The 136,803-nt window shown below is 43.9% G+C and overlaps 1 protein-coding gene across 1 annotated transcript; it reads left to right on the top strand.

The window, feature by feature from the left end:
• The first annotated feature begins 60,585 nt into the window (after positions 1-60,585).
• Positions 60,586-103,968, top strand: LOC131911743 (cytochrome b5 type B). Its single transcript, XM_059264050.1, has 5 exons — positions 60,586-60,828; positions 84,885-85,013; positions 85,445-85,474; positions 96,741-96,769; positions 101,430-103,968. Exons 1-5 carry the CDS (start codon positions 60,667-60,669, stop codon positions 101,518-101,520), a joined length of 441 nt encoding a protein of 146 aa, XP_059120033.1. The 5' UTR covers positions 60,586-60,666; the 3' UTR covers positions 101,521-103,968.
• The last annotated feature ends 32,835 nt before the right edge of the window (positions 103,969-136,803 follow it).

Below are 136,803 nucleotides of genomic sequence, written 5' to 3'. Positions count from 1 at the left end.
ATAAGCAAGCTGGGTGGTGGGATCCCAAAAGAGCACAAATAACCAACAACACAGGGCTCAGCTTGTAAGGGTTCAACAAATATTTTGTGTGGTGTGTGTGTACATGGAGATCCAAGGAAAACTTACAAATTATTCTATCTCTAGCACTGTAAAAATAAACGTCCCTCCCTTCCTTTCTTTTTTCTCCATACAACTTATATAAAGTGCACAAGTCTCAGCCAGATGTGGTGCCTGTAACCCACCTTTTGGGGTAGTAGGATTTACAAGATTGAGGTCAGCCCAGGCTACCTAGTCAGATCCTGTCTCACAAACAGGTGAAACAAAAGCCCCTGTAATTCCAGCACTTGGGAGATGGAGACAGGAGGATTTGGAGTTCAAGGCCAGCAAGGACACCACAGGAGACACTATCAGGAAGGAAGGCAGGCAGGTGGGCAGGCGGGCATCTCATTTAGCTCAATCTGAAGTGCACACCTTCATGAGGATTCTTTTTTCATTTATTGCTTTTAAAACAAGCCTAACATAGCCCATGCTGACCTCAAACTCCCAAACCTTTCATGCCTCCATCTCCCAAGTTCTGATATTCCAGAACACCTGGTACTGTTCTAATTTTTTGAAAGCCCAGTGTTACATGGTTGAACCCATCTTTATCTACCACAAATACACCTCTGTGGGACTCCGTTTCAGAAGCTCCAGTCTTCTCCACTAGGGGGCAGAGTGGTGTAAGGGAAAAGCCACCATCTTTGGGTTAAGTACAGGCTGGTCCTGGATCTCTGTTTTACCGGCTTAGGGTAAGAATTTACGCTTTGGGCATCTAATTTTTCCCCGTCTACTTGAGAGTCCAGACTATCAAATGGACAATTTATAGAGCTGTAATTAAGATGTGAACAAGAGCCGGGCAGTGGTGGCGCACGCCTTTAATCCCAGCACTCGGGAGGCAGAGCCAGGCGGATCTCTGTGAGTTCGAGGCCAGCCTGGGCTACCAAGTGAGTCCCAGCAAAGCTACACAGAGAAACCCTGTCTCGAAACCCCCCCCCCAAAAAAAAAAAAGAAAAAAAAGATGTGAACAAGAAATAAGTTAATGCCTGCAAATACTGCCCAATCCTGGTGCAATTAACAATGTTCCTTTTTTCTTTCTTTCTTTTTTTTAAAATTTATTTATTTATTATGATACAGTGCTCTGCCTGCATGAGTCCCTGCAGGCCATAAGAGGAAGCCAGATCTCATTACAGATGGTTGTGAGCCACCATGTGGTTGCTAGGAATTGAACTCATGACCTCTGGAAGAGCAGTCAGTGCTCTTAACCACTGAGCCATCTCTCCAGCCCGTGTATGAGTGTTTCTATGTGTGTGGAAGTGCATATGCACATGTGTGCACAGTGTATGTGTAGGCCTGAGATAGACATAGGGATCTTTCTTTTGCTTTTATTTATTTTACTTTTACTTTTATTTATTACTTACTTTTACTTTTATTTTTAGCTGTTTTTATTTTGTAGAAGTGTCTTACTATGTAGCCCTGGCAGGCCTGAAACTTTCTATGTAGAGCAGGCTGTGTTTGAACTCACAGAGATCTGCCTGCCTCTGTCTTTCAAATGTTAGGATTAGAGACACTCAGCCCCAGCAAGGTTTTAAAAATTAATAATATCCATTGTCAGGGAAGGTGCTGTACGATAGGTACTTTCACCCATGGATGGTGGGAGTGTCAATACAACCTTTCCAGAAAGGAACTCATACAAAGAACAAGGCACCAGGAGGCCACACACATTGCATCTTTAGAAATTATTCCTGGAGGAAGACTCATAAATGAGCACCACGATTTAAAGACTTTTCATCAGTGGTTACTAATACTGTAGAAAAAAATACAACCAAAAAGATCTGATAATAGAAGTTTTAAATAAATCGTGATGTGTATCATACCTAGGAATCTTACGCTGTGATTTTAAAAAATGGCACCCTTGTTAAAGTAACTAAATAAATAAAGTGCCCAACCATTATTTCATGCTCGAGGTATAAAGGAAGGAAAAGGAATAGAGCAACAGAAATATTTATTATATAAAAAATTTATGCATCATGGGCTATTGGTGCAGGCCTGTCATCCTAGCTGAGGCTCAGGCAGAAGGATCTCAAGCTCCAGGCTTGTCTGGCTGGCCACAGAGCTGGTTCATCTGGAGCCTGGGCAGCTTACTAAGACTTTCTGTCAAAATAAAAGTAAACAAACAAACAAAAACAACAAAGGAGAGGGAGGGCCGGCAAGATGGCTTAGGATATGGGTGTTTGTGCATAGTTCTGACGACAGTAATTTCAGTCCCTGGATCCCACCAGGTAACAAGAGAGAATCGATTCACACACACACACACACACACACACGCACACGCACACGCACACGCACATGTATGCACAGACAGGACTGGGAGTGGGATGTGATGACGCATGTATGTTAGCACTTGGGAGGCATAATTGCCTGGTCTACATACCAAGTTTTAGGACAGCCAGGAAACCGCACCAAGAAGACAAACAAAAAGTGGGACTAGAAAGATGGCTCAGCTGCTAAGAGGGTATGATGCTTTTCCAGAGGAGTTAGGTTCATTTTCTAGCACCCACATCTGTACAAACACCTATAACTCCACCAACAGGGTATCCTATAACTTCTTTTGGCCTCCTCTGACTTTGTGTACATGGTATACATAACATACATTCAGATAGACACACACACACAAAATAATAATAATAATAATAATAATAATAATAATAATAATAATAATAAATAAGGGCTGGAGAGATGGCTCAGCCATTAAAGGCTAGGCTCACAACCAAAAATGTAAGAGTTCTGTTCTCAGGATCCACAACTGTCTCTCCAGCCATAAAAATAAGTAAGTAGGGCTAGAGAAATGGCTCAGAGGTTAAGAGCACGGGCTCCTCTTCCAGAGGTCCCAAGTTCAATTCCCAGCAACCACATGGTGGCTCACAACCATCTGCAATGGGATCTGATTCCCCTTTTTGGTGTGCATGAAGACAAGTCATTCATATACATATTTGAGTTATTAAATATTTCATTTAATAAAATAAATCTTTTAAAAAGTAAATAAATAAATCTTTAAAAAAGTCAAATAAATAAGTAAAAACTACAAAAACAGCCGGGTGGTGGTGGTGCATGCCTTTAATCCCAGCACTCAGGAGGCAGAGGCAGGCAGATGTCTGTGAGTTCGAGGCCAGCCTGGTCCACAGACAGAGTTCCAGGAAGGGCTCTAAAGAGCTACACAGAAATCCTATCTTGAAAAAACAAACAAACAAACAAATAAATAAATAAATAAATAAGATAATAAAAAATAAGACAGGTGATGGTGGTGCACACCTTTAATCTCAGCACTTGGGAGGCAGAGGCAGGCAGATCTCTGTGAGTTTGAGGCCAGCCTGGTCTACAGAGCAAGTTTCAGGACAGGGAGGGCTATTGCACAGAGAAACTCTGTCTCAAAAAAAAAATTAAAAATAAAGAAAGAAAGAAAGAAAGAACACTAGTTCTTCTTGAGGACCCACATAGTGGCTCAGGACAGCTAGGGCTGTTGCACAGAGAAACTCTGTCTCAAAAAAAAAATTTAAAAAAAATAAATAAAGAAAGAAAGAACACTAGTTCTTCTTGAGGACCCACATAGTGGCTCAGGCCAGCTAGAGCTGTTGCACAGAGAAACTCTGTCTCATAAATAAACAAACAAACAAACAAATAACACTAGTTCTTCTCCTTGAGGACCCACATAGTGGCTCACAGCCATCAGTAACTCCAGTTCCAAGGGATCCAATGGCCTCTGTGGGCTCTGCATGCACACAGGCAACACACACACACAAAATAAATAAATTAATTAAAGGCTGAGTTGTAGCTCAGTTAATAGAGTGCTTGCATAGTCCTGATTCCCAGGACTTCAGAAAACTTGACTTGGTAATGCTTGGTTTAAACCTTTATTCTATTTTTTTTTTTTTTTTTTGGTTTTTTCGAGACAAGGTTTCTCTATGTAGTTTTGGTGCCTGTCCTGGATCTTGCTTTGTAGACCAGGCTGGCCTGGAACTCACAGAGATCCACCTGGCTCTGCCTCCCGAGTGCTGGGATTAAAGGCATGAGCCACCACCATCCGGCTTTAGTCTATTTTTAAATCCAAATATAATTTAATTATTTTGAGACAAAAATCTCATCATGTAGCCTTTATTTTTGGGTCCTGAGATTAGAACCCTGGACCTTGAACATGCTAAGCATAATCTCTACCAACAAGTCACATTCCTCACTCTAAGTCTTATTTTAAATTTAAACCTATTTGATAGCAGTAAGATAAAATGACAAAGGATTTGATTAGTTTCCTCTGTTCTTGAAGTTCTTATAAACAGAATATCACATGAAGCAGTCTTCTGTCTGGGTTCTTTTGCACATGTCTTTGAGTTCTATCCACGTTCTTCCTTTTTATAGCTGAGTATTGTGTTTCATTGTATGAAAGCCCACAATTTACCCATCCATTCTCCTGCTGATGGACATTTGTATTCTTGCCAGTTTTGGATAATTAGGAAAAAGGCTGCTGTTGTGTGACATTTTGATTGTGTTCTGACAAATAAAGTTTGCTTGGATTCAGAGAGCAGAGCTAGCCACTAGCTGGCCATGGAGTTTTAGAGGACTGTAGAGAGAGGAGACAGGAAGTGGTAAGGCGGGCCTGAGAGAGGATCTTGGTCCTTTAGGATGGAGGAACAGAAGAGGTAGGAAGTGACTGGCTCCTCCCCCTGGGTTCCCTGAGAGGCTAGTCTCATGACAGTGGAGGTCCATTTACTGCCAGCTTGGGGAGCCATGTTTACTGCCCCAACTCTGGGAAGTTTCTAGGCCCATGCCACCACCGAGTAGCATGCTGCCTACTTTTGCCACTAGCACTGAAGCACCGAGCCAGAAAGCCTTCTCTTAAAGGAACAGTGCCTCTGCTCACTGCCAGCAAACTGAGCCCACAGGAGAAAAGGAAGCTACCAAGAAGCCATGCTTGACTCCGCTCTTGTGTGTCTAGAATCCTTTTCCAAGTTTTGTCAGGTTTCATGTGGAAATTTCGGCCATATGTTGGAATGCCATACATAATAGAGTATTTTCTCTGAATTTGTCAAAGCAAATGGACTAGACATTGTTAATGTAATTCTTACCTGTGTTTATTTGTATACAGTTATTGTACTTATTGTATATAGTTTTACTATGTTAGTTAAAACCTTTGATTTTTATTTAGACAAAAAGGGGGAAATGATGTGTGCTGTGGATGATTGATTGATAAATAAAGTGCTGATTGGCCAGTGGCCAGGTAGGAACTATAGGCGGGACAAAGAGAGAGGAGAATTGTGGGGAGTGGAAGCAGGAGGAGAGAGACACTGCCAGCCGTGGCCATGAGAAGATGTTAAGATACTGGTAAGCCACGAGCCATGTGGCAACTTATAGATTAATAGAAATGGGTTAATTTAAGATATAAGAACTAGATAACAAGAAGCCTGCCACGGCCATACAGTTTATAAATAATATAAGTGTCTGTGTGTTTATTTGAGTCTGAGTGGCTGCTGGCCCCGGGCGGGACTGGAGATAGCTCCAGCTACAGATGTTTTGATTGTGTGCTGACAAAGCTTGCTTAGAGTCAGAGGGCAGAGCTAGCCACTGGTAGACCATAGAAGTTTGGAGGACTGTAGAGAGAGGAGACAGGAAGTGGTAAGGCGGATAAAAGTAAAAGTTTTAGATGTAACTGTAGATTGCTCATGGAGAGGCATACATAATTTTAGGTGGCAGTTTCTTTTCTTTATTGTGGAAAATAAAGCCAAATTTGCTTCCAAAATATTTACACCATCCAACACATCTCTCTCTCTCTCTCTCTCCTTTATATTTTAGCCTAGTGACAGTGTGATGAGAATGCAGTTGTGTTTGTTGAAAACATCTTTTATCTGGATCTAGATGATCTGCAGCTCTAGGGGATCCAACACAGACATACATGCAGACAAAACACCATTTATAAAAGAAAAATAAGTAAATCACTTAAAATTATTTATAAAAAAGAAAAAAATCTTCTATCAATCACTCTCTGGTTTATATTTAAAACAAACAATTTTTAAAATTATATTTATATGTGTGTGTGTTTCCATGTAAGTAGAGCTGTCTGTGGAGGTCAGCAGAGGGTGTTGGCTCCCCTGGAGCTGGAATTACAGGTGTTGTGAGCTACCCAATGAGTCCTTTGCAAGAGCAGCCCATGCTCTTTTACTGCTGGGCATCTCTCCAAGCAAGCCTTCTATGGGTTATCTTTTATTCTCTTTTTAAAAATAACTCTGTTAGTTAGATGTGGTGGCATACACATGTGATCACTGCTCAGTAGGTAGAGACAGGAGGTATGCTAGAAGTTCACAGTCAGCCTGAACTACATAGTTAAGACTGTCTCAAAAAAATAAAATAAAATACATGGCACAGTGGTTAGAAGCACTTGTTGCTCTTTCAGAGGACCAGAACACCCACATGGTAGCTCACGACCATCTATAACTTCAGTTCCAGGGGATCCAACACCTTCTTCTGACCTCCAAGAGTATCAGGCAAACATGTGGTATACATATGTACACACAGGCAAAACACTCACTCACACACACACACACACACACACACACACATACACACACAAATATATATATATATATATATATATATATATATATATATATATATATATATATGAAAATAATGATAATAATAATAATAAAATAAACAGGGGGTCAGGTGTGGTGGCATTGCCTTTTTAAATTTTTTTTTAAAGATTTATTTATTTATTATGTATACAGAAGAGGGTGCCAGATCTCATTACAGATGGTTGTGAGCCAATATGTGGTTGCTGGGAATTGAACTCAGGACCTCTGGAAGAGCAGTCGGTGCTCTTAACCTCTGAGCCATCTCTCCAGCCCTTCCTTAAATTTTTTTTATTGAATTTTTTTCATACAATATATTTTGATCATGTTTTTCCCCTCCTTCAATCCTTCCTAGATTCTTCCCACCTCCCTACCTTTATGTCTTGTTCTCTTTTTCTTTCCAACACAAGTAAACAAAAACCCAAGAAACAAAAACAAAAACCTCCACAAAAAACACAAATCAAAATAAACAAGCAGAAGACCAATAAGATTTTAAAAGGCCAAAATAAAGTAAAATGAAACAAAAAGTCCACAAAGTGACTATTGAGTTTGCTTCTCCAGGGCATGGGGCCTGCTCTGGAGTGCACATACCAAGTAAGGAGAAACTGACTGGAGAAAACTGATTTCCCTTTTGCCAGAGGGAACAATTGCAGATAGCTTCTGGGTTAGGGGTGGGACCCTGCCTGGCTTGTGTAGGCACAGGCCTTTAATCCCAGCAGTCTAGAGACAGAGGCAAGTGGATCTCTGAGTTTGAGGCCAGGCCAGCCCGGTTTACAGAGAGAAAACTTATCTCAAAAACCCAACCAACCAACAAATAAACAAAATAGGGGGCCGGAGAGATGGCTCTGTGTTGGACAGTGCTTGCTGCTCTCGAAGAGAACCTGAGTTCAGTTCCCAGCACCCTTTGTGGGTGGTCACATCTGCCTGTAACTTCAGCACCAGGGGACCAGATGAAGACTCTGGCCTCCATGGTCATCCCCATGGCACCATACCCACATGCAGACACTACATGCATATAATTAAAAAAAATTAAAAATCTTTAAAAAGCAAACTATATGCTTGCGCGCTCCTGTGTGTGTGTGCGTGTGTGTACTAGTGTATATGCAGGTATGTGTGGAGGCCAGAGGACAATTCCAGAAGCCCAAAGGATTTCTCACTAGCCCAGAGCTCACTAACTAGGCCAGGCTGTGAGCCCGAAGAATCCACCTGTTTTTACTTTCTCAGCACTGGTATTGTAAACATCTCCCAGAGTTTTACAAGGGTTTTGGGGATCTGATTCAAGTCTCTGTATCTGCGAGGCAAGCACTTTACTACCTGTTGCTCTAACCCTCAAACTATAAAGTTTGAACTTTCAGTCTTAAAATGATGATGATGACAATGATGATGATGATGATGATGGAGAGAGAGAGAGGATGGATGTGTGACATGCCATGGTGTGTGTGAAGGTCAGAGAGCAACTTTCAGGAGTCAGTTCTCTCCTTCTCCCACGAGACTTCAGGGATTGGAAGTCAGGTGGCCAGGCTGGTGTGGCAGGTGCTTTTACTAGCTGAGAAGTCTCCCCACCCCCGCAACCCATCTCCTATCTCCAAGTCTCAATATGTAGCCATGCATGGCCAGGACTTCACTATGTAGGTCCCACTGAATTCAAAGATCTGTCTGTTTCTGCCTCTAAAGACAATCTCGAGTAGCCTTCACTGGCCTCAAACTCACTATGTAGCCAAGGACAGGTATGGATTTCTGACCCTCCTGCCTCCACCTCCCCGATGCTGGGATTATAGGCATGAATGGCCACTTTGGTTTTGTGCAGTGCTGGGGATGGAACCCCGGGGCTTTGCACACACTAGGCAAGCATTCTACCATCTGAGTTTACAGCCTCAGCCCCTAGGCATAATTTTTTTATCTAATCTAAATTTGATGTTTGTGAATAGCATAAAATAGGGCTCAGATACATTTTATTCCTCTGTGAGTATCTAACTCATTGCATTTCATTAAAATATACATATATAGTTATAGATATAGATATAGATATCCCCTTCTGGGGCTGGAGACAGCTCAGAGTTTAAGAACACACACTATTCTGTGTCCAGTTCCCAGCTCTCAACATGGTGCCTCACAACTGCCTGCAAATCCAGTTCCAGGCAATCTGACACTCTCTTCTGGTCTCCATGGATACCTGCGCACATGTGATGCACATCAACTCCTGTAGGCACACACAACATACATATTAAAAACACACACACGCCAGGCGGTGGTGGGGCACGCCTCTAATCCCAGCACTCGGGAGGCAGAGGCAGGCGGATCTCTGTGAGTTCGAGGCCAGCCTGGTCTCCAAAGCGAGTTCCAGGAAAGGCGCAAAGCTACACAGAGAAACCCTGTCTCGAAAAACCAAAAAACAACAACAACAACAACAACAACAAAAAACCAAACACACACACACACACACACACACACACACACACACACACATCTTTTCTGAAGTGTCACCATTGTTATGAATTAAGAGGCCTTGTTGTGTAGACCCATTTCTAGGGCTACAGTAATTTGAAAGTTAATTGAGTATGCAAGCAAAAACTGTGAAGACCACATGACTGACCAGTTCTGGGGTCTTTAGTCATTTAACGCCCCTGTGCCCCTGTGCTGGGGGGAGGTCAGATAGGATGGCACAGTAAAGCAGCTAGGCATTCTGAGCCAAGAAGCCTCAGGCAGCAGTAGTAATGTTTTTTTTATTTTTTTCCCCTTTTGTTGTTATAATTCAAGTGCCACAGAGCACATGGAAACAACACCCACTTGGGCAGGAAATGCCAGGGAAAGAGCCCAGAGGACGTGACATTTGGGTGGGTCATAAGTGACGGGGAAATCTGTCATCTCTTTTTATGACTGCAATCTGCTGTCTGTGGCGCGTTTCCCACCCGGGTTTCATCTACATTACGTCTTATCTGATTTAGAAGGGCCCGGAGGACTGTGCCTTGCCCCCGCCCCACCCCAACCCTCGCCACAGAAGATCTAGAGCTGGAGCTGGCCCTGAGTTTGTCAGACTCAGAAGTGCTTCACCAAGGCTTGGGCTGGGCCTTGAAATTTTTCTGTAACTGCAGTGCCACAGGATTCCTGAGTTTCACCCACACAGGCTCCCTCCTCGAGCCCCAGCTGGCGCCAACACCCACACCAACAAACTCATCCCCAGCACCACCACCCTTGGCGATGTCGGAATTCACACCCCACCCCAGCCCGCACCCCCCAGGTCTATCTGTGCTCTGGGAGAAGAGCACAGGGTCTTGTGCGGAGCAGACACCTGATAAGCATCTGGTGAATAACCAGTGAGTAAGTACAGTAGATCAGGATACAGGAGCCGCTGTGTAGCAAGAACGGGACGGAAGGGGGCTGTTGCCAGTGTTCTCTGTGCATCGGAATCATGGAGGAGCCCTGCAGTACTCAGATTCCTGCTCCCTTCCCCGTCTGGGAGACGAGAATGGAGCACACAGAAAGCAGCCGCAGCTTCCCAGTGAAACTCCCTGGGACCTTCTGTTCTTGATGCCCGAGCAGGTTTGGAAATGATAGCATTACTAAACACCTGGACCCATTCTTCATTAAAAGTATCAGATTGAGCCAGGTGTGGGAGCCCATGCCTTTAATGCCAGCACTTGGGAGGATGAGGCAGGAGGATAGCAGAGTTTGAGGCAATCCAGGGTTACATATAAAAACCTTGTCTTTAAGAAAAAATATGGGGGCCGGGCGGTGGTGGCGGTGCATGCCTTTAATCCCAGCACTCGGGAGGCAGAGGCAGGCAGATCTCTGTGAGTTCGAGGCCAGGCTGGGTTACAGAGTGAGTTCCAGGAAAGGCGCAAAACTACACAGAGAAACCCTGTCTCAAAAAAAAAAAAAAAAAAAAAAAAAAAAGAAAGAAAGAAGAAAGAAAAAAATGGGGTAAACACACCTGAAAACATATGCACATATACCCCACATGTACACATACAAAGAAAGAAAAAGAATTATTATTTTAGGTTTTTGTTTTTTCCCCCAAGACAGGGTTTCTCTGTGTAACAGTCCTGGCTGTCCTAGAACTCACTCTGTAGACCAGGCTGGCCCCCAAGAGGCCATAGAGATCTCCCATAGAGATCCACCTGCATCTGCCTCCTGAGTGCTGAGATTAAAGGTGTTTGCCACCACCACCTGGCTAAAAAAAAAAGAATTATTAATAATATTTAGCACAGGAAAACTGAATAGATATAGGAAGGAGTTCGCTTATCTTTTTATGTCTTTCTATGGCCCTAAAAATTTAGCCTCTGGAATTACCTTTTTATATGTTACAAGCAGAGGATGTAGCTCAGTTGGCAGACGACGCTTACCTAGTATCCATGGGTTCCACCACCAGAACCACCCAAACCAGGCATGGTGGCATACCCTGTAATCCCACCACACTAGAGGTGGAAGCAGAAGGACCAGACATTAAAGGTAATCTTTGGCTGCAAAGTGAGTTTGAAGCCATCCAGAGCTACACAAGAATTTGTCTAAAATAACACATACACACACACACACACCCACATACACACACACTTGCATGTGCACATATACACATACATACACACTTGAGTGTATACACACAAATAAATAAATAGCTTTTTTTTTTTTTAAACCACCCAAGCCGGGTAGTGGTGGTACACATCTTTAATCCCAGCACTCAAGATACAGAGGCAGGTGGAACTCAGTGAGAAAAAAAATCTATGTATCCTCTGGATCCTGTGAAATGTTTCTTTCCAGCAGGGGGCAGCAATGATTCTCAAATATCCCTGACTAAGCACCAAACAGAGGGCTGGCGTTCACAGGTTTTCAGTTCCAGACTCAAATACTGTCCTTGGATCACCAGATTACAAAGGAAACAAAAGACAACAACCTGTCTTCCAGATTTCTCCTTCTCTATATTCTCTGCCTGCCAGCTGTACGAATTGTTGAATAATACATTTTCCATACAGCTGTTTTATTGATTCCGAAAACCTTTATTGTCCCTGAAGTGCAGTTTTCTTTTCTTTTTTTTTTTTTTCCTTGAGACAGAGTTTCAGTGTATCCCTGACTGTCTTGGAACTCTGTAGACCAGGCTGTCCTGGAACTCGCTCTGTTGTTTGTTTTTTGCTCTTTTGTGGGGCCCGCCACCCAGTTCCCAAATAAATCACACGTGGAGGATTCTTTTTTTTTTTTCTTTCTTTTTTTAAAGATTTATTTATTTATTATGTATACAGTGCTTTGTTTGCATGTATCCCTGCAGGCAAGAAGAGGGAGCCAGATCTCATTACAGATAGTTGTGACCCACCATGTGGGTGTTGGGAATTGAACTCAGGACCTCTGGAAGAACAGCCAGTGCTCTTAATCTCTGAGCCATCTCTCCAGCCCCCCCTTCCCCCCCTTTTTTTTTTTAAGATTTGTTTATTATGTATACAATGTTCTGCCTACATGTATCCCTGCAGGCCAGAAGAGGGCACCAGATCTCATTATAGATGGTTGTGAGCCACCATGTGGTTTCTGAGAATTGAACTCAGGACCTCTGGAAGAACAGCCAGTGCTCTTAACCTCTGAGCCATCTCTCCAGCCCTTGAATTATTCTTAATTGTGAATGTCCGGCTTTAGCTTGGCTTGTTTATTGCCAGCTTTCCTTCACTTAAATTATCCCATCTATTTTTTGCCTCTGGGCTTTTCCCATTCTCTTCTGTAAATTTTATTCTTACTCCGTGGCCTGCTGTGTAGCTGGGTGGCTGGGCCCTGGAGTCCTCCTCCTTCTCTGGCTACTTCTCTCTTCTTCCAGATTTCTCCTTCTATATATTCTCTCTGCTTGCCAGCCCCACCTATCTTTTCTCCTGCCTTGCTATTCAGATCTTTATTAGACCATCAGGTGTTTTACACAGGCACAGTAACACAGCTTCACAGAGTAAAACAAATGCAACATAAACAAAAGTAACACACCTTAAAATAACAATCTACAACATTGATCTGCAGACCAGATTGGCCTTGAATTCAGAGATCTGCCTGCCTCTGCCTCCCAAGTGCTGGAATTACAGGGGTATATCACCACCGCCCGGCTTTTTTATTGTTTCTTTTCTTGTTTTTGAAGCTCAGTTTTCTCATTGGATAAAGTCTATGGATTTGCTGAAACCACTTTAAAAAGCTCTCTTTCCATCTGTTTAAAAACAACAAGCCTGTCAGTGGTGGCACATGCCTTTAATTCCAGCACTTAGGAGGCAGAGGCCAGAGGATCTCTGAATTCAAGGCCAATTTGGTTTACAAAGAGAGTTTCAGGACAGCCAGAGCTGTTACACAGAGAAACTCTGTCTCAAAATCCCAACACTTCCCCTCCTCCCCAAAACCCCCAAAACTTTAAGCAGGCATGATGGCACACACCTCTAAACCCAACACTTGGGAGGCAGAGACTGGCAGATTGAGTTTGAGGCCAGCCTGGTCTACAGAACAGCCAGGGTTACACAGAAATTATGTCTCGAAAAACCCTAAATAAATAAAACTTTAGTTGGGCATGGTGACACATGCTTTCCAGCACTCAGAAGGCAAAAGCAGGCAGATCTCTAGGAGTTTGAGGCCAGCCTGCTCTACACAATAAGTTCCAAACTAGCCAGTGCAACATTAAAAAAAAAAAAAAAAGCTGGGTGGTGGTAGTAGCGCGTGCCTTTAATCCCAGCACTTGGGAGGCAGAGGCAGGTGGATCTCTGTGAGTTCGAGGCCAGCCTGGTCTACAAAGTGAGTTCCAAGACAGGCTCCAAAAGCTACACAGAGGAACCCTGACTCAAAAAACATAAGAAAAGAAAAGAAAGAAAAAAAAAAAAGACTTGAGTCTGGAGAGAACACTGGTCACTCTTCCAGAGGGCCCAGGTCTAATTCCTAGCATCCACATGGCAGTTTACAACTCTCTGTAATTCTAGTTCCAGAGGATCTGACACCCCCACACAGACATCCATGCAGGCAAAACATCAATGCACATAAAATAAAAATAAATCATAAAAAATAGACTTTACAAATCAAAATCAGCATTAAGAAGAAACAAGCCCTAGTACCCTCTGAAATTAATTGGCTTATTAAATTATCTGCTTGACAGCCCTCAGCTGATCAGGATGAATCATTACCAGTTTATATTTAGTGTAGATCAAAGGATACCATTTTTGGGTGGGGGTACTGGTAATTACTCAAAACACTGCTGGAGAAAAAGCGCTCTTCCCACTCAATAAATGTTTAGCATGTGTGCAAAGGTCACAGGTCTAGTGTTCAGAAGGCACACACAGACTTACCAAAGGATCTTGAGTGGGCTGGCCAAATTCCACAGCAAGCAGTTGTAGAGAAATAAACACAGGGTAAAATTTAACCGTAACTATCGTTCCTGCAGTTCGGTCCTCCTCAGTGTGTGGGGCTGAGAGGCCCCTTCACTCTAGCAAGAACCTGAGCTCTGCTGTGACCGCAGAAGGCACTTTCCACATAAGCATATTCATTGTGTACTATACATCTTTACATACATACAATATTGTGACTTTTCCAGCACTTTCCATGCTTCAGCAATGCTGTTTTTACAGATGGCTGAAAAAAAGAATCATAAAACTATTTTCCTCTGTGTGTGTGTGTGTGTGTGTGTGTGTGTGTGTGTGTGTGTTACTAGGAATAGAACTCAGGGTCCATTCCATGCTAGGCAAGGGCTCTGTTCTTAAGCTACATCCCCAGGTCTTTTTGTACTTTCTATTTTTGAGATGAGGCATCACTAAGTTGCCCAGACTGGCCTTGGATGCTCTCTGTACCTAGGCTGGTCTTGAACTTGTGACCATCCTGCCTCAGCCTAATGAGTGCTAGAGTTAAAGGTGTAAACCACCACACCCAGCCCCATAACTATAATTTGATTCTACCGGAATGTCTCTAGGAAAGAGTGATGCTGGAAAGGAACCTCAATTTCCAGGGTCAGACAGGAGCTTAGGCCAGGTCTCAAGGAAGGAGACCTAAGAATCCAGAATGGTCCTCAGGACTAGATAGTCAAGACAGGCCTAAGAATCACCTAGAACATTTGTTACACCGTTGCCATGGTCTGCTCTCTGAGATTATCATGCTGATCCAAAATGAATTTCATTACACACTGTACTCATGGAGAGAGAGAGAGGGGGGGGGGGAGGGAGGGAGGAAGGGAGGGAGGGAGGGAGGAGGGAAGGAGAGATTCATTTTTATTTGAGGCGAGCAGAAGAGGGTGTCAGTCTGGAGTTACTCGTGGCTGTGAGCTGCCAGATGTGGGTGCTGGGAACAGAACTCTGGTCCTCTGCAAGAGCAGGAAACACTCTTAACTACCATCTTTCCAGCTCCACTGTACTGATTTTTTTTTTTTAAACTAATCTTGGCTCCTGTTTGGGAGCTCGCGTGCATTTACGCACACATGTTAGAGGACAGCCTGGGTGTCTGTCTTCCCGTTCCACCTCATTCCAGATGTAATCTCTTTTGTCTTGTCTCTGTACTCCAGCCGGCCTTCAAGCTGCTGGGCATTCGCCTGTCTTCACCTACCCATCGCTGTGGGAGTCCTGAGATTGGAGAGGGGCACTTGCGCACCCTGCTTCAATTGGGTTCTTCCTCAAGCAGTTTTTAACCCGATGAGCCAGCTCCTCAGCTCCGAGCTAAAACTGCCATAAAACTTTAACCACAGGAGGGGCCACACGTGACATTCTGCAGCCATTTCCTTTCCTGCGGGTTTGTTTGTTTTCTTCTCCCAAACACCGACCGGCCTCCTTTATCCTCAGTCAAGGGCATCGCTTTGAAGTGCGGCGGGTGTCGGGCGCCCTTCAGTTCAGCCTTGGCATGAGGGGCTGTGAATTCTTTCATCTGAAACCCTCTTCGGTCTGCCAGCCACACACAAGTCAACAGTCCATCTCTTCTCTAAAACCTGCTGTAAACTCACCTCCCCTGGCAGCCTTCCCTGACAACTTTCAACTTTTTGCTCTGTGTTCTGTGCTATGTAGGCGCAAAGGGGTAGTTCGGATATAAGCCGGGAAGGATCCTTAAGACATACGTTAATTCTGGCTCTTTCCATTTGGGGCAGTATGGCTTGATGAGGCAAGCAGGGACTCTGGAATGCGTATGACATGCACCCTCCGGAGTCCTCGAGTTCATTATGCTGTCCCCTGTCCCCTGGGAAACGATTTTCCCTTCTCGTGGGCTCTTGTCCCACCTCAGCTTCTCCAGTAGCTGTCTTTTCTTCTCTCCAAGAGTGGAAGAACAGGTTTCTTTTACCTTCCCAGAGCACAATAAAGCCCAAACTATCATCCCATTGTGTCCTCATCTGTCAGTGGAGGATAATTATAGTCCCTTCCTCCTTGCGTTCTTGTAGGAATGAAATGAGATCAGGCATGTTTCCAGAGGTGGCACCTGGCAGGTTGCTCTAGACTGGGTCGTTTAAAGCCCTGCCAACGCCTTCGTAGTTGGCTTCTTGAACTGCGCGCGCACGCGCGCGCGCGCGCGCGCGCGGAGCCCAGCTTTCTCATGCCTCTGGAAGCGATGGTTCTATTTGCTCTTCTCTCCCGCTTGTGGAGGGAGAAGGAGCCGGGAAGCACCTGTTTCATCCGTGCTGATGGAGGCAGAGGCAGTGGTATTCTGGGACCAGGAGCTGTGGCCACAGCTTGGCCGTTCTGGAGCTCCTGGTTGGTGGCAACACTGTCACTTGCTCATCAGCCGGTTCTACAGTATTTTGGAAGTCATTCTTGGGTATTTAGCCCACAGTCTATTTCTTCAACTTTCCATAATAAATTAGCAAGAGAAAAGTATTTGTCAACTGTAACTGAGAAAAAACAAATCAATCAAACTTTGTTGAGGGCTACTGAGATGGCTAGGTGGGAAAGGTATCTGCCACCAAGACTGATGACCTGAGTTTGATCCCTCAGACCCATCGAGCAGCAGGAGAGAACCAACTCTTGAAAGATGTCCTCTGACCTCTACACCCATACCACATCCATACGCAAAGTAAGTAAATAAATAGCTTTTAAAAAATTCACTGAAGGCTTGGTGATACAGGACATAATCGTATTTCAGGAAAGAAATAAATTATCTTTATTGACTTGTGTCTGCATGTGCCACGGCCCTTGTGTGGAGGTCAGAAGACAACCTTCAGGAGTGAGTTCTTTCTTGTCGCCATGTTGTAATAGTGAGGGAACCCCAATGCCTAGTCTGGCATGCTCCTCCTACTGAGACATCTCACCAGCCTTTCAAGAAAGAAAAATTTAAATTGACGACTACATGGGGTCATGCTAAGTAATCATTAGATTATTAATGTCTCATAGAACTTTCTTTAATGACTTTTTTTTTTTTTAATTTTTAGAGACAGTCTTGCCATGTGGCTCTGGTTGGCCTGGAACTCATTATGTCATTATGTAGCCCAGGCTGTCCTCAAACCTCAGCCTCCAGAATGCTGGGGTTACGGCATATGGCACCATGCCTGGCTCTTAATGATGGTTTTTCTTTTTATTTTATTTATGTATTTATTAATTTTTTTGTGTGTAGGTGTTTTGCCTATATGTGTGTCTGTGCAGCATGTACATACAGTGCTTGCAGGGCCAGAAGCAGGCGGGTGTCAGATCCCCTGGAACTAGAGTTACAGATAGTGTAGGTTCTGGGAGCTCAACCCAGGTCCTCTGGTAGAGCAGTCAGTACTCTAACAGCTGAGCCATCTCTCCAGCCTCTTCATGGTGGGTTTTCAACACTATACAGTAAGTCCTAGCTAATGAAAGAAAACAGTAAAAGGAAGTATAAGGTATACAGATCAAGAAGGGAGAAATCAAACTGTTTGTGTTTCCAGATGTCATAATTATCTATGTATAACATTTGAAAGAACCGAAGAAGATTCACTCCAGTAGTCAGCAATTATAGCAAAATCATAGGAGGGAGATTCTATGTTCCTGGGTAGGAAAACTCAGTACTGAGCTCAGGAGTTGGAGCTCAGTGAGAGAGCATCTGTCTAGCATGTCACAGCCCTGGGTTCCATCCTAGAAAAAAAAATAACAAAAAAGACTTATTGTAGGTTCTGCCCAACATGTTCAAAAGAACGCCAATCAGAAGTTATTCTGAAAATATTGACAAACCAACTCTAACTCATTTTTTATTATTTCTTTTATTTTTGAAATAGGGTGTCATGTAGCTTAGGTTGTCCTTAAACTCAATATGCAGCCAAGGCTAGCCTTGAACTTCTGATCTTCCTGCTTCCATCTCCCAAGTGTGTACCATCATACCTGGCTTGATTCCAAAACTTATTTGGAAAGACAAAGATCAGCATAATGAACACACTACTGAAGGAGGAGAACATGCTGGAAGGCTGGCGTTACCAACTTTAAGACATGCTATAAAGTTACAGTATTCAAGGTATAGTGACAGAATAGACAGATTGATGGAATAGAGACCCAGAAACAGACACATAGCAATACAGTCAAATTATCTTTGATAAAGCAATAGAGACAATATAATGTAGAAAGGGTAGCATTTTCAACAAATAGTACCCGACACACCCAATACCCATGTACAACAAATGAGTTTATACACAGACCTTGAACAAAATTAACTCAAAATGACTCACAGATTTACAGGTAAAATGTAAAATTAAAATACCCTAAATAGCCGGGCAGTGGTGGCTCACGCCTTTGATCCCAGCACTCGAGAGGCAGAGCCAGGCAGATCTCTGTGAGTTCGAGGCCAGTCTGGTCTACAGAGCGAGATCCAGGACAGGCATCAAAACTACACAGAGCCGGGTGGTGGTGGCTCACGCCTTTAATCCCAGCACTCGGGAGGCAGAGCCAGGCGGATCTCTGTGAGTTCGAGGCCAGCCTGGTCTACAGAGCGAGATCCAGGACAGGCATCAAAACTACACAGAGCCGGGCGGTGGTGGCGCACGCCTTTGATCCCAGCACTCGGGAGGCAGAGCCAGGCGGATCTCTGTGAGTTCGAGGCCAGCCTGGGCTACCAAGTGAGTCCCAGGAAAGGCGCAAAGCTACACAGAGAAACCCTGTCTCGAAAAACAAAAAAAAACAAAACAAACAAACAAACAAAAAACCTACACAGAGAAATCCTGTTTCAAAAAAGCCAAAACAAACAAACAAACAAACATACTCTTATTTGTTTGCTTGTTTTGTTTTGAAACAGGGTCTCTCTATTATGTAGCCCTGTCTGTTCTGGAACTTGCTCTGTAGTAGATCAGGCTGGTCTTGAACTCACAAAGATCGCCCAATATTTTTTTTTATTAATTATTTGGGAATTGCATACAACGCATCCAGATCACACTCGCTTCCCATTCCTCTCAGGTCCACCTCCCACCCCTGAGCCCTTCCCCCTCCAAAAATAAAAAATAAAATAAGTAAGAAAACAAAACAAAAACACCAACCCCAATTTATGTTGCCCATATACTCTTTTGAGCCTGGGCAAACTCCCAGTGGCCAGCCCCTTAAGGATAACTGAGTCCTTCCACTCCCCGCTCCCCTGAGACAAAAGCCATCAACTGTGAAGAGCTACACTTCAGCGTCTATATCACAATTTTTCAGTCTTCAATAGCTTCATGTCTGGACTGTTTCTCTTTTCTGGGGGTGTGGAGGACAGACGGGGGAGGCGGATGGGGGGAGGTTGGCACAGAAGCCTTCATTTAGTGTCTTCTCAGTTATGAGTCTGCCGTCATCAATACCACTGTAAAAGATGCATCCCTGCCCACAGAAGCCTGCAACAACATGGATCATGGGCATCAACGTGGTTTCTGTCAGCAGTGCAGATCACGGACATCAACATGGTTTCCAGTGGGACATCACATGGTTTCGTGGGGCTGCACGGATCACGGATATCAATCAACATGGTTTCCAGCAGCAGCATGGATCACAGCAGTCTTCTGAGACTTAACCCAGAAAATGAGCCATTCTTCATCCCAGATATCTTGTTGGTGCTCAAAGTCAGGGTGATCGTGTGGTTGGGCAGAGTGTCTGGGGGCAGGACCTGCCCATGCTCCAGGCTGCTGGAAACCGTCCTGCCCTCCTCACTGGATGCCCTGCCAGTTTTCCTGGCGGGACCATTGTGTTTGCAGCCAATGAGTGGCCCCGTGCTCTCCAGGCCCAGCGCTGTGAGTACCAAGGGTTAGCAGCAGCCGCCGCCACCGCCGCAGCGGCTCCATGCTGTGGGCCAGGCCTGCGGGCCAAGCAGCTGCACTGTCCTAGCAGGCAGGTGTCAACAGGGCAAGGTGGCCTGCTGGTGGCCTGAGCCTCCTGGTGGCTCAGAGACCTGCAACACAGGCTCCTTTGCCTGCAGAGGCTCTTCTCCCATCTCTGGGCTTTAGGCACCATGGAGGAACTGCCTCTCTAATACTCTTCTTCCTTTTCATTTCCTCTTTAACTATTTGTTCAATTCAGCTTCTCAGCCACTGGATGGTTAAAGCTGTAGGCAAGTCTGTAGGGCATTTTCTTGATGTTGTAGGGCCGAGCTCACTACGGGCAGTTTCATCCACTGAGCAGGTGGTCTTAACTCTGCAGAGACTCCTCTGGTGCAACAGTTGATCATGTTCTCACACCAGGGATGTATGGTGACAGGAGTCCAGTCACATGGTGTCTATACCCAGTGTCACAAGCTCCCCGGGACCTTCTGTAGCTGCACCTAATCACACCTCGTTTCTGAGATCCTCTACCACACTCGCTCAGCCGTGATACCAGAGACCATACTAGCTCTCTGTATATTATTCTTAAAAGGGTGGATACATGCCATTGTACATTTGTCAAAACCCACAGAAAGTGTACCAACAAGGCAGGCATTGTAATGCACACCCGTAGTCACAGCTTGGGAGTTGGGGACCAAAGGACTAGGAGTTCCTGGTCAATCTTGGCTATATATCAAGTTGTATGCTAGCCTGGGCTACATGAATCCCTATCTCAAAAAACAGGAACACAAAGAAGGCAGAACACTAAGAGTAACCCTAACACAAACTATGGTTTTGGGTGATAATGATTTGTAAATCTAGGCTCACTAGCTGTAGCAGATGTATTACTCCAATGTGGGTACTGATCGTGGGGGGTGGGTTCTGAATGCAGAGGAGTCTATACTGTCTGCTTAGTTTTATGTGACCTAAAATTACTCCTTTAAAAAAAAAAAAGGAAAATGAATGGGAAAGGCGGGCAGGAGGAACATAGCTTTATGGCAGGGTATTTGTCCATTGTATGAAGCCCAAAGTTCAATCCCAAGAACCATATAACAAGTCTCTTTAAAAGAGAAAAATCTCCAGTCAGTGGTGGCGCATGCCTTTAATCCCAGCACTTGGGAGGCAGAGCCAGGTAGATCTCAGTGAGTTTGAGGACAGCCTGGTCTACAAAGCGAGTTCCAGAACAGCCAGAACTGTTACACAGAGAAATCCTATCTTGAAAAAAAAACCAAAACGATCAGAGAGAGAGAGAGAGAGAGAAATTATTTTTGTAAATTTTTTTCTTCCCTGAGAACTATTACAATGATTCTGGAAAATAAATAAATAAATAAGAGAGGGAAGAACAAAAGACGAGGCCTGTGGTGTATTAATGCTTTTTAGTTCTGAGTGCAAAGGTGTGCTGGTACCTGTTCAACAAACAGCTCTCAGAAATCGCCGAGGAGAGCTGCAGGAGCCGATTCATATGGTATAAATACATCCACCATGAATGACTTTCACGAGAGAGACGATGTTCGGCACAGACATGAGCAAGATTGGCTCTTCCGGGCATAAAATTATCTACTGGGCGAGGCTGGTCAGACCTCTGTACAAACAAAACATTGACTTCTAGTCTCCAGGACTCACTCAGGCTCTGCCTGTGGCCCACTGTGTTCAAGGACAGCTGACTGGGCTAGCAGAGCAGAAACAGTAAAGAGATGCCCTTAATAGCTTCTGACTCAGGCAGTCTGAAGAAAAAAGGAATTCTTTTGCAAGCTTAGGCATTCCAGAAGCAGAGCAAAAGTGGAGTTGTGCATATTAATTAGGCTTTAAATGGCTGACAGAGAGCAGGAGGGATGCATATTTCAGTACTTGAAAGATTTGCTGGGCGTGGTGGCACATGCATAGAATCGCAGAAATGCAAGAGGATCAGGAATTTGAGGCCAGCTGAGGCTACAAGAGGACCTGCCTAAAAACCAAACCCAAACAAAATCTCTATGTGGTGGTGTAGGCCTGGAGAGGCAGAAGTAGCAGGTTCAAGACCAGCCTGATTTATCCAGCAAGTTCTAAACCAGCCAGTCAGGGATCCATAGTGAGACCTTGTTTCAAAAAACAAAAAAACAGCCGGACAGTCTTTAATCCCAGCACTCAGGAGGCAGAAGCAGGTGGATCTCTGAGTTCAAGGCCAGCCTGGTCTATAGAGTGAGTTCTATAGACAGAGAAATCCTGTCTTGAAACACCCCTTCCCCCTAAAAAATATGTAAAAGCAAGAGAGAGCTGGGTGTGGAGGAACAGGCCTTTGATTCAAGCACTCAGGAGGCAGAGGCAGGCAGGTTTCTCGGAGTTCAAGGCCAGCCTGGTCTATATAATGACTGTCAGACCAGCCAGAGCTACATAGTGAGACCCTAAAAGCAGACAAGTACAAGCTTTGAGTCAAATTCTGGCCTGGGTGATCTCAATATTGTACTTTTCTGCATCTCAGATTCCTTATCTGTATATGGAGACACTGTACAAGCTTTGACATAGAGTTTATAAAGCAGCTGGCCATGTCTAGCACATAGTAGGAATAATGGTCAATCTCCATTGTCAGTTTGAGTTAATTAGGAGTTACCTAAGAGACACTCCTCTAGGGAGTGTCTATGAAGGCATCTCAGAGGGGATTAACTGAGAAGGGGAACATTCACCTTGCATATTGACAGCACCACCCCATGGGCTGGCAGCAGATGAGCACCAGCATTCACCCACCTGTTTCCTGGCTGTAGACACAACATGCGAAGTCACCTCATGCTCTCACTGCCATGCCTGGCTTGGCATCATGGGCTATCCCCTCAATCCACAAGAGAAGCCTTTTTCCTTGAGTTGCTTTTGGGAGGCATTCTGTCATAGAAACAGTAGCTAATACAGCAGGTAGCCCATTTACCACAGTAGATGTTACTGCTCCTCATGGGCTAACACATCAATGTACTGCAACAAAATCCTGACAAAGGACATTCTTTGCTTTCTTTTTTTTCCATGATAAATCTAACAGACTCAGGAAATTTATATGGTATTTGATACCGTTGGTAGAATAAGTAGTTAGAAAGACATCTTTTGTTACTTCCCAAACGGGATTGAGTCCAGGACCACTAAGATCCTAAAATCCGTGGATGCTCAAGTCTCACATAAACAGGCAGAGTGTGTGCATGTAATATGCACACATCTTCCTGTGCATATCCTTCTTGGAAGGGGGAAAGAAACGGGCACTGTGAGAAGTAAATAAAGAGAATCAAACCTTGTCTGTAACACTCTAGTCTTCAGTGAGGTCTAGTCCTTTCCTAGCCACTAATTATGTCAAAAGTTAGTAATATAAAAAAATAATGGCAGGATTTTTTTTGGAGACAGGGTTTCTTTATCTGGCTGTCCTGGACTAGCTCTGGAGACCAGGGTGGCCTCTAACTCACAAAGACCCACCTACCTCTGTCTCCGGAGTGTTGGGATTAAAGGCGTGCAGCACCACTGGCCCCCACAATGGCAGGATTTTAAAGAGGGTAATTTATTATGAAACAATACAAATGATTATAAATATGTTATATAAAGCCATGGGGTTTTGTTTTATCTTGCTTTGTGTTTTGTTTTTCCATGTTGGTTGAGTTGAGACCACAAGAGGACATTAATCCTGGAGCTATCATTGAACAGCTCTGGGAACCTTCTGGAACACAAACATTCACAAAGAGTGCACATTGCAGTCAAGCTCCTCTTCCACCATGGGCCTGCCACTTTCATGAGATGACAAGAATAAATCGAAATAATAAATCATAAAGGCTCCGCAGACCTTCCTTCCCATACAGCTAACCAATGGGCAGCAGAAAGGAAAGCTGGGAAAAAGGCGGAGGTGTCCAAGTTCAGCTTTACTCTGGACCTTCTCTTCCCCTCTTCCCCCACACAGCTGTTCCCTATGAATGGACTTGGCTCTCTTGCCTCCACACCAGAATGGATTGTCCGCACGGACTTGAAAAGAGGAACTCATTTTTTCTGAACCGATGCTGTCTCGACATGAATTCAGACTTAGGAAGGAGCTGTCTAGCCTTTGATAAACACTCAAGATGCGTATGTGACCAAAGACAACGGATTTCCTTCTGTCCTCCTGGTATCTCTTTTATCTCCCTAGATGTGCTGGGGCTTTGGTTCACGGTTGCGGTGAGTGGTAGCTGGGAGTGTGCCCTTTCTTCCTGCCCAGATTCACAAACAACAGGGTGTTTCCCGTAACCTGAAGTCCCAGGTGCTTGGAAATATTGCCAAATACTTTTTCCAGCTTAAAAAAAAATTGCAATTGTATCTACTATTTGCAGGTTACGACACACATTCACATAATATATTCAGAAAATAGAGCATAAAATGATTATTTGTTCCCCCATTCCCAGGTCCCTTCCCCAGTTCTGGTAGTTTCTAGGCTATCTTTTCTGAGATAGAGATTTAAACACACTTAAAAATAACACATTATAAATAAGAACAAGCTCATCAAGCCTGATCGCCTACGTTTGATCCCTGGGACCCACTTGGTGGATAATGAAAATTGACTCCTGTAAGTTGTCCTCTGACCACTTACATTCATATTCACCACACCCACCCACCCCAAAAATAAACAAATAAATGTAAAATGAATAAAAAACATTTATATTTATGTCTTCTACCTTTTTTTTTGTTTGTTTTGTTTTTTGTTTTTTTAAGACAGGGTTTCTCTGTGTAGCTTTGCACCTTTCCTGGAACTCGCTTTGTAGACCACCAGGCTGGCCTCAAACTCACAGAGATCCGCCTGCTTCTGCCTCCCGAGCGCTGGGATTAAAGGCGTGCACCACCACCGCCAGCCCTTTTTTTTTTTTTTTTTTTTGGTTTTTTGAGACAGGGTTTCTCTGTGTAGCTTTGCGCCTTTCCTGGAACTCACTTGGTAGCCCAGGCTGGCCTCGAACTCACAGAGATCCGCCTGGCTCTGCCTCTCGAGTGCTGGGATTAAAGGCGTGCGCCACCACCGCCCGGCCTTTTTTTTTTTTTGAGACAAGGGTAGCCCTGGCTGTCCTGGAACTCACTATGTAGACCAGGCTGGCCTCAAAATCACAGAGATCCACCTGCTTCTGCCTCCCAAGTGCTGGGATTTAAAGGCTTGTGCCACAACGGTCAGTGTTATTCTTCTACCTTTTATCCTTTTGTTTTATGTTAATAACACTGTATTATATGGAAATAGTTTCCTTTCTCTCTCTCCCCCTTTCCACTATAGGAAAAATACTTTTTTTAATAGTTACTTTATTTTTATTTTATGTGCATAGGTGCTTTGCCTGCATGTATGTCTATGTGAGGGTGTCAGATCTTGGAGTTACGGACAGTTGTTAGCTGTCATGTTAGTCCTGGGAACTGAACCTGGGTCCTCCAGAGCAGCAGTCAGTGCTCTTAACCACTGAACCATCTCTCCAGCCCCGGAAAAATACTTTTTGAAGAACAAGTTCTTAAAAAAAAATTTAGCAGGGCGGTGGTGGCACACGCCTTTAATCCCAGCACTCGGGAGGCAGAGCCCGGTGGATCTCTGTGAGTTCGAGGCCAGCCTGGGCTACAGAGTGAGTTCCAGGAAAGGCGCAAAGCTACACAGAGAAACCCTGTCTCGAAAAACCAAAAAAAAAAAAAAATTTATTTGGTGATTCAGTGACTTGTCTTAAGACCTAAGGGAATACTTAGTGCTAAGTGTTCTGGAGCCTCCTCCTAATCCCCACCTGGCTACCTGTCTGTGTAGGGCTGGCATTGGTGTGTCCTCCCTTCATCCTCCCAGATAGATTTCCACTTCAAAGGAAACAGTCAACAACTCTTCCAGGGGTTGGAGAGAAGGCTCTATGGTTAGGAGAGTTTCCTGATCTTTCAGAGGACTAGAGTTCAGAGCCTAGCATACAAGCTGAGTGGCTCATAGCTGTTGTGTGACAGAACTTTTCCTGGGGAGACACAAGACACATACATGTCTACTCACCCCCGGTAGGGAGGCCACAACAGGCCAAAGTATATCACCAAACTCCAACCTGGTGAACCCTGAGTTTTACTGGAGTTACTTATAGGAGTATGGGTAAGGGGTTACTTACAGAAGCAGAAGTGACTGAAAGACAGTTGCAACACCAAAACCCACCCCAGCCTGGGTGACAGTTCACAGAGGCTGGGAACCTGCAGCACACTGCACAGTCTTCCAAGTAAGTGACTCTGTCTAAACCTCTTTCCAGGCAGCTTGTTTAGTGCCAGCATCTTTTTGCAACTCTTCAGCAGCTCTTATTGCTTACTCCGGGAGGGCAGCGACTGGTGAATCTCATCAGTTTCAGGAACTTCCTGAAGCTTTTTTGATTTGTTTACTTTCCTGCTTAACTAGCTTCCCTATAGGATAGAATGTTTCAATCTCAGAGGAAACGGCTACATAACAGCTAACTAAGACTTGAGCTCCAGGGGATCTGACTCCTTTAGGTTCCAACATACATGTGCTCATATATACACATGTGCTTAGACACAGATATACGTAAATAAAAATAAATCTTGAAAATATTTTACAGCTCAGGGTTGGAGAGATGGCTCAGCCGTTGAGAGAACATGCCCCTTGAGCAAGCATTGTGGCCTATACCTTTAATCCTAGCACTTTTGAAGGTAGAGGCAGATGGTTCTCTGTGAGTTTAAGGTGGACCAGCCAGAGCTACAAAGTGAGACCCTGTCTTTAAAACAAAAAACAAACACGTCCTCCCAACCCCTTCCCCCAAAAGAGAGAACATGCCCCTCTTAGGATCTAAATTGGATTCCCAGCATCCACATCAGGTGGCTTACAACCAATCTCCTGTAACTCCAGATCCAGGGATGTTTGATGCCTTGTGGCCTCTGTGCATGGGAATACAGATGCCCGCCGAGGGGCAATACATATAACTAAAAAACTAAAAATGAATCTTTCATTCGTTTTTGTTTTTCAAGACAGAGGTTCTCTATGTAGCCTTGGCTGGCCTGAAACTAGCTCTGTAGACCAGGCTAGCCTCAGACTCACAGAGATCCACCTGCCTTTGCCTCCCGAGTGCGGGGATTCAAGGTATACACCACCATGGCCCGGCAAAATTAATCTTTTTTTTTTTTTTTTTTGGTTTTTTGAGACAGGGTTTCTCTGTGTAGCTTTGCGCCTCTCCTGGAACTCACTTGGTAGCCCAGGCTGGCCTCGAACTCACAGAGATCCGCCTGGCTCTGCCTCCCGAGTGCTGGGATTAAAGGCGTGCGCCACCACCGCCCGGCCGGCAAAATTAATCTTAACAAACAAAACAAAACCAAAAAGCCAAACAAACAAAAACCCCACAACTTTTCTGGTGAGGATGGTGGCCACAAAGTCGGGGGGATTTGAGGGAACTTTGGTAAATTCCCGAGTCCAGTCCAGCCTCCACTCACACTAATAACAAAGACTAAAACCTGGGAAGGAGAGGCCTGGGGGATGAGGAGAAAGATGAATTTTTTCCCCTCTAGCTTCTAAGAGAGTTTTGCAAACAATCGAAGTAATTAAAAGTTCTCAGAAGTAGCCGCTGGTGCCCTTTTCACCGAGGCGATGTGGGCCAAGCATGATGTATTAAAAGAGAGGGAGCTGCTCCATTGAAGTTAAAAATAACCTCTGTCACATGGCTGATCTGTTGGAATGCAGCAATAAAGGGCTGTGGGCAGAGGGAGGGCTCCACGCAGCTGGGCAGTCTGTATCAGACCCAGTGCACATCCTGGGGACTGTTTGTGTTTGCAAGGAGAAAAAAAAAACACTCTCCCAGCTGACTTAGGGCATCTCGAACACACACACACACACACACACACACACACACACACACACACACACACGCACAGAGGCAGGAAGAAGGGAGAGTGAGTTCAAGTTCAGAGCTGTGACCTTTGGGCTTATCAGACAATGGGTGGGTGAGAACTGGTCACCTGTGCTCACTGGATGCTGATTCACTGAACAAGGAAGGCCTTCCAGTTTCTCTGCCTTTGAATCCATTTCAAAGGAATATATGGCCCCAAGGAAACCTTTGATCCCGAATTCCTGGGAAAACCTACAGTGTCTTGAGAGAAAAAGAGCTCAGGCAATGCGTGTCATGCTTTGAGACACTGGAGACTTAAAATTTGTTTCTCAGCCCTGGAGGACTGAACTGAAGGCCTGTGTGTGCTTCACAACACTCCACCCCGGAGCCATAGCCTCGGCCCTCTTTTCACTTCTTATTCCGAGACAGGGTCTTCAAATATTGTCTGCTGACCTTGAAATTGTTCTACCCCAGACAGAACTGGAACTTGCAATTCTCCTGTCTCAGCCTTCTAAATGAAAAGAGTTGAGGGGGCTGGAGAGATGGCTTAGCAGTTAAGAGCACTGACTGCTCTTCCAGAGGACCCAGGTTCAATTCCTAACACCTACATGGCAGCTCACAACTGTCTGTAACTCCAGTTCCAGGGGATCTGACATTTTCATGCAGGCAAAACATCAATGCACATAAAATAAAACTAAAATAAATCATAAAAAAAATATTGAAATAGTAAAGTGCGAAATTCTGTGTCTCGTCTCCATAAACTTGGTGTGGTGGAGCATTCCAGCAGGAGGGTGAGAAGTTCAAAGTTATCCTTGGCATCACAGTGAGTTTGAGGCCAGCCTGGGGTACAAGAGACCTTGTTTCAAAACAACAACAAAAATAATACAACAAACAAACAAGTAAAAGTAGGACCCATCACCTAGAATGGCTATGACGCTTATAAAGTACAAAGTGTAACAGCCAACCTAAAAGATATGCTTAATAAAAGGCCTGATGCAGGCTGGCACCAAGGGTTGACAAGTAAAGACACTTGCCACCAAGCCTGAAGACTTGGGTGGGATCCCTAGAACCCATGTGGTTAAAGAGGAAGACACACTTCTGCAAGCTGTTCTTTGGCCTGAACACAAGCCTTGGTGCAAATAGGAGAACACACCCACAAATGAATGTAATTAAAATAAATAAAAGGTTAATAGATGTCTTACACATATTTCTGCACCATCTGGCATCAAATTTGTAGCTTTTTTTTCCCCCCACTAATTTCCACAAAAACCCTATTTAGAGCAGGGCAGCATGCCTTTAATCCCAGGCGGATCTCTGTGAGTTCCAGGCCAGCCTGGTCTACAGAGTGAGATCCAGGACAGGCACCAAAAACTACACGGAGAAACCCTGTCTCAACCCGCTCCCCCCCCCCAAAAAAAACCTATTTAGTTGAAGTGGGATTCTGTCTTCCCCTCCCATCTCCAACAATGGTCCACTATCTATAAAGAAGGAGGCCGACTGAAGGTTAGGACAGACTCTCCGTTCTCAGGTAGGCAGACATCTTCCACAGCATTTCCTGCACTCTACCACACCCACGTGTTTGGTTTTCCCTGAAGCCCTGAGCCCTCTGGCCTGTGTTTTCCAAGCTGCTGACAAGCAGAGACAAGGCCAGCGTGAGGAAGCTGGTACTGCTGCTTCAGTCTGGCAGCCAGACCTGCTGGAATCTTCTAGAATATTTGATCCATTACCAAGCCCAGAAAGGGTACCAATAAAAAAGGGGCTGTTGACGTCCTAGTGGAAGTTTGGGGTTCTTACATATTTATTTCATGTGTGTTTGTATTTTGCCTACGTGTATGTCTGCAGAACAGGCCAGGAAGGAATGACGTCTTCGTAAAAGGAGTGGATAGTGAATCCAACTCTCCCAGCTTTGCTGGGACCACCTTTCTGGACAGATGACCTTCAGAAGGAAGGTGCTTCTTTCTATCCCCATGTGTCCTGCTGTGTGGCGGGTCCCCAACTAATAGTGTTCCATGCACTTCTTCATCTTTCACCTTTTTTTTTTTTGTTTGTTTGTTTGTTTTTGTTTTTTCGAGATAGGGTTTCTCTGTGTAGCTTTGAGCCTTTCCTGGAACTCACTCTGTAGCCCAGGCTGGCCTCGAATTCACAGAGATCTGCCTGCTTCTGCCTCTGGAGTGCTGGGATTAAAGGCGTGCGCCACCACCGCCCGGCCTCATCGTTCACTTTTACATGTAGAAAAGGGAGGGTGTCAGGAGAAATTGGGCCTGGCTGTCTAATATTTTCCTTTTCCTGAAGCCTGAGAATTAAGGGGTTAGAAAGGGGATAGAGGAGGGTAACTCAGTGGCAGAGGGCTTACTTACCTCTATAAGGCCCTAGAAAAGGGAGGAGATGGATGCTGAGGGTGAAGGAGGGGTATAACTTCTCTTCACTCTGGTCCATTACTCCTTGGAACTTCTGGGGGGATTATCTGCTTAATTAGGATATAAGGAAGCTACGTGGTCACACATTCCACCATATTCTCCAACCTATAGTCTGTGTCAGAAGATAAGCATCTTCTACTTTTTTTCAACTGACTTAGGGTCTGCTGTGTTGTTAAAGCTGTATCTTTAATTAATTCATCAATCAATTAATGTGCATAGGTGTGTGTGTGTGTGCGTACTTGTGTGTATGTTTGGATGTGTGTGCAGGTGTGTGGAGGCCAGAGGACATCTTCAGGTCCTGTTCTTCAGGCACCAACCTTGGAGGGACCCCAAAACAGATTGACCACACAGCTGCCATGACAGCCTTAGAGGCCCAGACACAGCTTCTGGCAGGTAACACCCAGACCCAGGGAAAGCCATAAGCTGATCCTACCCAGTGTGGCCTGCATCCAAGAAGACATACCTGACATTCCACACATTCTCCATACCCCTAGACAAATGTCAGCCAATCAGGGTCCTGAACCCTGGAAATCCCCTCACCCCAACCTCTATAATAAAAACCCCACCCTGCCTGGGCTCTGGGCTCTCTGTTCTCACTGCTGCATCGGGTAGAGAGCCCAAGCTCTGAGCTTGAAAATAAAGGCTCTTTGCTTTGACATACGGGATTCAGTCTCCATGGTGGTCTTCTGCGGGTCCCCGCAATCTGTGCATAACACAACCACCTCTTTTTATTTTTACTTTTATTTATTTATTTATTTATTTTTTTTTTATTGCTTGTATGTGTTTTGAGACAAGGTCTATTATGTAGCCCTGGCTGTCCTGGAACTCACTCTGTAGACCAGGCTGGCCTTGAGCTCACAGAGATCTACCTACCTCTGCCTCCTAAGTGCTGGGACTAAAGGCGTGGGCCATCACTCCTGGCAACTGTCTACCTGTTTTTGTTTTTGGAGACAGAGTCTCTTATTGACCTGGAACTTGTGAAATAGGATAGGCTGGCTAATCAACCGGCCCCAGAGCTCACTTGTCTCCACCTCCCCATCACCAGAGTCACAAATGGCACCGAGATGCCTGTTTTCCTATGTAGGTTCTGGGGATTAAATTCAGGGTCCAGTACCATACCAACTGAGCCATCTCTCTAGGCACTCCTCCTTGACCCCCCTTTTTTGAGACAGAATTTTGATATGTAGCCCTGGTTGGTGGAGAACTCACTATTTACAATAGGGGTTGGCCTCAAACTTTGGGCGATCTTCTTGCCTCTGGCTCTTAAAGCGCTGGGATTACAGGTGACTGCCACCATTCCTAGCCTCGAAACCTGTTATTTATTAAGTACCTTCCGCAAGTCAACCACAGCATGGCTAAGAGCTCCGCGGACCCATGACTCACCCTGGAACTCTTCTTTCCCTGAAAGTCCCGAGCACTAGCCACAGGGAGCCCTTTGCTTTGGGAACTTAAGAGACAGTGGAGGACCACAGAGGCTCAGAGGGAGCCACAAAGGAGGCAGGGAGACCACATATACTCACAACAGCAGGTAAAAGAGCTGGGTTGTTTCACATGGAGGGGGCAGAAAAACAAGGAGGAGAGCCACGCGGAGGGTGTGGTATCCCTGGTATTTTTCCACAGCTTTGCTCAGCCTGGATCAGAGTCCTGGTTGTCCCCGACCTCTCCCGTTCCACTCTCATGCTTTTACATCTACCTCTGGGAAAAGAAATTGTTCCACTCGTGCAGAGACGTGCAGGAGGTTAGGACACATAAACCTACCAAAAGTCATTTGCTAGAAAAAGTTGGGGAAGAAGTGAAAATACACAGAAAAGTATAAAGATGAAAATTAAAACTGGGTGGTGGTGGTGGTGGTGGCGGCGGCGGCACACACCTTTGATCCCAGCACTTGGGAGGCAGAGGCAGGAGGATCTCTGGCTTCGAGGCCAGCCTGGTCTACGAAACGAGTTCCTGGACAGCCAGGGCTACACAGAAAAAACCCTGTCTCAAAAAACAAACCAAAACAAAAAAGATGAAAGTTAAAATCAAATACAAACCCTCAGCTCTGATATAGTACTGTAACTTACTTTTCTTCTCTGTCTCTCTCTCTTTCTCTCTCTCTCTCTCTTTTTTTTTTTTTTTTTTTTTGAGACTGGGTTTCTCTGTGTAGCTTTTGGAGCCTGTCCTGGAACTCGCTCTGTAGACCAGGCTGGCCTCGAACTCACAGAGATCCACCTGCCCCTGCCTTCTGAGTGCTGGAGTACTGGGATCAAAGGCGTGCACCACCACCACCTACCCAGCTTCTTTTCTTTTTCAAGACAGGGTTTCTCTGTGTAACAGTGATCAATCAAGATGCTGGTTGACCATGGAGCTACACACTTGTAATCTTAAACTTGGCGGGGTGGGGGGCGGAGAAACAGAAAGGTCAGGAGTTTGAAGGAGTTTGAAGACACATTCTGCTGCATAGTGAGTTCGAGGTTATATGAGACCCTATCTCAAAAAAAGTAAAATAAACTAGAAAAGAAGGCTGGGTGGCAGTGGCGCATGCCTTTGATCCCAGTACTTGGGAGGCAGAGGCAGAGGCAGGTGGATCTCAGTGAGTTCGAGGCCAGCCTGGCCTACAAAGTGAGTTCTGGAACAGCCAGGACTTAAGAGAGAGAGAGAGAGGAGAGAGGGGAGAGGGGAGAGGGGAGAGGGGAGAGGGGAGAGGGGAGAATGGAGAGGGGAGAGGGGAGAGGGGAGAGGGGAGAGGGGAGAGGGGAGAGGGGAGAGAAGAGGGGGTTCCTCAAACAACAACAGAAGAACTGAGCCTCCCAGAGATTGCCTTTAGCCATATTGGGCCCCTGCCGTGTGGCCAGACCCTGGGAATAGAAATAATTTCTTAACTTAGTAGACAGCTTTGTTAAGAAAAGGTGGAAAGAGAAGTGATAAAACTAGTCTCTCTTTACCAGAAATCCCCATCACATCCACCCACATTCCCAGGGCCCCTCTGGCTCCAATAATTCGATCATGGGAACGTATAAGTGAACAAAGAGTTGTAGAAAGTTCTTCATCAGCGGGAGAGTTACTTTATTCAATGTGTTTCCTAATGTGAGTTGGGACAATAAAGGGGAAGAAAGAGAAGAAATAAAAGGCCAGTTTCTCTGGCCACTATTAATGAATCACCCCCCATGTCATTACCCATCCCTAGTCAGGAAAAGCTGAGCTTTTTCATGCCAAGAAAAACAGCAGGCAGGAAGAAACAAATTATGACCTTGTTTGTGTTTTGTGTCTTAACTATTTGATTTATAGGCCTTGATCCAGAGATTATGGATGAAAGAAAATATTTCAGTGCCCCAGCTGTAACCTGAACTTAACCAAGGGTGGGTCTCATGTCCATGGCTAAAAAGTTATGAAACTGAAATGCTTTGAGAACAAAGGATTAAAGTTGGAGGCTATCTGTAGGCATTTTCAAGCTGCTCACAAGGTCTAATTCTTTTCTCACACTCCAACATCACGAAACTCTCTTTAGAAAGTTTGCTGCCTTTTTCTCATTCCAGAAGCTGGGCATTTACTGACTCGGTAAATAGTTAAGCACCTAGTGTGTACCAAGCACCAATTCAGACACTGAGGATCCACATCGAAGTCAGAAGACATCGTGTGGTCATGGGCTCCACGGGGAGAAGAAAAATAGCAGGTTCTATGAAAGAAGACTGCAGAGTTACCAAGAGGAGGTGGCCAGGCTAGGCCTTACTTAGCTGCTGACATTGGACCTGAGATGGAGTAAATGTATGTGAGCTTGGGACGGATGGGACCTTTCCAGGTAGGTGGAATAGCCTCTAAAACAGGCTCGTGAGACAGGCCTGATGGTATAGACCAGTAATCCAAGCCCTTGGGAAACTAAGTAGGAAGAATCCCAAGTTCAAGGCCTGTGGCGGTTTGAATAGCAATGGCCCTCATAGACTCATATGTTTGAATGCTTGGCCCATAGCGAGTGGCACTATTAGGAGGTGTGGCCTTGTTGGAGGAAGTGTGTCACTGTGGAGGCGGGCTCTGAGGTCTCCTACGCTCAAGCTGTGCCCAGTGTGGGACACAGTTCACTTCCTGTTGTAGAGTTTTCAGCTATCTCTCCACCACCATGCTTGCGTGTTGCCAGACTTCCCACCATGATGATAATGGACTAAACCCCTGAACTGTAAGCCAGCCCCAGTTGAATATTTTCCTTTATGCTGTGGTCATGGTGTCTCTTCATAGCAATAGAAACCCTAACTAAGCCGGGTGGTGGTGATGAACTCCTTTAATCCCAGCACTTGAGAGGCAGAGGCAGGTGGATCTCTGTGAGTTCAAGGCCAGCCTGGTCTATAGAGCAAGTCCCAGGATAGGCTCCAAAAGCTACACTGAGAAGCCCTATCTTGAAAAACTAAAACCAAAAAAAACAAAAAACAAAAAACCACACACACACACACACACACACATACACACACACACACACACACACACACACACACACACACACAAAATGAAGTACTATTCAGCAGAGAAAAACAATGACAGCATGAAATTTGCAGGCAAATGGATGAAACTAGAAAATATCATCCTGAGTGAGGTAACCCAGACTCAGAAGGACAAACATGGTATATACTCATTCATAAGTGGATACTAGATATAAAGCAAAGAACAGTCAGACTGCAACCCACAGATCCAGGGAGGCTACCTGCTGTGGGATGGTCTGTATGTCAAGTGTGTTGCTGATTGGTTGGTAAATAAATCACTGATTGGCCAGTGGCTAGGCAGGAAGTATAGGCAGGACTAACAGAGAGGAGAATTGAGAGAACAGGAAGCTGGGTGAGGGAGACACTGCCAGCTGCCATGATGACAAACAGCATGTGAAGATGCCATTAAGCCACGAGCCACAGAGTCACGTGGCAAGGTATAGATTTATAGAAATGGATTAATTTAAGCTGTAAGAACAGTTAGCAAGAAGCCTACCACGGCCATACAGTTTGTAAGCAATATAAGTCTCTGTGTTTACTTGGTTGGGTCTGAGAGGCTGTGGGACTGGCGGGTGACAGAGATTTGTCCTGACTGTGGGCAAGGCAGGAAAACTCTAGCTACAGCTACCTAGCAGGGGGGACCCTAGGATGACTTATAATAAGTTTTGGTTTTGCCCAATCACTGGGCAAGCTTTAGTGAAACATTTCACTATTAGGGTAAGAATTTGTACCGTATCAAGCTGATGATAGAAAAAATAATAATAAAATAAAATTAAAAAAAAAAAAAGAGCCAGAGGAACAGGCAGTTTGCTGTGAGAGTGTGTCTCCTAATAATGTCAGAAACTACACCCATAAAGTCTCACCAACATGACTGCCTAAGCATGGGCTAGACAAGGATGACAATGGATGTGCTAATGTGGTGAGGGTGGGGATCAACCCTACATGAAGAACTACGGGCAACTACGGAATGCTGAGAGTGGAGAATTGGTTTTACCCAGGGGAGAGCACAGCAAAAGGTCAGCCCTGAAAACACGCCTCATACATTCAAGGAACTCCATAAAGACTGAGCAGGTTGCATTTATGTGTATATGTGTATGTATGTGTAATATATTCACACATATATGTAACATATATATATAACTTGTGTATATTTCTCATAAAGACTGAGCAGGTTGAAAAAAACCCCACAGATTGTACATTGTTCACTATACTTTTCTAGTAAAGTCATAAAATGAACATACTTGTATTTACTTCATTTGCATTAAGAAACTTAGGAAAGGGCTGGAGAGTTGGCTCAGTGGTTAAGAGCACTCACTGAAAAAAAAAAAGAGCACTCACTGTTCTTCCAAAGGTCCTGAGTTCAATTCCCAGTACTCACATGGCAGCTCACAACTGTCTGATGCCTTCTTCTGGTGTGCAGATGTATATGCAGACAAAGTATCCATATACATAAAATACACAAATAAATACATCTAAAAAAAAGAAACTTAGAAACACACAAAGTAATACATGATAAAATTCACTTACAAAAAATATACATGTAAGATTAGCATAATTCAAAAACATTAGTATTTTGCGTGTCAGACTGTGTGAACTTGCTTAAATGCGTCTTCACTGAGATTATCATTTTGGTGATGGCTAACATTGCAAATGCTTATGCCTTTGACCTAGAAGTCCCATTTCTTTTTGAACATTGCATAATGATATAAGATCAAGGTTACTGATTTCAGTATTGTTCACACTTGCAAAGGCCTGGAAGAAACCCAAATTGCTATCAGTAGGATATAAGTTAGAGTACATTTACAGCTATGAATACTAGAACTATGCAAAGCTGGGCCACTGTACCAATGAACTGGGGTTCTCTCTGTATCAGCAGGTATATTTGTGTGTGTGTGTGTGTGTGTGTGTGTGTGTGTGTGTGTGTGTGTGTGTTTGCCAGGAACTGAATGCAAGGCCTCATACTGGCTAGACAAATGCTATGGCATGGTGCTATTACCCACCCCCTCCCCACTCCCCACCTACCCCCACCATCTAGCTAAAGATTTCTAAAGTAAGTCATTAAGAAAAAAAAAAAAGCACGTCACAGATTGTGTGTTGCTCACTTGCTTTTCTAACGAAAGGTCATAAGATGAGCAAACTTGTATTTACTTGCTTTACATTAAGAAACTTAGAAAAGAAACACACGAAGATAATGATGATCTGGGGTGGGTTAGTGGGAAGGGAAACTGGGTAAAAGGTGAGGAAGAGATGTCACTGCATGTCTTTCATTTTTTTCCTTTTTCTTTCCTTCTTTCTTTCCTTTTTTGGGACTAACTTAATTATAATTCCCAAGGTCAACATTCTGTTACAACTAGATAAAACAGATGCCTGATTTTTTTATGTGCAAAAATAATGTTTTCTTAAGTTTTTTTTTTTTTTTTTTTTTTGGTTTTTCGAAACAGGGTTTCTCTGTGTAGCTTTGCGCCTCTCCTGGAACTCACTTGGTAGCCCAGGCTGGCCTCGAACTCACGGAGATCCGCCTGGCTCTGCCTCTCGAGTGCTGGGATTAAAGGCGTGCGCCACCACCGCCCGGCTTGTTTTTTTAAGTATTGATTTGCTGTTAGTAGTGTTTATAACGACATTTTGTTTTTCCCTTCACTAAACAAGACATTTCAAGCCCATGATTAAATTTCTCGAAATGCTGTTTATATGCTTTCCTCTTAGGTAAAGCCTTCACTTGCTAGATAGATACTGTCTTAATAGCAAAAATAAAATAAAAATTAAAAAAACATTTTTCAAATAATTATTCATATTTGGGACATTACTGCAAAATTACATAGTAATCATGGAGTTTATTTTACTGGGCAAAAAGTTAAATCTACTTAAAATGTATCCATTATACAAAATTTTATCATGTCTATTATTTTTAGTCCTTTAGATCAATAATTAAATAAACATCTGTCACTATGTAAGCCTCTAAAAAGTAAAGACAGCCGGGCGGTGGTGGCGCACGCCTTTAATCCCAGCACTCAGGAGGCAGAGCCAGGCGGATCTCTGTGAGTTCGAGGCCAGCCTGGGCTACCAAGTGATTTCCAGGAGAGGCACAAAGCTATACAGAGAAACCCTGTCTCGAAAAACCAAAAAAAAAATAAATAAATAAATAAAAATAAAAAATAAAAAAATAAAATAAAAAGTAAAGACAATCAGGTGATTTCATTAATGAAAAGGAGATCCCCTCATTAATGAAAAGCAGACCCCCTCCGGCCTAAAGGAAAACTTGTACTTTCGTATTTCCTTTTTTTGAGACAGGATCTCACTATGTTGCCCTGACTGGCCTGAAACTCACAGAGCTGTGCACTGCCACTCAAGGCTCATTTTTATATTTCTCTAGCCCTGCTGTATTTAAAAGGTGTTTACATTTTTACTTGGTATAGTCCTCGATGACGGAAATGATGCTGATCTCAGGTCTGATAAGACTACAGTTAAGACAATACAGGTGCTGCTTTACTTATACCATTTTTGGGGTACCTGTATTTAAGCTTTTCTAGTCTAAGTTAGAGTACCTCTCCTTCATCTGCTCTTTGCTTCTTTAAAACATCAGATGTCTTTTATTATTTTGATATGAAATATAATGCTTATATGCTAGAACTGTGTTAAAACTTTAATAGCTACCATGTTGTCAGAACCTCAGCAGTAAACACAGAGAGCTAAAATGTTGCAGGTCTGAACCCCAAACTATCTTGAGAACTAGCTTAGTCTTTTAAGCAGCCAATCAATCAGCCTCCTCTTTATGTGACTTGATATTCTCTCCCCTCCTCTAGAATACAAACCTCAAACCTCCTCCGAGGCTTGTTCCAGCGTTAACCCTTCCACTCACTCTCTACCCTCAGCTGCTCTGGTCACGTCCATCTAAGACCCGGCTCTCCCCACGGTCAGGTTCTCTAGTGCAGGGTTCTGGTCACAGCTCTGGGCTTCATGCTACAGCCAGGGGTCTGGTTCTCCGCTTCCTTCTCTTTAAAGTGCTCTTCCTCCCGGGGTTCTGTCCCCTCCTCTGCGGCTTCTTGTCCTAACTGGAACTCTGTTCCTCATTCCCTTCCCTCTGACAAGAGTTTTCTGAGACCCCTGTTCACTGGCCCGGAGCTCCAGAACTGGGTTGGGTGTTCCTTCAGGCGTGGAACTGAACCAACCCCTTGTCTTGATCCACTCCTTTCCGAAGACCCTGGGGTCTCAGCTTCCTCATCTCCAGGAGGGTAGGTTAAAGTTCACAAAGACATGTCTGCACTCTCCCCCTTTCCCCGGAACCCTTTGACTCACCAAACAAACAATTCCTCCCCAATGGTTGGTGTCCCTGGTCACACTGGATTTTCTTCATCTGTCCTGTGACCTGCTTTTCTCCGGCTGAGACAGAACGTTCTTCTCCCCGCTTGACACTCTTTTCTCTCTACATGTTTTGTCTGCTTTTGCTGGATGTTCTGGGTCCAGTCTAATGTCATCAGACTCACCAGTGAGTCTCCAAGTAGGTTGGTGAATTAATCTGCTTAATGTTACTATGTCTCATAATATTAAAAAAGGAAATAAAGTACAAGGAAAAGTAAGCAAGAAAAGAGGAGGCTAGACGGACGGACGTAAGGATGGAAACATTTTAGCCGGGGGAGGAGAGATGGCTCAGCGCTAAGAGAGCTTGCTGCTCCCCGGAAACCCGTTTGGCTCCCATTGCCCATGTTGGGTGGCCCTCAGTCACCCAATCAGTAACTCTGATTCGACGGGATTTGACACCCTCATCTGGTCTCCAACGACACCCACACTCACGTGCACGTCCCCACACATACATGTTCACAGATAAAATAATAAAATCCTTAAAAGAGATATTTTCATTTATTTATTTATTTTTGCTTTTTCGAGACAGGGTTTCTCCGTGTAGTTTTGGTGCCTGTCCTGGATCTCGCTCTGTAGACCAGGCTGGCCTCGAACTCACAGAGATCCACCTGCCTCTGCCTCCCAAGTGCTGGGATTGAAGGCATGCACCACCGCTGCCCAGCAAGATTTTTTTTTTTTTTTTTTTTTTTTTTTTTTTTTTTTTTTTTTTTTTTTTGTGGTTTTTCGAGACAAAGTTTCTCTGTAGCTTTGGAGTCTGTCCTGGACTAGCTCTGTAGACCAGGCTGGCCTCGAACTCACAAAGATCCACCTGCCTCTGCCTCCCGAGTGCTGGGATTAAAGGCATGCGCCACCACCGCCCAGCGAGATATTTTTAATAACATTCTGTATAAGACTTTGTTCACAGTTAAGATGGCTGGATATTCGGAGAATGAAAAAATAAAGCTAAGGAAGCTTAGATAAGGTACAAAAGATCTTAAATTACATGATATATGTAAAAGATAAGACTATAGATGATATATATATAATAATTAAAGGTTATTAAAAATATCTAAGTCCAGCGTTCAATCAAACCTCTACTTAAATTCATGTTATGTAAGAGATAAGACTAGAGATGATATATGTATAATAATTAAATGTTATTAAAAATATCTAAGGTCAAAGTTCAACCAAGGTTCTGCTTAAATCAATAGAATTCTCTGAAGTTATTGATCTGTTCTTGGTAGCATTTACAAGTACCAGCCTTAAGAACAAGAATATATGTCTAATCCAGATTTATTTAAACCTGTTTAGCTTTTGCCCAAGCTTTATGTATCTAATAACTACATTTGAAGGCCTATACATACAGAAAGCCTAAAAGGGACACTATTTAACTCTTGTTCTCCAAGGTCAACTAGCTCCCTGGGGACTGTAGGACATCTCTTGAAAGGTTCTGAAGCTCTGGCAAATCACCTGTCCTCCTGTACAAAGAGTCCATGAGGCTCCCCCAAACTGGATTCTAAGATGTATACATTCTGCAAAGAGGAGTGCTGTGGTACGTCTTTCTGTATGCTGTGAGTATGTGCGGCTCCTATTGGCTAATAAATAAAGCTGCATTGGCCTATGGCAGGGCAGGATGGAGCCAGGCGGGAAAATCCAAGGGAGATAATGGAAGGAGAAAGGCAGAGTGAGAGACGCAAGCCAGCCGCCCAGGGAGCAACATGTAACAGGACACAGGTAAAGCCACGGAACACGTGGCGATACATAGATTAATAGTTATGGGTTGAGTTAAGTTATAAGAGCTAGCTAGTAAGAAGCCTGAGCCACAGGCCATATAATTTGCAATTAATGTTAAGCCTCTGAATGATTATTATAAGTGGCTGCAGGACCTCTGGGCCGGGCGGGACCAGACAGACTTACGGCTTCAGAGGAGCGTCAACACAGGATGTGCCCTCAGGTGCTTTGGAGGAGAGCCACAGTCCGCAGGGCCTTGACTCATCCTCAGCAGGTGACACAACTGGTTAAAAAAAAGTCTAATGGGGCCTTGGAGAGATGGCCCAGTGGTTAGGAGCACTTGTTCTCACAGAGGACCAGGCCGGTTCCCAGCACCCACGGGGTGGTTCACAACCATTCATAACTCTAGTTCCAGAGGATCCTATGCTCTCTTCTGACACTGCACAGGCACCAAGCACGCACAGGGTGCACAGACAAATATGCAGCAAAAAAAGGCTAAAGGAGCTAGGGGCTCTACCAAAGCCCAAGTGACCCCTGGCGACCCAAATCCTCAACTACATGGTCTTAAGCACCCAGCGGGAAAATACAATTAATAATTAAAATAATTGATAATAATATGAAATAGCAACAAACTAAAAGAGATGGAGGATCCAGGCATTAAAGGTCTCCCCATTAAATAAGCCCTGAGCATGTGCTACTGAGCCAGGTGGAGATCCCCAGTTGAAATTAGATGAGAAGATAACCATGCTTTTCCTAGCTGTAAACAAAATATTGTTTGCATGTAGTTGGACTTTCTTTGGACCTCCAGCTTCCAAATAATGACATGGAGACTTCTTATTAATTATGAAAGCTTGGCTTTAGCTTAGGCTTGTTCCCAACTTGCTCTTATAACTTAAATTATCCCGTTTATAATAATCTATGTTCTGCCACGTGGCTCATTACCTCTCCTCCATACTGTACATTAGACTTGCTGTATGTCTTGCTGGTGAATCCTGCCTCTCTTCTTCCCAGAGATATCTACCCAGAAGTCCTGCTTATTCTCTCCAGCCTAGCTATTGGCCATTCAGTTCTTTATTAAACCAATCAGAAGGTTCCTTGGCAGAGACACATCTTCGTAGTATGCAAAAAGATTATCCCACAACATTTGTATAATCCTGATAATTCTGCTAATGTCTTTTTTGCTTTACAAGGTCTACAAAGAGACCAAAATTACATCAAACACCCTCATCCTGTCAGTGAACAAGGTTAGAATAGAATCCCTGGATCTTTTTTTTTTTTTTTTTTCGGTTTTTCAAGACAGGGTTTCTCTATGTAGTTTTGGTGCCTGTCTTGGATCTCACTCTGTAGACCAGGCTGGCCTCGAACTCACAGAGATCTGCTTGGTTCTGCCTCCTGAGTGCTGGGATTAAAGGCATGCGCCACTGCTGACTGGCCCAGATCCCTGGATCTTTGCAGTAAAAAGTGGACTATAGCTATTAGACTCTTGGTATTGACTCAATTCATCTTTGGACTCATGTTCTCAGCTTGTCTGTTACAATCTTGGTAATGAGACCATTAATCTTCAGACTTCGTGTACTCAACCAATTCTTGATTTCATATACTCTTGTGGACAGCCAATCTACATTTAGCTGATCCTGTGGCAATCTAACTCCATCTATCTGGGTCTCCTCATTTGCCCCCCAATGCCTAGAATTCAGCAAGAGCGGAGATCCTAAACCCTTATGTGTCCCAACTTCAACCAGAAGTTCCCAGATTGACTTAATGTCCATCTCCTAAGTGATTTTAGGGTCTCACCTCTTTAGGGAAAATGTTAGGTGGCAAGACAGATATTGGTGGGCATGGATGGAAGCTACTGAGAAAGGACCCCCTTCTCATGAACTTGGCATTCTTCCCTCTGACATTTGGACTTATTTTTAATTTTTACTTTATTTTTAAATTTTATGTGCATTGGTGTTTTGCCTGCATGTATATTTGTGTGAGGGTGTTGGATCCCCTGGAACTAGAGTTACAGATGGTTGTGAGCCACCATGTGGGTACTGGAAATTGAACCTGGGTCCTCTGGAAGAGTAACCATTACTCTTAACCACTGGGCCATCTCTCCAGCCCCCATTTTGACCTTTTTTCTCATTGTCTAAAGCTCCTTTGCCATGGAGCTGCTCGTGGACCTTCATTACTGAAACTGCCTGCTTCCTAATTAAAAGGCATTTTTTTTTTTTAACTTTTGTATCTTAGAGACCAAACTCTTCTATCCAGAACATCACTAGAAGACATGTTGACAGCATCCTTTTGCAGAATTTCTGATACCAGAAGTTGCTCCAGGACAGCTGTGCCCTCCCCCCCAGAACCCCACCCCAAGGAGGATGTTACCTTTGTCCAGTAGGAAAGAGCTACAAGAATGACAGCTACCTCCTTCTCCACCTATCTGTAGGAACAAAAATCAGGACTGTTAGCCTGTTAGTTTTGTAATGCTCCTCTATTTTAGGTAAGTGGAGATAATTTACATTTCTAGAACAAACTTGTTTCTCTGGATTCTTGCTGTTCATACCTTATTAACCCCCCGTAGTGGCCCACCAGGAAAGATGTTTATCAATCACCTAACATTCTTTAACTGGTTACCCTCACAATGTCCAACTGTCCCCTACAAGGAAACTTTCCTCTTTGTCAACCGTCTTGTTAGGAAACCTTAAGATGGGACTGCCACTCTGCCATGTGGTCTGGACTCGCGGTAGAGCCCTGGCCATGCTGCTGTCTACCTGTCTTTCTGCAGCATTCATAACTCTTCAATAATCTCTAAGAAGACAGTCTGCTTCAGAGTCTCCTTTGAATCTGAAACCCCAGACCTTTTACTGGGCATCAAATCAAGAACTTTGCACATGCACAAGAGCTGCGCAGAGCTCTGCTACTGAGCTGCATGCCCGGCCTGATTTTGGTCATTTTTAAATTGGCTACTGGTCTTTTTTGCTTGGTTGGTTGTTTTGTTTTTTTGCAACACGATTTCTCTATTTAGCCCTGGCTTTTGAGACAGGGTTTCTCTGTGTAGTTTTGGAGCCTTTCCTGGAACTCACTCTGTAGCCCAGGCTGGCCTCGAACTCACAGAGATCCGCCTGCCTCTGCCTCCTGAGTGCTGGGATTAAAGGCGTGTGCCACTGCCTGGCTGAGTTCTACATACATTTTGTTTGTTTGTTTTTCGAGACAGGGTTTCGCTGTATAGTTTTGGTGCCTGTCCTGGATCTCGTTTTGTAATCCACACTGGCCTCAAACTCACAGAGATCCTCCTGCCTCTGCCTCCTGAGTGCTGGGATTAAAGGCGTGCGCCACCAACGCCTGGCTCTACATACATTTTTAAAAATATAGTCTACATATAAGTACTTTATATTAGATATAAGACTTCCCAATATGTCCTCCCTTTTTATGAGCTGTCGTTTAGTTTACTTGATAGTATTCTTCGAATAAATATTTTTTAAATTTTGACAAAGTTGGGTTTATGAGATGGTCAACAGGTAAAAGTGCTTGTGGCACAAATTTGACGATCATAGTTTGATCCCTAGATCCCACAGTGGAAGAAGAGAACTGACTCATAGCATACACATGCCCACACTCATACTCACACATCATACATCACTCCTGTGCACAGTAATAAAAATAATAAGAAAAATAAAATTGAATATTGACAAAGTTCAAGTTCCTTTTTTTTGTCTTGACTCTTGTGCTTTTGTGGTTTTATTTATTTCTCTTGCTTCTAATTGTCACAGTTGTTTTCTTTGAGAGAGAGAGAGAGAGAGAGAGAGAGAGAGAGAGAGAGAGAGAGAGAGAGTTGAACTCAGCTCTTTATTTGCATGCAGAGGGTAGAGGTCAATATCAGGTGTCCTTTATTTTTCACAACCTTATTTATTGAGACAGAGTCTCTCACTGACCTGGAGCCTCTTGTTTAGATTAGAATGGCTGACCAGTGAGTACTTAGAATCTGTCTCCACTTCTCGGTGCTGGGATTACAGGCATGTTCTCCCAGGGTCTGTCTTTTTTCGTGAGTTCCAAACTCAGGTCCCCATCAGGCAGAGGTGGCCTATGCCTTTAATCCTAGCACTCAGGAGGCAGAGCTAGGTGGGTCTCTGTGAGTTTGAGGCCAGCCTGGTCTACGGAGCGAGATCCAGGGCAGGGACCAAAACTACACAGAGAAACCTTGTCTTGAAAAACCAAAAAAAAAAAAAAAAAAAAAAAAAGACCCCAAACTCAGGTCCTCATGCTTGCATAGCAGGACCTTTACCCACAAAACCACCTCCTCAGCCCACTGTTTTCCATGTTTCCAAACTTAGAGTTAGCACAATTGTGTTATTTACTTTTCTTGTATTATGTTTAAGTCTTTAATTATGTCTGGATTTTAGTTTTATCATTTCTCCAGAAAAATTCATGGAAAACCATTTAATTATTATTAATTTGTCCAAACACCATAGAAGGCCACCTTTCCTCACTGATTTATTTATTTATTTACTTATTTATTTTTGGTTTTTTTGAGACAGGGTATCGCTGTGTAATCTTGGCTGTCCTGAAACTCACTCTGTAGACCAGGCGGGCCTCGAACTCGCAGAGATCCGCCTGCCTCTGCCTCCCGAGTGCTGGGATTAAAGGTGTGTGCCATCATCACCTGATTCGAAGTAACATTTTCACCTTATCATCTATTCTATATAAGGCATTCCAGGGGAAATGGAATTTCTCCCAGGATTTCTGTGCTTTGAGGAGAAAAAGCCTGAATGAAGCCTTGTGCCATTAGGAGGGAGAACTTGTGTGCTGACTAGTTTTATGTCAACTTGACACAAGCTAAAGTCACTGGAGAGGAGGGAACCTCAATAGAGAAAATGCCTCCATAAGACAGGGCTGTAGGCAAGCCTGCAGAGCAGTGGTTCTCAACCTTCCTAATGCTTCAATCCTTTAATATAGTTCCTCATGTTGTGGTGACCCCCAACCACACAATTAATTTTGGTGCTATGTCATAATTGTAATTCTGCTACTGTTATGAACCATAATGTAAATATCTAATGTGTTTAACTCCCAAAGGGGTCATGACCCACAGGTTGAGAACCACTGCTATAGAACATTTTCTTAAGTAGTGATTGATGAGGGAGGGCCCAACCTGCTGCAGCTGGTGTCTCCCTGGGCTGGTGGTCCTAGGTTCTTTAAGAAAGGTTTTATGAGCAAGCCATGAGGAGTAAACCAGTAAGCAGCACCCCTCCATGTCCTCTGCATCAGTTCCTGCCTTCAGGTTCCAGCCCTGCTTGAGTTCCTGTTCTGACTTCCTTCAGTGATGGACCATAATATGGAAGTGTAAGCCAAATAAACCCTTCTTCCCCAACTTGCTTTTGGCCATGGTGTTTCATCACAGTAATAGAAACCCTAGTAACTAGGACAACCTGTCTCCCAGAGACATTTCACAGTGCCAGTAACTTGTCATATTACCTTGCAGGATGAGACTGAAGCTCAGCTCAGTGATGGGTGGGACCACACCTTGACCTGGACTGACCTGGACACATCACTCTGGACCTCTGCTTAAATCTCAGCCTCATGTCAGGACCCAGTCGATGGAATGGGGGCAGGGTTCACTAAATCTCTCTGTCCCTCTTCCCAATGTGGTCACATTGAATACAACTTTTTTTTTTTTTTTTGCTTTTCCTTTTTATTTGGTTCTTTTAATTGTCTTATAGCAATGAGCAGCTGAGCCTGGCCTGCTGGAGCAGCCAGAGGCCAGTAACGAACACTTACATTTACTTCTCCTTTTTCCTTTTGCTGGAGCTTGACCACAGGCCTTTGTGTGTGCTAGGCAAACGCTCTGTCACAGAGCCACACCTCCAGCTCATGTTTACCTTTTGAAACTCGAACATACTTATTACCTGTTAAACAAGCTGACAAACGCTGGAAGGCAGAAGAGTGAATCTTCTGAGACCAGGCAGCTGAACCCGAGGAGGAAAACATCCTTCCTGTCAAGGCCTGTTGGTCCAGAGCTTCCCCCAGAGGGAAGCAAAGGAAGGAGAAGCAGCTGATCTCAGGGTGAGAATTTTGCCACAGAATGCTGACAACCAGGCTAGAGGATAAAGGTTCCTAGCTTTGCGATAACTTCCTGGAACTTCCCAATTTCTCAGGGTTAGTCCTGGGAAGGGAAAAAGAGAATGATGGGCTGTGATAGATTTAAAAATCTGTCTATCCTTCAGCGAAAGGAAGAGACTAGGTTTTATTATAATCTTCATAAGATATAATGAAATCTATAATATATTAATATATCATATATTATGTAATAGATATAATCAGGTCAATGTCACTCTGTTTCTTTCTCTTTTGTTTTTCTTTTCTTTTTTCTTTTTTTGGCTTTTTGAGACAGGGTTTCTCTGTGTAGCTTTGTGCCTTTCCTGGATCTCGCTCTGTAGACCAGGCTGGCCTCGAACTCACAAAGATCCGCCTGCCCCTGCCTCCCGAGTGCTGGGATTAAAGGCATGTGCCACCACTACTGACTCTTAACATTCCTTAAGAAGCAGATCTCATTTATAATGTCTAGAAAGTATAACCTCCCGTATAATCTCTGCTTCTGGACCTGCCCAGATGTGAGCAAGCTCCAACTGAGGATTCTGCAGCTGGCACCATACGAAGAACTTTGACTGACAGTCTGTTGCTGCAACTCCTCTAAATATTTGTCAAGAACTTGAAAAAAATTAAAGCATTCAATAAAAGAAAGCTACAGACCAATATTCTTCATGAATACAGATGCAAAGAGTCTAGAAACTATTAGCAGGACTCATATTGATGACAAATTTACTCCTGTCACTTATGAATATTCATCTCTAGCTGAGGGTTTTCACATTGTAACACATTCTAGAAGGGTCCTCTGCCCTCAGTTCACATTGATCACTGGCTGAGAGATCTGATCGAGAGAAGACAATTTCCACGCTGGGTTCAAGACTGTCTGCTAACTTGTCATCCGGCAGAGAGGGTCTAGTCTCCTGGCTTATAGTATATTCCTCCTCTGAAGTCCTATCATCTACCCACATCCCTTTGATAAAGATGGCAGGGGTCCCTGCTGCTAGAGGAAGTCCTAACCACTCTCCTATTGACCACCTTTGAAATCCCAACTCCAGTCTCCAGACCCTGAAGGCTTATCTACTTTTTTGTTTGTTTGTTTTTAGAGACAGGGCTTCTCTGTGTAACAGCCCTGGCTGTCCTGGAACTTGCTCTGTAGACCAGGTTGGCCTTGAACTCACAGAAATCCACCTGCCTCTGCTTCCAGAGTGCTGGGATTAAAGGATGTGCCACCACCACCCAGTCTACTTTTTCTTTTGAAGGACTCCAGATGAACTTTTTCAACCTCTCCCTTTGCCAGAGGTTCTCCCATTCTATCCTCTCAAGGTCTTTAAAAGCATGTGCTTTCCTGTACGGAGGTAAAAAGGAAATGATGAGAATACTTTAAGTAATCATCATATGAACACAAAGGTATTTTTATCATGATTTAAAATTCAGTGTTTTTCAGCACTGTTCATAGACAAACTGCATGAGAACCAATGGAAACATTTACTAAAAATATTGATTTCTGGTTCTATATCTGTACCTACTGGTCTCCGCATGTGAGGCAGGGAATCCTCAGAAGATTCACGGGTACTGAGGTCCATTTTGAGCTATTCATTTATCAAATAGGTTCAGAGAGCTTGTTTTCACTGCTTTTGGTAATAATGTCTTCTAGAAATTAAATTACACACACACGCACACACACACACACACACACACAAAGGCATACTATATGTGTCTGTGTCTGTGTGTCTATGCTTTCATTGGTTTCAGAGGAGAACTGGTTTCTGTTACTATTCCTAGCCACTTCTGGAGCCACGTGACTGCACATCCCCTATCAGAAGTCAGGCAAAATGCTTAGTCACTCCAGGGCTTTACATCCTATGTAATTTGCATGAAGCATGATTACACAATCTATGCACATGCATGGCATGGCTGTGTAAACCCATCTAGGCATGTGCAAAGTGACCTATAAAAGCAGGATCTACTTGCTCCCGGCTCTCTCCCTCTCCCAGAGGTCGCACGCACCTCCCCACCCTGCACCTTTCTCTTATTAGGCCTACCTACCTCTACTCTTCTCTTCCCTAATAAAAACTCTTATAGTGGGTTCCATTTTACCTCATGTTTTCTTGAGCCGGTAAATAATGCTGACAAATAAATAACATTGGTGCCGTGACCATACAGGCTCTGCCAGCACCCTGCACCAGGATTCTGAACTGAGGTTGGTTCATTTGTAATTGCCCATTCTCCATCTGTCTGGCTGCCAGATTGCTTCACACAACACCTGTGGTGATATTTTATTTGTGCTGAAATGTGATTTTATAAAGTTTGTCAGGAGATCAGAGGTCATAGCGAGCCAGGAACAGCAGCCAGGTGGTGGTGGCTCACGCCCTTAATCCGATCACATGGCAGGCAGAGTCTCTGTGTAGTCAAGGACACAGCCAAGCATGGTGACCCCAAGCCTTTAATCCCAGTACCAACCATAGAGACCTGGAGGTCTGTATAGACAGGGAGTGTCGAGGAAGTCATGTGGCTGGGCTTAGAACCAATGAGAAGGCAGAACAGGAAAGCAATAACATCTTAGTGCGAAGAAAGGAAAAGAAACCAATGAGAAGGCAGAACAGGAAAGCAATAGAGGTGGTAAGATAAGGTAGTCGTGACTCTCTTATCTCTTGGGCTATTTACCTCTGTATTTGGCTTTGTGTTTCTTATTTACTAAGACTTTCATCTCCCAATATGGCAAGAATTCATTAAAAAACCTTTGGTGGCCTCACAGGCCAGGGGTGATTGGCCCCAGGTCTCCACCGTAGCTACAAGTGGTTACACACAGCTGGAGCTACTTTCGGCCAGGTTGGCAACTCAGCAGCTCAGGTCCAAATTGGCTCAAGCTGGAGCATGTGGCTGGACTTTAGCTTTTAGCTTTTTTCTCTTCTCCTGGTATCTCTCTTTGGATTTCCATCTTGGACGCTAGGTAGCTGTTTTGAAATTCCCTCGGACTTCTACTGTTCTACACAGACTTGGTAAGTCAATTAAGATATCAGGTATCTTAAAGGGAGAAACTATTTAAAAGAGAAAACTTTTTTCCACATTAAAAAAAATGGGAAATATTTTTACAATATAAGGAATTGGTCTTCGTTTTATAAAACATTAGGCAGTCTGAAAATGGAACAATTACATGAGAGGATTAATGTTGATGGGATGTATGTAACATCAATTATGCACATTATTTGTTTATTTATCCTTATTTTACAATTTAAAAAGATAGTCAATTTAAGTGCCAGGATAAAAGCTTTAGAAAAACCTGTTAAAATGAATTATAGAGAAATTCAGACTCAGACAGAAGAATTTAAGGGTGAAATTATTTCAGGATTGGATTATAAGATTACAGGAAGACAACCTGTTTTCAAACAATCAAACTTAATTTATCCGGTAACCACACAGCAACTACCTGATCAAGGGTATATACAAACTAATTGGACTCCAGTTGAAATGTTAGATTTGAGGAGGTTTAAGAAAGTTATAGTATCCTATGGCATACATTCTCCATTTGTGAAGCAAGTGTTAAACTCCTGGTCAACTTGTAATAGGATTATTCTTTAAGACTGGAAATAATTAGTAACTGCTGTCCTGGAACCCAGAGCACAGCTACAGTAGCGCATGTGGTACAGAGATGAGGCTAAGACCATAAAAAGTCAATGGAGAGCTAGAGGTGTGGAAATCTCCCAGAATCAGCTTCTTGGGGAAGGCAAATATGCTGAAATACAAAGACAATGTTTATATTATAACCAGACCTTAATTCTATGCTGCATAGCAGCCATGAACGCATGGGACAGAATTGAGGAAGCAGGAAAGAAAATTGAGTCTTTCACAAAAGTTATACAGAGCCCAAAAGAATCCTTCATGGATTTCTTACAAAGGCTGTCTTCAGCGGTAAATAGAATGGTCCTGAATTCAGAAGCTAGCCAGATAATAATCGAATCTTTGGCTTTTGAGAACACGAATGCAGCATGCAAGAGAATAATCAGGCTGTTAAAGGCAAGATCTGCACCCTTGGAGGAATGGATCAAGGACATAAGCAACTTTCGGGAGTCTTATGAGAGTAGACAGAGACAGCTGGCAACCTGGACAGTCATCCAAAGTTTCTCTGTAAAGTTGGGGCGTCTGTCTTCAGCCCACAGGCCTAGAGTCTCTCAGTCACTTCTCTCTGTGTCCTATAGAATATCTGGAGGTTTCCTCTGTGAAGCAGGAACCTGAAGGACCATTTTGCCAAGCAAATTTCAGTGGTCACCTTCCTATGGGTCCTACATGTCCAGTCGCTCAAGCAGTCCAGGCAAGAACAGTTTTTTGTCCAAATGGCTATTTTTGCCAAGAAGAAGATAAACTCCATATAGAGTGTCTTTGATGCCCATCCTCCTCTCTGAAGTAAATTGGTGCTGCCAGGAGCAGACATGTCTCACTGTCCAGAAAGTCTAAATTTTTAAAACACTTTAAATGCCATATTCTGTAGGTCTTTGATGTTTTTGAAGATTACCTACCTAATTGAATTATATCTATATATACCTAGAAAGCTTAACATAATTATAAGTTTGGTTATCATAGATGACTAATTATTAATCTGTATTTCTTAATTATCCATTACAATTTAAATGAGTTACATAAACATAAAACCTCCAACGAGAGTAGAAATATATATACAGTATACCAAAATTAAGTTTAAACTTATATCAATAAACTAAAATCCGCCGGGCGGTGGTGGTGCACGCCTTTAATCCCAGCACTCGGGAGGCAGAGGCAGGCGGATCTCTGTGAGTTCGAGGCCAGCCTGGGTTACCAAGTGAGTTCCGGGAAAGGTACAAAGGTACACAGAGAAAAACTGTCTTGAAAAAAACAAAAAACAGGGCTTGGGGATTTAGCTCAGTGGTAGAGCGCTTTCTTAGCAAGCGCAAGGCCCTGGGTTTGGTCCTCAGCTCTGACCAAAATAAATAAATAAATAAATAAATAAAAAGTAAATAAATAAAATAAATAAACTAAAATCCATAGCAATGTAAAACATTTCTAAACAAGTTGTTGCTCTTTAAAAGTAGGTTCATTAATCTACCCTTTCATCCTATCATTATCTATTACTATCCCCTTTTCTTCTTTTAGAAAGAGATTGCATTTATAATCAACCTGCTTTAAATAAAAATATTGGTTTTTCTGTCCCACACCAGAGGACTCTTCTGATGTGGGACAGAATAATCTCTCTACTATGTTAAAGTTAAAACCTTCCTTTTTGAAAAAAAGAAAAGGGGAAGTGCTGTGGATGTCCTTCTGTATGCTGTGAAAATGTGTTGCTCTGATTGATTGATAAATAAAACACTGACTGGCCAGTAGCCAGGCAGGAAGTATAGTATAGGCAGGATAAGCAGAGAGGAGAATTCTGGAAAGTGGAAGGCTGAGGCAGGAGACACTGCCAGCCGCCACCACCGCCATGAGAAGTAAGATGTAAAGTACCGGTAAACCACAAGCCATGTGGCAACTTATAGATTGATAGAAATGGGTTACCTAGCCGGGCGGTGGTGGCGCACGCCTTTAATCCCAGCACTCGGGAGGCAGAGCCAGGCAGATCTCTGTGAGTTCGAGGCCAGCCTGGGCTACCAAGTGAGTTCCAGGAAAAAGGCGCAAAGCTACACAGAGAAACCCTGTCTCGAAAAACCAAAACCAAAACCAAAAAAAAAAAAAAAAGAAATGGGTTACCTTAAGATATAAGAACTGGATAGCAAGAAGCCTGAGCCATTAGGCCAAACAGTTTAAATAATATAAGCGTCTGGTGTTTATTTGGGTCTGAGTGGCTGCGGGCCCGGGAGGGACTGGAGATAACTCCAGCTACAAACACTGGCTTCTTCCTTGGTGAGTTTTTTCTTCATCAGTCAGTATAAACAGTTTCCTGGTCCTGTGGGAATGACCACCAATCATCCAGCGTCACTCTGGTGTCCTTGGAACTGGGGGTGCCCCTGTCCACAGTCTTTAGTGACTCTGATGGCCCCCATTGCTGACTGTCACCCCTGGCCGTTTGCTGTGGATATCGCTCTATACAAATAAAGCACTGACTGGCCAGTGACCAGGCAGGAAGTATAGGCGGGACAAGGAGAGAGGAGAATTGAGGAAAGAGGAAGGAAAGAGAGACCAGCTGGAGCCACCGCCAGGACAAGGAAGATGTAAAGTACCGGTAAGCCACGAGCCACGTGGCAAAGTAAAGATTAATAGAAATGGGCTGAATATAAGAGTGAGAGCTAGACAATGATAGGCCTGAGCTAATGGCCAAGCAGTTTAAATAATGTAAGAGTCTGTGTGTTTATTTTATAAGTGGGCTCCAGTACTCGTGGGACTTGGTGGGACCCAGAGAGAAAAGCTCTCCAGCTACAGCCATTCCCCATGACTGCGGTCTGAGGCCTTGTTTTGGTTTATTTCTTGTCTCTTGGAGCCTCATCCTTGGGCTACTACCCCGGCCCTCGCTCTTTGCTCGACAGAACACTGAGCGACTTGTGCCATTATTGATCCTTACTTAGTCTCTGGGATGCCTGCGATAGTATAGCCATTAGATCTCGTTTGTTTTATTTTATTTTATTTTTTTTTCTCTTTGCTGCAGCCATAGGAAATAAGGCCTCCAATCCCATACATAAGCCCACATCTCCTCTGGGATGCGTTTTAGAAATCCTCAAACCTTTCAGCTTAATACCCTTCTTACAGACTTCCAAGCTTCTCCACCTCTGCACTAAAAAAAATGGCCTAAATATCCCTTGGATAACAATAAAAAATTGCCACCTAATGACTCGCTTGACCCCGATATTTTACGGGAGTTATCTAACTTCTGTCAGCGAATGGGCAAATGGAAAGAGTTACCTTATATCCAAACTTTTCTCTATCTCAGCTCCAAACCCTCCCTTCTTGATTCCTAGTCACCTGCCCACATGCTCCTAGCTGTGCAACCGGAACCTGAGGAACCTCTTACTACTGCTTTAGACCCTGCTAATGAACCCCTGCCTTTCCGACCTCCTGCTCCTTCTTCTCTAGCAACTGTTCCTTCGGCTCCTCTGGCCCCTTCCTCCTGTCCAGTACTGGGCCATTCCAACCACCTGACTCTGGCTCCCGCCTTTACTCCCCTGTCATGAGTTCTCAACTGCTAAGGAACCCCACCCCTGTCAAACCAACCTGGTGGCCATCCTCACTTTGTGAGAGGTAGCCGGGGTGGATTGACTGGTTAAGGTACATGTCCCTTTCTCACTGGCAGAACTCTCTCAGATAGAAAAGAAACTGGGTTCTTATGTGTCCAACTCTACCTCTTTTATTAAATAATTCCAATACATCACCCAATCCTATGGTCTCATCTTTCATAATATGTATGTGATCCTAACTAACAACATACTTCCTGTGGAGCACAGATGAGTCTGGGAACAGGCTGGCATACATGCAGATGAAGTCCACCAGACTAATGCAGCCCATCCTCCTGGAGCTGAGGCGGTACCCGATCAGGATCTGTGGTGGGATTGTAACACCCCAGGTGGCTCCCTAGCTAGGGATCAGTTTACTACCTGCCTTCTAGCAGGTCTTTGTTTTTTTTTTTTTTTTTTTTTTTTTTTTTATAAATAAATGCACATACTTTTTTGTTTTGTTTTATTTTTTGAGACAGGGTTTCTTCTTTTTTTTTTTTTTTAAAGATTTATTTATTTATTATGTATACAATGTTCTGCCTGCATATATGTCTGCATGGCCAGAAGAGGACACCAGATCTCATTACAGATGGTTGTGAGCCACCATGTGGGTGCTGGGAATTGAACTCAGGACCTCTGGAAGAACAGTCAGTGCTCTTAACCTCTGAGCCATCTCTCCAGCCCCCTAGCAGGTCTTTGTAAGGCTGCCCTCAAACCAGTAAACTATGAAAAGCTTCAAGATATAGTTCAGCCCTGTGAAAGTCCCAAAGTTAAGGAAGAGCAAACTGATGCCCCATCAGCCTGTTCAGAAGAAAGTATAGCAACACCCACTGACATTATTAAAACAGAAAATGATACAGTTGAGTCAGTTTAAATAAAATGAGAAAGTATGGTTTTGTTTTTGTAACAAAAGCTGCTGTTGGATCTAGAAAGTAAAGATTTTTTTGTGTATATATAAAAATCTCTATAAATTGTCTAGCTGAGGCAGGGCCTCCAGCTATCATTTGGTTTATAAATAGGATTTAGTATTTGCATTTCCTAATGCCTGCACAGTTTCAGGTGCCTGTTGTGTGAAAGTTCTGTAGATGAGTGCAAATTTAACAAAATGAAATGGTATGTATAAAAATGTACGATTTTCACTTGTGAACTGTGAATTATAAATAAAAATATTTTGTTATAATAATAATAAAAAAGATATAGTTCAGGGCAGTCAAGAGAATCTGTCTCAATTTCTAGAGCGACTCACAAAGGCCCTCTTACGGTGTACTAATCTAGATCTGAGAGCCTAGAGGGCAGACAACTCCTTATGACCCATTTCTTTTTGCAGAGCTTCCCTGACATTAGGGCCAAACTTAAGCATCTTGAGAGAGGGCCCCTGACCCCACTGGCAGAAGTCTTAGTGCTAGCTTTTAAGGTAGAAATGGGAGAAATGAGAAAGCTCATAAACAGCAATACCAAATTTTGGCCAAGACAATCCGACCAGGTGCCCGAGGGCCCCCAGGTCCTTGTTTTAAATATGGTTGAGAAGGTCATTGGGCTTGTACTTGCCCTGCCCCACATGGACCACAGGGCCATGTCCAAAGTGCTACCAAGAGGGACGTGGGTCAGTTGACTGCCCCATGCACCTCGTGATTGGGACATCAAACGCAGACCACCCTCCAGCCAACCATATAGGCTTGGCCATGGATGACTGAAGTTTCCCAGGCTCCGACCCAACAACTGTGATCTCCCACAGGGAGCCTCAGGGAGCCATTACAGTATTGGGGTGATCCATTTCCTTCCTCGTGGACACCTGGGCAACTTACTCGATCCTGAGGGAGTTTTGGGGACCCACCTCTCCTTCTTGTCTCCCTATTGTTGGGGTAGGGAGACAGCCTTACCTACCTTATCAGACGCCACCACTTAATTGTATTTTCAGGGGTATCCCTCTCACCCAGTTATTTTTGGTCATGCCAACTTGCCCTGTGCCCCTAATGGGAAGAGATTTTTTTTAGCCAAGGTTGGAGCTTTCATTTCATTTGCTCCCCCCATTTGCCTGATCCCAGACTCACCAGCAGCTCCTCTCCTCCTCCTCCTGGCCTTTTATCCCACCCCCAACCCAGGGGAATTCCTCATCATACACGGTGACATAAACAGGGCCCTGTTCTCTTAAGGTCCAGAGGACACCAAGATCAACTGCCTTGTCTCCATTTCCAGAAGAATGAGGTTTTGTCCCCAAATCATATTCAATCCTACTGAATTGGGCACTCCATATGTTTTTCCTTCCTGATTCCCTCCTCTGCATTCTCCTGTCTCTACCATCCACATTCTGCTTCATCAGTTTCCCTCTGTGTCTCTAATAACATATTTAAATTTCTAATTAACTACTCAGCTAACTGTTACAGGACCACCAACAGCCATAGCGTGGGAAGCACAAGGACCATCAAATATACTCAGGAGGGAGTTGGCTTGGACCCACCCGGACAGGTCCGATCCACTTCAGCTTGTTTGGTCCAAGCTGTCAGATCCAAGCAGCAATGGACGACTCCACAGGGCTCAAAACAACAGCGAAGACCATCAGCTACCTCAAGAAAAGCCCGTCCCCTCACCCCCCAAAAAATTAACTGACACCCACCAAGTCAGCTGGAAGCAGTTCCAAGAGACACGGCACCACCATTCCCATTCACCCACCACCCCTAACCCATATATATATAGAATGTTATTATTCCTAGCTAGTCACTCCAGGGCCTTACGTCCTACATAGTCCGTGTGCAGTGTTGTCACATAATCTGCACGCAGAGTGATCACGTAGCTACTACATAAGCCCGTAGACGCACATGCAAGGTGACCTATAAAAGCAGGCTCTACCTGCTCCCTGCTCTCCAGGGGAGCATGTACCCCCACCCCCCACCCCCACCTCGCACCTTTCTTTTCGGTAGGCCGACCCACCTCCACTCTTTCTTTTCCCTGATAAAAACTCTTATAGTGGGCTCCGTTGTACCTCTTGTTTTCTGGAGCCCGGTCGGTAAATAATGTCGACAAACAAATAACAGTTTCTTTGAATTTTTTTCGTTTGTTCAGAGCTGGAAATTGAACCCAGGGCCTCAGGCATGCTAATCAAGCCTCTTATTTTTACATCCTCAGCTGCCAGAGTTCCTTTCTTGTTGGAAGTGGTGACACACACATTTAATCCTAGTATTTGGGAAATGGAGGTAGGTAGATTAGGAATTAGGGTCAACCTTTGCTGCAAGGCACAAAAATATACAAAGTAGGATTTCAGCTGATTATGACACAGCTAATACCTGGAAGAAGCCAAGGGCCTTCCAGAGGTCAAGCTGAGGCTCAAGGAGCCTTGGTGATATTTGGCTTTTGATTATCAGCCGTTTCCTGCTATGAGTTTCTTGTGTGCTATTGTAGCTTTTCCATCATTTATTGGGCACCACTTCCCCTCTACTAAAGGAATATTTAGATAACCTTGTGTGCTGACAGCTATGCACAGCCAGGATGGCAGTTCAAGCCTCCCTGTAATTATCGCCATTGGCAGCATCCGGCCAGGTCCATCCCCAGAGGAGGAAAGTACCTTATCAGAGATACCTCTGTACTCTCTAAGAACAGAATTAAGCTTCCAGATTACCTGTTTGAGAAGGTCTGGCGGATGTGCCAATTAAGCTTAACTTCCTCCTTTCCCAAATCTTACCTCTAGTTCCAGATCTCCCTTTAACTATCACCAAAGGTATCTAGCTGTACTCAGGTTGCCTAGCGACTGAACACACCTTCCCCCACCCTGCAGAAAAAATGGCAGATAGCTTGAACAGATAGGAGCCACAGGAAAAAACAAGGCAGTTTTATTTTCTCCCATTGACCTAGGAACTTACAGATTCTTAACATTTTCTACCAAACACGTTTAAGAGTTTAATAGTTGAGCACATAAGAGCCCTCTTCTTAGATATTACCCAAATTTAGCCTTTAGTTAATTCATTTCCCCATTGGCCACTTCCCTTTGGGGTTGCAAATGATAATTAACGGTTATTGCCCCTCTATGTGATTCTTATCACCCCTCCATTTGACCCTAGAAGCCTGGCTTTGCACTACCAAGGGATTACTGCTTGTAAGTAATATATACCGGGACTTCCAGGGCACTGGAGGACGGAGAAGAGGAAAAGAGAATGGAAGAACTAGATGGGCAAGAACTTGAGAGGAACAAACTGAGATGGGGAAGAACTAGACTGAAGGGCTAGAAGAGAGTACTAGAGGAACGAGATAGAAGATGAGGAAGAGCCAGATGGGGAAGAACAAGATGAGGAAGGACAAGATGAGAGAGGAGATGGGAGAGGAGATGATATGGGAAAGAACTAGATGGATGAGAATCTAGAAGAGGCAGAACTAAGATGAAGAAATTAAGATAGAACCTAGAGGGGATAGCAGATAAATGTAGAGAGAAATTGGGCAAGAAAGAAGCTAAAAATGAGAGCAGAGTATAAGCTTGTAGAGAAAGAACTGGCACAGAATAATGAAGTGTATGGACTGAGGAATTTCGTGTACATAGATTCATTTCTTTTCTTCAAAGATTAATTATCAGCTAGTTGTAGATTCTTCCCGGACCCTGGGAGGGGACTATTAAGGGGCTGGACCCCCATAGTCCCTAACAACCCTTGGCTACATGGTCAGTTTGAGGCCAGTCTGGGCTACATAAGACCTTGAGCCAAAAAAAAAACCCAAAAAAACAAAAAACAAAAAAACCCCACAACCAACCAAAAACCAAAAACCAACCAACCAACCAAACAAAAACCCCAAACAAAAAACAAACAAAAAACAAAATCCCAAAAATAGGGGCCAGAGAGCTGCAGACAGATGGCTGAGCTTGTAAAAGTGCTTACCATCAAGCTTGAGGATTTGAGTTTGATCTTTGGAACTTGCATGGCAGGAGAGAACTGAGTACTACAAGTTGTCCTCTGACCTCCACGGGCACACACCCTCAAATAAGTAAGTAAAAGTACTTTTTAAAAGTGAAAAGAAAAAAACACAACAGGGCCTCAGAGGGTAAGAGCTCTTGCTGAGCAAATGTGAGGACCTCAGTTCAAGTCCCCACGCCCACACTAAAAGCCAGACAGGCCCCCATGCCCCTGTAATTCCAGTTCTGGGGTGGTGTTGATAGAGACAGGCAGATCCTGGGAGCTTGCTGGCCACCCAGGAGAGCTGAGAACAGCCGGCTCCAGGTTCAGTGAGAGACCTTCTCTCGATGGAGTAAGTACGGGAATGGTAGAGGAAGACATCCAACAAGGTCCTCTAGCCTCTTTGTGCCCATATGTGTGTACACACACATTTGGAAACCACATACCCACACAAAATAAGAAAAATAAAATTAAAACGCGACAAAGACCTTGCCTCTTAGTTCTCCTTCAAACCCTATTATAAAACTTGTAATGTAGTAAGTTTTCAGGAAAAAAAAAATCCCTGAAATGAATCAAAATGTTTGAATTTAGTGGTTGTGGAAGATCCTAAGAATCATCAGGGTTTGCTCCCATAGAGACACATGGGAAAACCCTCTAGGAGGGGGAACCTGAAGTGAAGAAATGCCTCCCTTGGGCTGGCCTGTGGGCATGTCTATAGGGCATTTTCTCAATTGCTAGTTGATGTAGGAGGACCCATGCTACTGTGGGCTGCACCATCTCTAGGCATGTGGGCCTGGGCTATACAGGAAAGGTAGTCCAACAAGACGAGCCTGAAAGCAAGCCAGCAAGCAGCAGGTCCTCTGTGGTCTGTGCTTCAGTCCCGTCCTTGAGTTCCTGCCCTGCCTGGCTACCCTGGATGATGGCTTATAACCTCTATAAGCCAAGGAAATCCTTTCCTCCCCAGGCTGGTTTTGGTCAGTATTTTATGACAGCCATCAGGGCAAACCACAACACATAGTTTGTGTAATTAGGGAAGATGGAATGTGGACATAGCACATGAGGATGCACACTGTGGATCTCTGTGAGCTCCAGGCCAGCCAGGCTTTCACAGTGACGTATGTCTCAAAATGAATGGGTAAATAAGTAAAATATTGGTGAAAGAGATTGCAAGTAGCTTACGGAAAGTCCCGAGTGGCAGGCTGTGGAAGTAACACGATGAAAACATTTTAGGACGATCAGCCTATTAGTTTTAATGTCAATTAAAGATAAGAGGCTCACAACTCTGAACATTAACTTGGAATTCTGAAATACCTAGACTTCTAGCAGGGGTCATCTGAAGTTAAGTCCCATGTTAGGTCATTTAGGAACTAAAACAGTGCCGACAAGCCCTGATCGCTGAAGAATTCTATTAGAGATCATTTTGTCAGTGGTGGAGGAAACCTGGGGTATCTACCTTTGCCCCCAAGTACTACTGTCCTTGTGCGTAGGCCCTGCTGGCCAACGACAGCTGCACTTTACACAGTGAAGTGTAACTGCTATGTGCTCAGACCTTTCCCATTTAGTGAGCCAAGTGTCTCCACAAGGAAGGGAGAGGTCATCACGCCCATTTTTTTTTTTTTAATCGCAGAGCCATTTGGAGCCTAAGGGGAACCAGAGTCACAAAGCTGTAACCCCGGGACTGCAGTTCTGGTCGCGAAGATAGAGTTTCCGGTGACTCGGGGGACCCAGGGTGGAGGGAAGGGAAGAGAGACTTTGGAGGCCCGGCTCTCTTCTTTTAGGACTCCAGCACGCCCTTGGGCCCAGAGACTCCTCTCCTGAGGTGACACCTGTCACCCGGCAACGTTTAGGCGCGGGTCCAAAAATCTCGGTATCTGATTGGCAAGGTTGGAGGCGCTGGACGGCGCTGATTGGTTAGCTGGGCGTCGGACCAGGCTTCACCCGGTTACGGAAGCCGACGAGGGTCGAGCGCGGGCCGGGCCTGAAGGAAGCTAGCGGCAGAACCCCAGGTCGCGGTGGCGAGGGACTCGGACCCGATGGCGACCCCAGAGGCCAGCGGCAGCGGCGGGAACGGCGAGGGCAGCGGCCCCTCCGTCACCTACTTCCGGCTGGAGGAGGTGGCGAAGCGAAACTCCGCGGAGGAGACGTGGATGGTGATCCACGGGCGAGTCTACGATATCACCCGCTTCCTCAGCGAGGTGCGGGCCTGGGAGGCGGGAGGCCGCCGCGTGCTGCTGCTGCTGCTGCTGCTGCTGCTGCTGCTGCTGCTGCTGCTGCTGCTGCTGCTGCTGGGGTGAGGGGTGGAGGCCACGCGCAGCCGTGGGGACCGCGACCCTCCGGGGGACCTCCTGGGGGGCGCGGGGCGGGCCCTCCCGCGGCCGCAGTCTCCGCCTCTGGTGACAGCGTGCCCTTCTCGATGCAGGGAGCGCTTGCAGTAGGCTAGATCACATGCCGGACCATCACCCCGTTTTCCAGAGAGAGAAACTGAGGCTCGCAGAAGCCGAGAACTCTCAAGGGCACACACTCAACGACCTAGTCCAGTGGAACCCGTTTCAGAACTGCTCCTTTGCAGAAAGTATGCCTTAGGAAGCCATGCCCTTGGGGGGGGGGGGGCTTTTATTTTCTTGAGGAGAAGCCGAGATTTTTTTTTTGTTTTGTTTTTGTTTTTCGAGACAGGGTTTCTCTGTGTAGCTTTGCGCCTTTCCTGGAACTCGCTTTGGAGACCAGGCTGGCCTCGAACTCACAGAGATCCGCCTGGCTCTGCCTCCAGAGTGCTGGGATTAAAGGCGTGCGCCACCACCGCCCGGCTCGAGATTTTTTTTTTTTTTAAGTTAAAAACATTAAGTTATGTATCTGTACGAGGGCTTGTGCATCTGCGTTTCGGTGCCCGCAGAGGCCAGAGGTCAGAACCCCAGGAGCTGGAGTAACTGGAGGTTGTGAGCCCCTGAGGTGGACTCTGGGTGCTGAACTTGGATCCTCTGAGAGAGCAGTTTGTGCTCTTAACCAATGAGCACTCTCTCCAGCGGAGCCCAGATTCCTCCCACCTCTGTTACTGATTAAGCAGTTGACATTTGTTGTTGTTAAAGACAAGGTCTCATTGTGTATCCTTGTCTGTCCTGAGAGTCTGTGTAGACCAGGCTGGCCTCAAGCTCAGGGAGATCTGCCTGCCTCAGACTCCTGAATGCTGGGGTTAAAGGATGGCCTGATTTTTAAAATCTTTTCTTACCCTATTTTTTTTTTTGGGGGGGGAGGGGGTTCGAGACAGGGTTTCTCTGTGTAGCCCTGGCTGTCTTGAAGCTCACTCTGTAGACCACGCTGGCCTCGAACTCCCAGAGATCCGCCTGCCTCTGGCTCCCTGAGTGCTGGGATTAAAGGCATGTGTCACTACCGCCAGGCTTCCTTTCCAATTTTGAGTTGACCTGGAAGCCATGATTTTCCCCATTTTGCCATTGACTATATGGTCCCTCACTCTATTTTTCATTTTTAAAACTTTTTAAGGTATTGGGGATTGAACCTGGGTCTTGGCCATATTAGGCAAGTGTTCTACCATTAAGCTAAATCTCTGATCCCCTCAACCCTTTTTCTTAGCTCTCTTCAGATAAAATCTCATTACACAAGATCTCTTTGAGACCGTTGTGCAACAGGTAATTTTTTTTTTCTCTCCTGAGACAGGGCCTGATGTGTCCCATGCTGGCTTTTGTCTCGACTACGGTGTCATCTATGTAGACCTTGAACTTCGAATCCTCCTGTGTGTGCCATGCTAGGGATGCAGTCCTTCCTGCTTGTCAGGCACTCTGTCAGCCGAGTTACATCTCTGGCCTTAGGTTTGAGTTGTTCAGCCATAGTCACCCCTGAGGAAGCAGCACTTTCAGTCCTCTGAAGTGGACCTTCTTGTTCCTCTGCTGTCACTCTTAACATCAGGGAGCCGGTGATGAGCGGTCACCAAGGATTAGTCTGAAGCTTTGACCTGTGTGATCATTGTTTTTATTTTGTTATAGGATGATACCCTTAGGGTTGATATCTGATAATACAGCTTGGCTCTGAGGACAGTTCATTTCTTTCCGTGTGTGTGGTACTGCATCTGAAGGCCTTGCACATACCAGGCAAGCTCTACTTCTGAATGGTTTTCCCAGAGCCACACCTTCCCTCCAGGGTCTCAATATGAAATTTTGCAAAGAGGACATTATGCTAATGATTTTTTTTCTAGTAGACAATGAACAAAATTCAAGAATTTGGTAAGTTCTTACATTTGTATAGGAGACGATTACCACCCCCACCCCCAAGGCTGGGAAAGGAACTCAGGACCCTCACACATGCTAGGCAAGTGAAGTATTCTACCCCTGAATGTCATTGTGTGTTTGAGACAAGAGTTTTCTCTGCAGCCCAGGCGAGGCACTAAACTCTTTGGAGTCCTTCTGCCTCAGTCTCCTGAGAGCTGGGATGGCAAGTCTGCCACCACATCTGACTCTCCGGTTTCTTCTTCCTTTTTAAACCTTTTAAAATGGTTCTTCAGAGTGAACCCAGGGCCTTAGCTGAGTGCAGGGCAAGCGCTGTACCCCTGAACCATACCCCCATACCCAGCCCAGTTGTTTGCTTTGCTTGTTATTTTGAGATTGGATCTTATGTAACCTTGAACTCCTCATTCTCCTGCCTCTACCTCCCCAGTTCTAGAATTAATGATGGCCGTGTAACACCACTCCTGACCAGGCCTCTATTCTTTTTTCCTTTCCTTTTCTTTTTTTTTGACATGGCATCTCTCTGTGTAGCCCTGGCAATCCTGGAACTCACTCTGTAGACCAGGCTGGCCTCAAACTCACAGACATTTGCCTGCCTCTGCCTCCTAAGTGCTGGGATGAAAGGTGCCCCAGCTTAATTTTTTAAAAAACAACTAGTTGAGAGTGACATGATAGGGATACTAGAAACAGTTTCTGTGAGATTATGATCATATAATTATCTGATGAGTGACAGAGTCGGGCTTAGAAGATCCCTTGATTTCTTTTGTCCACACAGTATTACTTCAAAATCCTAGTCTTAACGATGTCTTCTGGTATTTGCCTTCTAATACATTTTCTGTTAAAGTATAGTCCATTATATGGAGGCAGTCCACTTTTTACTTCAAGTTTTGTGGTTTTAATTTTCCCAAAATTTATTGATTGAGCGTAGACAGTGAATTTGGAAGGACCCAGATAAGGAAAGGTTAGCAGCCGATTTCACCATGCACTGATGGAGCCAGAGACGGCATCTGGTAGCAAGGCTTCCCTTGAAGCTTGAGATATGAATCCTTTTCTGCAGTTAGCTGTTTCTTTGTCTTTTTTTTTTTTTTTTTTTAAGACAGGGTCTTACCTGTATTCCAGGGTGGCTTTATGGTACCCAGACTGGCCTTGAGTTTGTGGCAATCCTCCTGTGTCAGCTTCCTGAGTGCTGAGATGACACGCTTGAACTACCATGCTTATGTTGCAGTTAGCTGTTCCTGGTTAACCTGTTCCATTACCTCTACCCCTGTTTTGTTCATTCTAAGCTTATTCATTCAACTACTTAGGCAAATAATAAACCTTTACTCGGTGTCAGATACTGTTTTAGGTACTAAGGATACAGGAGTGAATAAACATCTGTGCCATCCAGAGTCTACAGTGCCTAGGAAGCAGACAGTAAACAGAGTAAATGAGTGAATTGTATTCCAGGGTTAGATGTAGATAGGTGCTGAGATGAAAGAGGATGCTGTGGTCTGCGTGTATGTGGTGAGAGAGTAAAGATGAGGGGCTGACAGTTTCGGCACAGAGGCCAGAGAGAGTGTCATGAAGGTGACACATGAAGGCCAGGAGTAGAGTGAGAGAGCTAGTCAGGAGAAGGTCCACAGGGAGAGCATTCCTGGGGGAGGGCACAAGAGCCCGTGAGGTAGGAATATGTCTGGTGTGTTTGGGGACAGTCAGTGAGGCTACAGTGGTTGGATAGTAGCCCAGGAGATCAGAATGGTTAAAGGGCCGATCATGTTCCAGCTTTGTTGGTCTTAGGATGGAGTTTGATTCTTGTTCTGAGATGGGAAATCATTGAAGAAGAAGCATGATCTAATGCAATTTAATGTTTAATTGGGTCATTCTGATAGCTCTTTTGAGAAAGCAATGATGGAGGACAACGGTAGAATAGAGGAGCATAGTTAAGGAAGATGCTGTAATTAAAGCGAGGAATAGTGGCTCGGACCAGAATAGTGGTGACAGGGGTAATAAGAAGTACATGCTGGCCGGGCGGTGGTGGCGCAGACCTTTGATCCCAGCACTCGGAAGGCAGAGGCGGGCGGATCTCTATAAGTTCGAGGCCAGCCTGGTCTACAAAGTGAGTTCCAGGAAAGACTCCAAAGCCACACAGAGAAACTCTGTCTCAAAAAACCAGAAAAAAAAGAAAAAAAGAAAAAAAGAAAAGAAAAAGAAGGATAGTATAGCCAGAGAACTATGCAGAAGCCAGGAAATCTGGCTTGGTAGGTAACTCACACTAGGTGCCTGTGGAGACTAGATGTTGGATCCCCTTGAACTAGAGTTACAGCAGTTAAGAGCCACCTGGTGTGGGTGCTGGGAACCAAACTTGAATCCTCTGTAAGCACTTACAGTTAATCTCTGAGCCATCTCTTCAGTCCCTGCATTGCTTGTTTTTTTTTTTAGACAGGTTCTCACTATGAAACCTTGGCTGATCTGAAACTCACTGTGTAGATCAGGCTGGCCTTGAACTCACAGAAATCCTCCTTTCTCTGCCCCCCTCAATGCTAGGATTAAAGGTATGCACCACCAGCCTGGCCCCTGCATTTTTTTTTTTAAACCTGTGTGTCTGTTTTAGTTACTGTTCTGTTTCTGTGAAGAGACACCATGACTAAGGGTATTTATAAAAGAAAGTCTTTAATTGGAGGTTTGCTTACAGTTTCAGAGGGTTAGTCCATGAACATCATGAAAAGGAGGAATGATGTAGGAATAGTAACTGATCCACAAACTGCAGGGAGAGGGAGAGAGAGAGAGAGAGAGAGAGAGAGAGACAGCGAGAGACAGAGAGAGACAGAGAGAGAGAGAGAGCACGGAGAGAGAGAGAGAGAGAGAGAGAGAGAGCGCGAGCACGAGAGAGAGAGAGAGAGAGAGAGAGAGAGAGAGAGAGAGAGAGAGAGAGAGAGAGAGCGCGAGCGAGCCTGGGCCTAGTGTGGGCTTTGAAACCTCAAAGCCCACTCCCAGTCACACACCTCCTACACAAGGACACATCTGCTCCAACAAGGCTATACCTCCTAATACTTCCCAAACAGTTCCACTAACTGGCAACCAAGCATGAGTTCAAATATATGAGTCAGGGGGCATTCTCATTGGAATCCCACAGACTCTCAAGGACTTTTCCATGTCAGTACTTGAAATATTCTTCATTATAGTTGGATAGGACTTGTAGATAACCTGATTAATTTAGGCAATTTCCTATTGATAAACATTTGGGGTGTATCAGTATCTAGTTTCCCTCTAACCCCAAGTCACTTTTATTGACATCTTATATATAGGCAATGAAGTGTACAGATATTGGACATAGAGTTAAATATTTAAGCTTGGGCAAATGTTACATTTGTGACCACCATTAAAATCAAAAAGAATATTTCTACCACTTCTAGTGTTGCCATTGATCTGATTTCTAACATAGAATAGTGTATATGTCTCTCACTTCTTTTATCTGTTCCTTTTCTGTTTTTTTTTTCTTTGTATGGATATACTATTTATTCACCTGTTGGTTAACTTTTGAGTAGTTCTAGTTTTTGACTGTTATGACTAAAGCTGCTATGAACTTTCATGTACAAATCTCTTTGTAGACATAAACTTCCATTTTTATAATAACCTAGTAGTAAAATTGGTAAGAGTGAAACGATCTGTAAATTTTTAGGCAGTGGTCAGTGCTTCTCTCAGAGTTCACATCGTTTTGTACTTACACCAGCATATGAGTTCTTTAAAGTCTGCTTGTCTTCCTGACGCATTGTGTTTGTTAGTCATTTTACTTTCAGCTATTCTGGTGGGTAAGCAGTGACTCATGACCTTTGGTATTGTTTTATGGGCTTTATGACCATCTTTTTGTAAGATATCTTTTCAGTCTTACATACTTTTTTTTCACTTTTGTTTTGTTTTGTTTAATAAGTAGCACTATAAAGACCCTTCCTTGTCTGTAAAATGGAGCTAGTAGTACCTTCTTCGTAGGGTGGTTTTGACTAGTAATTTAAATGGGGCACATAAAGACTTAGTGTCCAGCACAGAGCTTAGTAACTTATGGATTTTTGCAAATAATGTAGAACTGTGTTGTTCCCAGCAACATTTATTTATTTATTGCTGGGAAGATCAAACCTGGGACTTCCCATATTCCAGCCACACTTTGCAGTGCTACATGACAGATGCTTTGAAATAGTTAAAGGTGACTTAGATGCCTAGGAGTAGCAGGAAGGAGCTGGCAGTAGTTACTGTCATATGTGGGAGACAGTGGCTTTGCCTGAAGGAAGGCAGAGAATACAGTCTCTATTTGGTATAATCTCTAAACACTCATGAGAATTGCTAAACCTGAATTTGAGACTGGGGTAGTTTGGTGTCCTTGTCAGGTTACACCCTTTGGCATCAGGTTTGTTTCCTAGGCAACGCCCCTCTTCCCAGGCTCATTCTCATCCCAAGCAAATGCCATCATTTCCTCCTGTCACTCCCTAGCTCTGTTATCTTTCTTTTCCCTGCCACACTTTAATCTTTGTGTTTGGCTTTGGTGATATAATGTATTTGGCTAGAGATTGCGTTTTATCACCCAGCCTAATTTTTGCAGCTTCCTCAAGCTGATCTTTCTCAGTTCCATTTTCCAAGTCAGGTGGTGTCTAGTAGAGTTCCGTTGTTACATTTTCACTGCATCAGTATGGAATTTCCATCCATACACATGAGTCGTTTTTTTCCAGCTAGAATTTTATACTGTAATTGTCATTCCTTACGCTCTCTTGTCAGCCCGTCAGTCCTATTCTTTCCATGGACTTAATAATCTGGAATACATTTCCATTAGTAATCTGTTCGTTCTTTTCTTTCTCAAGCATAGGTTTTTTCTGTCCTCTGTCAGTAGTATGTAGTAAACTAATTGAATTTAAGACTATTGCTCCCTACCACATAGTCTTTGGATGGTTGAATTGACTAAGATCCGTCACAAGAGGATAGTACAAGTTTCCTCATAGCTGTACAGTGTTTTATTTGGTTATTTTTGCTTGAGTGAGTTAAAAATATATAGGCCATATAGTCAATTGTTTCTTCTCTTTTGTTAGTTTATATGGTAACTTACATGTGCTTTAAATGCAAGCCATCTGTGGTATCACTTATCTGAAATCCCTGTACCTATTAAGTTGAATTGGGAAAATCTTGAGTTTGAGAACTGTCTGAGCTACAACAAAACTTCAAAACTAAATACACAAGAGATTTGTATGTAAAGTAGGTGCTAAAGAAAGTGGGCATTGTGTATTGTATAATACTAGGTTTTACTTAACCAAAGTAGGTGGGAATCTTACTTGTTTTGGTGTAGAGTTTGAACTGAGGACCTTGGGCTTACTAGGCAAATACTCTGTGATTGAACTCTATCTCTAGCTCCTGTGTATGTGATTTGTTCAGATTTATTTTTAATTTTTTGTGTGTATGTGTATCTGTGCACTTGAGTGCAGAAGCCTGTAGAGGCTAGAGTAGGGTGTTGGGTCTCTTGGAACTGTAGTCATAAGTGCCCATTGTCCTCCTTAAGAGCGGTAAGTGCTCTTAACTGTGGAGACATCTCTCCAGCTCCTTGTGACTTTTGCTGTTATTGATATGTTTTGTTGTGTTTTTGCTATGCTAAGAATCAATCTTCTGCATGTTTGATAAGCGTGTTGCCACTTCCCAGGCCAAGGAAGAATCCCACCCCACCCCACCCCCCAACCCCTGAGACAGGGTGTCTCTGTGTAGTTTTGGTGCCTGTCCTGGAATTGGCTCTGTAGACCAGGCTGGCCTCGAACTCACAGAGATCAGCCTGCTTCTGCCTCCCCAGTGCTGGGATTAAAGGCATGTGCTACCACCGCCTGGCTGAGGAAGAAATTTTTTATTGTCCAGTAGACTTAATTAGTGTAGACACCCAGTCTAGATTATTGAGGATAACCCTGCACTCTTGTCTTGTTTGACTGTGGTTTAGACAAAAGCAAATTTTGGGCTTGTGTTAACTGTTGGTATGTAAATTAAACTTCTGTTTTATAACAGTAAGTGGTGTATATGTATATTTATACATGCATATATGTATATATCTCAAACTATCTTTACCCTTTTTACTTTTGTTGTGTTGAGGATTGTCCCATCTATACACTTAGCTCTCCTCTTTTTTCTTTTTTGTTTTCGTTTGTTTGTTGGTTGGTTTTTTGAGACAGGGTTTTTGTTTTATTCATTCATTCATTCATTTTCTGAGACAGAGTTTCTCTGTGTAACAGCTCTGGCTGTCCTGGAACTCACTTTATAGACTAGGTTGGCCTTGAACTCACAGAGATCTACCTGCCTCCACCTCCTGAGTGCTGGGATTAAAGGTGTGCACCATCGCTGCCAGGCTTAGACAGGGTTTCTCTGTGTAGCCCTGGCTGTCCTGGAACTTACTTTTTTTTTTTTTGTTTTTTTTTTTTGTTTTGTTTTTTTTTTTGTTTTTTGAGACAGGGTTTCTCTGTGTAGCTTTGCGCCTTTCCTGGAATTCACTTGGTAGCCCAGGCTGGCCTCGAACTCACAGAGATCCGCCTGGCTCTGCCTCCCGAGTGCTGGGATTAAAGGCGTGAGCCACCACCGCCCGGCCTGGAACTTACTTTGTAGACCAGGTTGGCCTCAAACTCAGGGATCTGCCTGCCTCTGCTTCCTGAGTGCTAGGAGTTGAGTGCCACCCCCACCCTGGCTTTAGCTCTCCATTTTAACCATTTTTACCTGTACAATTCAACGGCACTCATTTCATTTACAGTATTGTGTAGCTGTCACCACAATCTATTTCCAAAGCTTTTTATCACTTTGAACAGAAACTCTATAAGCATTAAGCAACAACTCTCCATTCTACTCCCCAAATTCATGGTAATTTCCAATTGTTTATGAATCATTCTGTTTTATATAAGTTGAATCATATAATGCCTTTTGTGCTTATCTTTCTTAACTTACTATATGCTTTTTAATTTATATATTTACTTGTGTGTGGGTGGAGGGTGGGTGAGCCATACTACAGTGTATATGTGAAGGTCAGAGGAGAACTTTCTGGAGTCTTTTCCTTTCTAGTGATCAGACTCATGTCGCTAAGTTTGGCAGCAAGGACCATCACCTACTCAACATTCATGAGCCATCTCATCAATCCTTTACTCTTTGAATGAAAAACATTCTTATTACAAATTTTTTAACCATTTTAAGTATATAGTTTGGCATTAAGTACACTCACATATTTTTTTGCAGCTGTCACCACCATCCATCTTCAGAGCTTTCTCATTCCAAATTCAAACTGTACCCATTAAACAACAAATCCCAATTCCCTGATGCACCCAGCCTTAGCAGTTCACTGTTCTGATTTCTGTTTCTATGAATTTTATCCATAGAAATGAGATCATAGAAGTCAGCTGTGGTGGTTCATGCCTATGATCCCAGTATTCGGGAGGCTGAGGCAGGAGGATTACTGTAAGTTCAAGGCCAGCTTGGAGTTCTTTGGTTTTAGTTGAACTTAGGTAGTAATTCTTCTAGATGCTGTTAAGTAGAATTCCTTCCTTCCTTCTTTCCTTTCTTTCTTTCTTCCTTTGTTTCATTTTTTTTTTTTTGGACGGGGGGGGGGGGGGGTGTGGGGGGGATTATTCATTGCTGGTTCATGGAAACATCCCCCCCCAGCTTGTTCCCCCAAACCTTGCTGACTTAGTTTGTGAGCTGTTAATACTTTTGTTGTAGATTCTTTGAGCTCTTCTGTTTCTCTCTTTCTCTTTCTTATTTTTTTCTTCCTTTTGTTCTTCTTATTTGGATTTCTATTTATTTGTCTAAGTGTCTTGGCTAGAACCTTAAGTACAGTACTGAACAGCAGTCCCGAGAACTGGCATCTGATCTTGTTACTGATTAAGAAACAGTCTTTCACTTTTGAGTATTCTTTTGTGTGTTTCATAAGTGCTTTATATTATATTGTTGAAATTTCCTTCTTTCTAGTTTTCTAAGATTTTTCTCAGGGTATTGAACTTTGTCAAATGCTTTCTCTGTCTCTAGATGACTGGGTTGTTTTCCCCTTTCAATTAACGTGATGTGGTACATTGATACATTTTATTTTTCTTTAAAAATTTTATTATGATTAAACATTTTATTTATTTAAAATGTATTTGTGCACATGTACATGCCGTAACACACATGTAGAAATCAGCAGACGACTTTGAGGAATCTGTTCTCTTCTACCATGTGGGTCACGGGGAATGAACTCAGGTCATTAGGGTTGGTAACAAGTCCTTTTACCTCATGAGCCATCTGAGCCATCTTGAGGGTCCTCTGTCTTGTGTTGAGACTGTCACCGAACTGAGTCCTCATGTCTGCTTCCCCTACTCCTGGATTATAAGCACACGCCACTGTGCTAAGCTTTGCACATGGGTGAGTCCTTATGCTTGTGTGGAAAGCACTTTACTGACTGAGCAATCTATCCAGCCCATGCTGATCGTAAAAAAATCAACCCAGAGCTGGGCGGTGGTGGCGCACGCCTTTAATCCCAGCACTCGGGAGGCAGAGCCAGGCGGATCTCTGTGAGTTCGAGGCCGGCCTGGGCTACCAAGTGAGTTCCAGGAAAGGCGCAAAGCTACACAGAGAAACCCTGTCTCGAAAAACCAAAAAAAAAAAAAAAAAAAAAAAAAATCAACCCAGAAAGTTGGGTGTGGTGATGAACATCTGTTAACCCAGCACTGTGGTGGGGCAGAGGCAGGCAGAGGCAGGCAGGTCTCTGTGAGTTCTAGGCCAGCCTGGTCTACAGAGTTCACAACAGCCAAAGCTATGTAGAGAGACTCTGCCTCAAAAAACAAAACAAACAAAAGAAATTTACTTTTTTTTAAAGAATTCTTTTGTTGCCATTTATATTTATTTCTTTTCAAGTTTTTTTTGTAATTTCATACATGAGTATACTGTATCATTTCTATCCCTTAATCTCTCCCCTCTAACTCCTCCCATGCCCTCCTTTAGTGTTGCTCACGTGTACATGTGTTTAGGACTGATGCTTGGGATTGGATAGTCTCTCAGGAGGCTCCTCCCTGGAGAAAAACGGATTCTTTTCTCAGCAGCCAATCAGTAGCTCTTCATGTAGGAGTGAGGGCTTGTGAAGTTTCCTCTATTTATGTTGCCATGCCAACTGGTGTGGTCATCATAGGATTTAGCTTAGGCAACCATGTTGTTCAGATTTCATGTGTGCAGAGTCCCTGTCTAGCAGCAGGTATCCTGGTCCTCTGGCTCTTACACTCTTTCTGTCTCGCTTCTAGGGTGTTCCTTAGGTGAAGGGTTGTTCAATCCAGGTATTTCTAACCTATTAGCATTAGCATTATTTGCCTATAGTCACATGCAAGGATTGAAAGTTGAGCTTTTGGCTGGGTGGTGGTGGTGCACACCTTTAATCCCAGCACTCAGAGGCAGGCAGATCTCTGTAAGTTTGAGGCCAACCTGGTCTACAAAGAGAATTCCAGGACATCCAGAGCTTTCATACAGAGAAACCTTGTCTTGAAAAACAAACAAACAAACAAAAAAACCCACCTCCGCCCCCCTAAGAAAAACAAAAAAATGTTGAGCTTTTGATATTGAATTGCCTTCATTGGCTTTCCTGGGAACAGGGTGAATAAAACTTTTGTTTTGGGTATCCCATGGCAAGCTTGAAAGTGTTAAGAGCTTTAAATGCCACAGGTCACGTATGGGGCAAATATTGAGTAATAAAAAATCCTGTATCTGTCTTAAGCCTTGCTTTGGTTTGCTCTTGAGCTGAATAGGTTATTACGCAATTTGTGGCTCCCCACAGAAGATCATCATTTTTACTCAGAAAGGCTGAGAATAATTTATCCTGCTCTCTTTAAGTTGAAACCTGGTTTTCTTTCTTGACTCAACAAATAAAGGAGTGAGGGTGGAGCTGTAAAGAAGAGCATTTGGTTTTTGGGACAGGGAATCATTATAGTCCTGGCTGTCCTGAAATTCACGGTGTAGACCAGGCTGGCCTTGAGTTCACAGAGATCCACCTGCCTCGCCTCCCTAGTACTGGGATGTTTGTTTTATACAGAGACAGTCTCAAGTCTCAATGTTACCTAATACCCCAGCTGGTCTTGAAAGGCTAAGCTCAAGCAATAATCTTCCTGCCTCAGTCTCATGAGAAAGCCCAGACTACAATGTATTGTATGTAACCCTAGCTGATCTCAGACTTGCTGTGAGGATGACTTTGAACTCCAGGCCCTGCTTTCACATCACAAGTATCAGTATTGCATGTTTGTACCACTGTGTTCAGTTACCAAAGCCTTTTTTTTTTTTTAAATAAACACTGAATGTCTCCTATATAATTGTTGAATACTATGTAGTATATTATTGAGTTACAGCTGTTTGCCCTCGTGATTGGATGGCCAACTGGAAAGTGGTTTCCTGTCAGTGTCTGTGAGAGAGTATCATACTGTTTATCACTAGTCCCAAAAAGCTAAAAATTTGGTGTATATTTTTTACTGAGTGCATATCAATTTTTCAATACTGTAAAGACCAAAATATAAGGCAAACCCTGAGTCACAGTCACTCTCTACACAAAGAGATGGGAATTAAAATACTTCACTACTCAAATCACTTGGGCTGGCAAGATGGCTGAATGAGTAAAGGTACTATAAATAAATCTCTTCCTAAGCAGGACATAATGGTGCATGCCTTTAATCCCAGCACTCAGGAGGCACAGGCAGGTGGATCTCTGTGAGTTCGAGGGTCTACATAGTGAGTTTCAGAACAGCCAGAGCTACAAAATAGACTCTATCTCAAAACAACAAACAAACAAAAAAATCTCTTCCTGATTGGGGATCACAAAAATACTGATTATTCTGTATTTATTAGCTAAAATATTTTGTAAACAGTCTCATGCTTTGCTGACTTTTTTTTTTTCTTGAAGGCTTTTGGTTTTGATAGTTTAATTTACATGGCTTTAGTAACTACTAGTTGTATATAAAAAACAAATCACCAGGTGGTGGCTGCGCATGCCTTTAATCCCAGCACTTGGGAGGCAGAGCCAGGCGGATCTCTGAGTTCGAGGCCAGCCTGGTCTACAGAGCGAGATCCAGGACAGGCACCAAAACTACACGGAGAAACCCTGTCTTGAAAAACCAAAAAACAAACAAACAAATAAAAAAATAAAATAAATAAAAAAACCAAAAAACAAGTCAAGTCTACGTGACCGAAATTGTCACAACTATTTCTGGCCTCCAGGGTTTCTGCTTATTCCACTCTGTCCCATTCCTTTGCTGCCTCGATCATCTTTTCAGTGAATGAGGTGACTGTCAGTTGTATCTGGATTGTCACTAGTATAGTAGCATATCTGTATCCTTCAACTAATGTGGTTTTGCATATTAAATAGCTTTTAATTAGTTTGAATAATGAGGCATAAATATAGCACAGTTCCAGTGTCCTTTTCGTTACATGCTTTGGACTGTCAGAACCTATAGTTGACTAGAACTGTCAGACTAGGGGAGGGTATCAGCATTTCCTCACAGTCCCAACATTGAAGTGTGGTGAATACATGCAGTGTTGTCCTACTGAAAAGAATCCAATGTTATTACCAAACCTTAATGTTGAAGTTTTTGAGGTAGTTGAGTTGCTTTTGAATTTATGTGAATAGATGTTTTACCTGCATGTATATCTGTTTACACACACACACACACACACACACACACACACACACACACACACACGCCTTTGTCAGTATAGGCCAGAAGAGGGTGTCAGAGCTCCTGGAACTGGAGTTACAGACAGCTGTAGGCTGCCATATGGGCGCTGGGAATTGAACCTAGATCCTCTGGAAGAGGAGTCAGTGCTCTTAACTGCTGAGTCATCTTTCCACCCCTAGTAGTTGAGGTTCTTGAATAATTGGACAGCCAATGAAGAAGTTAAAATCTCATTTAGAAAGTTTTCTTTAATAATTTAAAACCATTTTAAATTAGCATATAAGGTATTATATATCGCTATGGCATTTTTCTTCTGAAGAAGTAAGAAGAAAAGTGAAAGGTGGACTAGCAAGATGGTTCGATGGGTAAGGGTGCTTACTGCAAAGCTTGGGTTCAAATCCTGGAGTCCACGTGGTAGGAGGGAACTGACTTCTGCAAGTTGTCGTTGACTTCCATACAAGTGACTTGAGGTGTACACACAGGCAGACAGACAGACAGACAGACAGACACACACACACACACACACACACACACACACACACTAAAAAATGTAATACTTTTTTTATGAAGAAAAACGAAAGTTTATGTCAGAAAAGAAATATAGCTGGAGAGGTAGCCCAGCATCAATTAAGAGCACTTGCTGTCCCTCCAGAGACCCCAAGTTCGATTCCCAGATGGTGGCTTACAACCATCTGTAACTCTCTTCCAGAGAATCTGATACCTTCCTCTAGTCTCTGCAGGCACAAGGCACGTGTGTGATACCAAGACATAAATGCAGGCACAATGCTCATATACTTTAAAAAAAAAAAAGAAAGTACAGGAGGCAGGGTGCTGCATAGATGTTCTTTTTGCTGTTGTGCAGCCTTGAGTCATCCACTTCTTTGGTTCCTCTCTGATTTCTGCCTCTCTGGCAGTGAAAAGAAAGTACTAGAAGAAGCTATGGAAACCAAGATCCACCACAGTGCAAATGTCCTGCCACGTGAGAGGCACCTCCTTCAATCTCATCTCATGGACTTCCTCCCTTTTTTATGGCAGTATTTCAGATTTATATCCTTTCTGTGCTTGATTGGGGAGAATGGGAAGTCGAACAGAGGTACTTTATATAAGTTGCCTCATCTGAACTCGTCTTTCAGTAGCTTAAAAAAAATACTTATTTTTTATTTATGTGTGTGTGTGTGCGCGCACATGTGTGAGTACAGGTGTCTGAAGAATCCAGAAGAGAGGCCACGTCCCTGGAGATGGAGTTGCAGGAGGTTGTGAGCCATGTAATATGGCCACTGGGAACTGAACTCTGGTCCTTTTCAAGAGCAGTTACATCTTAATTGCTGAGCCATCTCTCCGGCCCCCTGAGGCTGGTCTTTTGTTGTTTGTTTGTTTGTTTGTTTGAGACAGAGTTTCCCTGTGTAGCCCTGGCTGTCTCTGGAACTCGCTCTGTAGATCAGATTGGCCTCGAACTCAGAGATCTGCCTGCCTCTGCCTTCTAAGTTCTGGGATCAAAGACATGAATCACCACTGCCCAGTGAGGCTGGTCTTATTCCTGATAACTTTATCTCTGCCTCCTGAGTGCTGGGTTTGCAGTCATGTGCCAATATGCCTGGCTTCTTATTTCTTATTATTCTAGCCAGGGCAATACTTAGCACTACTTTATTAGTTACTTTTCTTCTTGCTGTAACAGAATAGCTGACATTAGAAAGGATTTCTTTTGACTCACAGTTTGGGGGATATGGCCCACCGGGGCAGGGAAAGCATGATGACTGAAGTGAGAGGTGACTGGTCATATCATGTTTGCAGTCAGGAAGAGAGAGGTGAATGCTGATCTCATCTGACCTTCTCATTTTGCCATTTTTATTCATTTTGGGACCACAGCACAAAGCATGTCACCCACATTCAGGGTGGGTCTTAGGTAAGTTCTAGAAACCGTCCTCACAAGTGTTTTTTCCATTGATTCTAAATCCTGTTAAACTGACAGTGAAGATTAGCCAACAAAAAGCCTGGTAGACAAGAACTGGTTGGGCTAAAATTGAACTTTGTCTCATCTCTTGGAAAGTTTGGGCTGTGTTTAGAATGTGCTCTCACCTGCCGTAGGACGTTCAGCCTTTGAGTCAGGTTGGGTGGAGTGCCTTGTGCGCTATTCTCGGTTCTTTTTTCCTTGTCTGACCTTCTTAAAATAGCCATAGCAAACTTACAGAGTTAGACCCAAAGTTAACCTGTAAGCCCCACCTGCCCAAGGACCAGGTGACTTCCTGAGGTTCTGGGAGTTGTAGTTCTTGGAGAATAACAACAGAGCCTCATGGTAAAGTATGGTGGCCTATAGGTTCTGTCTGTATAAGCCCTGCCAACATGTGTCTCGAGGCCACACAGCTGCAAAGTTTCCATCTTGGTCAGTATTTATCATTTTAAATAAAAGCTTGCTTAAATTCAGCCAAAATTGTGGAACGGTTTTTTGTTTTTGTGTTTATTTTTTCTGGTGAATTTCAGGATTAACAACAGCAGCATATGTATTTTATGTATTGGCAGTCTACAAGTATGCTCTCTAGGACCTGTGGCACTGAAGTTAGGGACTTGGAGCTCTTAATAGTATTTAAGACTGCCTTGTGTCTGCTACTGGTATTTCCAATTCGTCACTTAGTTTTACTTGTCCATTTGTATGTGTGGATGGTTTTTAGATTGATTCTTGAAGATTGTTAAACACTTTAATCACTTGTACTTATTTGTACATATTGGGCTTCCATCTAAAATAATGCTTGGAGAAAGTGCTATGCAGTGAAACACATTCGAAAAACTCTACCTTGTGCCCAGTCAGTAAATATATCCAGGTGTTTCCCCTTTTTTGCATAGTTCTGAAGACATTTTAAAAAATCTGTAACACAAAATGCACAAAGCCTGAAAGCATGCTCGATGAGTTGGTTTTTTTTTTTTTTTTTTTTTTTTTTTTTTTTTTTTTTTGAGACAAGGTTTCTCTGTGTAGCTTTGGAGCCTGTCCTGGAACTTGCCTTGTAGACCAGTCTGGCCTCGAACTCACAGAGATCTGCCTGGCTATGCCTCCCGAGTGCTGGGATTAAAGGTGTGTGCCAACGCTGCCCCACTGCTCAATGAGTTTTTCTTAAGTTCATACATCCATGAAATTGCCTTCCAAGTTCTGATAGCCCTCTAGGTGTGTTTTTTTCTTAATCAGTACCTCTTCTCTTCCCCAAAGTGACCACTGTGGTGACTTCTAGCTTTTTGCATCATGTATTGTGTTATAAAGCATCCTTTTGCTCACTTATCTTAGTTATTATGGATTGACTTAGAAATGCCCCCTACAGGCTTATGAACACTTTTCTGCCAACTGGTGGCACTATTTTAGGAGCTGTGAATCTTTTAGGTGGTAGAGCCTAAGCTGACAAAAATAGGTCCCTTGGAGTGGGCCTTTTGAAGTTATACCAACCCCTGGTTCTGCCCTACTCCCTGCTCTGTGGTACAGACCATTACAGTATGAACCTGCGTCATGTGTTCTGCTGCCGTGCCTTCCCTGCTCTGATGGACTAGAAATCCCCTGAAGCAGCCACAAGAAGTCTCTCCTCCCTAATGTTGTTTCTGTTATATATTTTAGTCACATTGATGCAGTAGTAGCTAATATGGTGATTGTTGCCAAAACCAAAAATTAGAACCTTAACAATCAATCAGATTGTTGTGGGGTATTCACCAGAGAAGATTTGCTGCAACATGGATTTAGTCCAATAGAAAGTCTTTATTTGCCGAATTGCAACTACTCTAGGTGTTCGGGATCCCAGCTCTCAGGACAAGCTTTTAAGCACAAAAACTGTCCTGGGTTGACATACTTCACTTAACAAGATCAGTTGGCCAGAAGAGGAACTACAGAATCCAAGAAGCAAGTTAGTACACTTAGAGACTTTCCCGTAACTATGGACTTTGATGGATTAGGTCTTTGTTTTCAAATTTGGCAGGTGGCACTGTCTACGTGCAGAGTTTTACAGCCTGAGTGGTACTTCCTGCATGGAGTCAGTTGTGCTAAGGTCTGAGGGCCTACTAAGGTCTGGGGCCCGGTTAGAAAATAAGCTTTTACATGTGAGGCATGGTTTCCCATGCTCTGGGGAGGCAGAAGCAGGTGGATCTCTGAGTTTGAGGCCAGCATGGTCTACATAGTAAATTCCAGGACAGCCAGGGCTCTGTAGGGAGACCCCCGTTTCAAAATGTAACAAAAATCAAATAAGCTCCTACCCATTTTTTTCTCTTATCTCTTGCCCCAACTCAATATAACTATCACTCCTAATTCTATTTTCATAATTTCCTCTTTGTTTTCAAGTTTTATGGCATCTGTATGTATTATATATATATAATATATATTATATATATAAGCATACACATTTCTATTTTTAGTTGTTTTTTTTTTTTACCTAAAATTATATTATGATGAAAACATGTAGCATAAAATCTACCATCTTACTCTTTACGTTTGTAGGGTGTTTTGTGAGATAGGATCTTGCTATATAGGGTTAAACTCCTGACCCTCCTGTTTCTATCTCTTGAGTCCTGAGATTTATAGGCATGTACCCATTATGCTGGGCTTGGCTTGTTTTATTTTTTTCTCCTCCTCTTCTTCTTCCTCTTCCTCTTCCTCCTCCTCCTCCTCCTCCTCCTCCTCCTCCTCCTCCTCCTCTTCTTCTTCTTCTTCTTCTTCTTGGGGTGTGTGTGTGTGTGTGTGTGTGTGAGAGAGAGAGAGAGAGAGAGAGAGAGAGAGAGAGAGAGAGAGAGAGAGAGAGAGAGAGAGATAGATAGGGTCTCACTATGTAGCCCTGACTGTCCTGGAATTCATTATGTAGACAAGACTGGCCTCAAACTCATAGAGATCCTCCTACCTCTGCCTCTCCAGTGCTAGGATTAAAGTCATATGCCACTACACTTGGCTTCTTTCTTTTTCTTTCCATTTATTTATTATTTAAATTTTTTTTCATTTTACATACCAACCACTGTTCCCCTCCCCTCACCTTCTCCTGTCCCCCTCCCTCCCTTCTTTACTTTTTGTTTTGTTTTGTTTTCATTTTATGTGTGTAAGTGTTTTACTTGCGTATATGTCTGTGTTTCACATTTGTGCCTGGTGCCTATGGAGTCCAGAAGAGGGCATTGGATTCCTTGGAGCTGAAATTACAGACAGTTGTGAGCTGCCATGTGGAGCACCTGAATTGAACCCAGCTCCTCTACAAGAGCAACAAGTGCTCTTAACTGCTGAGCCACCTCTCCAGCCCCTTGGTTTGTTTTTTTTTTTTTTTTTTTGAGGGGAAGAGGTTTTGAGACAGGGTTTCTCTGTGTAGTTTTGGTGCCTGTCCTGGATCTCACTCTGTAGACCAGGCTGGCCTCCAACTCAGAGATCACCTGCCTCTGCCTCCCGAGTGCTGGATTAAAAGAGTGTGCCGCTGCTGCCTGGCTTTGGTTTGTTTTGTAATGATGTAAGATGGGTTGGTTTACTTTGTAGAGTGAGGAGTTATTTGTTCATGGCTACATCTACTTAACATTTTATTTATTTTTATTACTATTATTATTGTTGTGTTTGTGTGAATATGGGCATGCCTTTGCCATGGTACATCCTTGGAGGCAGGGGACAGTTTGAGGGAGTTGGTTTACTGTTCACCGTGAGTTCTAGGGATTAAACTCAGTTTTTCAGGTTGCCATCAAGTGCTTTGCTGGATAAACCATCTTACTGGACCTACATCTACTTCTTGACAGAAATGTCACCCTGCCACTTCTCTGGGACATTTAATCCAGGTAGAATATCCCTGGACAACTCATATCTGTGTATCTGCCAGACGTTGCCTTTGCTGTCATTTTACAACATTGTATAAAACATCTTAGCTAGAATAACTTGGTCCTCAGTTCAGCTGAGTGATATACTTACTGTGTGTCAGCTTTGATTTTTCTGTTGATTTGATATATTCTTTTTTTAATTAATTATTTTTTTTTGTTTTGTTTTTTGAGACAGGGTTTCTCTGTGTAGCTTTGGAGTCTGTCCTAGAACTCATCTGTAGACCAGGACGGCCTTGAACTCACAGAAATCCACCTGCCTCTGCCTCCTGAATACTGGGATCAAAGGTGTGCAACCATGCCTAGCTGATTTAATATATTCTTTTTTTTTTTTTTTTTTTTCTGTTTTTTCGAGACAGGGTTTCGCTGTGTAGCTTTGTTGCCTGTCCTGGATCTCGTTCTGTAGACTAGGCTGGCCTCGAACTCACAGAGATCCGCTTGGCTCTGCCTCCCAAGTGCTGGGACCAAAGGCGTGCGCCACCACCACCACCACCACCACCACCCGGCATTGATATATTCTTTTAAAAATTTTTAAAAATTTTATTCTATGTGTGTGGGTGTTTGCATGCATGTATGTCTGTATACCGTGTGTGTCCTTGGTGCCTGAACAGGCCAGAAGAGGGCCTCCTCTTCGGATCCCCTGGAACTGGAATTATACACAGTTGTGAGCCCCCAGGTGGGTGCTGGGGACATAATCTGGGCCCTCTATTTGAGCAGCTCGTGCTTTTAACTGCTGAGCCATCTTTCCAGCCCCAATTTAATAAATTCTTAACTCTGAGGCAAGAACCTTTGTAATATAACCCCTCTTTGATTCTAAACGCACTTGAGAATATAGCAATATAGTAGAGTCATTCATTTTCCCTAGACAGTATTCAAAAATCTAGGTATGCTGAGTCTGTCCTGGCACTAGGTATTCATGCTGAAAAGAGTTGTTGTGAATAGAATTCTGACTCTTTGTTCTTCATATCAGTTGAAATGAACAGGGAAATTTTATTTGTTCATCTGTTAATGCATTTTTAGTAATGAAAATTATGAACTTTGTAAAGAAAATGATTAAAATACCAACACAAATATATTTATCCACAAAAATAGTTTATTATGCTTAAAGTTAGAACTGACTGCACATACTACTTAGTTATAACTGATAATGCTTTTCCAAAGGTTTGCCTCTATTTCTGCCTATTATTTCTAGTGTTAACAGAAGAAAAAAGTTAAAACATTTTTATGTGTCTTTGTGTGTGATGTGGGTGGGTATGTTTGCGTGTGGTGTTTGTGTGTGTGTATACATGTGTGTAGAGGCTGAGGGTGACATCAGGGGTCTTCCCTCAGTTGAAGTCAGAGCTCACTGCTAGTCTAGTTAGCCCAACTGTCTCCTGTGATCCCTTACCTCTGCCTTCCCAGCTCTGGAATTACAGGCAGGCTGCCAGGTCCACCTGGTGTTTACTTGACTTCCAGTTTTCACTTATGTGGGATAAGCAGTTTATCTACTGAACCATCTCTCAGCCTTAAGACATTTTATTTTTAATTTTTTCTGAAGCCAGGCACTTTTAGTCCCAGCACTTGGGAGGCAGAGGCAGGTGGCTCTCAGTGAGTTCAAGGATTACCTAGCAAGTTCCTGGACATTCAGGGCTGCATAGTGAGACCCTGCCTCATCGCCCCTCCCCTCCAAACAGGTATTTTTTTATATGATATTATTTTTTGTTGTTTATTTTATATGTTAGTGTTTTGCCTTCATGTATGTGTGTGTACCACAGATGTGCTTTGGTGCTTACAGAGGTCAGAAGGTATCAGATCCCCTGTAACTGGAGTTACAGATGGTTGTGAATCACCATGTGGGTGCTGAGAACTGAACCTGGGTCCTCTGCAAGAGCAACAAGGGCCCTTAACCACTGAGCCCTCTAAAACATTTTAATTTGACTTTTTCCTTGTGAATTACCAGCCACACACTTATCATTTCCTGTTTTCTCGTATCAAGGCTCAGAAAAGAATGGTCCTGCTGCATGCCCCGGCTTGTACAGCTTCGGTTTTATTCGGAGAAACTCCATTACAAACAGTAGTTACCAGGTTAAGGGCAACTTGTTTGTAATCATATTTTCTTTCTTTTTCAAAAAATTGTTTGTTTTTGAGATTGTATTTTAATCACAGCATTTCTTCTCCAAGTCCTCTCATATATTCCTCCCTGCTCTCCTTCCAACTTGTGGCCCCTCTTTTCATCAGTTGTTAGTGCAGGCATGTATGTATTTGTAGATACATACATGGTCCTGAAAACAACCTGTATGTTTGTGTGTGTGTATGTGTGTTTGTTTGTTTGTTTTCAGGGCTGACCATTTGGCACTGGACTACCAGTTGGGGTGTTCTTCCCTGGGAAGGATTACCTCTCCTCCCAGCTTTACTCAGTTGTAAGGACAGCTCTTAAGTCCTCACAGGGATCCACCTCTGCCTTCTGGGTGCTGGGGATTAAAGGTGTGTACCACCATGGCTTTTCATTTTGATACAGGTCTGACAGAGTAGCCCCAGCTGGCTGGCTTGAGTTTAGGATGCTCTCCTCAACCTCTTGTGATGATAGGATTATTGGCCTCTGCCGTCAGGCCTGGCATATCTTCTTACTGTGAAAACCTATTTGCTGGGATATGCCATAGGGGAAAATATCTTCCCAAATTTTGACTTAGAGCAAATGCAGTTCCCTATGCAGTGATTTCATTTTATCTCCAGATGAAACAGCTGATAGGTTTCAGAGGAAACAGGTGAATGGCACTCTTACTCCTGCATTAAAATAGCTTAGGTGCTGGGCTCTCCTGGGTGGAGACCTTTGAGGAGACCAAGATAGAAGCTGTTCTGACCCTTAGGGAACTAGCCAGTAAGTGATGGTGACTGGCAGGCAACTTTGAGAGGTTTTGTATTTCTCTTGAATTAATCTTTAAAACATTAATACTGCTTAAGTGGTTGTTACAAAAAGTAACTAGTTAAAAAACACTAGTATTTCAGGAATACAGGTTTGGATGTGTTAAATAATGAAAATTCCAAATTTGCTAATAAGTACATGTCTGCTGAGTATTGGAAGTCCAGACTGAATAATAGTTTAGAAAATACAGTTTTGGGATAGGTAATACTTAGTTTAAAAAACAAAAAACAAACAAACAAAAAAGCTTTAAAAGACATGGACACGGTGTTTACCTTGTGCAGCCATCAGAGTCCCTTTGACATTTCCAGGTATCTACTTTTTGTCTGTCTGTCTGTTTTGAGACAGGGCCTCTCTGCAGCCCTGGATGCCCTGGAACTCACTGTGTAGGCCAGGCTGGACTAGAATTCAGAGATCCTGCCTGCTTCTGCCTCCCAACTGCTGGGACAGAAAGTGTGCATCATTATTCCGGGCAGGTGCCAAGTTTTTAAAAATTTATTAGTTTGTGTGTGTGTACACATGGGTGTGCAAGCCACCCCAAAGCATGTATGGAGGGAAGTCAGAGGACACCTTTTGGAAGTTGGTTCTCTTCGTAGGTTCCAGGGATCAAAATCAGGTTGTCAGGCTTTCTCCTGCTGAGCCATCTCCCCAGTGCCAAGTGTCTGTAGCCATCGTGTGTAATAGCAGGAGCTGTCAAGATCAGTACTCTCACTGTTCTGTTTCCAAGTATGGACGCAACGATGTCTCAGTTTCTTTGTAACTTATAATTGTAGAATGTACTTCCCCTGCCCTACCTACTTACTTATTCTTTCTTCACTCAAAAGCAGTTTTAAACATACAGAGAAGTTGCAAGAATAACCATTCAGGAAGCAGAGGCAGGAGGAATTCATGCACATGCACACACATACACAAGAGAAAAGTTTTTTAAAAAAGAAAAGAGGCCGGGCGGTGGTGGCGCACGCCTTTAATCCCAGCACTCGGGAGGCAGAGGCAGGCGGATCTCTGTGAGTTCGAGGCCAGCCTGGTCTCCAAAGCGAGTTCCAGGAAAGGCGCAAAGCTACACAAAGAAACCCTGTCTCGAAAAACCAAAAAAAATAAAAAATAAAAAAAATAAAAAAGAAAAGAGAATAGAATGGGCAAGGGACATAGCTCAGCTGGGAGAGAGTGCTTGCCTAGCATGAGTGAGGCCCTGGGTTCAATCCTCTTCCCTCTGTCTGGCTGTAGTGGCCTCCTGCAGTCCCCAGGAAACAGGGAGAGCTGCTCTTTAAGGTCATCCTGGGTTATATATTGAGTTCCAGGTCAACCAAACTACATGAGGCCCCATCTGAACAAAGGAGTCAGGATGAAGGAGGAGGAAGAGGAAGAAGAAAGAAAAATGTAAAAAACAGAATAAAGAATTCCAGAAATTCTGGAGTTCCTGCTTGTGGTTTTCATTGTTGTTGTTTTTGTTGCAGTTTTATTGTTGACAGAGAAAATCGATTATTACCCACACTGTGCATTTGGGACCAGACTATTGTAGAAAACGGTGCTGTGTTCTTCCTGATGCCCTCACAGGCGACACACAGTTTGTTCCATTAAATGGAGAAGGGGGAGGGAAGAAGCGGGTGGAAAGAAAAAAGTAGTTTGCTTTTCAGAGAGCACTCTATTTAGCAAATGCCATTTCCTTCTAGCATCCTGGTGGGGAAGAGGTTCTGCTGGAACAAGCTGGTGCTGATGCAACGGAAAGCTTTGAAGATGTTGGCCATTCCCCTGATGCCAGGGAAATGCTAAAGCAGTACTACATAGGTGATGTCCATCCGGTAAGAACTGTCGTATAACTCAGTCACTTATGCAGAGAAAAATACTGGACAGCCACTAACAGGATGAGAGAATGAATTATTTAGAGTAGAAATTCATTCAACCTAGCCTCAAGCCTGGTTTTCTCCAGAATCATCAAGCTCCTGTGTAGCCTATAGTATCGGAAAAGCCAAGGGAACTGGTTTTTGTCTTCTATTGACTGATTTTTGTAATTACTAACACCTGTTCCTAAGATAGCGGTTTGGTTATTAACTATGGATTGTGAGTCCTTCTGTGCTTAGCATTCTAATAGGGGATCCTGATATGCTAAAGGGTGGAGCTGGGCCCCTTCTTCAGACCCTGAAATCTCTGAAGAATAGGAACTAACACATTGCTAGAGTTCATTTAGATCCATCTTCAACATTGTTCTCTCTCTCTCTCTCTTTTTAAACAGAGTGACCTTAAACCTAAAGGTAGTAACAAGGTAAGAAGTCATTACTTTGTCTTATGAGTTTCAAGTATTTCTTCCTTTCTCTTTTTTTTTAAAAAAAATTTGTTTGTTTGTTTATCTATCTATCTATCTATCTATCTATCTATCTATCTATCTATCTATCTATCTATTTATTTATTGAGACAGGGTTTCTCTGTGTAGCTTTGGCTGTCCTGGATCTCGCTCTGTAGACCAGGTTGGCCTCGAACTCACAGAGATACACCTGTCTTTGCCTCCTGAGTCCCAGGATTAAAGGCGTGCATCACAACTGCCTGGCTTTTAAAAATAATTTAAATAAGAGAAGTAGAAATGGGCTGTAGAGATGGCTCAGTAGTTAAGAACCCTGGGCCCTTCCAGAGGACCCAGGTTCAAGTCTCAGCATCTACATGGTATAGTTCATAACTGTCTATAACTTCAGTCCCAGGGGATCCAGTGTCCTCTTCTGGCTTCTGCTGACATTGCATGCATGTGATGAACAAATGATATTCGTGTAGGCAGAACACTGATACACATAAAATAAAAATAAAGGCTAAAAAAAAGAGAGAGAGCCGGAGTATGGTGGTATATGCTATGAATCCCAGCACTCGGGGAGGCAGAGGCAGGTGGATCTCTGTGAGTTCAAGTTTACTTTTATCCAAACCAAAAATCTATTTTTAAGGAATTTGGACTTTATACCTATCAGGACAAAAGAATAGCTAAATCTTAAACAGAAGGAAACATTTTAACATTTCGGTTGTGAGCTTAGCCTTTAATGGCTGAGCCATCTCCTCAGCCCAGTAGGAAGCATTTTGTTAATGCTTTGTATGCCTTATTATTTTTTTTTTTTAGATTTATTTATTTATTATGTATACAGCATGTATCCCTGCAGGCCAGAAGAGGGCACCAGATCTCATTACAGATGGTTGTGAGCCACCATGTGGTTGCTGGGAATTGAACTCAGGACCTCTGGAAGAGCAGTCAGTGCTCTTAACCTCTGAGCCATCTCTCCAGTATGCTTTATTATTAAGACTACGAAGTGTGTGTGTGTGTGTGTGTGTGTGTATTTTTTGTTTTTGTTTTTTTTTTTTTTTTTTTTTTGAGACAGGGTTTCTCTGTGTAGCTTTGGAGCCTGTCCTGGAACTCAGTCTATAGCCCAGGCTGGCCTCAAACTCACAGAGATCTACCTGGCTCTGCCTCCCGAGTGCTGGGATTAAAGGTGTGCGCCACCACCGCCGCCTGGCGAGACTCCAACGTATATTTATTGTGGTTTTGAAAGAAATTAGGTTATGGGTTCAGTTTGGGAGAAAATCTTATTCTTACTTATATAAAACATGATAAATGCTCTGATTAAATTTTTTTCTGCAAGATATCTTCTTTATCTATAAACTAGAGGCCTTTCTTTCTGTCTCTATTTCCCCAAATTAGTTTTTTTAATCCTGTATGCTCAAATTGTCCCATGCCCTTCCCAGTTTGCTCACTGATGCAGCCAAAACAAAAGATGCATTATTTGAGTATTTGAAAACCTTAATGTACTTTGCCTTATGTACCAAGAAGAAAGCTTAGAAACCTTTTCTGCCTCCCACAAGCAGGGTGGTGTCATTGCCCATGTTTTCTTCACTTTCCTGTGACTTCTGTCCTTTAGAAGGTTATTATGCTGCCCTCTGACCTCCAGGGAGAGCAGTCAAGGTGTTCCCTAGCTCCTGGTGCACACAAGAGAGACTTCCTCATTCCTCCTTCTAGATTCTCATTCTTCATTGAGCTAGGAAATAATGAACAGGTTTGGCACAGCAATTTGAACTGGACTTGGCACAAGAATTCTTTCAATTCAAGAGATTGCTTGCTTGGCAGTGTCTGCCTTCTGTTGCTCTGGAATCCAGGTGTTTTTATAAATTAACTCTTCTGTCTTGCTCCTGTGCTACTCTGAACTGTTAAATTACAAAGGCAGATGAAATGCTCTTAAACATCTGTAAGCACTGGTGGTTGCCTTTGTCTTTCCCTCCTCACACCTTACCCATTCTTCTCTCCTCTTGGGACATTAGGGTAAAATTTGAGCTAATTGTGGCCCCAACTGAACATGTTCAGAAAATGCCACTCTCAGATCATTTCATTCAAAGGATACTATATTTTTTTGAAGAAACACCTTGAATTTAGCAATCATAAAAGCACTCTTTTTTTTTTTTTTTTTTTGAGACAGGGATTCTCTGTGTAGCTTTGGAGCCTGTCCTGGATCTCGTTCTGTAGACCAGGCTGGCCTCGAACTCACAGAGATCCGCCTGGCTCTGCCTCCTGAGTGCTGGGATTAAAGGTGTGTGCCACTACTGCCCAGCGAAATCACTCTTTATGTTAAAAAATAGAAACATATTTTTGTAGTTACTGTGTCTAGAAATCTATCAATTGTTTCTTGTTGCTAGTTTTCTTTCTTGGTAATAATAAAAAACAAACAAACAAACAAACAGGCTATTAGGAACCTTTGTGGGGAGTGGACAGCAGTGTTCTAGAAATTCTGGTGCTTGTATCAACCTAAATTGAGATCCCCTGGAATGAACATGAAAATACAAATCAAAAGCCGGGCAGTGGTGGCGCACGCCTTTAATCCCAGCACTTGGGAGGCAGAGCCAGGCAGATCTCTGTGAGTTCGAGGCCAGCCTGGGCTACAGAGTAAGTTCCAGGACAGGCTCCAAAGCTACACAGAGAGACCCTGTCTTGAAAAACCAAAAAAAAAAAAAAAAAAAAGAAGAAAGAAAAAAAAAATACAAATCAAGTGTTCATTTCCTGGTCTTTGACTATTCCTGTTCAGAATCTGTGCAGTTGCTGGATTTGTATTTTGACTAGCCTAGGTGATAGGAAGGAAGCCAAGCACCACACTTTCTACTGAACGCTGTGCCTGTCATTGCTTTTGAAAAGAGACTGATTAGCTGACATCAAACTGATAGGCCTTGGACTTTTTGTTGTTGCTGTTCCATGCAAGAAGTATAGAAAAAGCCTCTGCTGGGCGGTGGTGACTCACAACTTTAATCCCAGCACTCAGGAGGCAGAGCCGGGTAGATCTCTGTGAGTTCGAGGCCAGCCTGGTCTACAGAGTGAGATCCAGGACAGACTCCAAAGCTACACAGAGAAACCCTGTCTCAAAAAACAAAAAAAAAAAAAGAAAAAAAGAAAAGAAAGAAAGAAAGAAAGAAAGAAAAAAGAAAAAGCCTCCTCGGCTTGCCAAGTGTTCTGATAATTTAGAACTACAACTGTAGTGTAGCCCCATCCTAGGTTAGGGAGGGACCGAAAGCTGGGCTTTCAAGCCTGTTTTTCTACAGCTCCTTGTTCCCAGGGGATCTGTCTCCATTAGGATGATTCTGGCTGTTTGTTTCCAGTCAGGCTGTCTGTTACTCTTCAGGCAAATTAGGCAAAGAAAGCCTTTTGGAAAAATTTCAAGAATACCTACCAGGTTTTCATAGAATTATATTCCGAACTGATTTTCTTTTCCAGAAAGAAATTCTTGATCCCTCGGTTTATTTCTGTGCTTGGTGTTACCAAAAAGGCTGAGAAGCAATCTGGTTTCTCACAGGTTGAAACTTCTATCCTTTTTTATCTTTGGTTTATCTTTTTTTTTTTATCTTTTTTAACTTTTTTATCTCTGGTTTAACATTCACCATCAAGAAGTGGAAGGAAAGCTCATTTTATTAATTAGTTTCTTTTCTTGTGATTCAGGGTTTCTGAATCTGTAAGAAATGTTTTTTTTTTTTTTTAAGCTTCATTAAGCAGAGCCTTAAGCTTTATAGGGTGGGGTTTAGTTTACATTCTCCTTTTCCTTCTGTGGCATCGCTTCTCTCCACCTTCATAGAGCGGCTCCGCTCTTCCTGTGGAGTGGGGGAGCAAGACAGAAGCAGACATGCTCACTGTCTCTGTTTGGGAGTGTAAGTCAGTTTCCATGCCCACGTCTTCGTCGTTTGCTTGTTAGTCAAGGTCTGTCATATCTGCTAAGGATGACCTTGACCTTCTGACCCTCCTGCCTTCCTTCTGGAGTCACTATGCCCAGTCTTTCTTTCCCAATTCTTTTAGAAGCAGCTTTTCATGTTACTTTTACTATGGCATAGGTAAATAAGTGGTCATGGTCACTATTGTTTATTTGTAGATTCATAATACCCTCGTTGATAGCCTAGATATACTATGATATAAAAATTTTAAAGATTTGTAATTTATAAATCTGACAACGATATCACAGTTTCGTTTTTTGTTTTTGAGATCTGGAACTCAAAGAGATCTGCCTGCCTCTGCCTCTATAGTTGTAAGATAAAAGGTGTGCCATGATGCCTGGATTTAGTCAGTAATAACTATTTAGAATTAAAAAACATTTGGTGGTGGCGCATACCTTTAATCCCAGCACCAGGAAGCAGAGGCAGGTGGATCTCCGTGAGTTTAAGGACAGCCTGGTCTACAAACCGAGTTCCAGGACAGTCAGGGCTACACAGAGAAACCCTGTCTGGAAAAACAAACAAACAAACAAAACAAACAGACAAAATTTGTCCTTTGGGATATGGTGATGCCAAAGGTCACATGGTGAGACTCTTGTCTTCAAAAATAAAAAAATAAAAAATAAAATACTTTGTCTTGATAGTTGGGGTGACGAGAGTCAGTACTTCAAACCCTCCCTAGCCACGCAGCAGGTGTGGCTACAGGAGAGCCTGTTTCAGAAAAGCTCTTTACTCTTCCGTAGGGACAAGGAGTAACTGCTGTGGTCAAGGGCTTCTACTGGGCTATGACGTTGCTCCCTGTAGTTTGTCAGACACTTACGGTCCTTGGAAATTGAGCGTAATATGTCATGGCCAGTCACTCTTGAAAAACAAAATACAGTTGTTTTCTGAGCAGTGCCAGAGATCAATGCCTTCTATGAAGTTCTAGAAACAAAATGAGGTATGAGAAGAGCCAGGCAATGTCTTTTCATACTTTCCAAATAGAATTGGTGGGTCACATTTTTCCCCTTAGAGGTCCAAATAAGGGCGATACCTGGGATGGTCTCAAACTCACCATATAGCAGATGATGACCTTGAATTTGTCATCCTCTCCATCACCTCCTAAGTTCTGGGATCATTTGTGTGGGCCACCACATCTTGTTAATATGGTATCGATCAAACCCAGGGCTTCATATGCGCTAGGCAGCCACTCTACCAGCCTTTTCTAGTGATGTGCTATGTACTGTCGCAGCGGGCTCTTTTTTTTTGAGACAGTTTCTCAGTATGGATCCTATAGTAAGTTCTCAAGAGAATCTAGACATTTGTATTAGGGAGTGTTTCTTGTTTTTAAATTTTGTCATGTCAACAGAGAAGTGTTTTTATATACAACTAGACTGACTACAGGGACAGATACTTTGTGAAGCAGTAATTATTGAACTGTATTTTCATCTAGAAAAATTGTTTGAGACTGAAGAGGTGGCTCAGCAGATAAGAATGCATGCTGCTCTTTCAGAGGACTGAAGTTCAATTCTCAGTATCCATATTAGGTAGCTCAACAGCCTAAGGGACCCTATACCCTCCTTTACCCTCACATACATACTCACACATAGACATAATGTACTCATAATCACCAGTAATAACAAAGTTTTTGTTGAAAAAGAAATCATTTTCAGTAAAAGCATGAAGGCTGTCCCCAAGATTATATACTACACAACCTTATGTAATTGGGTCTATAAAATATTTAAATCTTAAGTCTTCTGTCCTCTAACTTTTTAAATGGTAATGTGCACCTAATAATAAATTCAAGGCGGGCAGTGGTGACTCACACCTTTAATACGAGCACTCAGGAGGCAGAGCCAGGAGGATCTCTGTAGGTTCGAGGCCAGCCTGGTCTACAGAGTGAGAGCCAGGACAGGCACCAAAACAACACAGAGAAACCCTGTCTGGAAAAAACAAAAGAAAAAGAAAAAGAAAACATTAGAGAATACACACTTAAGGAATGTGGTAAACTTCATCACCAGAACATAAAGGTAGTAAAGAAAGAGCCAAATTTATGATTATGAAGCATTAAAATAGAGATAGGGTATCATCAGCTAATCACAGATTATACTTAGGCTTTCAAAAGTATAAATAACAGATGCATAACATGTATAAGGAGCTTGTGATTCATTCCTAAACTGTATTTGCTATTCAAAGAGGATTCCAAGTATTTAAAACTTAAGCCTCAACACATCTTCAATAAATCTAACAGTAGTTCCCTAGCTTTTTACTTGCTCACTATAGCATTTCTGTGGCCACTGACTTAAGAAAAACAAGTCAGGAACTTTTTATTTAAAACAATACTGGAAAAGACTCTCTCCCAGAATTAGACCATGGCCCCTATATCACAATGTACTACTATATAAATTTTATTTTTGTTTGTTTTTGTTAGGTTTTGCTGTGTAGCCCTAGTATCCTGGAACTCATTCTGTAGAGCAGACTAGCCTCAAACTCAGAAATCCACCTGCCTCTGCCCCTCCTCCACTGACCCCAACATCCTTGTCCATGACTGCAGACAGACATTTCTCCTTCTCATTTTCACAGTGTTTATTGAGAAAATATCTGGGAAAACATTCTTTTGTGGAGCTAGTGAAAGAGAAAGAGATGGGCGTGTGGTAGTAGTGCTTCAGTCTCTCTAGACATGAGAGAGCGTTGTTTCTTCTGCTGCTGATCTTAAAGGTCTTGCTAAAATGCCTTGGCTCAGAACATTGTGCTGGAGTAATGATTTTAGAATTTAAGTTCCTCTGAATTTTCACTCTACAATGAAGCTGAGTTAGCCCTGAGCTAGAAATACTATATATAGTTCAGTTTGGGCAGATTTATAAAAAGTCTGTTTGGGACTGGAGAGATGGCACAGTGGTTAGAGCACTAGCTGTTCTTTCAGAGGACTGGGGTTCAGTTCCCAGAACCAGTGTGGCAGCTTACAACTGTCTGGTAATTCTCGTTTGAGAGGATCCAGCGCTCTCTTCTGGTTTCCGTGGGCATTGCACCCATGTTGTGTACATATATATATGCAGGCACACACTCATACACATAAGATAAACAAAAGACCATCGCAGTAGTTTACTTGGTGTGCTAGATAGAGTTTTTGTTTTTTGTTTGTTTGTTGGTTGGTTAGTTGGTTTTTGAGACAGGATTTCTCTGTGGAACACTCCTGGCTATCCTGGAACTCACTCTGTAGACCAGTCTGGCCTTGAACTCAGAGATCCACCTCCTCTGCCTCCCAAGTGCTGAGATTAAAGGTGTGCACCACCACTACCTGGCCTGTGCTGGATAGTTTTATGTCAAGTTGGCACAAGCTAAAGTCATCTGAGAGAAGGGAACCTCAATTAGGAAAATACCTCCATAGGATGTAGGGCATTTTCTTAATTGGTGATTGATGGGCCCAGCCCATTGTGGGTGGTGCCATCCCTGGGCTAGTGGTCCTGGGTTCTCTATGTAAGCAGGCTGAGTAAGCCATGAGGAGCAAGCCAGTAAGCAGCACTCCTCCATGGCCTCTGCATCAGCTTCTGCCTCTAGTTCCTGCCCTGTGTGAGTTCCTGCCCTCATTGCTTTTGATGATGAACTGTTATATGGAATTGTGAGTGACGTAAACCCTTTCCTCTTCACGTTGCTTTTGGTCATGGTATTTCATCACCACAATAGTAACCTTAACCAAAACACTTGAGCATAAAATATTTCCTTTTACCCTACAAATCCCATCTTTAGTATTATTGTTCATAAAAATATACTTATTTTACTTATTGGTTTTATGAGGAATTAAACCCTTAATACCTTGTGCTTTAGGACTGAGTTTTGTTTTAAATTTTGTGTGTTGTATTTGTGTATGTTTTGTGGATATGTGCACGCAGGTGCATGAGCTCAGGTCTTCATGCAGCAGGCAGTTTACTGACTAAGCCATAGCCTCAGGGCAGGAACCAGTTTTATTTGAGCAGGCAGTCTATTTTGATTTGTTTTTGAGACAGGGTCTCGAGTAGCCCATACTGGCCATGGGCTCTTAATCCCCCTGCCTCTACCTCCCAAGTGCTGTAATTACAGGTGTGCCATCATGCTCAGCCAAGCAGTTAATTTTTATTATTAATAATATTGGGCTAAAATAGCTGGGCAGTGGTGGCACACACCTTTAATCCCAGCACTTGGGAGGCAGAGGCGTGCAGATATCCGTGAGTTCGAGGCCAGCCTGGGCTACAGAGTGAGTTCCAGGAAAGGTGCCAAAGCTACACAGAGAAACCCTGTCTCAAAAAAACAAAAAACAAAACAAAAAAAACAACAAAAAATATATGCTAAAATAATAGCAGACTCAGATTTTGTTTTGCAAGTATATTCCTTGAAAAATAAAGAAGCATGCATATTGCTTATGTGGTAGGGCTTCTGCTGGAAGAACTTAGGATTTGATCTGATCTCTCATAACTGAAATCTTAGTTTCCATATGAAAGGTAGAGAGCACTAACATCTGGGTATGGACTTACCCAGCCAGATGTGCCTGAATACCAAAAGAATAAACTACATTTATCTGTAGCCTGTAGGAATTTCACTTAAGTGTAATTAGACTCAGCAGAGTTTTGCTGTGGAAGTAAGGGTTGTGGGAAGTGTGTGAGAAGGCAAGAAAGTTACTTTATTTTTTTCTTCTTAGTTTTATAAAATTGAGGAAGAACTGAATAACAAAAGCAAAGCTAAACTAAACTTAGGTGGCTTCTTTCCAAACTGGCTGGAGGACTTGGCTGTTAATAGCTGTGCCTTATGTATCTCTTTTACTATTTCTGACTAAAAAGGAGGGCCACAGCTGAGCCTTTACTCTGTTGTCAGGGTCCTGAAAAAAATGAATGATTTCTCTTTCCATTCCTCCAGTGTGGTAGGCAAGTTTTTCTTTTCTTTTTTTCTCCCCTCCAGGAATGGATTGTTCTTAAAGCAGGGGTATTTTAATGCTATTTAGTTATTAAACATGACATTTTACATTATTTCTTGTTTGTTAGAAATGATTACTATCTCAGCATATTATAGGCTTAGCACTATCTATATTCTTTCTCCCTTCTTTTTTTTTTTTTAAAGATTTATTTATTTATTATGTATATAGAGGAGGGTGCCAGATCTCATTACAGATGGTTGTGAGCAACCATGTGGTGCTGGGAATTGAACTCAGGACCTCTGGAAGAGCAATCGGTTCTCTTAACCTCTGAGCCATCTCTCCAGCCCTCTTTCTCCCTTCTTATAATGTAGTCCAGGGCTCACTGTAGTTAGCACATATTCAGAACTTTGGTTGTGAAGAGTATAAAAGGTTTGAAATGTAGAGGTTCCCTCTGTGTGTTTTCAGGATTGAAATATGTGTTAATCTGTATGACCGTGCTTTTAGTTCATTCATTTACAAATGCACTATACAACAATAATTGCAATCAATTTTATAACAATTTGATCACTGTGAAAAGGAACCATGGCCAGGTAGTGGTGGCGCACGCCTTTAATCCCAGCACTCCGAAGGCAGAGCCAGGTGAATTTCTGTGAGTTTGAGGCCAGCCTGGTCTACAGAGTGAGTTCCAGGACAGGCACTAAAACTACACAGAGAAACCTTGTCTCACAAACAAAACAAAACAAAACAGAAAAGGAACCATGGACCTATTACCAGCCATATTCCATTTACCTTCCAACCCCTCTTGTCCAGCCTAAGGCAACTGCTGACGTCCTGTTTCAATTCATTGTCCATGTAAATGGACTTATATAATAAATGGCCTTTTGTGTCTGCCCTTTATCACTTAGCATAGCATAATGTTTTGAAGGTTCATCCATGTTGTTGCATACATCAGTAAGTAATTACTTTTTATTCCCAAAATGTATTTATTTATTTTATGTGTCTGGGTGTTTTGTTTGCATGCATGTCAGTGCACCATGTGTACCTGGTGCTTGTGGAGGCCAGAAGAGGGCATCAGATTCTTTTTTTTTTTTTTTTTTTTTTTTTTGGTTTTTCAAGACAGGGTTTCTCTGTGTATCTTTGCGCCTTTCATGGAACTCACTTGGTAGCCCAGGCTGGCCTCGAACTCACAGAGATCCGCCTGGCTCTGCCTCCCGAGTGCTGGGATTAAAGGCGTGCGCCACCACCGCCCGGCTGAGGGCATCAGATTCTTATGGGACTGCAGTTACAGACAGTTGTAAGCCACTATGTGGGTGCTGGGAATTGAACCCAAGTCCTCCGGAAGAGCAGCCATTGCTCTTAACTGCTGAATCATCTCTCCATCCTCCAAAATCTAATTTTTAAGATTATTTGGATCAAGTTATCGTGATGCACACTTGGAATCTCAGCACTTAGGAGGGCAAAGCAGAAGGGTCTTGAGTTTAAGGCTAGCCTGGACTATGCAGAGTGAATCTATATTTAAAAAAAAAAAAAGATTCATTTAGTATTTTTTTTCCCCTTTAACTGCTCTTCCCCTTTTCATTGTTAAATAATCCCAGGTTGGAGAAACGGCTCAGTAGTTAAGAGCATTGCTTGCTCTTGCAGAAGACCCAGGTTCTATTCCCAGGAACCATATGGAGGTTTTCAAATGTTTGTAACACCAGTTCCAGGATGTCCAACACCTGCTTCTGGTGCACATACACACATGCAAGCAAACACTTAACACATAACATTAAATAAATCTTAAAAACAACAACAACAACAAAAAGGTTAAATAATCCCCAAAGTCCCTAGTTTCAATTTTAAAAAGTAAGCTAGGTCATTTCTATAAGCTGTGTAGTAGTCTGCATGTCCAAGAACATTTGACAGTTGATAGTTTTGCAAGAGAAGAGATTTGAGGACTTTTTAAAATGTTTTCAGAATTTGTGATCTTAGCTATGCTGTGGTAAGCCCAGTTAAATAGGACTGTCATTATGACCCAAAATATTGGTCCATTTCAATAGACTTGTTTTGTTTTGAGACAGGGTTTCTCTGCATAGCCCTGGCTGTCCCTGGAACTCACTCTGTAGACCAGGCTGGCCTTGAACTCACAGAGATCCACCTGCCTCTGCCTCCTGAGTGCTGAGATTAAAGGTGTGTCACACCATCACCCAGCCATTTCAATAGACTTCTATCAATGATATTTTTACATGTAAAAAGCTTAGGTCATTTCTATGTTCTCTTTAGTAATTATTCACTAAGAAATACCAATGTATTATTAGAAATAGAAGACTTTAAGCCTATTACCTAGAGGCTATAGGCATCAAACGTGTGAAGGAAATTCTGTTATTATCTACAGTTTATCTAGATATCCAAGAAGACTTACATGCACTGTACTAATGTTCTCTTTCTGTTATTTTTGAACATGTGACTTCTTCAGGATCCTTCGAAGAGCAGTACGTGCAAAAGGTTAGTATCTCCCTATGGAGTTCCTTACACTCTGCATAATGTTTGGCAAGAGGTTCTTTTTAAGTGTACGTTTGGGGCTGGGGAGATGGCTCAGCAGCAAAGAGCACTGGCTGTTTTTCTAGAGGACCTGGGTTTGAGTCCCAGCACCTACATGGTGGCTCACAGCCATCTCTAATTCCAGCTCAGGGGGTGGGGGTGGGATCTGATGCCCTCTTCTGGCCTGTGGACATTAGGCATGCACATTATACAGACAGATATGTAGGCAAAGTATCTATATGCATAAAATTTAAAAAGAAAAACCAAAGCAAAGAATTTCTATGCAGATACAGGCAGCAGTAGTTCGTTTTGGGGAGGGAAGGGTATTAATTATTTTAAAAATAGGATGTGAAGTTGGGAGGGAGACAGGGTGGAAACTCTGAGCAGTGGTCCTCCATCTCCTAACGCTGCGACCCTCTAGTACAGCTCCTCATGCTGTGGTGACCGCACCATACAGTTATTTTTTATTTTTTATTTTTTGTTTTTTTCGAGACAGGGTTTCTCTGTAGCTTTGGAGCCTGTCCTGGACTAGCTCTGTAGACCAGGCTGGCCTCGAACTCACAGAGATCTGCCTGCCTCTGCCTCCCGAGTGCTGAGATTACAGGCGTGCGCCACCACCGCCTGGCTTCCATACAGTTATTTTTGTTGCTACTTCATAACTGTAATTTTCCTGCTGTTGTGAAACATAATGTAAATATCTGTTTTCTGATAGTCTTAAGTGACCCCTGTGAAAGGGTCATTCAACCCCCAAAGGGGTTGCAACTGACAGTGGAGAACCCTTGCCCTTGAGAGTTGGAGGGGGTAGTAGTGGAAGGACATCACCAAAATATAACATATGAATGTATGAAATTTTCAAAGATCAATGTTGTTTTTAAAAGAATTATTATACAAAATACATAAAGAATATTGCAAATAAAGTTTTAAAAATATCCCAATAGAATATGCAAAAAGATTTGCATTTAAATACTTTACACGGAGTTGGGGATTTAGCTCAGTGGTAGAGCGCTTGCCTAGCAAGCACAAGGCCCTGGGTTCGGTCCTCAGCTCCAGAAAAAGAAAATAAATAAATAAATAAATAAATAAATAAATAAATAAATAAATAAATACTTTACACAAATAGAGGCATGTGGAAAAAGGTTTGGTGTCATATCACTAAAATCTATCTCATACCTAGTATGTGGGCAAAAACTAGAGTTCCTACACATAAGAAGACTTGCTTATTAGGAAGGGAGTTACCAAGACTCTTAATCCCTCTTCTGGGAGCATTCACTTTGAGAACATTTTGGCAGTGTCTAGTAAATAACTTTTGACCTAACAATTCCATTTCTACGGAAGCTACAATAGAAACATGTCACAAATCAGAGCATAGTGTGCCTGCCTTATAGTCCCAGCTACTGGGAGGATTGTTTGACCCAGAAGTTTTGAGACCAACCTTGCCAACATAGTAAGACTATCATCCAAAAGAAAGGTGCACGGAAACAGATACATGAATATTTATAGCTGGGGCTGGAGAGACGACTCCGTGGTAAAGAGCATTGTCTGCTCCTGGGGAGGACCCAGGGTTGCTTCCAGCACCCTCATGGCAGTGCACTGTCAGCTCTAGAACTCCAGTTTTGGGGGATCTGACACCTTCTGACCTTTGAGAGTGCCAGGAACTCATGTGGTGCACATACATATAATCAGTCAAAACACCCATATGCATAAACTAAATAAATTATAAAAAATTTTTAAAAAATGTCAGGTGTGGTGACACACACCTTTAATCCCAGAGTTTGAGAGGAGAGGCAGGTGAATGTTTGTCAATTCAAGATTAGCCTGGTCTACATAGTGAACTCCAGGCCAGCCAAAAAAAAGATATTTATAGCAACATTACTCAAGGCATTCAAACACTGGAAAAACTTCAAATATCTATTGAACGAGTAATAAAATGAACTCTAATATAGTCATATGGTAAAATAATGCTGAATAATAAAAATTAACAGATCACAATTATTTGCAGTAACCTAGATGAATCTCCAGAAAAAAATGCTGTCTCTGGCACAAAATTATTATTGGTGCTCAGTCTCTTTGAGTCCAGTGGAAAAGCAATTCTTGTTTGTCTTCACACTTAAACAGTAGCAAAAGTGATGTGAGACTTGGTGGCAAGTCTTCTCTTTGTACTGGAGAATTTTTCTTCAGGGTTTTCTTGGGGCCCTCTCTTTGGACTCTAGTCTTTCGCAGTTGCTCTTCAGAAAGCCTCAATTACTTAAGGGTTCCCGTGTTCCACAGTCTCTGCTGTGCATGCTGTCTTGGCCTTCTAAGCAAAGCTGCCTGCCTGTTATTCTCATTTGTTGGGAGTAACTTGCCACTGTGCTTCTGTGTGCACTGTGCTAGATGTGTTTAGGCAAAGAGAATAATTTTGTTAACAATCTCAGCTGGCTTTATTTGTTTGGAACTTTTTTATACCAAGATTGGATATGTCTTAAATAGAGGGGCAGCCAAATCATTTGGGTCACAAAAAGCCTCACAGCTTAAGTCTGGCAGAGCTCTAATAAGCTCTAGTAAAGAATTGTTTTAAGGGGGCTGGAAAGATGATTCAGCAATTAAGAGCACTTGCTACTCTTCTGGAGGACCTAGGTTCAGTTCCCTATACCCACATGGCAGCTCACAACCGTCTGTAACTCCAGTTCCAGAGGATCTGACACCTTCTGGTCTCCTCAGGCACAGGGCATGCAACTGTATAGAGACTTACATACAAACCAAACACCCATACACTACACACACACACACACACACACACACACACACACACACACACAGAATAAGAATTGTTTTAAGGAGAGTGGTGTCTGCTCTGAAACTCCTAAAGGAAGTCACCTGCAGTACTTCTCATGGCATTGCTACTTGCTTAACTTCTTTTAGAACAACCCGTGTACTCTGTATATCCTCAGTACTGTCCAAAATTAAAACTAGACATTAAGGGGTTAGAGAGATGGCTCAGTAGTTAAGAGCAGTTGCTGCTCTTGCATAAGATCTGGGTTTGGTCCCCAGCAGCCACATGGTGGCTCAAAACCATCCACAACTCTAGTTCCAGGGAGATCTGATGCCCTCTTTTGACCTCTGAGGGTACCACAAACCCACATGGTGCATATACATTCATACAGGGAAAACACTCACAGATATAAAATAAATAATAAATCTTAAAAAAACAAACAAATAAAACTAGACATTGAGAGCCTGGCCACCTGACTCCCATTAGCAGCTTCTTACTTGGGATGCAGTAATAGGATAGATAATATTAATATCTATATGGGGTCTGGCCTCTAGCACCATACACATAAAAATTAATATTGCAATGTAATAATTTGTAAAAAAAATCACAAAGGCAAATTTTAATATCTATAGCCTCATAACCCAGAAATAACCAGTATGTCTTGATAGAAACACCTAGAAAGGTATTTATGTATATCTAGTTGTTGTTTTCTTTTTAAACACCAGAGCAACTGTGAACTTTTTTTCTAATATTTGTGTGTATCTGCATGCATGTGTGTGCATGGGAATGCAGATTTCATCCTCAGGAACACTGTCTCCGAGACATGGCCTCTCATTGTCCTAGAGCTCACTAGTTAGGCTAGACTGGCACATACCAGGGATCTGCCCATCTTTATCTCCCCAGCACTGAACTTTCAAGCATAGGCACTGTTCCCTGAAGTTTTACTTGAGTTCTGGGGATCACACTCAAGTCCTTAACTTACTGTCTCCTGCTCCTCAAACTCTTGATCTTCCTGCCTCAGCACCCAAATGCTGGGATTATGGGGTATGTGTGTGTGTGTGTGTGTGTTTCTTTTTTTGTTCTGTTTGTTTGTTTGTTTGTTTGTTTGACAGCATCTTGATACATAGCTGGGGTTGGGCTGGCATTTACAATGTAGCCTAGGCTAGCCTTTAAGTTGCAGCAATTCTCCTGCCTCAACTTCCAGAGTGCTGGGTTTGCAGGCATGTACCACTGTGTATCTGTTTTGATAGCATACTATGCATTCTCTTCTTGTGTTCTGGTGCTAGTGTTCAAACCCAGGGCCTTCTTCATGGTAGGCAAGCATCTATCACTGAGCTACAGTCTTTTTTTTGTTGTTGTTGTTGTTTGTTTGTTTGTTTGTTTGTTTTGAGTGGAGTGTCACTCTGTGGCCTTGAACACTCAGAGATTTACTTGCTTTTGTCTCCAGAGTGCTGGGGTTAAATGGGTACACGACCTCTCCCTACAAGTTAAATCTTTTTTATTTTTTTACATCCTTTTTAAAAGGAAGGCTTTAGGGCCCTGCAAGATGGCTCAGCAAGTAAAGACACCTGCCGAGTCTGGTAGCTGAGGTTCCCACATGGTAGGAGAGAACCATTCCCACATGTTGCCCTCTGAGCTCCACATGCACATCACACCATGCCTGAGCACATCTGTGCACAGGCACAGATAAATGGAGAGTTGTGGTTTTTGTTTGTTTTCCTTTCAAATACTGCATGGTAAAAGTTGAAGAGAAAATCAAGGTAAATCAAATCAAGATTCCTGTCTCATGAGTTTTAAAACATAGGTGCTGAAAAACATTCTGTTGTTTGGATAAAATAGTCTTAACTTCATTGCTTTTTCTTCCTGCTCCAGTTGCTGGGCATATTGGATTCTCCCCGTCGTGGGCGCTATTCTTGTAGGTTTCCTGTATCGTCACTTCACGAGCGACAGCAAATCCTCCTGAGGAGACCGTGATGAAGTGTGGGAGCGCATGCTCCAGGGAGTGAGAAGTAGAGACTGACTTTGGAGGCTGCAGCAATGCTCCCTCCTTGAATCCTGCCAGTTCCCCCACTTGAAGCCAAGATGGTTGACCAGATGTCTATCCTCCTTCGATCTAAGACCTGGGTCCTTTGCCAGCCAGAGCCTGATGCCCAGAGCAGCTACTCACATTGTGTCCTTGCCAGGGTTTCTTCTCACTGGCTTCCACTTGTTCCCTTCATTTCAAGAGTTAATACTGATGATTAGCGTTCCTATGTTGTATTGACATGGCCTTTGGGGACAAGATATGATTTCTGATACTTTGAATTTGCATTAGATATATTTAAGGGAACAGTACTCTAGTTTTGAATCTTTTCCTGTTTTTCTTTTACGTAAATTTATTTTTTTAATTCTGATTTAATTTTGTCATTTATCATAAGGGGTTTAATTCATGAAGTTAAGATGTGTCTCTCTTAGTTAAAACATAGCTGCCAATTATCTTATTTATGATTATTAAAAGTAAGGGGCCTGAAAGATAGATCTTAGGGTAAAAGCAGTTGCCACAAAGCCTGATGACCTGAGTTTCATTCCCTGGACCCACATGGTAAAAGGAGAGAATCAGTTCCCAAAAGTTGTTTTCTGACCTCCACATGGATGCTGTGGCCCTAGTGTACATGCACAGGTACACACTTTTAGACATAACACACACAGGCACAGGCCACACACACATTAAACAAATGTAATTTAAAAATATATACAAAAATAAAAATAAAAATTAAAAAAAAAAAGGACTATGTGGTTTTCTCCCTCCCAGATAGTGTAGCTGATGGCACTTCCCGTCCCTAAGTCCAGCCCCTTTCTTCCCAAGAGTACTTTACAAAACTCTGCATCCCTTTGTTTCTTAGGTGTAAAAGAGCTGAAGAAAGGGACCAGTGAGTTAAGATGAATTCAGAATAATCTCTTTTAAAAAGGGAACAAAACACCGCTTACAGGACAGCAGTTTAAAGAAGCGAGCGACTTGCTCTCTCTGCCCAACACCAGTTTCTGATGGTCTTCCACCCTGGCTGTCTTTACTGGGGAAAGATGAGTGTTACCATGGAGCTTCCCTAAAGCCTGGGATTATGTCTGTGGGGCTTCACGGAAGGCTCTTGCTGTTTTTCTGTTTACCCATGAACAAAGTTTTGATTCCCTGTTTTACCAAAGTAAGAGACTCAAATTTGGCCTTATCTCGGTAAAATAACTTACATATAAATGTCTTTGTCGGGGCATGCCGCTTCAGATCGGGAGACTTGCCAAGAGACTTCTGTTCTCGTCTGTGGTTTACCTCCATGGCTCCAACTTGGTGTCTTGTTCTACTTTTCTTTTGAGGATTATTATGATAAGTCTGGAAGCTTTTCCCCCCCTCCCTTGGATGTGAATTTCATTGGAAAGTAGTTAATCATTTAAAATCACTGTTTCTCATTGGCCCAGGCATTTTCCTGGCATCTTTGACTTCATTCTTTTCCCCGTGGCGGTACCTGACAGTTTTCCAGCTGTTTTTTACCCATTAGCCAAGATTTTCCAGCACATCCTTTGTTCATTACCAGTCTGCTTCTGGGCTGTTGTCACATCCAGCAGGAAGCCATTCAATTCTAGAAGGACCAGAGATGCTGGGAAGTGTCTCCTGCCTCCCTTCCAGCTTGCCAGGGGCTTGACAGGACAGGAAACTGCACATTAAACCAGTCTGCCATGCAAACTATTTAAGAAAAAGTTCAGCCCAGGACTTCTATCCTGTGATTTAGCAGTTGAATGAATTCAGAATTCATCAAAATAGCATTAGCCTTTTCCTTGCATACTTGGATATGATATTTTAGAGTAACTTCTAGATGACTTTCATATATCAGGGATACAGACTTAAACTTTCTCTTTAGAGATGTCTGTGATATGATAGATTGAAAGAGTCGTCATTCTGTAACAAGTGTCGTGACTGAGTACGCCTCCACTTAAAGGCGAGGAAGGCTTGTGTGCAGTGAGGCCTGGAGTCCACTTCTGTGCTAGCCAGGCTACATGGAAAGAACAGAGGCACACAGAGGTACAGGAATGTTCAAGCTGACACTAAGCCTGAAGATTCACAACTTGGATCAGTTGTGAATATGTTGGCAATCGGCTTTACATCCAGTGAAAAACTTCTGGTTATAGGAAATGTTAAGAACTGTTTTTGGCTGGGCAGTGGTGGTGCACACCTTTAATCCCAGCACTTGTGAGGCAGAGGCAGGAGGATCTCTGAGTTCAAGGCCAGCTTGGTCTACAGAGCAAGTTCCAGGACAGCCAGAACTATATAGAGAGACCTTGTTTCAACACACCCCACAAAAAAGAACTGTATTTTTTAAGTAAAATTGGTGTTTTGATATTTCTATGGTAAACATCAATACAAAAATCGTGTTTTTCTGTTTCACATCTGTGTCCTTTCCCTGCTTTTATCTGACCTTGTTTCTTTACTGAGAGCCAGAAGGAAAAGATTTTCATACTTTTGTCTTTGCCATTTATGAAATCCATCTAATACTCAGGGCTTCTTTTGAACCACTGATAATGTGATGTCATTTTATATTATAAAAAAAGTTGCTTTTTTTTTTTTTTTTTTTGGCCAGGCATGGTGGTGCATGACTTCATTCCCAGTGCTTGGAGGCAGAGGCAGACAGTTCTTTAGTTTTAGGCCAGCCTGGTCTACATAGCAAGCTTCAGGCCAGCCAAAGCTACATAGTGAGACTCTCAAAACAAAACCACAAAACCCCTTTTAGGTCTGTCCGCTATAATTCTGTTGCCTACATAAACAGCTAGGGGAGGAGGGAGGTCTTAGCTGAGAGTTTAAGGCTTTTCCTAAACAAAGCAATACAGCATGTGCAGCAAATGCATTCAGAAAGACTGAACTTGTTAAAGAAGCCTTGACATTTGTGGGTCATGCAGAATGTCCCTGTTGGCTGACAGTACCCCCAACTTGTGGGGTGTTTGGTGGTTTATTCTTGAAGAGGCCTGCTGCCACCAAACACAAAAGAGGGAATTTGTGCTACTGCGACACAAGGTGTTACTGCCCATTCTCTTAAAGTTCCTACCTGGCCCTGGGAGCTGGTTTTCCTTTCCAAGTGACTGCATGTTTGGAAAGAAAGCAATGGGGCGCAGTTTATGGGCTGTGTGTTTACAACTCCTTGTGTGATTACTTATGCAGAGACGAGTCTGTCTGTCCAAAGCTATCATTTGAGCTATAGACTCTTTCAGCAGTTGCTGCCGGCCGGGCCTGATGGTGTTGGGTTTGTGCTCGTTTCGTGCTGCTGTGGAGCAGTGAGAAGTGCTGTTACAGACGGACATGCCATCATGTATGGCACTCACACTTCATCTCAGGTGATGCCCGTCTGGCTGAAGTCCACCTGGGGGACTGAAGTACAGCATGACTGTTGTTGCCTCCTACCCCAAGGGAAATGCGTCCAGCCATGGCATGTCTCAACAAGAAACTGAAGGTTTGAAGCTGTGCGATTCAGTTGCCAGATACCGCAAAAGTAAAGGAGAGCTCCGCCATATTTGGCCAGCTTTGGAATTTGTGGGGGTGACCTAGGAGGGGGTTTCTGAAGAAGCAGAGATGTGCCAGTCACCTGCCTTATGCCCAGTGTCTTACTCAAGAATTTCAGTGGTCACTCCTTGCCCACGCCTGTATCGCCTACACTGGCTGCTTGGGCAGAACACCATTTGAGTTTTTTAATTTGCTTTCTACTGCACCCTCCACTGTGAGTAACTAATATTAACATTCCTTCTGTGTATTCAGTGATGGAGTTTGTTTACCTATTTGATTTCAGCTTATTTTGAACAAAGATCTTTGTCTCTTTCTCCTGGAATGTGCACACAGTGAATGTTTGTTAGAACTACACAATAAAGATACTGTTTTCCTTTTCTTGTCCTGACTGCAGTTGCTTTTTAAATTAAAAAATCTGCTTTTTTTTTTTTTTTTAAAGAAATGTTGGTGCTGTACTCCTCAGGTATTCTGAATGAAAATAGTTGGGGTGCACAAAGTTCTGTATCTCTGCCAACATTTGTTTAACCTAAGTTACGGTGTGCTGTGGCTCTTTGGGGTTCTTTGTTGGAAGTGGATCTCTCATTTGAGAGTTGCAAGATACCAGCTCTCCAGGTTCTGCCATGTTGAGAGATGTGAGTAGGAACCAGAAAACAATTTGGAGTTCTATTTCTACTGGCAAAGAAAAGCCAACACGAGGTAATGTTTTATTATCTGCAGCGCTGGGCCTCAAATGATTGTTTTTCTTGGAACTAGCTAAACTGTTGGGGAAATTTAAAAACAGAGGTTGAGGTTCTGGTGATTGTGTGAAGGAAGGGAATAAACCGTTTTTATAATTACCTCTCTCACAGACTGATAGCCTTCTAGCATGACCAGCATTAGGTCAGAGTAGATCACTCATTAGGGCCTGGTGATTCCACTGCCGGCAGGAGTCGGGGGATTAGTGACAGGAAGGGATAGCCCCATTCTTATGCCAGCCTTTGAACCTCATGTCTAATCTCTGATGCTAATAAGAATTCATTATCAGGCCCTCTTCCTGCTGTTTGGTAGATGCGTGACAAATCTTGCTTGATTCATGATAATCTGAGAAGGCTATGATTCCATTTACAAAAATTTAGGGTAAGAAAACCCTACACTACATAACTTAGGAACGTCTGTAATGGGTAGCAAACATCTGACAGCGTTTAGCTAAACAGATGTCTGTTCTGTGTATTCAAAGCTTGCTCAGTCAGTCACTTTTATGCTTGCTTGCTTCTCTCTCTCTCTCTCTCTCTCTCTCTCTCTCTCTCTCTCTCTCTCTCTCTCGTTTTTGAAGATAGGGTTTCTCTGTGTAGCCTTGGCTGTCTTGGAACTTGCTCTGTAGACCATGCTGGCCTCAAACTCAGATCTGCCTGCCTCTGCCTCTCAAATGCTAGGATTAAAGTTGTGCACCACCACTGTCCGACTTGTGCATGCATTTTGAAAACTTAATTTTTGAGGTAGAGATATGGCTCAGCAGTTAATAGCACTGGTTGCACTTCCAGTGGACCTAGGTTCAAGTCCCAGTACCCACATGACAACACACAATCCAACATTCTCCTCTGACCTCTACAGTCACTGTTCATAGGTGATACACAGACATATATACAGACAAAACACCTATACACATAAAAGAATATAAAAACAGACAATTCCTTTATAAAGCACTGAAAAGAGACTTAAATTGTTTTTCTGATGAATTAGGAATGCAGCTGCAAAACTTTATCACTTCCGTGACACCTGCTGTGTGTTACCAAGTGACTGATGGCTCCAGACATGACTGATCTTTAGTCTTACTGTAGCTCCTGAGTGAAATGGGATGTCCAGGTTCCTCAGATTTTACTATTGAGTCAGAAAGTCATGGGGGTCGGGGGCAGAATTTGAACCTGGCTGGCTGGGGTTTTTGTTTTGTTTTTGCTTTTTCAGACAAGGCCTCACCACGTAGCCCAGGATGGCCTCTGAATTCAGCGTCCATCTTCGGCGTCCCTAGTGCCAGGATTATAAACTAATGCCACCACCTGTTTCTGTAGTGACAATAGGCTCAAAATAACTCAGTGTTCTGGCAAAATAAATTTTGTTGTTGTTGTTTTCCTGGTGCTGGGGATCCAACCCAGGGCTTTCATACATGGTAGGCAAGTACTGTACCACTAAGTGGCATCTGCCACACCAAAAGTGTTTATTAATTATTTAAGCGTCTTGCTGTACACCTAAGCTGGCCTAGAACTCCAGCTCGCCTACCTCACACACTTGTGAGCGTATGGTTAAAAAATATTCAGATATGCAGGTATCAAGGAAATGCCTCTGGCTATCCAAGTGAATACCTGTAATCTCAGAGCTTGGGAGGTTGGGGCAGGTAGATCTTGAATTTGAGGCCAGCCCAGGCTTCAGAGCAGAAATCCTGCCAAAACAAACAACAAAACCTTCAAGCTGATGTACAAGAAGGATATGTGTTCGGGAACTGTCCTTAAAATGGTCTAGATGATGGAGGAAAATCGCTGCGTGTGGGAGCACAGAGGAGCCCATGTGGGTGCTGTGTATGAGAGTGCACACTGATCTCTATTTAAAGTATAAAGTCAGGCAGCAGTGACAAAAGCCACGAGAACATTCTGTTCAAGATGGCGTTAAATCCCAGAGGAAACCTCACAGAGTTGAAAAGCTTTCCTGTGGCTCAAGAGTTGGGAGAAGAGCCGGGCAATGGTGGCGCCTGCCTTTAATCCCAGCACTCGGGAGGCAGAGGCAGGTGGATCTCTGTGACGAGGCCAGCCTGGTCTATAGAGTGAGTTCCAGGACAGGCACCAAAACTACACAGAGAAACCCTGTCTTGAAAAACTAGGGGGGAAAAAGAAAGAAAGAAAGAAAGAAAGAAAGAAAGAAAGAAAGAAAGAAAGAAAGAAAGAAAGAATTGGGAGGAGAGCTGATTATGGTAATATACGCCTTTGATCCCAGCCCTGGGAGGCAGAAGCAGGCAGATCTCTAAGTTTGAGGCTAGCCTGGTCTACATAGAAAGTTCTAGGCCAACCAGGGCTACACAGTGAAACCCTGCTTTAAAAAAATAAAAAAATAAAAGGAAAAGAAAAAGAGTAAGTGGGGAATATATTAGTCCAAGTTCTCTATAGGATCAGAACTGATAGAATGAATTTATATATTATATAAATTCTACATAGATAAAAGGGATTTATTAGAATGGTTTACAGGCTGTGGTCCATCCAGTCCAAAAATGGCTGTCTAACAACAAAACGTCCAAGAATCCATTAGTTGTTCAGTGTACAAGTCTGGATGTCTCAGCTGGTCTTCAGTATATGCTGGAATCCCAAAGAAGTAGGCTCTAATGCCAGGGAGGGAATGGACTGGCCAGCCAGAGAAAGCAAGCAGGCAGGCAGGCAGACAGATTCCTTTTTCCATGTCCTTTATATAGACTGTCAGCAGGTGTGGCCCGGATTAAAGATGGATCTTTCCACCTCAAAAGATTCAGATTTAGTGTGGGTCTTCCCATGTCAAATGATTTAATTCAGAAAAATTCCTCACAGGTGTGCCCAGCTGCTTGAGTTTTCGTTAATTCCAGATGTAGTCAAGTTGACAACCAAGATTAGCCATCACAAGTCTGACCCTTGTCAACTTGACACACACTACCTCCTAATGGGGCAACCTGGGTATGGTGGCATACCCCTTTAATCCCAGCATTTAGGAGGTGGAGGCTGGAGGATCAAAAAATGACCATCATCCTTTGCTATATAGTACATTGGAGATCTGTAGTCAGAAGGTTTCTCTGGTCCCACCGATCCCCCAAAGTCCCATGGCCCACTTAGAAAATAATCACTCAGAAGCTTATATTAATTGTAACTGCTCGGCCATTAGCTCAGGCTTATTACTGACTAGCTTTTACACTTAAATTAAACCATAATTCTTATTTATGTTTAGCCATGTGGCTTGGTACCTTTTCTCAGTTCTGCCTTGTCATCTTGCTTCCTCTGTGTCTGGCTGGTGACTCCTTCGGTGGCAGCTGGCATTTCCTCTTTCTTTTCTTCTTCCTCTCTATCTGCTTGAATTTCCTGCCTGCCTCTAAGCTGCCTTGCCATAAGCCAAATGGCTTTATTTACCAACCAATCAGAGCAGCACATGTTCACAGCATACAGAAAGACATCCCACAGCAAAAATCAGCCTGGTCTATATGAGACCTCATTTCAGAAAAAGCAGACATCAGGCTGGGTAGTGGTGGTGCACGGCTTTAATCCCAGCAGGGAAACACAAAACAAAAAAGCGAAAATCAAGGCTGGAGAGATGGCTTAGTGTTTAAGAGCACTCACTGGCAGCTCTTCAAGAGGAACCACCTTAAATTCTCATCACCTACATGTCAGCCCAAATCTGTAAGTCCTGCCCAGGGTTCCACCACCCTCTGAGGGCACCAGCCACACATATGGTGCACAGACATGCATGCAAGCAAAATGCCCATATAATAATAATAATAATAATAATAATAATAATAATAATACTTCTTTTAAAAAATGGGCAGGTGAGATGGCCTAGTGGGCAGAAGTACATTCTACACAAGCCTCACAACTGAATCAATCCCCTAACCCATGTAAAGATGGGAAGAGAGAACAGACATTTGTTCCAACCCCCACACCTGTGTGTGCCTATACTCACATATACATAATCATAATAAGATAAAAAAAACTAAAAACAAAAAAGAACTGGGGAGGTACCAGCCTGGTGCCACATCTATAATCCCAGCTACTTGCGAGAGGGTTCGTGGTAGGTCCATGTGTGGCTCTCCATGTGGAAACTTGAAGAACCAGTCTGCTCTAGCAGGAGACTGTGACACTATTAACCTTTAGAAATAAGTACATGTGCTGCATTGGCTCAAAATACAGTTTTCAAGCTGCTCATGTTAGCTAGTTTTATGTCAGCTTGACACAGCTGAAATCATTTAGAGAGCCACAACTGAGAAAATGCCTCCATCAGATCAGGCTGTAGGCAAGCCTGCAGGACATTTTCTTAATTAGCAATTGATGTGGGAAGGCCCAGCCCATCGTGGCGCTGGTCCTGGGTTCTATAAGAAACTGGGCTGAGCAAGCCTTAAGGAGCCAGACAGTAAGCTGCACCCCTCCACAGCTTCTGCATCAGCATCTGCCTCTAGATTCCTGCCCTGTTTGAGTTCCTGCCCTGACTTCCTTTGATGATGAACTGTGATATGGAAGCATAAGTCAGATAAACTCTTTTCTCCTCCAAGTTTCTTTGGTCGTGTTACGTTATCACAGCAGCCAGGCGGTGGTGGCGCATGCCTTTAATCCCAGCACTTGGGAGGCAGAGCCAGGCGGATCTCTGTGAGTTCGAGGCCAGCCTGGGCTACCAAGTGAGTTCTAGGAAAGGCGCAAAGCTACAGAGAGAAACCCTGTCTCGGAAAAAAAAAAAAAAAAAAAAACACACAAAAAAACAAAAAAAAAACAAAAAAAAGTTATCAGCAATCGGACCCCTGACTAAGATGCTGGGCATGGTGGCGCACACCTGTAATGCTAGCATTGGAGTAGGAGAGAGGAGATGAAAAGTTCAAAGGCATCCTGAGATACATAATGAGTTTGAGGCCAACCTGGGCTATATGCAATATGATCTCAAAATCACACACACACATACTTTTTTTTAGTGAAAATAATACAAAAAAATTGTCAAGTTTAGTTTGTTATTTTTCTGTCTTAGTCTAAAGCACATTGGCCAAAATAATATTTTGTCCTGGAGTTAGGCCTACATCTGAATTGATAATTAACTGTGATTATTCTGTTAAAAATGAGTTCACACTTACACAGTGCTTATGAGACACTTGATATACATTACCTCATTTAGTTCTCTTTAGCAATCCTACCAAAGTGCTTTTATCACCCCTCATTTATAGAAAGAGAAACTGAGGAATAAAAGGTTACATGGCTTACATTCACAAGCTGAATTATGAGTCAGAATCTGCACCCAGGCTGTCTTGCCCTGGCACACTTCCTGTAACCACGGATGGTATTGTGGTAAGTACTTCATATGCATCTTAATATAGTTATTAACTGAGCTTATGAGGCAGCTGCTGCTACCCCCAGCTCAGAGTACATGCACTGTGAACCTCTCTCTCTCTCTCTCTCTCTCTCTCTCTCTCTCTCTCTCTCTCTCTCTCTTTCTCTCTCTCTCTCTCTCTTTATTTTATTTACTTATTTATTTTGGTTTTTTGAGACAGGGTTTCTCTATGTAGTTTTGGTGCCTGTCCTGGATCTCGCTCTGTAGCCCAGGCTGGCCTCAAACTCACAGAGATCACCTGGCTCTGCCTCCCGAGTGCTGAGAATAAAGGCGTGCGCCACCGCCGCCGCCGCCGCCACCTGGCCATGTGAACCTGTCTTGTTTGTGACTCAATGTGTAAAAATCGTTTTGGTATTATCATTATTTTTAAATCAATTCAGTCTATATTTTATCAAGAAACCGTTTGTGCAAGCAGGGCGTAACGACAGTTCTATAGCCCCTGATCTATGCCCACTTGGGAGGCAGAGGCAGGAGGACCACAGCAAGTTTGAGGGCACCCTTTTCTGTATAACAAGTCTGGGCCTGCCAGAGTTAGGATGGAGACTCCAGTTCAAAAATTAATTACTATGTTATCAGCTAGGGCAGCCAGCAAGGAATGGCATCTTATACCTAAAAGTCATAGCACTTGGGAGACTGGGGAATCACAAGTTCAAGGCCAGTCTGGACTACAGAGTGAGACCCTGTTTCAAAGTAAAGAAAAAAAAAATCATTAAGTCTGTTCAGATATGTGATTTTTTTTTTTCTAAATGACAGATTTTTTTGTTCTGTTTTCTTTTTGGAGAGAGCGTTTCATTTGGCCCAGGCTGGCCTCAAACTCCCTACGTAGCCAAAGATAGCTTGAATGAAGGTCCTCTTGCCTCAACCACTCGAGTGCTGGGATTCCAGGTGTACACAACACCCAGTTTATGTGGTGCTAAGGACTGAGCCCAGGACTTCACGAATGGTAGCCAAGTACACTACCAACTGATCTATGTCCCCAACCATTAATAAAAGTTGTTTTTTCCTGTTGTTGTTGTTTTTGTTTTTGTTTTTTAAACGAGTGAATATACCATGGCTCAGTAGGTAAAGGCACCTGTCACCGAGTTTGATCCCGGGAACCTACCTGGTAGAAGGAGAGAATCTACTCCCTCAAGTTGTCCTCTGGCCTCCACATGCATGCTGGAGCACACACGTGCCCCCTCTACACAGGACACATAAGTATAATAAAAAGCAAATATACTTACACAATTGTTCACGTGGTTCACCAGCTGCTTCTGCCGGTTTCCACCTCTACCTTGCCCTTTCTCCTTATGAAAGCTCTCTGGTGAGCCACCTACCCGCTACCCCAGCTGCCCGAGGAGCTTTGTCAATGGTTCTGGCTCCAGGTTAGGTTACTTGGAGCACTTTTTGGACTCGATGGGCAGGAAGAGAGAGGTGGGAAATGCGAGGTCCATTTCCCATATGGGCCTTACTGAGTCATGCCTTGGTTTCACAGTCCAACCCAAGTCTCAATCTCCATGAAACCTCAAATGACTCCAGTCCAGGTTGACTGAATTCTCCGTTATTCAGACCTGTCACTTTTCTTTGCTTAGCCCCTGAATAGCAGTGTGTTCTGTTCTCCCGTCTACACTGGAGTTTCACTGAGGGCAGAGGTTGGCCAAGGTACCTCCTGTGAGATCCCTCACTATACCCAGGCCGGTGCCTTGCCTGGTGGCAGTACAGAATGTGTTGTGCTGCTTGCTTGGGGTCAATTATAAGAAAACAGAACCAGAGATTGTGCCCTCTGCTGGCAGGGTGGGGAAGAGCACTTCTGTTAAAGTCTCTACAACCTTGACCTGACCTTGTACAGCTTCCAAGTGACATTTACTTAACTGTAAAGTGGATCCTGAAAGTTCTTAAGAAGCAGCCTTGACTACACTGGGATGTTTTATTTTATGTGTGTGAGTGTTTTTACATGTACATATATCTGTGCACTATGTGCATGCCCAGTGCCCGTGGAGGTCCGAGGAGAGCATTACATTCCTTGGTGCTAGAGTTACAGACAGCTGTGAGGCGTGGAGGCTGGGACTTGAACCCCGGTCCTCTGAAAGAGCAGCCAGTGTTCTTAACCACCGAACCATCTCTCCAGCCCCTGGGCAGGGTCTTGAAATCATGAAATACTCCACTTAGTTCACAACAGTTTACCTCAACCTGCAAAGTGGAGGTTGTGGAGCTATGAATAAAAGGCACAATCCCAGTTGACATAAGAAGGAATACATGACTCAGGTCACTCCCAGGGAAAAGTTGAATCCGAACACGAATGCAAATTCAAACATCCAGGGGCTATCAAGTGGCCGAGATCATAACAGCTAGTACAAGGGAGGCCACCACACAGCATATGTTATATATATGGTTTTTGTCATTACAATTTATTATTATTTAATTTTATGTGCATGTGTTCACCTACATGTATGTCTGTGTACCACAGTGCACACCTGGTGCCTGAGGAGGCCAGGAGAGGGTACTGGATCCCCAAGGACTTCATTACAGACAGTGTGAGCTGTCATTTACACATCTGTAAATGATAGTATAAATAGCAGATAGCTTTAATGGTGAGTTACTGTGTTATATACATATGTAACATTTTTTGTTGTTGTTTTTGTTTTTTCAAGACAGGGTTTCTCTGTGAAACAGTCCTGGCTGTCCTAGAACTCACTCTGTAGACCAGGCTGGTCTCCAACTCACAGAGATCTACTTGGCTCTGCCTCCCGAGTGCTGGGACTAAAGGCATGCGCCACCACTGTCCGGCCATATGTAACATTTTATATAGATATGTACATGTATTAGTCAGGGTCCTCTAGAAGAACAGAACCAATACGATGAATCTATATATATATATATATATATGTGTGTGTGTGTGTGTGTGTGTGTGTGTGTGTGTGTGTGTGTGTGAATTGAACTCTGGTCCTCAAGCAGTGCTCTTAACTACTGAGCCATCTCTCCAGGTCCACAGTGGGTTTTTTGTTTGTTTTTTTACTTTGGTAGAAACAATAGACTCATTTAAATAAAGCATGTTATTGATGTATTTTCTTATAATGGTAATATTACGTGACAGAGGGTTACATGTGCTGATAGTACCTTATAAATGTGGTACAATTAAAGTATTAAAAATATTTGTGACTGGGCCTAGGGAGATGATTCAGTCAGTAACAAGTTTGCTTTTTAAACCAAAATGCAACATTATTGGTACATGCACACTGTGGTGGCTGTTCTTGGTGTCAATCTGGAATTAACTAAAACCCAAGCATCTGAATTAAATCATTTGAATTGGGAAGACCACTCTTAATCCAGATCTATTGAGGTGGGAAGATCCTCCACCTTTAATCTGGGCCACACCTTCAGCTGGCACCCTAGATAAGGACGTGGGAGGAGGAAGCTGGCTCTCTCTGCCTGCTTGCTCACCCTCTGGCTGGCAAGTCCATTCCTTCACTGGCCTTAGAGCCTACGTCTTCAGGATTCTGGTGTGTACTGAAGACCGGCTGAGAATCCAGCCTTGTGGACTGAACAACTACTGGATTCTTGGGCCTTCCATTGGTAGTCAGTGTTGGACTAGCTGGACCCCAGCCTGTGAGCCACTCTAATAAATCCCCTATCTATACACGCACGCACGCACGCATGCACGCATGCACGCGCGCGCGCGCGCGCGCGCGCGCACACACACACACACACACACACACACACACACATATATATATATATATAGAGAGAGAGAGAGAGAGAGAGATTCATCGTATTGGTTCTGTTCTTCTAGAGGACCCTGACTAACACATGTACATATCTATATAAAATGTTACATATGGCCGGACAGTGGTGGCGCATGCCTTTAGTCCCAGCACTCGGGAGGCAGAGCCAAGTAGATCTCTGTGAGTTGGAGACCAGCCTGGTCTACAGAGTGAGTTCTAGGACAGCCAGGACTGTTTCACAGAGAAACCCTGTCTTGAAAAATCAAAAACAACAACAAAAAATGTTACATATGTATATAACACAGTAACTCACCATTAAAGCTATCTGCTATTTATACTATCATTTACAGATGTGTAAATTTTGCTATTTAGCACAAAGATATCATTATTGTATTGCCATTAGTTTGATTACTATTTACTGATAAGGGAATCTATCACTCCATCTTCAGTGACAACTTCTTCCAGTTGGTGTTTGTTCAGTGTTTTCATTAATTAATTAAATAATTACTATTTTTGTGTTTTTTTGTTTGTTTGGTTTTTTTTTTTTGTTGTTGTTGTTGTTGTTGTTGTTTTGAGACAGGGTTTCTCTGTGTAGCCCTGGCTGTCCTGGAACTCACTCTGTAGCCCAGGCTGGCCTCAACTCAGAGATCTGCCTGCCTCTGCCTCCCGAGTGCTGGGATCAGAGGCGTGTGCCGCCACTCCTGGCTTCACCCAGTGTTTTAATAAGATTATGACTCCCACATTGAGAAAACAGAGTACATTCCCTGTTACCTCATGAAAAGAAATTGATGGTGCTAGAAGCTGGCTCAGCAGGTAAGAATATTTGCAGCTCTTGCAGAGGACCTAAGTTCAGTTCCCAGGACCGACATGGCCCAGGCAACCATCAGTAACTCCAGTTCCAGGGGATCTGACGCACCCTTCTGACCTCTAAGGGCACTCCATGCACAGACATACATGCAGGCAAACACCCATACATATAAAATAAATCTTTTAAAGAATAAATATAAATGCAGACATATATGACTCCTACTCATAATTCTTAAAAAGAAAATGTTGGGCTTTTTTTTTTTTTTAACATATTGGGTCAGTAAAAAGAACCTGGAATCTTCTGGGGAGCCCATGATCACTATTGTTGTACCTTGTAGCATTTAAATGGCATGCCTCTTGTGTGTGGCAGGCCAGCATGTGACTTAAAAGAGGTAGAATTTGTCCTAAGTGTAGACTGAGACATTATGTCCTGTGTTTAGCATAACTGGTAACAGACACTATTCCAATAACTTGCAGAAAATATCTTCATGACTCAGTGCCCAAACAGGCAGCTCGGAGAGGCAGGGTCATTAGCATTCAGGGGAGAGAGAGGGTAAGGACTGCTGTGTTTACTTTGCCATGGTCAATTTGTTCCTTCCTCACAGTCACTTACCCCTAACCTTGAACCTCCAGCAGTATGTTCAGCCACAAATCTCTGTTTATAACTCTCGCTACCATTTAGCAATACGAAGCGTGTTGATAAATACAAAGCAGACGTTTTCGGTTTCGTGATGTGGTTCTTCATACAGAGCTATGGAGTGGACACCTCAGTGTCTACCCCGGCCCCAGTGGGGGGAAGTCAAAGACAGCTGGAACAAGCCCATCCACCTGGTCTGGTGGGCTGCACGTGTGACTCCGTTTTTTCTGGGATGTGATGGGACATCTGGAGCTGTTTCTTCTCCAAAAAGAGAGAAAGAACTAATGTGAACATCTTGTTAGCTTGAGCAATCCACAAACGCCGAGCCTAGCCGAATAGCCTCGTGCAGCTGCCCCTAAAGCTTGCCCTATAGCTGGTCTGCCATTTCTGGAGAGGGCACAAATCTTCCTATTGTGGAGGTTGTTTGCTTGCGGTTTCTATTGCTTACAGCTGGAAGCATCCTCACTGATCAACTATGCCGAAGAGAAGTGACTCATGGGAAAATAATGCTCCCAGCTTCTGATTAACTCTGGCCTCTCGAGATAATTATCTGGGCCATCAGATATATAAAAATATGGAGGTCAGAGGATTAAAATTATAGTGGCTGCCTTTGGGGAGAGGGTGGGGAGTGGCTGAGAGGGCCCGAGAGGGGCTTCTGGAATGTTACTCATTTCTTGATTGGGTGGTGTTTTTGTGAGAGTTTATTTTGGGTAAATTCATTGAGCTGTACTCTCAGGGTCCATGTGTTTTTGTGCCTCAATTTTCAGACCTTGACTGGAAGGCTACGGATGGTGGATCATGGTCATTTTACCAGACAGGCGAATGAACCTATGGGAATATGTGTTTTTTTTTAATTAAAAAAATGGTTATTATATTTACAGGTGGATCCAATGCCTCTGGCTTCCAAGAGCACCAACACTCAAATGCACATATCCACACAAATACACATAATTAAAAATAATAAAATAAAGTTAGCCGGATGGTGGTGGCGCTGGCCTTTAGTCCCAGCACTCGGGAGGCAGAGCCAGGCGGATCTCTGTGAGTTCAAGGCCAGCCTGTTCTACAGAGTGAGTTCCAGGAAAGGTGCAAAGCTACACAGAGAAACCCTGTCTCGAAAAACCAAAAAATAAAATAAAATAATAAAGTTATTTTAAAATTTATTGCATTTATTTATCTATGAATAGGAGGTAGGGAAGCATGTGTCCTCCACACATGTGGAGATCAGAGAACAACTTTCAGGAATTGGTTCTATCCTTCTATTGTGGACGCAGGGATTGAAATTTGGTTATCAGGCTTGGCAGCAGACGCCATTAGCTGTCAGCCATCTTGCTAAGCCAGGATATATTTTCTTCTGTAAACTCCCAGAAGTTCTCTTGACAGTTTCCCGGTCACTCAGGTAGAGCCAATTCACTTCTCTCAACCTAAATGTTTCCCCTTCGTGTTTGGATGGAAAAGCCTCAGGAAGAACTCCATAGTTTCTAGAATTGAGTCACAACTAATATTAAAAACCAGAATAAAAAACCAACAGATTAAAGACTGTTCATGGCGGGCTTCCTTCCAGCAAGAGTCTTAGGGAGAGGTTTTAGTGATGTTGGGTTCACTCCAAGGAAACCTGGCTTCAGAAGAAGGCAACCATTAGCTTCACGAAGGAGGAGTTGTAATTTGTTTAGTCAGTGGGCTTTGGGGACTGTAGTTTGAATGAGACTGGCCCCCATGGGCTCATATATTTGAATACTTGGTCCCCAGTAAGTGGACCGGTTTTGGAAGGATTATGAGGTGTGGCCTTGGAGGAGTTGTGTCGATGGGGGCAGACTTTGAGGTTTCTAGACTTGTATTGTTTCCTGCTTGAGGATCAAGATGTGAGCTCTTGGCTGTTGCTCCAGCCACCTGTCACCATGCTTTCACCCTGCCATCATGGATTCTAACTCTCTGGAACCACAAGCCCAATTAAACTCTTTTCTTTTATGTATTTCCTTGGTTATGGTAACCATCACAGTAATAGAAAAGAAACTAATACAGGGACCAGTAATCTGAAGATAGCTCTAACTCTTCTAGAGAAAGTCTAGCAAGGGCAGCTGTGGTAGGGCAGAGCATAGAGAGTTGGAATTAGACCCATAAAGGCAAGAACCTGGAAATAGCAATCCCCAGGAAAGGGGCTGGCTGGCTCACTGCAAGGAGCCTACAGCCAATAGTGACAACCTGAGTTTAGTTTCTGGGATCCACTTGGTAGAAGGTGAGAATTGATTCCTGAAAGTTGCCTTTTGATATCTATACACTCAACATGGTACACATACATCTACACACATGAACACCCATACACACAGGCAAACTCAGATAAGTAAATAAATTGTAATAATTAAAATAAATGTCTCAATCCTCATGAAGGAAAGGCTCTAGGAAGCAACCATATTAGGAAGCCAAATGTGGAATGTGGTTGGTTGGTGAGGGAGAGTCCTGTCCTGCTGAGCAGCTATACAAAACTGGAAACACATGAGAAGAATTTGCAGACGTGGTATGCTATGTTTATGTTTCACCTAACTCTTCAAGGTGTGTTCACACTGAGCATTGCAGCTGTATGAGACAATGTTACCATGAGGGAGGCCATGACTAAGAACAGGCTTTAGAGTCAGGCCAGCCTGGATTTGGATCCTGGTTCTACGTTAGTAGTAGAAAGGGATTGCACAACTCACTAATCTGTTTCAGTGGTTCCTGTCATAGTTAGGGTTTCTATTGATTCGAAGAGACATCATGACCATGGCAACTCTCATAAAGGAAAACATTTAACTGGGGTGGCTTACAGTTTCAGAGGTTGAGTCCATTATCATCATGGTGGGACATGGTGGCGTGCAGGCAGACGTGGTGCTAGAGAAGGAGCTGAGAGTTCTACATCTTGATCCACAGGCAACAAGAAGTGAACTGTGTAACTGGCCATAGCTTGAGCATAGGAGACCTCAAAGCCCACCCCTACAGTGACACTCATTCTTTAACAAGACCATGCCTGCTCCAACAAAGCCACACCTCCTAATCGTGCCACTCCCTTTGGGGTCATTTTCTTTCAAACCACCACAATTCCCAACTCTAGGGCACATTTGACATCATCTAGAGAGGGCTACACATAGGGCTTTACACACACTAAGGACAATCCACAGCCAGACCTCTTGAGACATTTTAAAAAATGATTTATGAATTTTTACTTTCTGTATATGTTTGTGCCTGTTTGTATGTGTACCACACGTGAGCAGGTGCCCTAGAAGACCAGAAGGCATCAGAGTCCCCGGAGCTGGAGTTACAGGTGTTGTGAGCTGCCTGATGTAGGTGCTGGGAGCTGAACCCTAGTCTTCTGCAAGGGTACCAAGTGCTTTTAACTGCTGATGCATCTCTGCAGCCCCCACTGGAGACATTTTTGACTGTCACAGCTGGAGGAGTGCCAATGACATCTAGTTAGGAGACTGACTCCAGGACTGCTGCTAACCATGTCATGGTGCATGTGTTAGCCCTGCCCCCTTACAGATAATTGTTGGTCTCAAAATGTGCACAGTGCTGCTCTTAAAGAACCCTGGGCATGCTGGGTGGTGGTGGTGCACGCCTTTAATCCCAGCACTTGGGAGGCAGAGGCAGGTGAATTTGCAGCCTGATCTACAAAAGGAGTTCCAGGACATCCAGGGTTACATAGAGAAACTCTGTCTTGGAATAAATAAATAAATAAATAAATAAATAAATAAATAAATAAATAAATAAATAAATAAAGACAAAAAAGAACCCTGGGCACTGCCTGGTTCTCAGTCTCTTTGACTGTGGAATGGATATATCTACATTGCCTCACGGACTGTTAAAGAGATTTGGTTAAGTAGGAGTTGATGTCCAACAGTCTGTTCTGTGCTCTGTGTTCAAGGCCATGCATGTATCTCTACAGAAAGAGACATCTGTGTGCTCAGAGCCGTCTACTGGGCTCCCATTCAGTTCCACAGTTTGTGTCTCATTTTGCAGGTGATTCTGCTCCTTTGCCACAGTGGATTGGATCAGAGGTGGACACGTGATCCAGATTAGACCAGGACCAGTCCTGTCCCTGTGACTTTTGTAGTTGGTACCCAGACTTGCTAGGGTCTGTTGTCTGTGTCTCACATGGAGAAGATACAGACCTGAGAGTTGTGGTCATATCTCACCTTGACTGGGATACGGAGACAGTCATGCACAGCATGGGGAAGGGAGGGCGATGCTACCTTTGGAGATGGCAGCCTCCCATCGAGAGGTGGAGAACCGGTCTGCTCCGAGCTCTACCCTTAGGCAGGCTCTGGCTTCTAACATTTTTTTTTTTTTCAATCAACCTTGGAGCTGCAGACTGGCTCCTGATGGCAAAGTAGACTCTTAGTGTAGCATCTGACATAGAGTGGCTGACATTGTTCTCATCTGAGGCAGAGAGTAAATAATGTGCCTTGTGATCACACAACTCTCGAGTGCTGAACTTGGTTAGAATCCGGTCCTCCCGACACCTGGACCTGGGTTCTGTTCTGTCTAGACTTTGAATTATCAGCTCAGACTTTCAGATGGAAGATCAGCAGGTAAGTGCCTGTATCCAGCTGCCGTTATTCAGAAGAGCGATCAAGTGGGTAAGCCTAGGACGAGGACTCAGCTGGCTGCGATCTGCGGAAGTTTCCCCGTGCCCTTTCCTGACATGGCTTTCCCTCCTGCTGCCAGGAGTAACCGATATCCTGTTTTTTTGTTAGAATCATTTTAACAGTTTTTCCACCTACACATGTAACCTTAAGCCACATGATTCTGTTTCCTCTGTTTTGGAAGTTTACACGAACAAAATCACCCCGTATATATTCTTTTGGGACGTGGCTCTTTCTGCACTATGTGACACCCCCTCCCTCCCCCACAGGCTCCTCTGGGTAGCTAGAGTTCATTTCTTTTTCTTTGATGGACAGTCCACGAGGTATTTATGCAATCTATGCTCCATGGACATTGGGTTGTTTCAATTTCTTTTTAAACCAGCAATACTACCGTGAGCATTTTTGTTTGTGCAGTCTGCTCACCCAGTGTGTGCCTAAGGGTGGATCTGCAGTCGTGGAGACCTGGTCTGTTTGGGTGCTTCACCATGCCGATGTCAATGCCTGTGGCTACATGACAAAGAAATCACTGTGCAGTGTTGTGGGACACACAGAAACCTAAAACACGGGATCCTTACCGAAAACATTAACTGCAAAGTGATCATGTGACCTAGCAGCCCCCTCCCCCCCATGTATGTGCCATGACAACTGAGAGCGTGCTTAACCAGGCATAATGGCACATACCTGTAAGCTCAGTGCTCAGGAGGCTGAGGCAGGAGCATCATGAGTTAGAGGACAGCCCAGACTACACATCAAGATTCCGCTTCAAAATAACTGTGGGGGGTGGGTGGAAGGGGGCTGGAGAGACGGCTCAGCAGTTTAGAGTACTTGTTGCTCTTTTATAGAAGACCTGGGTTCAATTTCCAGCACCCACATGATCGCCATGACCACCCATAACTCCAGCACTAGGGGATTACACACTCTTCTGACCTTGGCGGGTACCAGGCATGAACATAGTGCACACACACACACACACACACACACACACACACACACACACACGCAGACAAAAACTCCATACACATAGAATAAAAATATAAATAAGAAAGAAAATATATGTTCATATGAAGTACATATAACAATGTTCACAGTAGCATTACTCAAATATCCAGAGATAAAATATAGTGTATATACCTATATGTGTCTGTTCATATGTGTACGTGCACACAATGGAAAATTATTCGGCCATAAGAATTAGTCGAACACTGATGCATATTAAACACAGATGAATTTTGAAACCATGACATTAAGTGAAAGAAAAGAAATCAGACACACAAAAAGGTCACATACAATATGATCCACTTTTTGTGACATGCCCAGAATAGGCAAATTCATAGACAGATTAGCACAGATTGGGATTGCCAGGGATGGAAAGGAACACACGGCCTAGTGACTGCTTATGAGGAGGATAGGATGATGAAGGCCTTCTCCAGTTAGTGATCATGGTCACAGTGGTTTGCGAGTATATCAAAAACCCTAAATTGTATAGTTAAAAGGGTGGATTTTATGACATATGAATTATACTTTAATAAAATAGAAATAAAAACAGCATTCTTTTTTTTTTTTTTCAAGGCATGGTTTCTCTGTATAACAGCCTTGGCTGTCCTGGAACTCACTCTGTAGACCAGGCTGGCCTCGAACTCACAGAGTTCTGCCCACCTCTGTCTCCCGAGTGCTGTTTAAAGGTGTGCACTGTAACACGAATTGCTAAAACGGTCTTTTAATAAAAAAAAACAAAAAACTCGGAGCTAGATATCGGGGTGAAAGCTGAAAGATCAAAGAAGCAGAGCGGCCAGCCAAAGCCGCCTCCTCTTACCTCACCAGCTCCTCAGCCTGGAAAGGCCCCTCAGCCGAAAAGCCTTTAGTTCCCGTCTCCTCATGCCTTATATACCTTTCTCGGCCCAGCCATCACTTCCTGGGATTAAAGTCATGTGTGCTTCCCAGTACTGGGATTAAAGGTGTGTGCCACCACAGCCTGGCTCTGTTTCTCTCCTAGACTGAGCCAGTCTCATGTAATCCAGGGTGGCTTTGAACTCACAGAGGTCCAGACGGATCTCTGCCTCCCGAGTGCTAGGATTAAACGTGTGTGCCACCACTGCCTGGCATCCGTGTTTAATCTAGTGGCTTGTTCTGTCCTCTGATCTTGAGGCAAATTTTATTAGGGTACACAATATATCACCACAGTGCACCACCATGCCCGGCTAGCATTCTTCTTTTTAAAAGATATTTTATTTTTGATTGTGTGTCTGTGTGTCTGTATGCAGGTAGGCCACACATGTGGGTGCCTGAGGAGGCTAGAGGACAGTGTTGGGTCTCCTGGAACCAAATCATTTTCCTCTGCCAAAGCAATAAGCCTTCTTCACTGCTGAACCAGCTCTCCAGCCCCCAGCATCCTTCTGAGTCATTCATTCGTCAAAACGGGGGATGCAGCTCAGTGACAATATGCTTACTTAGGATGCTCAGGACCCTGGATTCAGCTCCCGGCACAGCACTAAAATAAAATAAAGTAAGCCGCCTATTCAAAGCAGGCATATTGAGTAGTACCTAGGATCTGCCAGACCTTGCTCAGTGTGTTGAGGAAATAGTGGCCACTGAATCAGACATGGTCCCAGAATTGGTCCTGGAAAGTAAGAGCTGGATCATCCCAAGGAGAGTTTAGTGAAGGTACCATGTGCAGAGTGTAGGAAGGGTCAAGAGGAAATCCGTCTGAGGCATATGGTAGCACATGGCAGCCAATGCTATATTGATCTGAAAGGGGTGTGTGACATGGTGATCACCAGGAAGAACTGTGGGGCAGAGCTGCCCACAGGGGCTTCCACAAGGAGAAAGCTCACTCCTGCGTCCTGTCCTCTGCTCTCTCTCACCTCCTCCATGTGCCTCCCATCAGGGCTCCCACCTATCAGCCAGGGGGGCAGGAGCTCGGGCCACAGGGCCAGTCAGTGCAAACTGCATATGCTGAGCCTGGCTTGTGCAGAGGCCGTTGGCATTGTCCCCATTCATCCACTCCCTGAGGTACACAGAGGAGGAAAGAAGGCCGCCAAGCCCTGTCCCAGACCCACAGGACTTTGCAGACTGAGTGTGGAGACAGTGATATCCTGCAAGAGGCCGACTTTAATGAAAGAAAGCTGTGCAACGGAGCAAGCACTTTGGATATGGTGACTAGAAAGGTCTTTCCAATGAAGTGGTGCCACAGTAAGTTGGGGCCCCAAGGATAAGTCCTGGTGATGAAGGTGCCATTTATGGCCATGGGGGAAGCTTAGAGTTGGAGACTGTCACTGGGGGCGTTTTAAAGAGAAGCTTTTTGCAAGCGCGGAAGGACGGCTGTATGCTGAGGGACACACACACACCCCCCACGCCGCCCCTGGGGCTCAAGGCCCGGGGTTGAGCCGGAGAGTCTGACTATGGGCAGACACCCAAGGTCTGCTCTTGGAAGCCAGGATGTGTGTGGACTGCGCCCTCCCCGGAGGTTACCCTGAGTGCTGGCGCAGCTCTCTGGCTCGGCCGCCCGCGCACTCACGGGGCTCCTTCCAGCATTTATTGGGACATCTGCCACCTCCCAGGTCCTCCTCTTCCACAGCCAAGAAGGGTCAGAGGAAGGGAGTGTCCCTAAATACCAACGTAGCAAAGGAGCTTCTGAAAGCTGAGGGGGCCCCCAGGGAGAAGGTATGGCCGTGCCAATTTTGAAAGGTTCCCAAATCGACTTCTAAAAGCACCAAGGCCCATGAGTAAGATCATGGCGCTGGATGGGACATGGTGGTAGGAAAACTGCCCAGATCCCTGGCAGGAGCTCGCTGAAGAAAGCAGGCCAGGACGCCTCCTTTGCAGCAGGCACATTTTTCCCACTGCCCTGTGGGCTCTGGATGTCTCCATGCGGGCCTGAGCCCACCTGGAGCAGCTTCCAGCCTGCGCCGCGGCTCAGCACCCCGCAGGATTTTCTTCCATGAAGGTCTCTCACCTCTGGCTCCTGGCCAAGCCAGTTGCCCACAGACTGGAAAACAAAGGCACTGCCTTCCCTGGAGACCTGGGCTTAAGGGATGGGCCTTGGGCAGGCTGGGCGGATGCTCTGTTGATTCTTTTTTTTTTTTTTTTTTTTTTTCCGAGTGCAGAGACTCTGACAGCCAATTCCTGTTGGAAGTGGCTTTGTTTTCTTTGGAGCATAAAACACTTTTCCTTTCTCGTGATTGTGGCAGTTTGGGGTCATGTTTAGGATGGTGACTGACCTAATCATACGCCTTCCATAACCGCCATTCTTAACCTTTTGGGACACAGATGTTACTACATTCCTGATTGAATAAGGGGGGGGGGGGGTGTCCTCTCCCCTCCATGCTTCAAACTGAACATTTAACTTCTAGAATGAGGACTCCTCGAGCCCAGCCAATGGTGTAGCTCAGGTGGAGTCCTACCTAAAGGCCCCCGTTTGGTGTGTGTGTGGGGGAACTGCTTGGGTTAAGGAAACTAAGAAAAGGCCTTCCTGTCCCCATATTCTGACCCCAGATCTCCTTCAATCTGGCTTTTAAGAGTCTTAGCACCGGTTGGGGAAGCGGGTCCTGCTTGGCTCCTGTCTGAATCAGTTCCATGTGTCCGGGCACGCTCTAGCTAAGGCTGCCTCTGGTGAAGGCTCCAGGCCGGCACCAGGCCACTCTTTCAGGCAGCAGACTATTCCAGAGGGATTTGTAAGCCCCTTTGTCTTATCTATGTGTCTCTATTACAGAGGAGCTGGGCCACCAGAACCTCTACAGATTCAAGGAGAGGTGGCCCCAGCTCTGGAGGAGGTTCTAGGGAGACAGGCGTTGTCTGGTTTTGTTAAATTCCAGTAGAAAGTCACTTTGCCAAAAATGCCCAAAATAAAAAGGACTGTCTAGACACTCACATATTAGAAGCTCTAATACGAAGAGGCCTGACCTTGACGTCATCAGTTTATGCTTCCATGGCAAGACGAAGGGGTCAGTCATTTAACAGGACTGTGAGCCAGCTGTGTGCCAGGCTGTGTTCTTGGCACCTTGAGGGATTGGGGGCGGGGGAGGAGGGGACAGGGACGAGATGAGAAATATCTCCAAGAATATGCAACTGGGACAGAGACCCACCGACAGACTTGCTTATCTGTTCATCCTCAGCCTCACTTTCTGTAGCCAGTCGGCTGTGAAAGAAATTAAAGGGAACATTCTAGAAATAAACAATGTATAATGTTTACACTGTGTATTGTTCTGAGTGGCATGATACAATGAGTGGTGTCAGCCAGGCGGTGGTGGCGCACGCCTTTAATCCCAGCACTCGGGAGGCAGAGCCAGGCGGATCTCTGTGAGTTCGAGGCCAGCCTGGTCTCCAAAGCGAGTTCCAGGAAAGGCGCAAAGCTACACAGAGAAACCCTGTCTCAAAAAACCAAAAAAGAAAAAAAAAAATGAGTGGTGTCACTCTGTCCACCTGACTCCTGACCCATGCTCAGGGTGTCCATGCGGCATCTGCCACCTACCTGCTAACTAACCCCTTGGCAGACTTTCTGAGGAGAGGCCACAGTTCTGTAACTTTGATCATAGTATACTGTGACGATGGCTCTGTCTTATTCTTGGTTGTCATCAATCTCTTTGTAAAGTATGGACATACAGGAAAAACACACGTAAGATTTGGTGCTACCTCAGGCTTCAGACTTCTCTGCAGGTCTTGGAGCATATCCCGCACGGATGAGCAGGGGCTGCAGTATTAGAAAGACAGCAGCGCCTCAGAGGACCCGGGCAGAGGGAGCTGATGTTGCAAAGGTCCTGAGACTCGAGTAGCTGACTTGCTTAGAGAACAGAAAGCTACTCAAGCCTGGCAGAACGAGGGAAGGGAGACAGGAGAGGAGAAGTCCACAGGGGCTCCATCACATGGGCTTTGCAAGCCTTTCAAGGAAGCAGAAGTTGGAGTTTTATTATAATGTGACGGACAGTGAAGAGAAGGATGCTGTTTGCATTTTTAGAGCTGGGTCTCCATAGAGAGGAAGATATTAGATTGCAGGTGGATGAGTGGTCCAGGTGAGTGGGGTGATTGTAGCTTGATCCTTTTTGGTAGCAAGACAGACGGAGGGCCTGGGAATCTTTTTCAAATGGACATACACTGTTTAAAAAAATTCTCCTCCCCTTGGACCTAATTTGTTACAAATTCATGGTGGTTAAAACCCATAGAGGGCCCAGGATGGTGGCACATGCCTTTAATCCCAGCACCCAGGAGGTAGAGGCAGGAGGATCTCTGAAAGCTCAAAGTTCTAGGCCAGCTTGATCTACATAGGGAGTTCCAGGTCAGCCAGAGCTACACAGTGAAACCCTGCTTAAAAAAAAAAAAAATTCATAGAGATTTTCTCTTAATACATCTGTTTATTTATTTATTGACTTTAAAACAGGGTCTCATTCTGCAGCCCTGGCTGCCCTGAACTCTATGTGTTAACCAGGCTGGCCTCAAACTCACAGAAATGCACCTGCCTTGCCTCCCAAATGCTGCCACTTTTATTTCTTTTGAGACAGGGTCTCATGTAGCCCAGGATGGCCTCAAACTCACTATGTAACCAAAGATAACCTTAAACGTCTCATCCTCCTGCCTCTACCTCTCAAATCTCAAGATTGCCAATATGTGTGCTCCCACATCCAGTTCTGGCATGCTGGGGATCAATCGAAGGACTGTGTTCATGCCAAGCAAGCACTTTACCAACTGAACTACATTCCTAACTTGTATAATGTGCCTTCGATGGCCATGTTACAGCTCTCTTCCTTGTCCAAGCTGTCTGTCTGTTCCTGCCCTTGTAGGAGACTGAAATAGGAGCAAGTGTATGGCTGATCTTGTCTCAGCAGAGTGTTAACATCCCTGGCAGGCAGCAGGAGAGATGGAGATACTTACTGATACTTATTAAGTGTCATACCTTTGGTCCCCTTCTATCCTACAATAACCACACAATAGTCCAGCTACTAGCCTCGGTTTCACTCCTTACGGTTCGTTTCTTTTGTTTGGTTTTGGGTTTTAGATAAGGGCATTGACAGAAAGCTCTGATACATTGCCCAAGGTCACATAGCTAACAAATGACAGAGTTGCCATCCAATACGGTGTCTGTCTGATTCCAATTCTTGCCACATCAGCTGAGGCTGGTGAGACCAGTTCAGCACACCGAGGAGGCCCTAAGAACATCAGGACTCCCTGGATTTTAGCTCCTCTGGTCTCCTTTGGGGGGTGACTTGCTGAAACTATGAGGGTGTGCTGAGCACAGTCAGGGTCAAGTGTGTTTGTAAGGTTTTCCTCAAAGGTCAAAAATGTAATAATACCCACAAATCTAAAGAAGAAAGAGGGAGTGTGGGTCTTGAGACAAATAGAATCATTATGTAGTAATAAATAAACTAGGGTGAGATCAATTAGAGTGGAGTGGAGGGCAGAGCTGACCCTGCCTATCTGGGCTCCTTGGACCTGAGAAACTGATGACGGCTATTAGTGTTCCATGGAGGAACACCCAGAAACCAAGATCCTGGCGACAAATTAGTTCTTTTGTTAAGATTTATTTTCATTATTTTTAATTGTGTGTGTGTTTCTTTGAATGTACATATGGCTGCAGCGCCCACAGAGGCCAGAGGTGCTGGATGCCTTAGAGGTGGAGTTACAGGAGGTTGTGAGCTGCCCAACAGAGGTGCTGGGAACTGAACTCGGGTACTTTACAAGAACAGTATGTGCTCTAACTGCTGAGCCATTTCTCCAGCTCCGCAAGTTCTAAGGAATAGTGAGATCTTGTCCCTGCTTCTTGGTGACAATTACAACCAGCAAAGGCTCAGGGGAAGGGTATCCATGTTTCCAGCAAGACCTCCTGGCCCATCATTCCAGCAGCCAGGACTTCGTGTGCCCCGCAGGGATCTCTCAGACCCCACAAACCTTGATAAACCCTATAAACAAGTAGCATGTGCAAGGCTGACCTGACCTGGCTGGCCAGGACTGTGTCTCGAAAGGGCTGGAACCTCAGTTCATAGGAAGAGCCTGGTCCTCAAGCACACTCAGTGGCAGTTTCCCTCAGGGTTACAAAGAACATGATCGACTTGTCTTCTCCCCTTGCGTTCTTGGAGCTGTCTGGAGAGCAAGTTCGCCTGCTGCTATCCAGCAGGCTCTTAACTACGATCATCTTGTCCTTCTTAGAGTGGGATCTTTACTGTGCTGGAATGAATGAAGTCAGGTTGGCCGACAAATCCTGTGCCTTCCACAACACATTTCAGTTGGAGTTATAAGTCTGTTATGAAGAAGTGGAGGTTGCCAGGTGGTGGTGTCGCACACTTTTAGTCCCAGCATTCAGGAGGCAGAGACAGGTGGATCTCTGAGTTCTAGGCCAGTCTGGTCTACAGAGCAAGTTTCAGAAGAGCCAGGGCTACACAGAAACCTTAGCTCGAAAAACAAACAATAGGTCTGAAGAGATGGCTCAGTGGTTAAGAGAACTAGCTGCTCTTCCAAAGGACCCAGGTTCAATTCCCAGCACCCACATGGCACATCACTGCCCTCTGTAACTCTAGTTCCAGAAGATCCAACACTTGCTTCTGGATTCTTCGGCACCAGGAATGCACCTGATGCACAGGCATACAAGCAGGCAAAGCAATCACATACTTAAAAAAAAAAATCTTAGCTGGGCATGGTGATCCACACCTTTAATCCCAGCACTCGGGAGGCAGAGGAAGGCAGGTCTCTATGAGTTCGAGGCCAGCCTGGTCTACAGAGAGAGTTCCAGGACAGCCAAGGCTACAGAGAGAAACCCTGTCTCCGAAAGAAAGAAAGAAAGAAAGAAAGAAAGAAAGAAAGAAAGAAAGAAAGAAAGAAAGAAAGAAAGAAAGAAAGAAAAAAAGACAAAGAACAACAACAAAGAAGTGGAGACATTCAGGTCTGACTTTCAAGGACTAAGCTCTGGCATCCACTTCTGTAGGAGTCAGGATATGGGGCACAAACCCGGTCTTCTGTAAGAGCAGTACAAACTTTTAACTGCTGAGCCGTGTGTCGAGCCCCCCTCCCCCCCCCATAGTCACCATTCTAAGGCGGACAGCTCAGTGGTTAGCCGTAATACCTACAGAGCACCTATCTAATTCCAGACACCCACTGCTCCCAAAAGAAACCGTGCACATCTGTAGCCACCCCCATGTTCCTCTCCCCCTGTTGACATTTGAACGTAAAATGTCCCACCCCAGGTATTTAAACACTGGACCTCCCGTCGGTGGTGTTGTTTTGGGATGCTGTGAAGCCTCTTGGATATGGGGCCTAACTGGATGATCAAGGGTTGATTATAAAGGTGTGGCTTGAGGGTTATAAACAGGTCGATCCAAATCAGGCCCAGCATCTTGCTTCCCAACTACTATGGTATATGGTAGCCAGCCAGCTTAAGCTTCCACTCTGGGACCCACCCCCGCTCCCGCCATGCCTTTGCCACCACAATGATCTGTGTCCTCTGAACTGTGAGCCAGAACACATCTCTATCCCTTGTTTCTCACAGGCATGTGTCTCCGTGAGGACAAAACACCCTGGCAAACACTAATCTGGTCCACGGGGAGAGACTCTGAGGAGAGACCTACCTCTGGGCCTCGAAGTGAATGGACACACCCACCATCCCCAACAAAGGCCTGAACCGGTGTTTCTGGGTTTGGTCCAACTACTCGGTTGTGAATTCCAAGGCTATCCGCAACACCTGTAAGTGACTCACACCCTGTGTCGCCACTGCCAGCCCCCACCCTAGACCCGCTCCATCTTGGGGAGATGTTCCTCATCTGGATCCTCTGCCTGTGGAAGATGGCACCAAGGCACTCAGGGCCACGAGGCGTAGACTTCCCAAGGTCATGGTGGCAAACCCATCACAGCATGCAAAGGGCAATTTAGGAATGTGTCCTGAAAGGTTGGGCCAGAAGTGGGTTTGGAACCGAGGTGGGAGGAAAGGAGCCAGCAAAGATGCTGTAGCTGACCACCTGGAGGAGGAGGAGGAGGAGAGAGGGACCCGGATGTGACTGGAAGCGGCTCCCTGACCCTGCCTTCTTCCTAACCTGGGCTCCACCTGGCACTTTGGAAATGCGTCTTACCCTGTTCACCCTCACTGCCTGGAAAGGTGTGAACGAAGAGACGCAAAAAAGGAAGAGGGCAAGAAGAAACTGCCCCTACCTGGTCAGTGTGCAAGAAGAAGATGACCCTAGCTGGCTACAGGGGTGGGGGTGGGGGGTGGGGGTGGGGCCTGGCGGAGTGGGTGGGGCCAATCTAGACTGACATTACCACAATCACAGAAGCTGTTTCAAAACAGCTGTGGAGGAGTAAGAAAATAAGTGTTGGGGCTTCAGAGGCCTCTTTCCCCGGTCCAGGTCACCAGAAAGGGAGCCGGGGGTCTGCTGATCTGTAAACGCAGAGCATGCGCAAACCAGGTGTGATGGGTCACATCTGTAATCAAGCCCAGGCAGGAGAGTTGTCGGAAGTTCCAGGCTAGGCTGGGCTACAAAGTGAGAATCTGCCTCCCGAACCAAATCAAACTAAACCAACCAGCTAGCAAAACAGACGAAGGAAAGAGAAAAGAAAACACCACCAAGATAAAATGTCTGAGATGTTACTGAAAAGAAATAAAAGCCTGGGCTGGTAAAATGGCTCAGAGAGTAAAGGTGCTTGCTGCCAAGTCTGAGGAACTGAGTTCAATCCCTGGGCCCCACATGTTGGAAGCAAAGAACAGATTCCTACAAATTGTCCTCTAACTTCCGCGAGCATGCCGTGGTATGTGCTCACACCACACACACTCAAACATGAAATAAATAAGTAAAAATGGACCAAAAAAATGTAAATCACACTGGACAGCACAGTGCCCGGGATTCAGGCCTCGCACCGACAGTGTGGGGTGTGATTGCCTGTGACAGACCCAAACCTGAACGGACCCACAGCATCCTGCCAACAGCCTTCGGGGAAAGTGACTTCACTGCCTGTCATGGCTTTTGTTTTTAAATTATTACTTATTGTCAATGTTACTGTGTATTAGAGAATATCATTATCGTTTTAAGGACGTGCTGGGGATCAGACCCGTGGCCTCACACATGCTCGGCAAGAGTTCTACCGTTACGCTACAGTCCTTCCCCCAACGGACACCTGGTTCACTGTTGTTATTGTCGCCTGGTGCTGGAGTGAACCTGGCACCTCGTGCGTGTTTGGCAGGCACACTACCATTGCGCTGAATCAGCTGTATCCCCAGACTGTATGCAGATTTTATCTGTTTATTTTGAGACAGGGTTCCATGTAGCCTGGGCTGGCCTCACACTTCTGCTGTTCCTGCCTTCACCTCCTTCTGCTTAGATTACTGGCCTGTGCCAGCGCTCACGGTTTTATGTGGTACAGAGGCTTGCCCACTGGGCATGCTAGGCAAGCACTCTGCCAGCTGAGCTATGCCTGTAGCTGTCCCCTTTCTCCCCTCCCCTCTCCCTCCCCCTCCCCCTCCCCCTCCCCTTACCTCCCCCTCCCCTTACCTCCCCCTCCCCCTCCTCCTTCATGCAGAGTCTTGCTATGTAGTTCAGGCTGGCCTTGAATGCTACTGTGTAACCCAGGAGGCTAATTTCAAACCTGCTGTCCTCCTGCCTCAGCCTCCTAAGTGTCACTGGAATTATAGACTTCCATTGCCATATCTCATTGCTGTATAGACTTTTGTTTTCTCTTGACAGGGCTTCACTCTGTAGACCACCAGTCTGGTCTTGAACTCACGGAGATCTGCTGGCTCTGCCTCCCAAGTGCTGGGATTAAAGTCATTCATCAGGGGCTGGAGAGATGGCTCAGAGGTTAAGAACACTGGCTGCTCTTCCAGAGGTTCTGAGTTCAATGCCCAGCAACCACATGGTGACTCACAATCATCTATAATGAGATCTGGTGCCCTGTCTGGCATGCAGGTAGAACACTGTATACAGAATAAATAAATTAATCTTAAAACAAAAGCAAAAACACTGGATGCTCTTGCAGAGGACCAAGATTCGGTTCCTAGCACCCATATGGCGGCTCACAACCACCTGTAACTCCGGTGCCAAAGGGATGCCTTCTTTGCTGGGCGGTGGTGATCCCCCCCCCCCAAAAAAAAGGGTTTTGGCAGGCACCACCATGCCAGGCTTGTATAAACATGTGTATGTGTGTGTCTGTCTGAGTTGTAGTGTATTGTATGTGGTGTTCACGTCTGTTCGTGTATAGAAGAAGATACCCTGTGTCCTCCTTTCTCATCCTCATGTTCCTTTGTGGCAAGGTCTCTCCCTAAGCCCTAGGCAGCCAGCAAGCCCAGCAATCCTTCTCTCTCCCGCGGTCAGTGCTGGGTTTCTGGCGTGCACAGGACCACAATTGGCTTCTCTCCAGTTCTCTCCGGCCCTGTGTACAGATTCAGTGAACTCTCCTCTGCGAAGGAAATCGGATTCAAATGCAAGGTTGCAGCAACAGCCCTGAAGAATCTCATAGTCAAGCTTATCTACAGATGGCTGAAGGAATAAGGCTCAAGCTTACAAAGCACCTCTTGTTCTTTTTGTTTTTCAAGACAAGGCTTCTCTGTATAGTCCTGGCTGTCCTGGAGCTGTCCTAGACGAGGCTAGCCTTGAGCTCACAGAGATCTACCTGTCTCTACCAGGATTAAAGGGATGCACTACCACACTCGGCTATAAATAATTTCTTTTTTGTTTGTTTGTTTTTATGAGACAGGGTTTCTCTGTATAGTTCTTGGCTGTCCTGGAACTTTCCCTGTAGACCAGGCAGGCCTCAAACTCACAGAGATCTGCCTGCCTCTGTCTCTCAAGTGCTGCTTGCAAGTAAAGGCATGCACCACCACTGCCCAGCCTCAAAACTGCATTTAAGCAACAATCCATAAATGCTCAGAAAGGAATCCAGAAACCACACCAAATTTCTCTGATGACTGACATCAAGTGAACATTATTCTGGACCAGTTTCTCAGGCGATGGAAGTATTTTCTCTGCCACCAGTTCCTGTAAGCAATGTCTGCTCCCTGAGCTTGAGAGGTGCCCACTGCAACTGAGGCTCTGGGTTGTTTAGTTCTTTGAAATTAACTTGAACTTTACATAGTCATGCTCAGCTAGTGCCTGCTGGGAAGAACAACACAGTCCCGACCTTTCTTCTATGCATATGTCTTGGGGAGGGACATAAAGAAAGGCAAGAATACATGCTGTTGTGACCATGCCTCCTCCAACCTGGTAGGTGTGCTTACCAATTAACCTACTTACAGAAATTATCCTAGGGGACTGAGGAGATGGCTCAGCAGTTAAGAGCACTGGCTGCCCTTCCAAAGGACCCAGGTTTGATTCCCAGCACCCACATGTTGGCTCACTACTGTCTGTAACTCTATTCCAGATGGTCAGATGCCCTCTTAGACACACATGCAGGCAAAACACCCACACACATAAAATAAATAATTAGAGCTTGTGGCTTAGTGGGTAAAGGTGCTTGCTGCCAGGCCTGACACCCTGAGTTCCTCCCCTGGACTCACATGGTGGAGGAGGAGAACGATGCTTGTATGTCCTCTGACCCGCCCCACCTGCTCTACATGCACAGGCTCCTTCCCCCACATAAACACTATGCGATTTTTAAAATTAAAAATATTTACCTCTATTTCAGGTGGCTGGATCCTTTGTTAAACAACTAAGTAAATATTAGTAAAAACCAACTGGTGGTGACATTGAGCGACTTCCTGCTTTCTTTTGCACCCTTGTTTTGTACTTTATCACTCTCTCCAGCAAACACAAAAACCTTTGTCATAAGAGAAGCATGCTGACGTATGAAGGCTTATCACATCATAGTGTGTCAGGCTGGCAAGAATTTCAGAGACAGTGACACATGTGCCCAGTCAATGGCAGAAATCCAGATTTCCCCCAACTACACACAAACATCTTCCAGCACCAAAGAGAAAATGTCACTGTACTGTTGTAGAATAATCTTTTTGTACACTATTAAGATATGTCACTCTGGTTGGTTTAATAAAAAGCTGAATGGCCAATAGGTAGGCAAGATTTTCAGGCACAGAGGATGCTGGGAAGAAGAAGGCAGAGCCAGAGACAGGGAGTAAACAAGACATGCAAGAGGAGAGGTAACAGCCACAAGCCATGTGGCAGCACATAGTTTAATAGAAATGGGTTAATTTAAGTTATAAGAGTGAGTTAGAAACAAGCCTAAGCTATTGGCCAAGCTTTCATCATTAATAATAAGTCTCTCTGTCATGATTTGGGAGAGAGAAAGACTTGATACGCTGTACTGTCTTGTTCTGGATTACTGTGGTCAGGACAAACACCACTTGGGAAAGGATTTAGGGAGGAGGAAAAGAGTATTAATACTTCTCCATAAGTACAAGATGCAAAATTTCACCAGCTAACCATGAGCATTCAATATGGTTATCTTCACTCTATCTGGGCCTCCCAAACCTGTGGTGTCTCTTGTTGGGACACCATCTACGTATGTAGGAGAGAAGTCTCTGTCGCTTGCAAGAGGGACCCTACTGGTTGCCTCCATATTTTGGTTCTTTCTGAAGCCTGTCCATTTTCAACACTGTAAATGGAATCACTGAGCACCTCAGATGCCCTTTGATTCTGTCTAGCCTTTACCACAGATGTTCACGCTCATCTTTGGAAGTGGCCACAAGTTATCCTGTGATATCATGATTGACACCCAAAGAGTCTGGGACTCAATTCATTTTAGCCAGTACCTTCTGAGTACTGATGAGGTACTGAGTGCTGAGTTCTGATAGGTTAAAAAATGCATGACAAGGTATGTTCCCAAGGATATAAAACAATCTGTGTCCACAGAAAGACTTGTTCAAGCCAGGTGCAGTGGTGTATGCCTGTAATCCCAGCCCTCTGGAGGCTGAGTTGGGAGGTTTGAGAGTTCAAGGGCAGACTAAGGCTACATAGATAAACAATCAAACCAATAAATAAATGAATAGGGAGACAGCTCAGTTGGTCAAGAGCTTGCTATGAGGCCCTGAGTGTTCCTAGCACTAACATGAAAACCTGGGCATGGTGGCTGTGCTGGTGGTCCCAGCACTTGGGCAGCAGAGACAGGATGACCCCTGGGGCACAATGGCACAAGTGAGTGAAAAGACAATCTCTGGACGGAGAGAAAATACCTGCAAATCCCGTGTCCCATAAGGATAGACTATCTAGAATATACAAATAGCTAGGAAACCACACACAGTCTGATTTTTAAAACGGACAAAGAAGCTGGGCAGTGGTGGCACATGCCTTTAATCCTGTTACTCAGGAGAGAGAGGCAGACAGATCTCTGTGAGTTCGAGGCCAGCCTGGTGTCCATAGAGAATTCCAGGACACCCAGAGCTACACAGAGAAACCCTGTCTTGAAAAAAACAAAACCAAAACCAAGCTGGTGTGGTCTACATAGACATTCTAGGTCAGTCAGAGACATGCAGCAACCCTACAGAAAAAAAAAAAAAAAAAGGTACTAAACCAAGAACAAGAAAGCAGGAGGATTTAGTTTTCTATAGAAGACATACAAATATTCAGTGAGTATATAAACATATGCTGTGTGCTTGACACTATTAATCACTAGGGAAATTCAAATCAAAATTATAAGATACCACCATATACCCGCCAGGGTTCCTCCTATCAAAAGAACCAGAAAATAGCTGGGCCTAGTGGTCCACACCCTTAGTCTTAGAATTAGGGAGGCAGAGGCAGGCCGAGCTCTCTGAGTTGGAGTTTCAGGCCAAACAGGGGGCCGCATAGTGAGATGCTGTCTCAGTTTTTAAAAAGAAACAAACAACCCAGAAAATGGGAAATAGATGTAGCTCAGTGGTCGAGGTCTTGCCTAACATGCGCAAAGCCCTGAGTCCAAACCCCAGTACCATTTAAAAAAATAAAACATAAAATTATATGCAGACCAGGACATGAAGTTGGAACACGGACAGCGCTAATAGAAGTATGAAATG

This window comes from Peromyscus eremicus, chromosome 5 (genome assembly GCF_949786415.1).
Source record: "Peromyscus eremicus chromosome 5, PerEre_H2_v1, whole genome shotgun sequence".
Classification (NCBI taxonomy): domain Eukaryota; kingdom Metazoa; phylum Chordata; class Mammalia; order Rodentia; family Cricetidae; genus Peromyscus; species Peromyscus eremicus.
Note: the sequence above shows the minus strand (reverse complement) of the source record. Positions and strands in the feature narration are given on the sequence as shown.

Excerpts from the sequence above, each read along its gene's own strand:
- LOC131911743 (XM_059264050.1), top strand. The coding sequence starts at position 60,667 with ATGGCGACCCCAGAGGCCAGCGGCAGCGGCGGGAACGGCGAGGGCAGC. Across the intron at positions 60,829-84,884 it reads TCACCCGCTTCCTCAGCGAG|CATCCTGGTGGGGAAGAGGT; the intron begins GTGCGGGCCTGG and ends ATTTCCTTCTAG. Across the intron at positions 85,475-96,740 it reads AACCTAAAGGTAGTAACAAG|GATCCTTCGAAGAGCAGTAC; the intron begins GTAAGAAGTCAT and ends TGACTTCTTCAG.